At 43.0% G+C, this 141,844-nt stretch overlaps 1 long non-coding RNA gene across 1 annotated transcript; it reads right to left on the bottom strand.

Moving 5' to 3' along the window:
• Nucleotides 1-21,183: 21,183 nt before the first annotated feature.
• On the bottom strand, nt 21,184-115,167 carry LOC117053683. Its single transcript, XR_004427431.1, has 2 exons — nt 115,024-115,167; nt 21,184-21,354 (listed from the first exon to the last, which is right to left on the bottom strand). It is a non-coding gene; the product is annotated as an uncharacterized LOC117053683 (long non-coding RNA).
• Between the last annotated feature and the right edge of the window lie 26,677 nt (nt 115,168-141,844).

The raw sequence follows: 141,844 nt of genomic DNA, 5'->3' as shown, positions 1-141,844 counted from the left end.
TTGTCAACCCCCCCCTTGATTCCTCACCCCCCCCCCGCAAAAATGGTTTTACGTTATTTCATATTTTCTTACAAAGGAATAACAACAAGTAATAATAAAAAAACCTTTTATTTATATCCCACCCTCCCCGGCCAAAGTCGGCCTCAGGGTGGCTAACATCAGATACATAACATTGGTATAAAATCAAACAATAATTAAATTACCTCCTAAAAACATCTCAAAATCAAATTAAAGTCTAATTAGATGGCTTTCCACAGGGTTAGGGTTGGGAACAGTAAGTGTTCTCTGAACTGAAATTTCAGCCTTCATAACATAGGAAAACAGCCAAGTGAACAGCTATTTTGGTGGAGGATATTAACCGATATGCATGAAATTTCATATATAGCTATATAATCCCTAGTATAGTAAGATAAGACCTTTGGAGCAGGCATTTTCAAAAAATAAAAATAAAAAAATTGTTCCTTGATAATATGTCACCCCCTCCATTATGGAACACGGGGCGGACCAACCCCCTTTGCTACGCCACTGCAGATGGTGACAGCAGTCACGAAATTAGAAGACGCCTGCTTCTTGGGAGAAAAGCAATGACAAACCTAGACAGCATCTTAAAAAGCAAAGACATCACCTTGCCGACAAAGGTCTGTATAGTTAAAGCTATGGTTTTCCCAGTAGTAATGTACGGAAGTGAGAGCTGGACAATAAAGAAGGCTGATCGCCGAAGAATTGATGCTTTTGAATTATGGTGCTGGAGGAGACTCTTAAGAGTCCCATGGACTACAAGAAGATCAAACCTATAGATTCTCAAAGAAATCAGTCCTGAGTGCTCACTAGAAGGACAGATCCTGAAGTTGAGGCTCCAGTACTTTGGCCACCTCATGAGAAGAGAAGACTCCCTAGAAAAGACCCTGATGTTGGGAAAGATGGAGGGCACAAGGAGAAGGGGACGACAGAGGATGAGATGGTTGGACAGTGTTCTCGAAGCTACTAACATGAGTTTGGCCAAACTGCGAGAGGCAGTGAAGGATAGGTGTGCCTGGCGTGCTCTGGTCCATGGGGTCACGACGAGTCGGACACGACTGAACGACTGAACAACAACAACATACTACTAGAGGCTGACATCCCTGCTCATGTTATCCCCCAACCACTCACCCCCTTGCCAACATCCTCTCTTTACATTTTACTCAAATGCCCACATTCTTTCACCCTCCCAATCTCTCACAGCTTCTTTAGCTCCCTACTCCAACCCCTTCCACTGCCACTCCGCATTCCTGTATAACTCTCTCCAAAAACTCCACACACACCCTGACACAGTTCATCCCAATCCCAAAACCCCACTGCTACCATTTTGAACAGAGCAGAGGGGAGTGAAGAGGAGAGAGTGCCTCTCTCTTCTGCTTCACTTGCTATTCTTAGGTTGGGAGTTTGTCTGGCCATCATACTGCAGTTGACTTTTTTCTTACAAAAATATTTTTTTACATTTAGATATGCAACGCAAGCATAACTATTTGGAAAAGATGTGAAGTCATGGAACTTCTTTATAATTTTTGACAGGTGACAACAGATCTTTGCACTTTATTTATACGCACTTTATTTCCCAGGGTATCCAAATGTGTATTCAATCTCATACTCGGACTTTAAATGGCAGGCAGAAATTGATCTTTCCTTTCCTTTTGCTAGCTCACAGACATCTCCCAATACTCAGGCGACTGGAACAATCTAAATGCCTCCCAAGAACAATCTGGCTTACCCTCTGAAAACCGGCCCAACATTTCTACCTACAAGAGTCAAATACACAGCGCTGAATCAACCTTTCACAACAAGCCAGTGTAATTAAAAACCACCATTTGTGGCACATGACAAGTATGTACACACCACCACATTTGTTTTATGGAAACAGCATTTTCACGGCACTGATATATTAAAGGCCATGCTACTTGAGTTTAGCAAACACTTAACACAAGCCAGCTCATATGGGAACAGAACAGGAGCTAATACAAATAAGCATGAGTATGAGCTACTCTAAGGAGAAATATATAATCCAACTCAAAACAGGTTCCAGCAGCACAGACCTTATCATTTCCCTGTGTCCCTTTGAAACTACGTTTTAGAAAGAGAAAACAGAATACCTGCTATATATTCACTTCAGTGTACTGACTACAACTGTCCTCTGTGAGGTAGTGTACAGTCGATCCAAGATGGCGGATGCGATCGGACGACACCCCTCCCGACCGGAGCCAAAAGGTAAGTCTTTACAGCTATGGCGTGGCGCCGCGTTTTAAAGCTGCAGCGGGCGAACAGCACCGCTGCTGTTCGCTCGCTGCAGCTTTAAAATGTGGCGCGGCGCGGTCTGGGGCCGGCTTACAGTGGTACCTCGCCAGATGAATTCGTCTTGCGAAAAACAGCCATAGTCGAATTCGTCTTGCGAGTCAACTAAAAACTCGCAAAACCCTTTCATTTTGCGAGTTTTTCGTTGTGCGAGGCATTCGTCTTGCGGGGTCTTGTCTACACTCCTCCACATGCAGCTGCTGGGTGACCTTGGGCTAGTCACACTTCTCTGAAGTCTCTCAGCCCCACTCACCTCACAGAGTGTTTGTTGTGGGGGAGGAAGGGAAAGGAGAATGTTAGCCGCTTTGAGACTCCTTCGGGTAGTGAAAAGCGGGATATCAAATCCAAACTCTTCTACCACTGTAGTTGAATGCTGCTCACAATCCCTGCCCAAAGTAAACTAAGATGAAGGTAAACTGAGGATGCAATTTGATACAATTTGATGGCGTAGTTGTTTTATAGAGGTTATTGTTCTTGTTTGTTACTATGTTATGTATTTTTGTGTTTTTATATTATAAACCAACTTGTCATCCTTGGGTGAAGGGCTGTCTAGAAATTTTAAAAAGCAGCAGCAGCTACTAAAACACAATAAAAGTGCGTATCAAAAAATATATTATTCTATACGCTATGTTCTCTTACTGCATAATGAAGTTATCATTTGGCAAAGCCTAAGGTTTCAAGAGCTAAGCCAAGTTCCCAAGGTACATGGATTTATTTATTTTAAAAATCATTATACAAGTGAAATAAATATATAAAATTGAAGTGCTGAGATACACAGCAACAACTGGTGACCATACCAGAACCCCTGGTGATTTTCATAGTTGAGGTTTTAATCAATTTACAGAATTGTGCTGATGACTAAAATGGCACTACAGTTGACTTGGGTTCCATAGTTAGGCTCCAGGAATTGTGCAAAAAGCTGAAATCACGTATAGCCAGAACTCCCACATGTTTTCCACCTGACTTACTGAGCTCTGGGAGGCTCCTGTGAGATCTTGTGGGAACCTTCTGGAGCTCTTAAGCATTCTGCCTTGTGTGCATTTAATTCATGCAATTGCATCCTGGTCAGCCACCAAGCGCATAAAGCTGCGATCCTGCAAGTGAAATGTGCAAAGTTCTTACTCAGATACTGCCTGAAGATTCATTCGTTGCTTTATGTGGAAAGTTTTTTGTTTTTTTTTTAGAGGAAAACCATGCAGTATTTATGGCCATATGTGCAATGCTCTTATCTCATTACATGTGTTTTTAAGAGTCCTTGACAGCATCAGGAGTTGCCTTGAGGCAAGTGAGTTCAACAATTACTAGTTTTAGTTACTAAGCTGCAGCATTCAGATGAAATATAATAGGAAGACATCTTAAGAAAAGTTAATTTTGGTCCTAAGCGAATAGAGATATCGGCTCTGCAAATTGTTGGTTGATGCATAATTAATTCTAAACTTATAACTACAATGCCGTCATAGAAGTCTTCTCTGTGAAGGGAGATTGGAAAGATAATGAAAACGTTTATCTTAGAAGCAGTGAATGAAAATGGGAAACAATAAAACTATAAAAAGTAGTACCGGAAAGCACTACACCATCTTGCCCAACACCAACTGCAGAACTAAATCAATTATATGATTTGATATAAATCATTAAACTGTTTGCTTCCTTAAACTAATGGGAGTGAGCGGTGTCTTTAATGAATGCGGCTTCCATTTGAATTATGACAGCTTAATATATTGTTATATTCACAAAGCCAATACAGTTTAATTTAGCTCTCAGAAATGTGGATTCTGGTTTCTATTTTCAATACGTTAAGTAAATATTCAATTACCAGGAGATCTGCTCCTCACCTTGATTTAGATAGTTCATACAGTATGAGATAAGAGATTTTACTGGCCAAGTAAATCAGCCTAATTTTTTTTTATTGTGCATGGCAATTTGTTTACATTTATATAGGACTTTCAAGTGCTTACCTTGCATTATCTTCTTGAATTCTTTACCATAACACAACAAGGTGGTTCAGTATTAAGGCTATCTATTGAGTTCATAATCAAGGTGAGATCAAACTGGTGACTTTATTGGTTGGTAGTGCAAACTCTTTGCTACTGTGCTATGCTAGTTCTTACACCAAGGCTGCAGTCCAAAATGACTGCTTGGGAGTAAGGCCCTTTGAACTTAATGGAACTTACTCCTAAGCAAACAGTGATACGATTCTGCTGTTGTATTTTTTTGTGCTGCAAGGTTCCGTAGGGATCGAACCACTGGTATAAGAAATAAAAACGTTACTTGTTTCGACCACAGAAGGACAAGATTCCCTTCGCTGAAGACAATATGGCAGAGGGCCACACAGAGAACTTTCTCTAGCCATAGCCAATGATAAGAAAAATCTTGTTATTTACTGTCTGAACTAGTTTAACTACTATTGGGTGCACATGTTTCATATACTCCCCTCGCCTGAAATGGAATTGGTGCCTAAAACTGGCATTACAATGCTGCCTGCTGGATCAAAGAATCTTCCACTTTATTTTTTTAAATTAACCACTTTTTAAAAACATTTTGTCATCCCTAAACTTCATTTAATCTTACCTATGGTTAGGGAAAAGAAGCCAGCTTTGTAAACAAATTGGATTGCTTCCACTAACACAGTTAAGACTAGCAGCAGTTTATCTAGATGACACAGCGAACTACAGTTAGTTTAAAATAGAATCACGACCGCACTGGAGGAAGAGTGGGTTAGCACTTGAGCCTAAAGCTCACTGCAGTTCATCCTCATAACACTAACTCAGGGTGGCTACCCTGAGGCTCTCTGAAGTTGTTAGACCCCAACTCCCATCAGACCAACCCTGCTCAGTCTATTGTCAAGGATTATAGCAGTCAAGTATCTTAAGATTTAGTGTCAGGAAATAATGTAGTCCTGGACACAGCAGAGTTAACAGCAGGTTTTTCTGGAAGCCTGGAAGCCTAGAGCATTAACTGGACAGCACAACGCAGGAACTCAGCAACTCACTTGGATAACTATATACAGTATTTATTGAAGCAACTAGTATCCATAAGTTACTATGTACAGACTTTACAAATAAAAGAAACAAAACATAAAATCTCTCCTCTCTGTCTCTCTCTCTCTCAACCTTCAGTACACCACTAACAACCAACCACACTAACAACCAGCTCTCACACAGAGCTCATTCTTTAGGAACTCATTGACCAATCACAGGCCGTTGCTAAGGGTCTGGAGAGCACATCTTGGCTTTCTGCCAACTGGTAATTGCTACAGAGGTGATAAGCTGACTTTCTGCACGTAGGCACTTTGAAATTTCTAACAAAGTAATGTCTGGAAGGCCACAGGTTAGCCCTCTTTCCAATAAACCATGGTATAGTGTTACATCCTAGTGTAACCAGTGGTGATGCAGTAAGGCAAGGTGATAAAAAGTTTCAGTAGATGAGTTACAGCAGGGGTCCTCCAGATGTTGTTGGACTCCAACTCCCATCGGTCCCAGCTAACATGGCCAATGGTCAGGGATGATGGGAGTTGTAGTCCAATAGCATGTGGAGGGCACCACACTGACTATCCCAGAGCTACAGTTTTAGAGAAAAGGGGGGAGAAGAATCAAGCTTTTATGCAATGCCCACCACCCCCCCCAAAATATAACTTTACTCTTCTCTCCTTCACAATCGTGTTTCGAAATCTCCACATTTTGCATCAGAGAACCAGTCTTGTAACTGGCACCAAACTGAATCATCAGCGAGTGAATCAGAGGCAGCTGAGCAAGAATCGCTGTTTATTTCTAGAGTTGCTGATTTTTGAGAACTAAAAGAAGAGAACACTCATGAGAAACGGATTGCAAATATTGTGAAATATGACCACTTGGTTTGCTAAAAGAAAAACTGAAGTCCAAGTTCCCTGACCATCATAAGCTTGAGGGCGATCAGAGATCCTTTGAGAGTTCACTTTATTTTTGATGCCCCCGTGATGAGATAGTCGTCATTATTTTTTTGTGGTAAGCTGCTCTAAGAATCTTAGCTGGCTGGAAGAAGCAAGTTGCAATTGATTTATAAATGAATTACCATACAAAAAAATGTTTTAAAGCTACTATTACCTGGCTGAAGCTTGGAATAGAGGTGCACTATTAAATGAAACCTTAATTATAGGTATTCAGTGAAGGAAATAGATGGAACTGAGTTAAGAACTCTAACACCCGGTGCTTTGATTGTCCAAATAATTTTGCAAAAGATTTTCTCAGTAACCCTTACAATAACCTAGTATCTGGTGAAGTCATGTCAAGGCCGGTGGAGTTTTTTCAATGTAAGCAAGGACAAGTTGTGTCAGGTAAGGCCAGACAAGCCGATGAAGTCAAGTCAAAGGCTCTCTTCCGCAGAGGGCAGACAAAAATGGAACCTTAGACAGATCCAAGTGAACTTTGCTACCAGAAGCTCTCTATGGTAGCTACAGGATCTCAAGAAGTTGCAGTTCATCACACACACAGCCCAACAAGATAATGACAAAAATCTACCGACAGCAAACAAATCAATATGGCTAACCTGATCCAAAACACCCACCCACCCCACTCACAGGAAACCAAAGATCACCACAGCCAACCACAAATGAACAATCACACCCTACGCCAATCCCGACCTCTCACCACCAAAGAAACACAAGCGGAACAACAGAGAACCAACACAAACGACGCTGACACCAAATCCTACATATATTAAGGAAAATAGAAACATCTTCTCCCCATCCCACCCACCTCTTTCCCCCTTCTCTCCCTAATGTCTCAATATTCAAAATTGATCTGTAAAAATGTTACATGGAAAAATACAAGAGACATTGCACACACTTTTGTAAACCAAGAAAATATTTAATAATAATAAAAAGAAGTTGCTAAATCCAACTGAGACCTCATACAGGCCAACAAGACCCATAGTTTGTGCTAGACTCTACCTCCTACTCCCCAGTGGAACTGGTAGTGTTGTAAAAAGGCCTTTGCCTGATATAACAGTCTTTGGCAACTAAAGGGCTCGGTAGGCAGAGGTTATGTAGGGGACATACTCTGAGCTCAAAAATGGCTGCCATGGGCACTGTACTGGTGAGTGGTGTCATACACACACACACACACACACACACACACACAGCCCTGCCAGTACAGCTGTACTCTCCAATTTACTGCAGTAATTCCCATGCTGTGTGCAATGGTGAACTCCTCTGATAGCAGATAATTCTGCCCTGGGAATGATTGAATGATCCAATCGTACTAGACAAAGCAACGCAGCAGAATTTACCTGTCCCTGGCACAAGCTGATCTGAAGGAAGGGGAAAGCAGTGAATCATACAGAGGCACAGCCACCACCTCATTTGCGGGTGAACACTTTGGGCTCACAGGAGCCTTTAATTAGGGAGTTTAAATGTTTGCGGCACATTAGCGGTTTTCTCAGTTTCCGCATTGACTGCTATACACATTACATTGTCAAACAATGAATATACATAAAAAGTGTGCAAAGCTTTTCTATTCTTATCTTGGAACACATGCCATTGTCTGATTCATGGGCCACATGAGTACCAGTCTCGCTTCCTCCTCCTCCTCCTCCTTTTTTTTTTCTTTTTGGAAGAAGGGAAAGGAAATTGAACCCTGCAATCTTGTCATCATACTGCCAGTGACTTAATGGCCGTTACTGTGAAGAGATTCTTTATGTGATATATTAAAAAAAAAGTCAGGGTATCATTGGGTGCTTTCAAGGATAATGATGTACTTGCACCCTGCAATTAAATCAGTACAAATGTGCAGTTATAATACTAGATTCAGCTGCAACTTTTCAGTCACATGAATGTGGCTGAAATCCCATGCTTAAAAAAGAAAGAAAATCCATTATTTCAGGAGGGCAATTATTTGTTTAATTTATGTCTCCTCAGTTCTCTCTCACTCTTAACCAAAATGCAAAATCTTTTTGAGGAGAGAGAAGCATATTAAAGTGCTACTTGCACTACCCAGAGCAGGGCAGGACTCCTATCTATCTATCTATCTATCTATCTATCTAATTCCTAACAAGGAAACCCTCCTTGACTTTGATCAGAGAGATCAATATTCTAAACAGATATGCTCACGGAAGCAGAAAACACCTCCACAAAACACTTCTGGGACTAATCTACAAACATTGCCGGCAAAAACAAAACAGAACAAAAAACCTGTAAAACTTTTGTTTGTGCCCATTAAATAATATAGTGAAAAGCATTAAGTTGAATCACTTGTGTTAAGGATACATTCCTTTGATTGGGGAAAAAAATGAAACACTAGAGATAAACATTCAACATCCTGAGAATTTAAAGCTCAACAGGCATAAACAAAGAAAATGTTGAAGAAGAAAAAGCAGGCATGCCAAATTAAGTTGATTCTAACAAGTCTGCGTAAATGCTTCAATCCTATCTCTTTCTTTTTAAGAAAGTAAAATAAAACCACCTTCCAGTATAATTCTGGTAGATTCCATTACTTGGCAAACACATTAGGAGAACTTACCAAAACTAGCTTATGTCCTCTCATCTCCTAAGTCACAGTTTCCCCCTCCAGCTTGATATACTGTACCCATTCTTTTTATTTTACTACTGGCCTACATAACTTCTCATTTTCTTCTGGAGAAGCACTGAGAATAAGGAAGCAAATCCGCACTATTTCAACGTCTCTCTAGGCAACACAGAAACCCAGCAGTGCAAAAATAGCATTTTAAAGGTAACGCCCCTGCAAAGGAAGGTGGGGTCGAAGCCCTTCTTGACCACCGTTTGCCAATTTGTATTGATCAGTTTCATTCTAAACAAATGTGGTACATATTTTCAGGGTACAGTTCCACCCATCAGGTATACCGGTAAATACAGTATATTCTGGCGTATAAGACTACTTTTTAATCCAGGAAAATCTTCTCAAAAGTCGGGGGTCGTCTTATACGCCGGGTGGAAAATCTGTGGTCAAGTATATCTCAAACTCTATATTTTAACTGGAAAAGTTGGGGGTCGTCTTATACGCCCAGTCATCTTATATGCCAGAATATACGGTATCTACTCGGTCCCCACACACAGTTTCAAAAATGGGAGGCAAAAAATTAAAACACAACACAATAAAATATATTCAATGACGGAGGTATCATAAAACAAGTCAAAGTGTATGTTCACAATGCATGTTCAAGTCTAAATTGTATCCCCACACATAATCAAGAAGTCTAGATATGCACAAAGTTGGGTTTCCAGCTGTTTTGGGACTACAATTCCCATAATCCCAGACAACTGGTCTTGCTAGCTAGGGATGATGGGAGTCGTAGCACAAAAACAGCTGGAGACCCAAGTTTCGGAAACACTGGTGTAGAGAAGGCAGGCCAGCTTCAGTGACCTGCATGTCATGAAACTGGAGGAATGGCAAGTAGAGAGCAAGTAGAGGCAAGTGGGGGATACAGTACTGTTGGAGTCTGGGGAGGGCTCCTGGGGTGGCTGAGCAGTTTTCGGAGTCAAGTCCAGCTCTCTATCTCAGAACAAGGTGATGTCGAGAAAGACATAGACAAAGCAGCCACTTGCAGACTAGACATTCTGACAGGAATAGAGACTCTTGCAAGTAAGAGACATGCCCTGCCTTGGCTTTAATACTAGCTTGGTAGGAACATGTTGTTACAACTTATCAGTTCCCTACTACAGTCTTCAACTTCTTGTTGTTGGTCCCTGGACACATGAGCCTTGGGCCCTTATTCCTAGACCACATTTATCCCTGTCAATGGTTTTGTTTTCTTTGTTGTAGATTCTATTGTTGCAACTCAGCCTGGGTCCTTATGACAAGGGCGGGTAAGAAAACGAAGGAACAAAATAAAGAAAGCTGCCTTATACAAACTCAAACCACTGGTCCATCTAGCTCGGGATTGTCTACAGTACACAGACCAGCAGTAGCTCTTCTTGATCTCAAGACATATTGTGATTTACTAGTCTCTTATTGGCTTAACCTCTTGCTTACCTCCCCAGTTCTCCATGTACAGACAAAGCATATAATCCACAGGAGCTACTGAAAGAATTACAGCTACCACAGTTCACAGCATCTCAGCAGCTGAGGAATGGGGTTAGAGGATGTAAGGAGGGAAGAAAAGCATCCATTTTCACCTCTCCATTCCTCACTGCTGCTTCCACACTGACAAATGGGGGAAAGAGGAAGAGCAAGGGAGGGCAGGCGAGATCAGAAGTCCAAACTTTTTCAAACCCTTGAATTGGCCCAGAAAGTGTTTTCTGGGTTCTACAGGCTTTTTTTTTAATGGAAATCCAGGAAAGTTCTACCGTATTTTTCGCTCCATAAGACGCACTTTTTCCCTCCTAAAAAGGAAGGGAAAATGTTGCTGCGTCTTATGGAGCGAAGGCTTCGCTCCCTGCGGCCTCCCCCCACCCTGATTTCGGGCACTGGGTGCTGCATCGGCGCGGCAAGCTGGGCGGTGGGGAAAGCAGCCGGGATCCCAGCTGCTTCCTCCACCACCCAGTGCCCGAAATCAGGATTTGTGGATCGACGCGGGGCGCTGGGTGGTGGAGAAAGCAGCCGGGATCCCAGCTGCTTCCTCCACCACCCAGCACCCCGCGCCGATCCAAAAAGCAGGCTTTCTGCATCGGCGCGGGGAGGTGGGCGGTGGGGAAAGCAGCCGGGATCCCAGCTGCTTCCTCCACCACCCAGCACCCCGCGCCGATCCAAAAAGCAGGCTTTCTGCATCGGCGCGGGGAGGTGGGCGGTGGGGAAAGCAGCCGGGATCCCAGCTGCTTCCTCCACCACCCAGTGCCCGAAATCAGGATTTGTGGATCGACGCGGGGCGCTGGGTGGTGGAGAAAGCAGCCGGGATCCCAGCTGCTTCCTCCACCACCCAGCACCCCGCGCCGATCCAAAAAGCAGGCTTTCTGCATCGGCGCGGGGAGGTGGGCGGTGGGGAAAGCAGCCGGGATCCCAGCTGCTTCCTCCACCACCCAGCACCCCGCGCCGATCCAAAAAGCAGGCTTTCTGCATCGGCGCGGGGAGGTGGGCGGTGGGGAAAGCAGCCGGGATCCCAGCTGCTTCCTCCACCACCCAGTGCCCGAAATCAGGATTTGTGGATCGACGCGGGGCGCTGGGTGGTGGAGAAAGCAGCCGGGATCCCAGCTGCTTCCTCCACCACCCAGCACCCCGCGCCGATCCAAAAAGCAGGCTTTCTGCATCGGCGCGGGGAGGTGGGCGGTGGGGAAAGCAGCCGGGATCCCAGCTGCTTCCTCCACCACCCAGCACCCCGCGCTGATCCAAAAAGCAGGCTTTCTGCATCGGCGCGGGGAGGTGGGCGGTGGGGAAAGCAGCCGGGATCCCAGCTGCTTCCTCCACCACCCAGCGCCCGAAACCAGGCTTTTTGGATCGGTGCGGGGCGCTGGGTGGTGGAGAAAGCAGCCGGGATCCCAGCTGCTTCCTCCACCACCCAGCACCCCGCGCTGATCCAAAAAGCAGGCTTTCTGCATCGGCGTGGGGAGGTGGGCGGTGGGGAAAGCAGCCGGGATCCCAGCTGCTTCCTCCACCACCCAGCACCCCGCGCTGATCCAAAAAGCAGGCTTTCTGCATCGGCGCGGGGAGCTGGGCGGTGGGGAAAGCAGCCGGGATCCCAGCTGCTTCCTCCACCACCCAGGATGCAGAAAGCAGGCTTTTTGGAGCAGTGCTGGGTGCTGGGTGGTGGAGGAAGCAGCTGCTTTCTCCACCACCCCACACGCTGTGCTCATCCCACTTGCTTTGAAGGGAGCTGGGGACGAGGGGTGAACGCTCACCCCTTCTCCCCTGCTCCCTTCAAAGCAAGCGGGGATGAGCCCTCTGAATGGGTGCGTGGCGCCCCTTCAGAGCGGCTCATCCCCGCTTTTTTTAAAGGCAGCGGGGGAGAAGGGCTGAGCGTTCACCCCTTCTCCCCAGCTGTCTTTAAATCTTTAAACCTCCCCAACACCAGCGAAAGTGGGGTGGGAGGACAGGAAGCCCTACAGCATCGCTACTGGGCTTCCCCTTTCTCTGCCCCACTTTCGCTGGTGTCGGCAGGGTGGGAGAGGCAGGGGAGGCCCGTAGCATGTTCCTCTCCCAGTCCCTCCACCGCTGCTGCCTCCTTCGCTCCCCCTCCCAGCCTTTTAGAGGAGGAAAACCAGGAAAAAATATTTTCCCCTGGTTTTTCCCCTTTAAAAATTGGTGCGCCCTATGGTCCGAAGCATCCTATGGAGCGAAAAATACGGTAATTCAAGCCTCAGAAAGCTCTACAGCAGTGTTTCCTAAATTGGGTGATACTGCCCTCAGGGAGGCGGTAGTAGCCTGGGGTACAATGGGAGGGAGGCACTGAATAAAAATAAGATGGTGGTGGAAGCATAAAGAAGAAAAGAAAATATTGAAAAACTGTTCGTACATGTTTCATCCATTGTGACTCACAACTGTCCATGGAGGCACGGGTCAATTCTGTGTCTAGGGCAGCTATCTACCAGCTCCATATGGTTACACAGGCTGAGACCCTACCTTCCCACAGACTGTCTCGCCAGAGCGGTCCATGCTCTGGTTCTCTCCCGCCTGGACTACTGCAATGCGCTCTACATGGGGCTACCTTTGAAGGTGACCTGGAAACTACAAATAATCCAGAAGCGGCAGCTAGACTGGCAACTGGGAGTGGCAGCCGAGACCACATAACACTGGTCCTGAAAAACCTACATTGACTCCCAACACGTTTCCGAGCACAATTCAAAGTGTTGGTGCTGACCTTCAAAGCTCTAAACAGTCTCGGCCCAGTACACCTGAAGGAGCGTCTCCACCCTCATCGTTCAGCCTGGACACTGAGGTCCAGCTCAGAGGGCCTTCTGGCGGTTCCCTCATTGAGAGAAGTGAGGTTACAGGGAACCAGAGGGCCTTCTTGATAGTGGCGCCTGCCCTGTGGAACACCCTCCCACCCGATGTCAAGGAAATAAACAACTATCTGACTTTTAGAAGACATCTGAAGGCAACCCTGTTGAGGGAAGTTTTTAATGTTCGATGTTTTATTGTGTTTTTAATATTTTGTTGGGAGCCACCCAGAGTGGTTGGGGAAACCCAGCCTGATGGGTGGGTTATAAATAATAAAGTTTGTTGTTGTTGTTGTTGTTGTTGTTGTTGTTGTTGTTGTATGCTTAAAGCCAGGTTGGGCACCACTGCGGGACGGCGACAATGCCTCCCCTGGATCCAGTGGTCATGCTGGTGGTGAGGGGTTTTCCCTGGGCTTGAATGAACCCTTTTCAGCTTCACCCAGGCCCAGGAAGTGGATCACAGTTTGCCTGCCTATTTACAACAACATCTTTCTTTACTATGTCATAGGACATAGGTAGAAATACAGATAGATAAAGGAACACAAATTTGTCACAGCATCTTTCTGTTTGTTCGCTTAAAGAAGGTAGATTTCCAGGGGGGGCTCTGACTATCTATCTATCTATCTATCTATCATCTATCTATCATCTATTTGTTTATTTCTGAAAGGGGGGGCAGTAAGACAAATAAGTTTGGAAGCCTCAGCTCTACAGGAGACTCTGGCACTGTATCAACAGTTTCACACATCTCTGTTTCATATGCATGGATCCTGAAATCCCCAGCAGAAAAGACACTTGAAATATTTTGTTAGTTCCAAGCCAGGTTTAGCAATGTTAATATCTGATTCTAGCTCTTGGAATATTGATACTAACATCCAAGAATATGAAATGTTATCAGCCCTACTTTAGGCTAATAGGAAGGTGATCTTTCCGTTTCATTAATTACTTTCTTTATTCCCCTTTCAAGACAGTTCAGTTTTAATCTGTGCAGATAGCGGCAGAATAATTTGGCACCGAGAAAGCTAATGGAGGTTCCAAGATTGCAGGTATTAATTTTTCCAAGAGTTCATTAATTTGCAAAGAACCAAGTTTAAATTATTTGATACACAGAAGTGCAAAGTAAGTTCATGGGATTTGATATAAAAACGTCTCTTACAATATTTCTCACAATATATATCCCTCCCCCCCCCCCAAAAAAAAAAAAATAGCTGCGGGGATATTCCGTCCTATACTGACCAACATAGCTATATTGTTTGGCATTCTTTTAGCTGCTGGACAAAAAACACCTACACACTTCCAAGCTAAAGCAGTGAGACCCCAGACCAAGTTGGTAACTTTGATTCAGAAAAAGACTTTTATTGGGCGAAGTGCACCCCAGGCCTTATGGTATTACTGACTTTCAGAACAATGTAGCATCAAAATATAACATGTTGTCCTCCCAACGGTTTTTCACATTCTAGGTAATAGATATTATAGTTTGAAGTCTTGTTTATCCTGTTATATTTTACTCCAAGAAGACCCATTTATCCTAAACAGAACCCAGTAACAGGTAGGTAGCCATGTTGGTCTGCCATAGTCAAAACAAAATAAAAAATAAAAAAATCCTTCCAGTAGCACCTTAGAGACCAACTAAGTTTCTTCTTGGTATGAGCTTTCGTGTGCATGCAAACTTAGTTGGTCTCTAAGGTGCTACTGGAAAGGCAGACATATATGTACAAAATATATTTTTTAAAAACATGTGAATCCATTAAGATCCCAAGATGAAATAATAGAAATATTAAATGATCAATACATTTTTTTGGAATTTTAAAATCATATTAATTTTTAAATCACTTCTTGAAATTTTAAACTTTTGTAGCATAGCTTTAAATTTTAAAGTAAGCTGGTCATGTGACATATCGTATTAAAAGTCTGCGAAGTTCTGAAGAGCTTGGTATTTTTAGTTTTGAAATATATCAATTCTGGGCTGAAGCTTCTTGTGTAGTCCGGCAAGGCCAAAATTGTCTTTCCCCCCTATTTTTTTCTTGAAATTTCAACCCTTCCTAATTCAAAAACAGGATGGAATAATAAATAAAATTATTTTAGATTTAAACTTAAGTTTGGATCACTCAACTAGTGTATAAAATATTAAGAAAACTGGATGACATGAGGTTAAAAAAAATGGATCACTTGATATGGAATCACCCTCCTGCTAACTAAGATGAAGCTAAAACAACAGACTGATGGTATTTTTTCTGCCAATTCTGCAGTGCCCAGCCCACCGCACTATAAGCATGTTTTATTTGCCTATTGAGTTTCCACTCTGCCGCTGCTACTGGCAATCTAGCCTGCATCCCTTGGGACCCATTCTTTCTCCATAATTAGAAAAAGAAAGTACTCCATTAGTTGGTCCTGGCATAATAACTTACTATAAATATATGAAGACTTATGTACCAGTATCTGCGAAAAAGAAATGTAAAACCTTTAAAATGAAATGTTGCTAGGGGGCGAAAAGAGGATTACAACATGCAAGCTGCTAAAGCACTTCCAAAAAGTTAAGAGATTTATGTTGACTAATAATTTCTAATTGAAAAAGCTGCTTGGAAATATAACAATACTCTTTGATGATGCTCGTCTTTTTCTCAAAGTGCCTTTGTCGAAGCACCTCCCTCCCTCCCCTCCTCCCAGCTAATCCCATCAACAGTTCCCAGGTGAAGTATTTTATCAATACCCGTTGGGATCCGAATGCATCTTTAATGTGTTCTTTTCTCAACAGCGGTAAAAGGCTGCACTCCCCCCCATCAAATGGCAAGCAATTTTTCAGAAGCAAACGGGTGTTTTATTGAGTGCAGATTAAAATACTATTCTAAGCGTTAAAATAATTCATTTAAATATAGGAGTGTTCAAAATATTTGAAAAAATAACCTTGAGAATTTGGCTCCTGTTTTCAAGGAGAGCTTTTAAAAACGAAGCTGGAAGTTTTAATCAAAGTCAGACTCGTCCTTTAACAAGGAATTCAGATTAATGAATTGAATAACACAATCCTGTAGATTTCAAGGAGTTTTTAAGGTTAATTGCATTTGACAATATTATGATTATATTTCTTCTAGTAGGTATCAATATTGTGGAAACCTGCATTCCATTTGCAGGACGTGAAATTATTTGCACACGGGGTCCATCAATGGAATCAGATGCCAAGACTCCTGAGGCACAAAAATACCCTCCCGAAGACTTCAAAGGGCGATAACTAAGAGAATCAAAGTATTTCATATTAATATGAAAGGGGCCAAAAAGAAAACTATGTCATATGCAGGCTGTTTGTTTTTCCCCAAAACAAGTTTTACACTGGTCGTGCCATATTGAGTAAGAGAAATTGGGGTTGCAGATATAACAGAAATTGGTGTCGACTTGTGGTTTGTTTGGAGGAAAACAAACTCGGGAGTCTGGGTTCAATGTAGTTTGCTTCCCTGCTCACACAGCAGAGTCAAGAAATGGAGGGGGGAGAATTGCTCTTGAATGTTCAACCATAGTTTACTGTTAACTATGGTTGCATGTTGCATGCAAACCAGGCCACCATTTACCAACATCTCCTGAAAAGACTGGTTCAGAATGAGTCTTGCAAGCAGCAAATTTCTACTGCATCCTGCAATGTGTTTTTACCAAATAGTTTGTCAGTTACCTCATCATTACCCCAAGCTAATGCTGAACTTACTAACCTACAATGTGCAATCAGTTGACATGTTTTGGCTTGTCTTGGAGTGGCTGTGCTGCCAAGTTCAGCTTGGGAACTTCATCAGAAGCCTTTCTCCAGGTCTTCACCACCATCACTAATCGGAATGTGTTAAAGGTAAAGGGACCCCTGACCATTAGGTCCAGTCGTGGACAACTCTGGGGTTGCAGCTCTCATCTCGCTTTATTGGCCAAGGGAGCCGGCGTACAGCTTCTGGGTCATGTGGCCAGCATGACTAAGCCACTTCTGGCGAACAAGAGCAGTGCACGGAAACACCGTTTTCCTTCCCACCAGAGCGGTACCTGTTTATCTACTTGTACTTTTACTTTGACGTGCTTTCGAACTGCTAGGTTGGCAGGAGCTGGGACCCAGCAACAGGAGCTCACCCCGTCGCGGGGATTTGAACCGCTGACCTTCTGATTGGCAAGCCCTAGGCTCGGTGGTTTAACCCACAGCACCACCCGCATCCCATAATTGAAATGTGTTAGGTGGCTGCAAAAGGAGATGGCATTTTTAGTGGTGGCACCCCAATTTTATCTGCAGTGATGCTTGCCCAGAGCCCACTCTAATTTCTTTTCAGCACCAAGCAAAGGCATTTTCATCTTCCAGGTTTTTCAATTTTTGCTTTACAGTGGTACCTCGAGTTAAGAATTTAATTCATTCTGGAGGTCCGTTCTTAACCTGAAACTGTTCTTAACCTGAAGACCACTTTAGCTAATGGGACCTCCCGCTGCTGCTGTGCCGCCAGAGCATGATTTCTGTTATCATCCTGAAGCAAAGTTCTTAACCTGAAGCGTTATTTCTGGGTTAGCGGATTCTGTAACCTAAAGCGTCTGTAACCTGAGGTACCACTGTACTGGGTATGATCTGAAGTGAAACCAGAGTATTTACTGGATATAATTTTACATTGTGTGCACAGGCGTAGATCCCCACTCCTCTGAGAGTCAGTCCGAGAACAATGATTGCACACAACAACATATTTTGGGATTTAAAATGGCCACAACTTTATTAACATTTTCAGATGTAGGAAACCTTCGCTTAGGCACTTGGCGTGTATCCCTCTCAGCCCCCCAAGGCTGGGCACTGAGGCACAGCAGGGTTAACTGGATCAAAGTGAGGGCACTGCAAAACATGTGTCTACACAGCTATCCGCCCCCTTCTGCACCACTAAGGGGAGTTCACCGACCGCCTTCCAGTGTTTGGCCAGTGACTCCCATTGCACTTCCCCTTTTAACGGCGAACCCTGGAAACGCTGCTGTGGGAGGGGGGGTGAGTGACCACTTCACCCCCCCTTATTCAATTGATAGACTAAAGGATTCCGCCCAAGGCCTAAAACCACCACCCGAGACCATGAAAATCACAGTCTCGTTGCCACGACTACCTACAACTGAAAGAACCCGCTAGAAGCTTGCTTTTAACTTCTAGGAGTAGACCGGAGTGAAACCTGCCGACTCTCGGTCTGCTCCTTTGGCCACACCCACCCCAACACCACAGGATAGGTCAATTTGAAATGGGGTTTTGGCGAGGCGCTCCAGAGATCCGCAGCGTCGGAGAAGCCAGGCAGCAAATTCAGCCCACCAATGGACTGGGTGAGCGGGCATTGCTTATACAGATTTGCTATTTTGTGTTGCATTTAGTAATTTATTTTAAGCTGCCCTAGTAATAATGTTTTCGAAGGGCATAGCATAAAGTGAAATAACAAATATTTGTTTGAAGCTGGAACAATATCCTCATCACAATGGACGACGAGCAAATAGAAACTTATTTTTAAACCAAATTACATTTCTATCCCATCTTTCCTCCAACATGCTCAAAGGATGATGAAGGGTTTCCTCTGCCTCAAGGGAAGATGAATGGTTTTTATCTCCATAACCAACCTGTGCGGTAGTTTTCACCAGAGACATAGTGACTTGACAACCAAGGTCAGCTTCCTGGCTGGCCAGGGATTTGAATCCGAGACTCCTATGGCCTAGCCAAACCCTCTTTAACAACTTCACACACTGGGTCTTCCACAGTATTCTTTTGAGGTTCTCATGCTCCCGAAGACCCAGAGTAAAACTTAAAATTCTCTATAATTAGCACACAATTGAGGTTATAGAAATAAAGTCAATGTTTTAAGTATTGAAAACATAGCCAGGCAATCTGTCTCAGTATTCTGGTCACATAGTCCTCTAAGTAAGGACTGTTAAACCACGCTCTCTGCATTTAACCACATTGTATGAATCTAGCTTCCATAATTAAATTTTGTCTTCGGTTTTGCTTGTCAGGTGCCTGCAAATTGCAGGCAGATGTTTTCATCAAATTATTCCTAAGGGGAAGCTTAAACCTGTGCTGCACTGTCTATACTAACACAAAAAAGTCCTTCATATGCAGCTGGTTATGTGCTTCATGACAGAATACACTTTCTCATTAACAATCACGAATGCCAAATTCACTTAACTTTTTTTTTGTCAAGCATCATTTTATTCTTATGGCTGCGGCTGTTTCTGGTTGCAAGACTCTCCTTGTTCTCCGTGGCTACAGTCCGTCATTCCTCGAAAGAGTTGGCTTATGGACTATTAATGGATTAATTCGGGATGAAAGAAACAACAGCAGCAACCCAGCAACCGGTGTCATGAAACAGGAAAACAGGGAATTCGGGTAGGAAGAACAAGGTGCCAATCCCCCATGAGCCTGCCAAGACCCCTGCCACCGCTTGTACATCTCCACGCTACCAACTGTTGTGTGGCAGCTCCACTGCAGTCTCACTCTTTCAGGGTAAAAGGCCCTGACACCTAGGAAGCTGGGTATGGCCCATAGGACTGCATGTTGCTTACTGTGTTAATGGGACACAGCAGCAAGGAAAAAATTCTACCCTCGGAGACATACAGGTGTGTCAGTGCATGCAAATAGTTATCATATGTTCCACATGGCCTTTGCACAAGCATGACACATGCCCCAAATATTTGTCTAGGGAAAACCTTGCACCCTGATATGAAAGCGGATCCACTGGGAGGAAGGGCACAGTATAAATTAAGTAAGTAAATAAACAAACAAATGGCATAGGGAAAATTGAGTAAATTAATTAATGGCATGAGAATGATCTCTAGGGAGAATGATCTAGAGAGTCACACGTCAATCCGTTGCCACCTTATTATACACACTCCCCACCCATGTGCATGATTGTCAGGAAACCCCCTCCCCACGACAGGTAGCATCCCGGGAGCGCTTGCAGTACAGGGAGCCACCCCCTTTGTTCACCAGTTCGTCATCCTCCTCCTCAGCAGGAAGCGACCATTCCTCCAGTGGGGAGGGGGAGTTAGAGGCAGGAAGTCGGCGCAGGGGCTGTGAAGAGATCGCAGAGCCTGAGCACCAAGGGGGAAGCGGGGAACAGGGACAGTTTCCCACGCCCCGAGTTCGCGGACAGGAAAGACGTGGAAGGGGGAGGCGGGGGTTCAGGATCCCGCGCCTTTTTTGCTGGACAAAGAACCGGAAGGGTTCATTCCTGGACTCTGCAGAGGGATGAGATGGACGTTTGAACTTTTGCTCCACTGTAAATATCTGCACAATAAAGAACTTAGTTTTAGAAGTTCTGAGTTTGGCTGATTTCCCATGAGCAACCACTGAACGTCCTTACAATGATCATCAAATCGACAACAATGGTCAATTCAGCTACTACTGATAAAATATTTACAGTATACCAAGACATCAGGGGGTTCCCTGACATTCCAAGAAGGAAGCCATCAAAGAAACATACCGTCACATATACACTACAAGTGTCTAAATTGTGTACACAAGGAAGAGCTTTAAGGTCGGAAAACAGTTGTACTCCTTCACCCAATGAAATTCACTACAGCAAGATGTGGTAATACCCACTGTTTTAGATAGCTTTAACAGTGGATTAGAGAAATTATTAATAGAGGATAGGATCACCAATGATTCCAACGTCTCCCCATAATATAAAATAAAGTAAGGTGAGCAATTAGTAGAAAGCTCAGCTATGAGACCTACCTTAGAACAGTTCAAATCACTAATGCTAATAGGAACATAACAGACCTATTTGTTCCCAGCAGTTCCTTTCTTTCCTTACCCAATGATTTCCCCAGTCTTCCTAAGCAGTTTGAAATCTCTGACTAGGCAGACTTTCGAACTACAGTTGTAAGTGCTAACTCTGAAACATAGCTCAAGAGAGTTCGGGGGGGGGGGGGTAATCATTAATGGAAACACATAAGAGATGCCAGAACTGGTTTGCCATTCCAAGGGCTATTTAAAAATTACACATTGGAAATATTTTTTTTTAAAAAAGAAACATAACATTATTTACCCACATACTGCGTAAATACTCCTCAAAAAGCAAACAAGTTAAAACAAGTTCTTACCTGCAGTGAGTCATATGACAATCTCTGAACTTTAGCACTGGGAAGAGACTCCACCTCAGGTTTTCTTCAAATACCGTAAAATGCTCTAAAAATAAGGAAGGTAGACTGGTGTAACCATTTTTTCCTTCAGGTGTCACAGGAGTCAAAAACTGTAGCTCTGGACAGATCTGCCAAATCTGCCAAAAAAAAGGAAAGAAAGAAAATTATATAAAAATCAAGAACCAAACAAACTCTTGAGAGTCCCATGGACTGCAAAAAAAAAAAAAATCAAACTTATCCATCCTTAAAAAAATCAGCCCTGAGTGCTCACTGCAAGGACAGATCCTGAAGTTGAGGCTCCAGTACTTTGGCCACCTCATGAGACAACAACATACATATATATACCCTAATTGTTTGTGATCTGAAGGACCTCTTCCCGTATTGCCAGCTAGCCCAAGCCTTAAGATCCCAAGGATAAGCCCTGCTCATAGTTCCATTGAGACCTATAGTTTGTGGTACAATAACATGAAGAAGAACTTTCTCTGAATGGAAACCTGGATGAGGAATTCCCCTCTCACAAAGATTCAGTTGCCCCTGTCATAAATCACTCCTAGGTGTCGGCTCAACACATGCCTGTTTGTTTGTTTTTTTAGATTTACAGTGGTGCCCCGCTAGACGAATGCCTCGCTAGACGAAAAACTCGCTAGACAAACGGCATTCGCTAGAGGAAGGCTGCCCCGCAAGACAAAAATGTCAATGGGGCTGCCTCGCAAGACGGGGGAAAAAAATTTGTCGCGAAAACCTCCGCTCTGCATTGCCGCTTCGCTAGACGAAAAATTCGCTCTACGAAGACACTCGTAGAACGAATTATTTCCGTCTAGCGGGGCACCACTGTAACTGATTGTTAGACTGGAACGCCAGTTATTTTTGTTTTAATGTTAATGTTTTATGGTTTTCCATTGATTTATGTATATTATATTTTGTCAAGTACCCCCCCCCCCGCCACTCTGGGAACCTTCAGGTTGAAGGGCAGAATAAACTTCTAATAAATGATAAGTATTTACCTAGTTAGCCACAGAATCAAAGCAGCCAAGTTTACCTTAAACGTGGTAGAGCCAGGTTAAGTGGGCATCTGCCCCTGTTGCTAAGGAATGCAAATAAATAAATAAATGCTACTTTCTTACCATCTTTAAAGCTAATTGGGACAGAAGGAATGAGCCCTTCTCATTCTCATGGGCTCTCTTTGCTGGTTTAAAATATATAGTCACCACTGGTAGTCCACACTTGTGACACCAACCTTGTTTGTTTTCCAACTATGGCATTTTTTAATATCTGAGCGAATACCTTATCGTTCCCTGGGAATCAAATATAAAGTCTGGCCGTCCTACTGTGAATACCACCACCGTTAGCAGCAGGTTATAGGTTACCAGAGAAGAAACACACATACAGCAGTACCTCTCCTCTCAGATGCCAACCCTAAGGTCACAGCTGCGGTGGCAAAGTTCTGTGCTGTCGCTATTAAGCTTCGGTCTGCACAATTAGGTGGCTCCTGATCCTTCTTTTGATTTAAGTATTATAATAATCTGAATTGTTGATTTTTTTAATTAATTTCTAAATTTATTCTTTTAAAGCAATAATTATTAATTTTAATGTACTTTAATTTTAATACGGACAACCCCTTTTAGATCAAATCTCAGATCAATTTTAAATTGCATTTATTATTGATTCTGTATGTGTCTTTGTGTGTGTGTGTGTGTGTGTGTGTGTGTGTGTGTGCTGGTCGTCGACCGTAATAAAGTACTTACTTACAGCGGTACCTCTGGTTACGAACGCTTCAGGTTACGAGCTCTGCTAACCCGGAGGTAGCTGCTCCTGGTTGCAAACTTTGCCCCAGGATGCGAACGAAAATCGTGCGCCTGAGGCGCACGCGCGCAGCAGGAAGCTCCATTAGCAAAAGCGCACCTCAGGATAAGAGCAGTTTCAGCTTAAGAACGGACCTCTGGAATGAATTAAATTCGTAACCAGAGGTACCACTGTACTTGAGCATTGGCTAGGATGTTCATGGGAGTCAATGTGGGAGACCAGGGTTCAAATCCCCACTCAGCCAGCACCTTGAGTGGCCTTGGGCCCAGTCACAGTCTCTCTGTGTAATCTACACCCTTGTGCAAATTAATTCGTAATCAGAGGTACCAGTGTATTTGTGTCACTGGGCTTTTTATACAGACAGTGAAGACCTTCCTGTGCCGCAAGGCTTTGAACTGAATTGCAGCTGTTGATTTTATGACGTCCTGTATTACTCTGTATAGTCTTATATGTGGCTATTTAATTGTTTCATTACTTCAGTGTTATTGTAATCTCCTTGGCTTATATCCAAAGAACTTTGAGACGAAAATGCATTATAATGGTATCTACAACAATTGGTTCTATTGAAGTTACACTTTAATGTGAAGGCATGCATACACACAGTATATAAAAAACAACAACAAGATACAGATAAGTTCACTTATTCCTACAACGTCGCTCATTTAGCAAGAATATAGGTAAAAATACTAAGAATGGAACACCTTGCCATCACTACTAACAAAAATAATAATTTCTGTCAGCTTTCCGCGGGGGAACAAGATGTATTTATCAAGATTAATCAAACCTAAAAGCTTGACAAGACATTATGTTGTAAAAATGCAAGTAATGACAACTATCTCATGCCTCAAATTCAGCTATTCTACTGAAAACCAGTTTCTGGCAAGGACCTATTTTATTCTATAATTCTCAGCACTAATAATACATAGAGTAATACAGAAGCACAATGAGAAACTTTTTCCATCTTGCCCAGCCCTTACAATCCTTCCCCTTTATTGAAAAGTCATCACCACCATGCCTAGCACCTATGACATTTTCCAATCAACCGTCCAGAAAAACACTGATAGAGGTACCGTATATACCCGAGTATAAGCCGACCCAAATATAAACCGAGGCACCTAATTTTCCTACAAAAACCTGGGAAAGCTTATTGACTCAAGTATAAGCCGATTCACCTTTGCCGCTGTGGAGGAGGAGGAGGAACAAGCAGCCCGAAAGCAGCCCTTTGGGCTGCTCCTTCGCCAAGTTTGCATTTATGCGAGCAGTTCAGGAATGGAACAAGCTGCCTGGGGAGAGTAAAGAACCGCTGTTCTTGTACACTTCTTAAGGAATGGTTGACTGGGGAGAGCGGGTGGCGGCACGAGTGCAGAGAAAGGGCTTCTTTCTCGCCGCCCCCACCACCCGCCTCACTAGAGTATAAGCCGAGGGCAGCTTTTTCAGCAGAAAAAATGTGCTGAAAAACTAGGCTTATACTCAAGTATATATGGTAAATGAAATTGTGTATTCTCCTTTGTGCTCTATGCTCTGTCTCCAACATCAATTAAAACGAGACATGAAACAATCTGGTAGTTCAGATACCAGTGGCATTTGCTTCTGGCCTCAGATTCCACAGTCTTTTTTTTGTGTGTGTGTGCAAACAAAACTGCACAGTATTTGCAACAGTAGCTGGACAAGAGTGAGAAACAGTGAAATGCATAGACCAGACACACAGATAAGAGAGAGAAAAACTGCCACCATCCTAGACTTGCATTCACTCTGAGTAAAGTCGGCTTTCAAATTTGTTCCAGAAGACTTGTTAACCAGTGAACACCACTGCAACATAATCAGGAAGCATCTTATTTTCATTCATATCCTTAGAAAAGAAACACACACACACACCCTTAAAGTCAACACTAACTGTCTTTCAAGCCATCAAGTTGTATATTATGTACGAATTACTGTGATCTCATTTCCTCCTCCTTCAGTTGACTTTACCCATTTCCTCTGACTAGCTCTTACTGTTTCAACACGGAGTACGTATATTTCATTGCCTCTGCGTACTTGAAATCCCTAGACACACACACTCCACCGTTGTCATAATTGCTAGGTGATTTAGAAGGACTTTCTACCATCGCTGGCAATCTAGTCTGCCCCTAGAGAGATTTTTTATCTTTAATACTATCTATGTACCTTGCATACACAAAGAAAGGGGCTAGCGAGTGCACAGGACTCTGCATTTGCACAGCAGTGTATTCTGTTCCCCAAAGTTTAACTGTTTAATTTAATTTCCACATTATAGTTGAGCTCTCATGCGACATAAAAGTTGCTTTCAGGACTTTAGCAGAATGTAGTGGAAGCTTATCGTTCATCCAGCAAAATTTATTTGGAACCCCACGAGCCCAGAAAATTGTGAGAATACTGCGAAGAGATTTGGGGTGGCATGGAATCATGGGGGGACAGAAGCATGCAGGTGCAGAAATAGTGGGAGAGTAGCGACATTGTCTAATGATGTTTGCTGTTGTGTCACACCATGCCAACTGGTGTGAACGAAGTTTAGCACAACACACCAATATATCAAGTCAAAAAGACACTGTTGCATAACGTAAGAGGCACTGTAGTGTGAAAGAAAATTAGAAAGCGGGACAGTAGCACTAGTAGGATAATCAGGAAAACTATCACAATATATTTCCCATGTCTGAATGCACCCTGGGTGTGCAAACCTGCCTTTTCTATCAACCAGGAAGCATTTCCTGCTTGCAACAGGGATTACTCATTCTGCATACATACCACATACTTCAAGACAGAGAATGGAGAAGCTCCTCTCCACCCTGAAGCTCTCTCTGTGCATCAGAAAACCTGCAGAGCTTTCAGTTGTGCCATGTGCCTGTTCTCTCCTTGGTAAAAGTTGTTGTTGTTGTTGTTGTTGTTGTTGTTGTTGTTGTTGTTGTTGTTGTTATAGATGGCAGTGGGACAGGGGGAGTATAAGCAAGCAAGCAAAGCATTTTTCCCAAGTTCAAGTACTTAGAAAATCTGTTTCAAATAACCCCAGAATTTCAAAAAATAAAAAATAAATCCTCCATTTTTAAAAATAAAATATTTATGAAACAAAACATCTGGAAGTTGTTAACAACTGGTTATTACATATTCTTGCTATCTGCCTTTAAAAATGTTGTTGAACCTTCACTGGGTTTCAAGTAGTTGCATTAAGCTGGATAGCCTCACCTTATAAAAATTTCCTAGGAAATCCTTTTTTCTTCAAAATCTTCAATTACAATCTAAATCCCCCAGCACAAAGCATCAGCTACACAACGCTGGGACCTGAAATGGCCCACTGCAAAAACATTTATTCCAAGCACAGCCACCAAATGAGCTTCAATTTACCCTAATAATCGTCAATGGAACCTGAGAAAATAATTATATATTTTGTCAGAAGAAGAACGATTTCTTAACATTTGCATAGGCAAGAGAATAGTCGCAGTCAGCCTCGAGGCTCAGCAGGCTCTTTTAGTAGGTGGTAAATGAGAGAGAGAGAGAGAGAGAGAGAGAGAGAGAGAGAGACCGAACCTCTTACAGAAGGGACACTTAATCTTTGGAAAGAAAGGGAATTGGGATGGTGTATGCTAGGCACCCTGATGGCACAAGATTTATACAGCCAAACTGATGCCTGTCTTAGTGCAAGCAATTTGTTCAGCAGTTTCAGCTGCTCACTGGTGCCTGGGAAAATTAGATGCCTAACAATGAAATATTAAAACTAGATGGCAGCAAGAGTAAAACACACACACACAACCTCTTGGTGAGTTTTAGGTTGGAGCCATATTTTTTTTTGGCACATATTCTGAAAGAGAAACCAATGAGACCAGAGGCTCACAATACCATTATGGAACAGTAAGTGAATAATTCCCTTACTCCATAATTGCACAAAGTATTAAGACAGGTGAGTGTTTATTCAGGTGCGAGCGTTGCTGTTATTTGTTTTCCTTGGGGAACCGAGCCATTCATTTTGTGAAACTGCAAAAACATCGGAATCAAGAACTCAAGAAGTGTTCCATTTAACCTTTCTCCGTCTGATAAGGCTCAGTGGACATGTTGTGCTTTGGGAACTTTTACTAACGCTGTAGGTATTTCAAATAGTACAACAGAACAACTGGTTCACACACAAAAATCTGGGTCTAGGACACACATAATGCCACAGCATGACTATTACAAAGAACAATGGTTCCATCTGCCAGCTGATTATCTTAATAGGACTTAATAAGGAGGGAAAGTGTTTTATTGAGCCATTTAGAAGTTGGGAAAGGGTGCTAAGAGTCCGTTTTAGCTGCAGCAATACCCCTCCCCTGGGGAAAAAAACCACTATGGGATGTGGGTTTTTAAAAACTGAGATTAATAAAGATGACTTTTTGGAATTTTAAGCATAATTTCATTAGGAGTGGCAACGGCATAGCAAAGCAAGAGTGCACATAAGCTCATGTTTTGCTTTGCTTTGATCAGCATCTTAACCCGTTAAGCCTCCAATTCAGATCTGTGGCACTGAGCAAGGAAAGCTTTACTACTCCCCCTCCCTCATTTCCCAAAGGAAACCACCCCCTTGACATGCATGCAGGTAAGTCAAAACATACAGGTTTGTAGGTAACAACATATGCTTCCCTCTGAACAACAAATAGCACTTTCAGACTTCTAGCTGCCATTGAGAAGCAGCAGAGGGCGAACAACAACTCCCATCCTTCCCAGTGGCATAGTCCAGATCTACTTGTAAATTGTGAAAATCTTTGAGAGGTCAGAAATCTCCTAAGTTTGACCTTCAAATAGCAACACTGTAATACACCTCTGCTGGAACGAAAGAAGAGTGCTTTGAGACCTGTTGTTGAAGAGGGTTTACATTATTCAGACAGGCCAATCAATTCCGACTAGATATACTTGTGGCTCATAATACCATCTTATAACTACTTCTTTGCACCTACTACAGCCAGTGTTTGGGGACATGGGTGGTGCTGTGGGTTAAACCACTGAGTCTAGGGCTTGCTGATCAGAAGGTCGGTGGTTCAAATCCCCACAATGGGGTGAGCTCCCGTTGTTCGGTCCCAGCTCCTGCCCACCTAGCAGTTCGAAAGCACGTCAAAGTGCAAGTAGATAAATAGGTACCGCTCCAGGGGGAAGGTAAACAGCGTTTCTGTGCGCTGCTCTGGTTTGCCAGAAGCGGCTTAGTCATGATGACCACATGACCCGGAAGCTGTCTGCGGACAAACGCCGACTCCCTCAGCCTATAGAGCGAGATGAGCGTGCAACCCCAGAGTCGTCTGCAACTGGACCTAACTGTCAGGGGTACCTTTACCTTTACAGCTAGTGTTAGAAACTCAAGAAATATAAGCTAGGCACCAAATGGCTCATTAAATCAAGATTATAGGCCAAAACAGAATGCCTTGTTGCCATTTGGGAACCAGATGGGTCAAAAGTCCTATTTTTCAATACAATGTTTTGGTTCCTGAAATTCATTATGATAGTGCAGATAAAATATAATAGATAGACTCCTATAGGATTCTAAAGGAAAACAGCCCTGAGTGCTCACTGGAAGGACAGATCCTGAAGCTGAGGCTCCAATACTTTGGCCACCTCATGAGAAGAGAAGACTCCCTGGAAAAGACCCTGATGTTGGGAAAGATTGAAGGCACAAGGAGAAGGGCATGACAGGACAAGGTGGTTGGACAGTGTTCTCGAAGCTACCAATGTGAGTCTGACCAAACTGCGGAATGCCTGGCGTGCTCTGGTCCACGGGGTCACGAAGAGTCAGACACGACTAAATGACTAAACGACGAGCCAGGACAATATTAATATGTCCAGTGATCCACAATTGGGGCTGATTTTGGCAGCCAAGCCTCAAATTGCAATTGCCATGCCTCTGCCAATTTGGTTTCCATGTGACCAAGGAATTATGGGTGCTTTCCTCAGACTACAGCCAAGGGTCTGTCTCCTGTTCCTGATTCAGGGCAGGAAGAGTGGAGGTGGGGATTGCATGTTTGGCCATGTGTGTCCAAGGTGCTCCAAGTAACTTGGTCATGCAATTGCCAAACAATGTCTTCCTCCTAGCCTAGAAGCCAGTGACTTGGGATCACTGGGCAACCACACTGATGATCCCATCCTGCCATATCTGCACATACACATAGTTACAATGGAGGCAGCCGAAGCATACTTGTCATGGTGCGAGAAGCTTGTATAATAAGATGAGATACATCTCATTACGCTTAAGGCATTACTAAGGAAATTATGTTCTTGCGCTACAGTAAAAACACATGTATATAATTATGCAAAATGGTATATAATTATTTTTAGCACCCCGGCAAAAGCATTAGTGATATAAACTTATGTAAAAATATTTAAAAGATAATGGCTGTTAGCTGATAACATGCACACGCAGGGTTGAATTAATAAGTGAAATTATATTAAAACACGGAAGCATTAGATTCCTACAGAAATGAATAGAGAAGCATGACTCAAAGAATTTGTTAACTTGCCAGATTACCAAATAGCAAACAGATTTTACTAGCTTTGCCACAGAATCTGGGTGACAATTATCAAATGCCAAAACAACCTTTTACAGTGCACACATAAATTTATATTTATTTATAAGAGTGCAAGCTCAGGTTAATTTAAAATTCAACGGACACATTCCATAAACAAAACTGTATTTTACAACATGTATTCAAGTATACTAACAAGGTGGGCATTTATTTATTTTTGTTGTTGCTAATGCTATCTATCTACAAAAGCATTACCGCACTGTAGGTTGCTCCTTAAAACTGATTGTGAAGGCCTTGTAAATCATCTTGAGCAATGAAGCTTAAGAGAAGCAATTTGTCACTTTTACTATGATCAAATGGTGGAGGAGCCCCCTCCCCCCTCCCCCAAGAAAAACCCTTTGCTTTTTCTCATCCAGAATTTTTATATTTAAATGTCATTACTGCTAGAGGGGTCAACTGGCTTACCACGACACATAAAAAGGAGAGGTGCCAGAATGGTTTCTGACAGCCATTTATAAGTGACAGCTTGCACAGCAAACTGCTTCCTTAGAAAGTAGAGATGAGCCACCATGCCTGATGTCAGTGAAGCTAGGCATTTTTAAAAGAAAAGAAAAGAAAACATGGGGGAACTATTAGAACACAGAATGTACTGGATAATCAGTGTGCTTGTGGGGAATCATCGGGGCAAAGGGAGAGTATATGTTGTATCTTGCAGTGGTCAAAAACTGCTCCTATAGACACTGAAAACCTGACTGATATAGGGCATAATGCAAGAACAATCTCTCTCATTCTCCTACCTTAGGAAGTAAGGTATGAGTGTGGTTCTGACCAGTCCTGAAGCAATATCTCAACTTCACATATTGATTATCAAAAGAATTCATTTCCTAAGACAACCCATCAATTTCCTGCTACTGCGTGATCAGCTGCTAAGATCTGCTAAGAGTTTCTATCTGCCACTATCCCATCACTCAGCTTGGAGAACCACCCAAACAGTTCTCTTTTTGGAAACTACTATTTATCTAATCCAGTACGTCTATTATAACCTCTTTGGAGCAGCCCAGAAAAGTCCTGATATCAGCCAGGCATCAATAATTTCTAAAGAGAGTCCTGGTAGTCAGTTTCCAGGGAGGACAGGGTGCGAGGAAAGCAACGACTTGTAAACAATCCAAGCACAACATTTTAAAACTGGATTTTTGCTGCTATGTTTTAGTTTGCAATGGAAACATTTATTTCTTACATCAGCCTTTGTTTGAGAGTTGTGAAGATGTGATCTGCTACCACTTGACTCAATATTTACACAGTTGGTATTAAAGCAACACATTTTACTTTGATGTTCTGCCCTCTTTACTCTCATCTTCAATGGACACACACCAGATCATAATAAGGAAGTCTATCAGTACTTTCCATCATCAAGGGCAGAAGCAAAAATGAAGTCATTTTTTGAAGTTCAGATTTCCCATTTGGCTCGATAGCCTTTTTATATGAAACAAAACGTACTACTGCCGACGGCTTTTGCTGTGAAAAGCTTCAACACACACACATAAAGCCGCAATAACCCATAACGACAACAAAAGCCACGTCTGCTTGAAAAGAACTCTTGAAAACATAACCCAAAACCCACCTGAGATCATGAAGACATTTCACAGGAGCAGCTGATACAGATTTATTTCACAAACTTCCCTAACCCAAACCACCCACTTCACTGCTGCATTTAAAGTCATCAATATTACAGAACAGGCTTCCAGAAATACATTTGCCTGTCACTGAGCATGCTATGACATCCACAAAGGATGTCTGGAGTTGGAAATGCCAATGGTCCCTAGGTTCAGGCTAGAAATAGACAACATGCAGACCATTTCCCGCAGAAGGCTTGTCATTCCAAAGGACTCTTCCCCTGCATAAAATGTCAGGAAACATCTATGGCATTCACTAAAGGATGTTCAATGTTTCTGTCAAGAGGCCTGTTGAGTATAAAGTAATTATACTCCCCCCCGTAGAGTTCATTTTGCAGTTTACCTCCCTTTGATACATGCCTTTCATCGAAACGTGGCCCACATAAACATTTTCTAAATATTAAATGACATCATCGTAACTATTATTATTATTATTATTATTATTCACTTCCCATGAGGCATCTAAAGGTAAAGGGACCCCTGACCATTAGGTCCAGTCATGTCCGACTCTGGGGTTGTGGCGCGCATCTCGCGTTACTGGCCGAGGGAGCCGGCATACAGCTTCTGGGTCATGTGGCCAGCATGACAAAGCCGCTTCTGGTGAACCAGAGCACCGCATGGAAACGCCGTTTACCTTCCCGCCGGAGCGGTACCTATTTATATACTTGCACTTTGACGTGCCTTCGAACTGCTAGGTGGGCAGGAGCTGAGACCAAGCAACGGGAGCTCACCCCATCGCAGGGATTCAAACCGCCAACCTTCTGATCAGCAAGCCCTAGGCTCAGTGGTTTAACCCACAGCGCCACCTGGGTCCCCATGAGGTATCTAAAGTGTAATAAAAACATACCGGTATATAAAACAGTTAAACAGAACCAGTTAAAACAACTGCATATGTATCAATTCAATACAGATGCCAGTTGGGTTAAATAACTCAATTTAGAAGGTTTGTTGAAATAATAAAACCAGATCACTAGGTAAGATTGGCAAGGCAATGGTTGGTCTATCTAAATATATTTTATAGGGGCAATTAGTCAGAGGAGAGAGAACAATAAGCAGCTTCTAGAATCACAGTGCATAGTTTGAGCACATGAGATCCCCTGAAGGTAAGTCAGGGTTTTTAGGCACTGTCTGGAGGGGAGACCTCATTTATACAACTTTGGGTTTCATGATGTAAGAAAGGTGAAATGATGTGGGTGAAATGGGTTGCCAACCTTTTCCTTCTTACATCAACCAACACACTGTCAGCTACTTTTCAGAGACAAGATGCTGGAAATACTCCTGAATGGCAAAACATAGATTTCATCAACACACCCTACAATGCCTGAAAATGAATGAAATTTTTATTTAGAGGCTGCATTCCAGAGACTCTTCATACCTCAAAACCACCCACACATTTTGTGGCTGCCCACCTCTTGACTGTATCACTAAAATGCCCTATTCTTGAAAGAAACATTGCAAGATCACTGCTACACTAGGCCAGGATACAGCTCAGTTGTTCCATCCAGCACTTTCACCTGCCATGATGAATGCTATTAAGTTTTTGCTTTAAATTATACAGCGACAGTTCAAGCATTATAGCAGTTGCTGGAAGCCACAGGAGGAGAGAGTGCTCTTGTGCTCATGTTCTGTTCCCGTCCATATGTTCTTATTACAAGGTATGCTTTTGGAACATAGCAATGGCCCTGCTGCATTGTATCAACTAACCCAGCATCCTGTTCTCATGCTAGCCAACCAGGTGCCTCTCTGGGGAGCCTGCAAGCAAGACAAGACTGCTCACCAGCAACTGGGACTGAAAGGCATGCTGCCCCACAAACTGCAGGCAGTACAAAACCACAGCTAGTAGCCACTGGCAGCCTTATCTCAATGAATTTGTCTATCCCTCTTTTACAGCCCTTCAAGTTGGTGGCCATAACTACCTGTTTAACGGTGCACTGTGTGAAAAAGTACTTGCCTGCTTCACAGGGTAGCAGTATAGGAATTATCTCTTTTGCTCATCTCGCCAACATGCTCACCAGGGGTGAGTTGGCAAGTGCATTTGTGCACCCTTGCGCATCTATTTACATAGTCACAAAGGATGGTCAAGTTCGATTCACAAATTGCTTATGTTGATGTGTGTGCTATCAAAATTCCAAAGTGTCGAGATGGGTTGATCTATGCTTGACGCATGAAGGAGCTCGAGAGAGAAACTGTGCACACATTTGCCCCACAAGTGCACCCATTACCTTAATGGCGCAATCGTCATAATTTGAATGTTCAAGATTCTTCTCTAACGTGCTGTGTCAATATATAATCAAATAAGACAAATAATCCAACTAGCCTTGTTAAAAAGCAGAGGGGAGTTCTCTCTGATAAAAGTAGAGTGTAATCTGTTTAAACAGCTTGGGTCCAAAGTTCAGCATTAACTAAATCAATAGTTACAAGTTGGCTCCTGGACAATTTAATTAGGAAACAATCCAAAGGCAGGAGGAAGAAAGTAGTTTTGTGTTAAGGATTTAAAGCATTCTTTAAAATGGGATGGGCATATACACCAAGGCAATATTATGGCACCAACAAGGTCATCATTTGACAAGTAGGTCTGTAATATGCGCACACTGTACATATTTACTGTACTAATAACAATTCCTAAAAACTTGAACACATATTTGTAAATATCCAAGCACATGGCAGTTTATTTTTTAAAAGGCTGCTGCTCACTTTGACAACTGTGCATATTTATTTTTTATAGTTCTTTCTTGGCTTCTCTTTCTTTGGTAAAGGCTAGTAACAGTTTCGAAACCGGCAATGACTCAATTCAGACAATCTCAGTTTAATAAAACGAGCCATCAACCAACCTTTCACCATACAAGCAGCCCCCTCACTCCTTCATGCAAGTCATCAATCCAGGACACCTCTAACGAACCATAGTTTCATATTTCATTCAAACTGGGAAACAATTGTTCCCAACTTTGGAAGATGTCAGGGGTATTAGGCTGCGGTTTCAAGTTGGTTTAATAACGTGGCTTGTGTCAAACCAGCTATCCAGTTTGGATGAAACGGGAAACTGTTGGTTTATTGGAGGTTTTTTGGCTTCATTGCTCACACTATAAAGGTAGGAGCAAGGGAGATGCTTGCGTTGGAAAAATGTGCATTCGTTATCTCTGCTTATTAAGGAATATGAAGGTGAGAGGAGGTAAGAAAATACAGGTACCAACTATTGCATAATCTTCTATAAAGGTTGCAGAATGACCAGGCAGAATAGAAACAGTTAGAGGCCGATAGGCAGGCCTCTCACTGTGCAATCCTGATGCAGCCAGGCAGAATGGCTACTGATGTCTACATAAGAATCGATCAAGTACAGTGGTACCTCGGGTTGCGCACTCAATTCGTTCCAGGGTGCCATTTGCACCCCGAACAGTGCGCAACCCGGGCGGCATTTTTGCGCATGTGCAAAAGCGCGATATTGTGTTTCTGCGCACGTGTGAACTGCGCAGAACGCTTCTGCACATGCGTGGACTACGCAGGCATGCGCAGAAGCGTCCGCGCTCCGTGTTGCACTTTTGGGTTAGCGGAGTACGCAACCTGAACGTACACAACATGGAGCGTGTGCAACCCGGGATATGACTGTAGGGAAAACCTATAATTTTAGGACTCCAAACTCAGTCTTGCGATGGAAATAAGTTTTCTTCAGGCTACTAAGATGCACAAAATGCATCAGAGTCTTACTAAATCAATACCAAGTAATAGCAAGCATGGGTTTGAGGTGAGTACAGTGGTAATTCATTCTGGAGGTCCATTCTTAAACTAAAACTGTTCTTAACTAGAGGTGTGTTTTCGCTAATGGGGCCTCCTGCTGCCGCTGCGACGCCGACACATTATTTCCGTTCTCATCCTGGGGCAAAGTTCTCAACTCGAGGTAACTCTTCCAGCTTAGCGGAGTTTGTAACCTGAAGCGTTTCTAACCTGAGGCGTTTGTAACTCGAGGTACCACTGTATATGGTTTTTGCATAATAAACCATTTTTCAGGAACCACACAACTCAAAATTATGCAATATGCGAGTGCAGAATTCCGGACTCCCAAGTCTTCATGGATAATAAGGACCTGTGGATCAGCCCACTAGAATGACACTGAGTGGAAAAGGTCATTGAAAGCAATGAGTTTCCTATAGCAGTGGGCACCTTACCAGAGAAATAGGATATAGGTTCTGACAAGTTGCATTGCAATTTGCAGAACCAATGTGTTGATTCTCACTAAAACATCGGATGCTGAGAGCTCATTCAGGGTGAAACCGCTACAATGAAAATGACTTGCCGGAATTACCAAGACCTCCATAGACAAATCCAGGTATGCATTTCCCCTCCTAACAATTCATTTCTATAAATAAAAAGCAAAAACGCTATAGTATATCCAGTCTACAATGGACTTCAAGAGAGTCATTTTCAGACGCGATCTTCCCCAAGTTATAGGACAGTGTGATTATTCCCGTCTCCCAGCAAAAAAAACAAAACAGAAAAACACCAGTAATTTTAACAAAACAAAACAAAAAAAGTCCCTGGTCTGTAATACTTCTCAATTTTTTTCCTGATCAGTTACAGATCTAAAATTTTGCTTTCCTTGACCACTGAATGAGCTTCCTCTCAAATATCCACATATAGATGATCCCTAATTAATTAGCTTCACATTAAAGCCAACCTGACAAAACAAAATACAGTCCTACCTTGGTTCTTGAATGCCTTGTGACTCAAACGTTTTGGCTCCCAAACGCCGCAAACCCAGAATTGTGTGTTCCAGTTTGTGAACATTCTTTGGAACCCAAACATCCGGCGGGGCTGCCAATTGAGTGCAGGAAGCTCCTGCAGCCAATCGGAAGCTGCGCCTTGGTTTTTGAACGTTTTTGGAAGTCGGACGGACTTCCAGAACGGATTCCTTTTGAGAACCAAGGTACGACTATACTTTGTTTTGTCAGGTTGGCTTAAATGTCTTTTATCTAACACAATATTTCACTTGAGGTCAACTAAATGCACCTTTTGGTGACTATTATACAATGTGTATTTTGGGCATTCTAAATTACAGCACAATGAAAACAAAGGCTAGAGAGATAGGACAAATTCACATCCATGTTCAGCACCTGCTTCCCAGTGGGAGTCATGAACCAGTTCTCTTGAAAACAATTGTATTTTGGATCCTATGAAAACTCTTGATGGTTATGCCTTTCAGGCAAATCATCACTTGATGCTGCCATGATATTCAATTTTCAGCAGTAATTTCTGCATATAACGTATGACAGATAAGGTCTGGAATGTCACTAGGCAAGATCTCAAAGGACCCAAAAGTCCACAAAATCCTATAGTTTTAAGACATACGCTATTACAGAAATCAGCATTCCATTAAAGTAAGAGGGTTGTGTGTCTCCACTCCCAAAAGGCTCCTTGCCCCAGCAGAGGCTGCTGTGACTGGAGGAAGACAGGCCATTGTCATCAATTCTGTTGTCAGCTCTTTCTGTTGTCAGTCCTCTGTGCCCCTCCTCCAAATCTGCATTGGGTGGGCGGGGTGGGCTTTAGAACATCATGGGAATGGAGTGGGAAGCTGTAGGGGAAAGGAGGAATTTGCAAAAGTTGCATCCTCATCCCCCTTCCATTCATGGAAGTCTCCACTGCAGCAAATATCCTTCCATGAGTGGAGGGACACAACTAGATACAACTACAAATCGGACCATTCCAGCAAGAGAGATCCATGTATGAGATTCACATTTCACTACTTATCCAGTCCCCACCTTCCTTCAGGTGCCACTCAGTTGTTCAGTCGTGTCCGACTCTTCGTGACCCCATGGACCAGAGCACGCCAGGCACGCCTATCTTTCACTGCCTCCCGCAGTTTGGCCAAACTCATGCTAGTCGCCTCAAGAACACTGTCCAACCATCTCATCCTCTGTCATCCCCTTCTCCTTGTGCCCTTCATCTTTCCCAACATCAGGGTCTTTTCTAGGGAGTCTTCTCTTCTCATGAGGTGGCCAAAATACTGGAGCCTCAACTTCAGGATCTGTCCTTCCAGGGAGCACTTAGGGCTGATTTCTTAGTTAACTCAGTTAACCATTCTTAATTGCTCAGCTCCTTGAAAAGAGGTGCTTTGATGTTCCGGGTGCTTCCTCTTCTCAATGTGCATTACTACCACAATAGTCAGTTGGCATTTACAAAGGAGACTGGCATTACCTCTTTTCCAGATCCAGGTCAGTCTATGTGCATACACAAACACACACACACACCATGCTAAGTGAAGTCACCAACGTCTGCATTGTAAGCAATTAAATGTGTGTTTACAGCTTGTCTAGGTAGTAAGTAATTAAATTTCCCTTGCTGAAGCTGAAATCTATGTCATCCTGGATTGTCAAACAGGAGACTCTGCCATAGCCAGGTTTGCTACCAAGCAAAACGGCAAGATTACTTGAGCTATCCCTGTAACAACAGTGGAATACTAATAGGATTAAAGTGTATGCTTTAACAGAATTACTTAAATGACAGAAGCAAAGACACTCAGGGCCTTTCCGCTTGACCAAGCAAAGCAGTCCACAACCACGTTTGATTTCTTTGCGTTATGCATGCACATGCTCTGATATCCTATCCCTGGAATGGAGGGTGCTAGAAGGTGGAGGAAGAAAGAAGACATTGAGGCTAGTTTTGCTGTGTAAGAAAACAGCTGTAGCACTCCTACTGGGTTAAGGGCTGTAGCTCGGAGCTCTTGCATGCAGAAGGTCCCCGGATCAATCTCTGGCATCTCCAGATAAGACTGGGAATGTCTCCAGTCTGAAACCCTGGGCAGTTGATGCCAAGTAAGTGCAAACCATAAGAGCTAGATGGACCAAGGGCCCAGTTCAGTGTTAGGCAGCTTGCTATGTTCCTATTCTGAATATTCATTGGAATTGCTCAATCTATTAAAATATTAGTGATGGGCTTTCCCACCGAGGAAGACTGGATAAGCAAAAGTGATGGACTATGTTGAATTGGCAAAACTAACAGCTAAACCATGGGTAGGCAAACCAAGGCCCAGGGGCCAGATCAGGCCCAATCGCCTTCTATATCCGCCCCGCGGACGGTCCAGGAATCAGTGTGTTTTTACATGAGTTGAATGTGTCACTTTATTTAAAATGTATCTCTGGGTTATTTGTGGGGACTGCCTGGTGTTTTTACATGAGTATAATGTGTCCTTTTAATTAAAAAGCATCTCTGGGTTATTTGTGGGGCATAGGAATTCGTTCATTCCCCCCCCAAAAAAAATATAGTCCGGCCCCCCACAAGGTCTGAGGGACAGGGGACAGGCCCCCTGCTGAAAAGGTTTGCTGACCCCTGAGCTAAAATAAGAGAAACTAACAATGATTGTTTTGCAGAAGAATGGAAGCCTTTTTTGGACTATTTAAAGAAACATTATATAATATGATGAATTTGCGAGTAGGATTTGAACTATGTGCAACAGAAGGAATTAGATGACTATTGTGTTATTGTCATGATATAAGAGGGAGGAGATAGGGTGTGGCAAGGGAGAGAAATTAAAACCACCATGGGAAATGGGATGGGAAGTCAACCAAACAAAAGTAAAAAAAATCTATTATGCACCATTGGAATGTACAGTATATGTGATTTAAAAACTAAAATAAAATAAAATATAATTGCGGGAAAATTAGTAATGGGCTGTGTGTTACGCAACTTTACAGAGTACTATGGGCATGCAAATCATAGAATCATAGAGTTGGAAGAGACCACAAGGGCCATCCAGTCCAACCCCCTGCCAAGCAGGAAACACCATCAAAGCATTCCTGACAGATGGCTGTCAAGCCTCTGCTTAAAGACCTCCAAAGAAGGAGACTCCACCACACTCCTTGGTAGCAAATTCCACTGCCGAACAGCTCTCACTGTCAGGAAGTTCTTCCTAATGTTTAGGTGGAATCTTCTTTCTTGTAGTTTGAATCCATTGCCCCGTTTCCGCTTCTCTGGAGCAGCAGAAAACAACCTTTCACCCTCCTCTATATGACATCCTTTTATATATTTGAACATGGCTATCATATCACCCCTTAGCCTTCTCTTCTCCAGGCTAAACATACCCAGCTCCCTAAGCCATTCCTCATAAGGCATCGTTTCCAGGCCTTTGACCATTTTGGTTGCCCTCCTCTGGACACGTTCCAGCTTGTCAGTATCCTTCTTGAACTGTGGTGCCCAGAACTGGACACAGTATTCCAGGTGAGGTCTGACCAGAGCAGAATATAGTGGTACTATTACCTCCCTTGATCTAGACGCTATACTCCTATTGATGCAGCCCAGAATTGCATTGGCTTTTTTAGCTGCTGCATGATGTAATCTAAGAAGAAATAAAAATATATCTGCTGGATCAGACCTAGATCTAGTCCAGCATCCTATCCCCAAGGGAAGCCTACCACTTGCCTCTTGGGATCTCACAGGCAAGACAGGAAAGCAACAACCTTCTGTTCTTTTTAGCCCACCATGTTTGGTATTCAGGAATGTGCTGTTCTCCAAACACAGGGCTCCATTTAGCTGTCATAACTTGATGAAAAATGATAGATAGTTTAAAAAAAGGATTAAGTGTAGATCTAAGGGAGTGGCCATCACCATAACCTGTGCTACGGAATTCCTTATTAAGTTAATTATGCATTTGGAAAAAGCAACTTAACATTTAATTTAGAGCCATTATATTAAAGCCATATATTTGAGCCTGCAGTTGGTGGCTGGCAATATATTAGTGATATCATAGCCTGTGAACATTTCCAGAGAAGTGTAGGATGCATTATATTTCATTTCCTCTGGCAAAAGCCCCTTATCGTGTGGGTGGTTCTGGGTCTGGAAGCATTTATTCCAAGCGAAACTGCTTTTCCACTCCTGACAGTTCAGTGTCTTATGTTTAAAAATAACACTGTACAACTTCTGCATCCTGCTTTTTATCCAAAGGCAGTTTATGGGCTCATTTGAGATTAGACTCTCTCTTTTCTTTTCTTTTCTTTTCTTTTCTTTTCTTTTCTTTTTTTGGCAGTAGTCCTTAGACTGGCAGTATACCACTGCAGAATTAATTGATTTCAGTGACATGCAAGACTCAACCTTACAGTAGTTAATAGCAGCAGTTGCTCCCATTATAGTATATCGGAGAGTATTCTGCCACCAGCGGGAAGGAAATATGGCGAAATTCATGGCTAATACCACTGACGTTATGCCTCCCTCTGGTATAAACAGGTCCCAGTTTGGCTGAACAAGCTAGTGAATTACTACGAAGCACGTTGGCTAAAATAAAAAGGAGAAAAGCTATTTCAGTGAAAATAATCTTAACTGCAAAACAAAGTAGCAACCAAGAAGTATCTCACGGGTATCTGATCAATACACAAGTTTACTGAACTACAGGCAATTTCCATGGCAATTTATGCATCAATAAAGAAGATGTAGCAAGTGAGAGGGAACGTTTTGAGAAACATTGAGATGAAGTGTTTTCAGTGTGGTTTTCTTTCTAAAAGCCCCTCTGCAGGCATAATGTTTAACAACGGTTATGAGAAAACAATTGTATCTGACTACCTATTGTGATTTACAGTGAGGTTTTTTCATTATGGTTAAAAACATTATGTCTGAATGTGGCAAATGTTGCTATGTCTTTATAATCAGCCTTACAGAGGGATAGTACAAGTTTTGCTGGCATGTCTATGTATAAACATCCCAGGGAAGGGTAGCTGGTGTTGAGCAACAGACCTTAACTCAGCTTCCTTAATAATCATGGTTATGCTTTACATATATTATAGAAAATTATAATCAAATTTGGGGCCAAAAGAGTTAGTTTGGAATGTGTAGTCTCTCTCTCTCTCTCTCTCTCTCTCTCTCTCTCTCTCTCTCTCACACACACACACACACACACACAATTTCAATGAACTAAATTACTTGAGTAGACTATTCCACATTACAAGAATAAAAAAATACAATAGCTCTAAAATTATATCCAATTCCAAAGAGTTGAATATTCAATTCCTTTACAGTTTTAAATGGGGATGGCTATATGAAATAAAATAGACTCTGTGCGGAGTGAATGGGAAAACATATATTAGGTTACGGAGATACCACAAGCGAGCTAAAGGAGAACAGCATCAAAAGAATAGAAATGGTGTTTTAAAAGATGCCGTTTCTGTAATTAGCTCTGAGAAAATATGAATGGAAAGGGAAAGTTTGCAAAATGTGTCTATATATGTAACAACAGCTATACTCTCTTAGATATTTAAAATGGATTAACACTGCAAGACATTTTACTATATTCCTCTTTCTTCCACCATCTCCTTTCATGATAAGTTTAGCCTTGGCAAGTTCATCCTAGCGGCTTGCTAGAACATTTCCAACAGCCAGATCTCCTGGCTGGGAGACATTAGGATACTGTAGAAATGCCATTCTACTGGTAGGGTTTCAACCCACTGGCACCTGGTACACCCATAGAAAGTTCACTGGCACCAGTCTACCACTGGCAGTAGGCCCCCAAAACAAGACATTATGGGGAAGAGGACTGGGTCCAAAGGTCTCCTGTTCTCCTCAGAGGTCCAGGGATCAAGCCCATTAACCATATCAACTTGGAGCTGCTGTGCTTCATTCTCTCCCTCTTCCTGCACTTAGGATTGCTCTGTGCAACAGGTAAAATGTCACCACACACCAGATCCTAAAAGCAATACTGACTGCATATGTGAACTTCCTCCAGTTATTTAACTGTTAATTCATACCTACTTAAAATGCAATTTAGAAGTTACTAAATCTTCACTCAGGTATAATATAAGAACACAGTTCAGGTTACCTTTCAGGAAATAGGATTTTTACAAATGTCCGATCCAGGCACAGCAATTGTGCTGTGTTTTTTTCTTTCTTTCCTAAATTGGAAATGAATTGGAAACTTGGCCAAATTTTTTATTATTATTATTATTATTATTATTATTATTATTATTATTATTATTATGTCATGAAAGCTATTTGTTTACAGAGCTAGAAAACTGTCGTTTAGCACAATACAGGTGGTTCTAATTGGAGAACTGAATTAATTTTCAGCATCCCCAATGAGCTGCTATTTTATGAAATTGGCACACTTATTCATTCTGACTGCTAATTACTGCAGAGAAGTAAGATCATAAATGTTGCGTTCGACCTTTCAACAAGGGTCATTAAAAAATTATAAGCTTTTCTAGGATTTTCAATATTCATGAGCTGCTCCAAGCCATGATATACCATCCATGAACTACTAATATTGGCCACAGCCTAATTAGTCAATCCACATGCAAGTAAGCACACTAAGCAGGTAGCCTAGCCAAAGATTTATTGTGCAATTTCTCTCCAGGAGCTGCCATTCCTGAAGAGTTAAGCCACTGGGCTATGTTTTTAGAGGCTAGCCTCTCCTGAAGCAGCAGCAGCAGCTGCAGATTAATTTTTTCCTGATGTACATCTGGTTTCCTGATTCACAATCACATTATTTCTTTGGATTCTAGCCTTTAAAATGGTTCTGGAGTATACCACCTAAGAATAAAATCACATCCAAAATGAAATTATGTCAATTCTTTCAAAAACACCTTCTGCATAATAACCTACATCTGGTACCCATGAACACAAATAGTTTGCTACCTCCAAATGCAAAGGGACTTTAAATTATTTTCACCATAAATATTTGCTTCATTGAAGATAGCCCCTTATAAAATATATACACATTATGCTTAGATATAGAATACCATAAAGTGACCCATGTTATCTAAATTGACATTTCTGCAATATAGTTTTAACAGCCTATAGCGTTTTCGCTTTTTTTAAAATTTAGGACAATATACTGTGATGGAAACTCTACCATGAACTGTACAGAATATTTACTTTCAGGGGGGGGGTGAAACACAAGGAAAAGGTTAATTTTTACAATGGGGGAAAGCTCCTGTTTGGACTAGTATTGTAACAAATCTAATCAACATATAATAGAAGTCCATTTTTAAGAAGCTCTAGAGTAAATCCAGGTCTTCTTAATCTTCCAGTGCACCGACAGTAAAGATTCTGATTTCAACTCACTTAAAATCTTAAAGGTCAGCTTATTCCAGTTTGAACACATGCTTCAAAGGACTATGCACTCTCTTTTCCAGCTGAGAATAAAGATTCTTTCCCTTCACTAATACAAGTCAATCATCTAATACAAGCCTCTCAAGTTCATCTTTCAAGTTGCAAGAAATCCAAAAGCTCTTTTTAAGAACACATATTTCTTTCTAGTTGGGTATTTTTTTTAAAGTATTCTTCGAACCCTACTCATATTTATTGACTACAGTTTTAACACGCTAACTTCAGGTGATAACTGACTAAAAATATTGTTGCAAACTTTATGCCACCTGAGGGACCACTAAAACGACTGCACACTCTATGGCTCTAAATATATCAAGCCTCCACGGAGGGCATCTTTTGACGATCTAGGAGCACATTATGCAAGATAGCTAGGCTTTAAAATAAAGAGATGAAATCACTCCGAAAATAAAGATCTGCACCAATTAACTACATTCATTCCTAGCAATGGGGGAACAAGCAAAATTAGGAACAGCTAGATTTTACATCTTCTTAGCTACTGCACAAACATAGAAGATGTTGTTATGGCTCAAGGAAGCTTTATTCTAGATAGCAATATTATGTGGCTGGTTTGAAAACAAAACATAATAAGCATGGTGAAATCATACCCCTCCAGAACTTTTCACGAATAGGATGTAGTGTTAGCTAACATGAGCCATTTGGATTTAATAAACTCATGGAACAAGGAGGGTTAGCACAACATAGTCTAAGACAGGCATAGGCAAACTCGGCCCCCCAGTTGTTTTGGGACTACAACTCCCATCATCCTTAGCTAACAGGACCAGTGGTCAGGGATGATGGGAGTTGTAGTCCCAAAACATCTGGAGGGCCGAGTTTGCCTATGCCTGGTCTAAGACTTAGGAAGCACAGACAGGCCTCTTTCCCTCCCAGAATCTCTTGTGGAGATCCATCCAGCATTTCTTCAGGCACTTGAAAGATCACTTGGCTCATACTTCGCTCCCCAGACTTTGACATCATCTTTGGGGCACCTTCTCCAGGCTCCCCGGTCTAATGAAGTGAGGCAGGCAGCAACTTATGGACTGGCCTCCCAAGAGGTTCTCACTGGTACCAACGGCATGGCCTTTTATGTGCCAAATAAAGGCCACTTAAGGCGCAATCCTAGCACAGCTTAATGGAGCAGTGGAGCCACTGCCAAAATCCACCGCCAAAATCTGCATTAACCAGGAAAGAAAGGGTTGTGGTGGTGGCAAGCAAATGGCTGCAACTGCCTGGAGTCGGCAGAACTTATTCTATTCTTCAACAGGCTCACTGATATCCTGTGGAGTTGCTTTAGGAGCAAATGGAACCTGTTGGTGGGGACATAGGTTGACAGGGCTGTGCAAAGGGGCATTGTTGCCCAATTCAACCCCAGCCCACTGCAAAAGGGGCTAGCATTGCACCTTTAATTAAGATCTACAGTGGTACCTTGGGGTACAAACACCTTGGGTTACAAACCCCTCAGGTTACAGACTCCGCTAACCTGGAAGTAGTACCTCGGGTTAAGAACTTTGCCCCAGGATGAGAACAGAAATCGCGTGTTGGTGGCGCGGCGGCAGCGGGAGGTCCCATTAGCTAAAGTGGTACCTCAGGTTAAGAACGGTTTCAGGTTAAGAACGGACCTCCAGAACGAATTAAGTTCATAACCATAGGTGCTTCAGGTTTTGCACCAAATTCCCCATTCTCAGGTTTTATGCTTCTGCAATTTATTTTGTTGCTCATGTAAACTGCTCAGAGAACTTGATACAATGAGCAGTGTGCAAATGTAATCAATTAAATAAACGAACAGCAATGTTTACACCTGTTTATCGATAGCCAACACAATGTTGCATTATGAGATGGAGTGATGTTTTCCCCATATTACATGGCAGTAGCCCAGCCCTTTTCGAAACCCTTAAAGCCATTTTCTATACACGTGCCACTGGGAGAAAGGCAAGTGCCCTTATTTCAATCCAGCATTCCCCTGTGAACCATAAATATTATATAGGCATGAGCTGAAATGTCTCATTGATTAAGGAACTACCAAGTAAACCTGTCACATACTAGAAGTGAAAATTGCTCTTAGAAGTCACTGGCTAAAATAATGTGTAGGAGCATGGAAGATTATAACAGCTTGGCCATTATCAACTTAGCATCCTTGGTATCCATCAAGTTAATGAGAGATGCTACGGTTGCAAATAGGAGAAAGTTCTACATTGAACCTTATCTTGTTGCACTAAGAATATCCTGGAGGCAGAGGAAGTTCCCATTACACTGCTCCAAAGACAACCGCAGTAATCAAAGTCTTACTGCACAACGCTGGAACAAAACTTAAAAGGTAAATATCAGAAGAGATAACATGTGCAGAAACGATGAGGGAAAAGGAGGGGTTGACACCTCTTGGTAGGCAGCTAGGCTCTATCACTAAACTCAAGTGTGTGGAACGGCTATCCATATTTCACCACATGATAGAACTGTTTGCAAAGGCAGAAGAATTTTATATTCAGTCCTTTGATCCCAGTAAAAAAAAGTCCTGAACTGCCAATAAAGCTCAGGAACCTGTTTAAAGCTTGTAGATTTGAGGCTCAATTCAGAGCAGGGAACTGCATGTGCAGAAAGTCTTGCTGCATACTTGAGAACCTTCAGCATCCTAGCAAGATATATTTTTCGCTCCATAAGAAACACTTTTTTCCTCCTAAAAAGTAAGGGGAAATGTCTGTGCATCTTATGGAGCGAATGCATGGTCCCTGGAGCCGAATTGCCTAGGGGCCAAAAGCAGATTGTGCTCTCTTTTTTTTGCAAAGAGAGAAGGGGGTGTTGAAAGGAAGCCGCTGAACAGCTGTTCAGCAAGTGATTGGGAGAGAGATAAGGCTCCCTTTCCAGCATCTGTCTGGAAACTGTAGAAATGGCTGTAGGACTACAAGCTGCAGAAATGTGAGTTGGACCCCATAAAAACGGGGCTTTTCCTCTTTGCAAAAAAAGCTGCACCACTTTCAGCTGATCCTCAAAAAAGCTGCACCACTTTCAGCTGATCCTCAAAAAACAGGGCTTTCCCCCTTTCCTTCTCTAAAAATTAGGTGCGCCTTATGTTCAGGTGCATCTTATGGAGCAAAAATACGGTACTTTAACAATGACGAGAACATTTGAATGGCTTCTGAGCCCAGTTCTTAACTGACTCATAACAATTTTCCTACATATAATAGAACATATGGCCTTGATAGTGTAATGCTTCGATGACACCATGTTTCCTTTACTACTGGTACTAGTCAAGATGAAGGGAAAGACACCATAAAAGCAAGAAGGTGTTTGAATAAAATTATAGTGAAATCAAACACATCAAAAGATTATCATCTTATTTATGGTATGACCAACTTCACTGAACATCTTGTTGAAGTGGACTTGAATCCATCTGAACATCTGATTGAACATTTCCCATGTTCTGGTCATTAGCTCTTCTGCTGCATATCATTCCAACTGGGCACTAATTATCTCCCTTTTTGCAAGACTACTCAGAAGACAGTCGTATAGAGTCAGTTAGTGTCCTTCCAGGTAAGAATGTATAGAACTGCATCCTGAAAAACTGAAACCATTGCCTAACCTGCTGCCTTGTGTGTTATGCAGCAAGTGTCATAAATATGCAGCATTTTAAAACATTCAAGCAACCAAGCCATGTAGTACAGAACAATTTTTACCCCTGAATCTTTACAGAAATAATAAAGGCCTCAGAGAGAGGAATCTGAAGATGCCTGCCTTCGGGGAAACTTTAATTTTAGAATCAATTTTTCATCAACTGCTAAACCAGCTGTAAACTAATCATTTTTAATTAGTAGTCGAGTGTGACAGATACTGATAATTAAAAGTATGAGTGAGAAGGAAACCAAGTAGCAAGAAATTTACTGCACCAACTTCTGTGGCAAAGCTGTACAACAACTTATTAAAACCACCATCAGCTTATCACACACACTGAGAGACAAATCCATGTACATATTTGTATATGCTCAGGAGAAGTACTGTATTGGTCTATTATATGCTGGCCCCAGACATAGGTTGCACCCCTAAAATGAGATATATTCAAACTGAAACAATATACTGTAAATCTCTGGCACCGCACAGTGCTTTTTTTACAATCTAAAAAACACATACAACCTCTGGACCAGGGTTTCCCAAACTTGGGTGTCCAGCTGTTTTGGGACTACCATTCCCATCATCCCTGACCACTGGTCCTGCTAGCTAGGGAATCTTAACAAACCAGAGTTCCCAGGATTCAGGGGTGGAGAGCCATGGCTGTTTAAATGGTATAACCGTGCTTAAAATTTTTGGTTCGGGCACTATGCTTACATACAATGTGGAGAATGTTGAAAGTGGCATAAAATGATTAAGTTTCCTTTTATCAACCTCCAGGCAAAAAAAATGTCTGGGAAGGAACATGTGTCCAATTCTGGAATTAGAAAACACACACACAACCCCACCCCCACCCCCCACACAGAGTTGTGTGTTTATTGAAGCTGTTAATTGAAATTCTTCCTAGTTTGTTCCGAGAAACTTTTCATCCTATTTTCTATGGGTGAGCAGAAATGCTAGCTAATTAGTGCAACAGAAACAAACACTTTAGATAGATTTGTTTATCATACCAAAACACTGTCAGAACAATTGGGAGTAAAAAATGACTGGAATGGCCAAGGGGTTTGGTTCCCTTCTTCCAGAAAAAGGTGTTGCTCGTAAGATTACAATTAGGGCATAACTAGATACAGTGGTACCTTGGTTTACAACCATAATCCGTTCCAAAGGTCCGGTTGTAAACCAAAACAGGTTGTAACCCGAGGTGCGCTTTCGCCAATGGGGCCTCCCAAAAAAGTTGTCCGTAATCCCCCCAAAAATGGGTTGTAATCCCCAAAAAAGTTTGCAAACCGGGACATGCACTTCCGGGTTTGACATGTTTGTGATTCAAAACATATGCAAACCAGACTGTTTGCAAACCAAGTTACCACTGTACTTGGGTTTGACACAGGACAGCCTCCCAAAACTCCAGCTCCATTTTAATATGTAGGCACCCTTATCTGTTCTGTGACATCACACTGTGCATTTCCCTCGTCACTACCAGTGACCAATGATGTGAACCGAGGGTCAGGGAAATGCCCAATCTAATTTCACAACGTGGGTGGGAGGAAGAAAGGTGTTAATGCCATCAAGAGCAACGTCTAGCTGCACCATCAAAATATAAGATGCACCAGCTACATGCCCTATCAGGCTGAGGTCTGCAAAAGACTTCGGCCTTTTACAGAATCAAGATCCAATACAGGAGGAGGAGCTGAGCAAGTCTGGCAACTATTTCGGCAGGGGGTGATGGCCAAGCTAGCAGGCAGCCCCATACTTGTGCTGAGTAAATATTGTCTCTGGGGAACAAAAATAAAAAAGGTAAAAGGTAAAGGACTCCTGGAGGGTTAAGTTCAGTCAAAGGCGACTATGGGGTTGCGGCGCTCATCTCGCTTTCAAGATGAGGGAACAAGCGTTTGTCCACAGACAGCTTTCTGGGTCATGTGGCAAGCATAACTAAACCGCTTCTGGCGCAATGGGACACCGTGACAAAAACCAGAGTACACGGAAATGCCGTTTACCTTCCCGCCACAGCGGTACATATTTATCTACTCACATTGGTGTGCTTTCGAACTACTAGGTTGGCAGGAGCTGGGACAGAGCAACAGGAGCTCACTCTTGCAGGGATTCGAACTGCCGACCTTCCAATTGGCAATCCCAAGAGGCTCTATAGTTTAGACCACAGCGCCACCCGCATCCCTGGAACTAAAATAAGCCAGCCTTTGTCTCTCTTACAGATCATCGCTGTGCCACAAATGACTAGCATGGGAACCTATAGGTCAAATGGGTGTTGTTGTTGTTCAGTCATGTCCGACTCTTCGTGACCCCATGGACCAGAGCATGCCAGGCACGCCTATCTTTCACTGCCTCCCGCAGTTTGGCCAAACTCTTGCTAGTCGTTTTGACCTGACAAAGACAACAGGTCAAATGGGTAAGTTGGCTTTAATGGACCTGTTGCATGCACTAATTTAACCTTACAACACGCACACACCAATGTGTCAATTTTTCCATACTCAAATCATCTTGGCTCCAGCACCGAGAAAACAGCACACTACATATTCTGAAAGGTGTTTTGTTTGTTTTACTAAACAGAAACACTGCGTAAAGATAGATAATATTCTTGATTTACCTTCTCTAACGAGTAATTGCACAGGTGCATACTGTTTTAAATGCCCATTAATGAAAGATACAGATGTAACCCATTAAATCTTAACAGCTTTTGGGGAGACATTAAAGTTTATAATCAAAACCTGCTTTGAATTTTCATTAAGAGTCACTGATCAAACAGGCTAACAGCTGCAAATTGGACCTAAAAATAAAATTCAGAACAGGGGCATTAAAGACACAATTTAATGTGTTGATGAGGCAGAGGCTGATCAAATCTAATGAGCTAAAACGTACCAAAAGTAAATTCATAAGAAGTACCAAATTACTGACTTTCATGCTAATAAATCGGGGGATTTGAAAGAGAGGCCCTAGAATTCTGAAACCTAGATGTAACATTGTTCTTCACAGATCTTTTGACATTAGTTTTACTTAAAGGTTCAGACTCTAGTCAAACTACAATTAGTTGCGACCAAGTTGTTTTGTTTTACGTAGTTCTTAGCCATTGCTCTCCTGCCAACCTAGCAGTTCAAAAGAACATCAAAGTGCAAGTAGATAAATAGGTACCGCTCCGGTGGGAAGGTAAACGGCATTTCCGTGCGCTGCTCAAGTTCACCAGAAGCGGCTTAGTCATGCTGGCCACATGACCCAGAAGCTGTAGGCTGGCTCCCTTTGCCAGTAAAGCGAAATGAGCGCCACAATCTGAGTTGTCTGCGACTGGACCTAATGGTCAAGGGTCCCTTTACCTTTTAGCCATTTTGTTGTTGTTGTTCAGTCGTTCAGTCATGTCCTACTAATGCCCAAACAGAGCCAAAACGTTGGGGCTACTATAGGTATGACAATTTCCAAACTATGGAACATTTCTTATAGGCAACCTCATGCCAAGAGACTTGCATCTATAGGCAATTTCCTTTAATCTAAGTGCATGCTAGGGTTAACTCTTATAACACAACTCCTAGTTCCTTGCCAGAGAAGTGCTCAGGTGTTCTTATAAAGTGTTGACTCAAATAAATTAACCTGCCGCAAGGAATATGGACCTCATTAATCTAGGAATGCCTGCCCTTGTTTGCAGAAGGAACAGTGGAGTCCATTACCTCAATTCAAGAATTAACTTTGATTGCATTTGAGATTAACTTCCCACCCCCCTCATGACCCAGGTCTGCTGGAATGGGATACCCAACAACTTTGGCAAAACAGCAAGACATCTAACATACTTCTGAACATGCAATATGGTAGGCAGGTATAGGCTGTCATCTCCTGTATACACTAGGAGGAGAAATGTGTGTGTGGGGGGGGGAATTGTCATTATGCGACAATTAGAACCACAGCAGGGAAAGATGAGCTCCTGGTTACACATAAGTGTCCCAAAAACAGTATCATGCCTTTAAACCATAAACGTCAGAACAAAATGCTCATCTCCTCTGCATTCAATCATATAATTTCACCCTAGAATGCAATTAGTAAAACCATACCCCCTACCAACCTTCTCCATTTAAAAACAGTAATTAACACAGGCATCACTAGCAATGTGGGGATAGGAAACTGAAAACAAACTGCATCTCCTGGAAAAGGTGGAGCCCTTAAATGCTTTAAAATACAGCTGCCACCCACTACCTGAAGAGGTTCAGCAGCAGAGTTCAAGCAGTTTAAATTGGCCAAGTCTCCAAGTTTCACACCTTCTAATCATCGACAGCACCGGGATATTTTTCAGAAGACTGCAATCTACATAATTTCCTTCTCAGCAGCGAACACACTCACTTACATTATAAACACGCACTTTTATATTAAGCAGATTTCTTATAAATGCAAAATAAAAGGCAAGAACTTAGTAGAAATCGCAATAAATAAATAAATCATTGTTTCCTTAATCTTAGACTAATTGGAACCAGACCTTCCATGCGGCAGGCTGGTTTCAAATGGCACATTGACGAGAGAGATAACTTTTTAAAATGTTTGCTATACTTTTATTCCAGAAGAGAACCCTTACCACAAAGTCCACAAAGGACTTCGCATGACCTGAACAGAGACTTGTGGTTTGCTTCCATCAAATAAGCCACGAGCAGTAAGTCAAGACCAAACTGTGACACTCAAGGTAGTTTGTAGAGAAACAAACCACGAGCCTTGGTTGTTGTTGTTCAGTCGTTCAGTCGTGTCCGACTCTTCGTGACCCCATGGAACAGAGCACACCAGGCACGCCTATCCTTCACTGCCTCTTGCAGTTTGGCCAAACTCATGTTAGTAGCTTCGAGAACACTGTCCAACCATCTCATCCTCTGTCGTCCCCTTCTCCTTGTGCCCTCCATCTTTCCCAACATCAGGGTCTTTTCTAGGGAGTCTTCTCTTCTCATGAGGTGGCCAAAGTACTGGAGCCTCAACTTCAGGATCTGTCCTTCCAGTGAGCACTCGGGGCTGATTTCTTTAAGAATGGATAGGTTTGATCTTCTTGCAGTCCATGGGACTCTCAAGAGTCTCCTAAAGCCAGTCTCTGGTTTGTTTCATAAGCAGCACAAGAGCTGAGGAAGAGTAACAGTCAGGGACCTGAGGCATTTTAGTGCAGTAACATCTGGAAAGCACCATGGTGGCTATCCCAGCACAAACAGGTACAGATTTCATAGTAAAGGGACAGAGTTTCTCACCATGCAGGCACTGGAAGATTAGCACAGAACCTTTCAGCTTGCAGGTAAAGTGGGAAAGATTCCAAGAACCTGCCAGCCAGTGACATACTGCAAAGCAACCCACCCGTTTAGCCCAGTTCAGACCTTTCACATCAATCTGTGCAGGCATCCGTGTGCATACTTTTGAAATTTAGTTAAGGCGAGTGCACGTCTTGTTCGGTGTAACTGATCAGATAAGGCAATGCGGAGCGGGGGAGTGGGAAGCCACAATGTCATTATTATAAGCTTATTTCAGGAAAAAAAATCCCATTAAAATACAATTTGCTTCCTGAGCCTCATTTTTAAACTAGAGTAGAAAGGGTAAACACCTCACCATTTTCCACTTTGCAGCAAAACCGCTGGATTAAAGCAATTAATTGTAGAGGAAAGTTGCAATTGATGTGGAAAATAATCTGCATTTATAGAACTGTTCTGCTTTTAAATGCCTATTTTACACTTTTCTGCAGGAGGTATGACAGTTCAGCTTATTAGCAGTTTCTTTTGCAGCCTCAAGTATTTTTCTTTTTAAAGTAAGCCCTAAACATCATCTTAAAATATCAAGGAAACCCTGCGGCTTTCATCCATATGCTTTACTCTTCACAGACTATACATTTATCTATGCAGTCACGTGTGGATGTGCATGTGAATGGAAACGCACACGAATGTAATTAAATTAAATGTAATTGCATCTAGGGATAGAGATTTATCGTCAGATATTTCTGTTATCATCCACTTTTTAGCATCCTTACTCTGTTTTTAATCACTTCTCCCTCGTCGGAGAAAGCTACAAACCACAAGCTTCCTGGACGAAGTCCAGCAAATGTTCAACTTGTTGCCTCTGGCAGACTTTTCTGCCATTTTAGGGTCCTTGAATAGCCATGCTTGGCGAGTACAATGCTGGCTTTGCTGTGCAATGAACTGCAAGATGAACGCAAGAAGCATAACAGTACTTGGACCATCCTCAAATATGTGCCGTGGAACATTATTTATTAGAGCTAGATTTTTCTATATATAAAAAAAACTAGTTCATGGGGCATTTTTTTTCTTTCTGTAAAATAACTATCTTTGGTATTCTCTCAGCAGGAACCACCCTACATTCAAACATATCCACAGAAAGGTTGAATATATTACAGCCATGACCCAGAAAAGTATATTGAACAAACAGGCCAAACCCTACGCCAAAGGATAAATGGACATAAATCTGGTATCAGGAATCACAAGACAGAGAAACCAGTAGGAGAACACTTCAGTCTCCCAGGACATTCTATACAAGATCTCAAAGTAGCTGTGTTAAAAAATAGACTGGAAAGAGAAGTGGCTGAATTGCAACTAATCACCAAACTTAAAACCATGGAAAGACCTGGTCTGAATAAAGACATTGGATTCTTATCTCATTATACATGACAAAGCTGTCTCAGCCATCTTCCTGTAAGACCAATTGCAGTCGTTAACAGTCGTCAACAGGTTTTCCACACCTATCAGCCAATCACCCATTCCCACCACCCTTCTGATTAATACCCCTTCCCACCCTCAAACAAACAACACACAGTTTAAATTGTTTTCTTAGCCAATGTTCTGGAGAAGAGGAATGTTTTTGCCTGGTACCTAAAGATATGCAATGAAGGTGCCAAGCAGGCCTCTCCAGGAGCAGCATTCCAAAGCAAGGGAGCCACCACAGAAAAGATCCGTTGCTGCCCTCTGGATATCTTGCCCCCGAAGAAGGCCCTCAGATGATTATCTACTTGACTAACCATGAAGTACAGCAGGGATTAATTTAATATGGATTCAGAACAGAATCAGCTCAGCTGAACAGGACAAAAAAAAGAAGAAGTGTGCATGCACACGAAAGCTCATACCAAGAACAAACTTAATTGGTCTCTAAGGTGCTACTGGAAGGATTTTTTAATATTTTTTATTTTGTTTTGACTATGGCAGACCAACACGGCTACCTACCTATAACAGCACACACAAAAAATCAGCTACACCAAACCTGTGTTAAGAAAAGGCAGAAACAGCTACACCCTCTTGCTGCCTCTCTGTTACAGGTCAACTTGTATTAAAATGAGATCAGAGTCAGGAGAGGGGGAATGTGGGTAATAGTGGTAAACTATGTCCATGTGTACACTTCAAAACTTTTGAGATATATATATATATCTGTTTTACAATTTCAAATAAACATTTTACATACTTAAAATATCAATGACTTCCCTTCTTCTCTTTCCATGGTTCATTTTGCATATCTTATATCCCGGCATATTTTACAGAAACTATTCCAATCGGTTTTCCATTATTACATCCGTCAAAGATTATTTACAGTGTTGAATTCATCTTAATGCTGCCAGCGTTTTCAGCTGTACACACTTATTTTCCATATACTCAACAAACATTTTCCAATCTTCTTTAAACGTATGTTCTTCCTGCTCTCTTATTCTGCATATATGTAAACTTTTGCATTCTTAATCAACGTATGACACCGCATGAAAAAAATTAGCATATCCCATTAGGATCACCTGGAAATATATGTATTATTCTGTCAACAAAATTGTTCCAACTTTCCTTCTACAAGTGAAACTTGGGTTAAACTGATTTTTGACACATCCATACCAGTCTTCACCTACTTCCTGAATTCTGCTCAGCAGAAGCCTTCATCTCCTCAGGTTTTATACTTTCTCAGTAGGTAACTATTAACACATTTCACAGGTGACTGCATATTGCAAAACTATGTGGTTTGACATGACGGAAATGCCCTGTTAAGACCAGTATTTTTTTCCAGATGCTGGAGCAGAACAATGGTTCTTCAACGGATAATCAAGACTAATCCTTCTATGCCTTCAGAGCCTCCTCGAATCTCCCCCAAAGCTTTAAAATACCAAACAGGCAAATGCACTCCTAACTTCAACACCACTGACAAGAGAGCCATTTAGCAAAATCAAAAGGTCAAGGACTGAGTCTGTGATCAAATGCTTACAAAATCAAGAGGTAGTAAACAGATTTTGAAACAAAGCAATAGATTCTGTCACACAGACATGCAGCAATATACAGTGGTACCTTGGGTTACAAACACCTCAGTTTACAAACACTTTGGGTTACAGACTCCACTAACCCGGAAGTAGTACCTCGGGTTAAGAACTTTACCTCAGGATGAGAACAGAAATTGCGTGGCGGTGGCGGCGGGAGGCCCCATTAGCTAAAGTGGTACCTCAGATTAAGAACAGTTTCAGGTTAAGAACGAATTACATTTGTAACCAGAGATACCACTGTATGCAGTTTTGGCCCAGAAATATTTTAACGCCATTAAAATGGTAGTTAGTCTACATCAGGGTTTCCCAGACTTGGGTCTCCAGCTGTTTTGGGACTACAATTCCCACAATCTGTGGCCACTGGGTCCTGCTAGCTAGGGATGATGGGAGTTGTAGTCCAAAAACAGTTGGGGGTCTACATTCTAAAGCCAATATTGGGAAAACTGTGGCCCTCTAGGCATCACTGAACCACAGCTCCCACCATCACTGACCATTGGGCGTGCTAGCTGGAGGTCATGAGAGGTGCAGTCCAGTATTTGGAAAGGAACAGGTTCCCCATCGCTGTTCTGACCAGTCAGACCATACAGGGGGAGAGATTTGGCTTTCTCGTGTGCACATGGCCTAATATCCATCATAGCCAAGTCCCCAAACCCCTAAATGCATTCAGACGAGCCACAAGACAAGTTAAAATTTCAAAGTAGAGGGCCTAGGGAAGCAGAACAATGCTACAAGCTTGTGCTCAGGCGTTGCAAGTTCGGCCCTCCGCAGGGAATAAGGACGGGAGCTGGCTTTGCATCAGATTTAGACAAATTAGCCAGGGACACAGAAGAGATAACACCAGGTCAGAAAGCATTTCCCGAAGAGTTGTGAAATCCAAAACATAGCTGGGAAAAACAAGGAAGATCCTCTAGGGCAAAAGCATCTGAACAAACATAAATCCTGAAAGATTTTCATGCCAGAAGAAACAGCAGCATCTTTAAAATCTAAACTAAACTCCCCTGTACTAACATGAGTTCAATTATATGTATATCTATCAAGAGGAAACAGCCTGAGGTGTTGGAAGAGTGATATTATACTAGCTATTGTTCTGTCTTGATTTTCCTCTCCTTTCCCCCCTCAAAATCTGCATCTCAGCCACATTGTCATTATCTTATCTCTTCACTGCATTTTTTTAAAAATAAAAAATAGAATCCTATGTTATATCTTGGGGGAGCCATGCTCAAATCTCACAGTTCCCAGTCAGATTGTGGGCACCTGGTGATGTCCAGTCTTCTAATTTGTTGGTGCAACCTGGCCTCTCTTGTTTATGGTTCCCTACTAAAATCACCATGCTCCTGTCCAGCTCACCACATCCCAAGGGTGCATTGTACAGTAGTATTCTTTGAACCTCACAATGGGAAAGAACATCAGTGGTTTCCTGGCATGGTATCAGTGCCAAACAGCTAATATGAGCTACCACTTGTTCAAAGGGAACTAAGAGGTCCAAGGAAGAAAACTTGTACAGTCACAGAGGCCAGAAAAAAGTGCCAAGTTGGTTCAGGATGGCCAGTTTAGCAACATCCCATAGTATAAACCATCCATGTCAAAACTTGGGACATTAGTTTATTCCTAATTCATATACTTAAGATGAAGTTTACATAGTAAAAGGGAAAAAAGGAAGAGTTCAAAATAGCAGTGCCTTTAGTTTGATGCAAAGATTTCTCACCAGGGAACAGCACATTACACTCTGCTGGTGGGAGAAGCTTTGCCCCAAGGTTATTACAGTTGACACCCATTTCCAAATTTATTGTTAAGAGACAGGCTGCATTCAGATATCACAATAAATATCAAATATTTACAATGACTATGGTGAGCCTTTCATTTCCCACCTACAACAGCTGCAAGAAGGAGCTCAGAAACTTCTATTCTGGAGCATGCCCACATCAAATCATCATTAACTATAGTCAGTGCTTCCCCAACCCCCTAGGAAAATAGGTGCCAGTGCTAACCATGAAGTTGTTACAATAAATGTCACACTTTTTAACCAAAAACAGTAACTGCTACACTTTTAAGAAACAAAATACAGTGTGACGCTCGGGTTGTGAACGCTATCTGTGCAGGAGGCACGTTCGAAACACGCGCCGCTGCGTCTGCGCATGCATGTGATGCAATTAGTCACTTCTGCACATGCGCAAAGCGCTATTTAGCACTTCTGCGCATGCGTGAGCGCAGAAACCCGAAAGTAACCCATTCTGACTTCCGGCTGGCGACGCCATAGCGGGTGGTCGGGGCTGCTTCGGCTGCGAGGCGCCCGATCCATCCCGGGGGTTAGGAGCCCCGCAACCGCAAAGCGGGGCTCCGGTTGGGGTGCGGGAAGAGCGTCCCGCACCCTGGGCTCCCCGGCTGCGCCCACGGAGGCTCCGAACCCTTCCCTTGCCCCCCCTGTAAAGGGGGAGTGGGGGTGAAGGGACAACGGAGCCGGGCTTACGGGGATATGCCCCAACCGGGATGCAAATGCGGCGACAAAGCCCGCGGTGAGCGTCTTAGTTCTACCTTTGAAGAATGGAGCCAAAGGAACCCGGTGGTCGTGAGTAACTAATTTGACCAGAAATCGAGCTTTTGGAACGATCCGGGGGGAAGGAGAAAGGCAGCCTGCCTTCTTCCCTTCGAGTTAAAGAAGCTAACCAATCTGAGCAACTGCTGCTACAGGACTGCTACAATGTGCTTAAAATTGATACATGAGATTGGCAAACTTTTTTCTTGGGAAGTAAATTAGTGGAAAATATCTCCATTTAAAGTTGCGGTATCTGCGCTCCAGTTTAGGAAAATGGCGATGAACAGAGAGGCAGGAGTAGAAATTTGATACCCACTTCCTCCCCCTCTACCAGTATGCTGGGCTTCGTCCTTGAACTGGTACTGAACTCTGGACTAACGGACGAACAGAGGCTCACTGCTTTGAAGGTGGAACTGCTGTACAGGAAAGTCAAAGTCTTGTGTGGGGGTCTGAAAGAGAACCAATTGCCCACAGAGGAGGCTTTTAAAACTTTTAACACTTTGGAAGAAAGTCTTGCCAAAGAGCTGAGAGGATGTCTGGGAAGATGGAGAGAAATGAGTGAGCTACTTCGGAGAAGAAACTCGCCTTTTGGGGGTGGCAGTCCCAAGGCGACGGTAAGATTTGTTATATCCAGTCCCCGAGGTGTGAGCTCGGGGGCCAGGGACAGAGAATTATGGTTTTTACAAGAAGAAAAGGAATGCTACAAAGAACCGGAGAAGCTGAGAGACGACGAGATGGACATCCTGGAGCTCGTGGCAAGGAGAGTTTTGGACTGTGCCTGGATCTGTGGACGCTTGGAGAGGGAAGCCACAGGGAAATTCAGTGTTGAGGCCACCAGGAGAAGAATAATGGACAGAGGGGGTGTGGGGTGAAACACTAAGTAAAATTTGAGGTAGCCTGTCATGGAATTTTGAAATCGGAGGGTGAATACTGTCAACAATCTTTCTGTTTTATTTTTTGTTTGAATATGAAAGGAGATATTTTGAGTTACTATGTTATTAGCAGCAGTTTAAAGGATAGAAGAGATAGATATGATATAAATGATTGGTGAAGATTTCAATGGAAGAAGAATTATGATGAGATATTATTACGAGAATGCATTGTTAGTTAAATGTTGAATATATAATTGTGTGTAACTATATAATTGAATTTGAATTTCAGGAGAAATGGTTATAAAATAGATTAAGGATATGAACTCGAAGGAGAAAGGGCAGGGGAAGTCAATGGTCAAGATATGGAAATAGAAATTTTCTTTTTAAAGAAAAGATGCAACAAGAAAACTTGACACTGTTTGTATTTGTTTTATCAATGTATTTGTTTTGTATTTGTTTAATTGTAGGTGTGGGTGTGGGTATATGTTGTTATAAGAAAAAGGTCAATAAATTCCGAAAGTAACCCATTCTGTTACTTCTGGGTTTGGCGTGGTGCGCAACCTGAAGCGGCCGTAACCCGAGGTATGACTGTACAAAAAAGAGGTGCCAGTACTGCATACGCTTGAGTACCCCCTGAAAAAAGCACTGGCTATAGTATTAAATGCCGTTCAAAGCACATTATGGGCACTGTAGTTTACCCCTCACAGAGTTACCATTCCCAGCAACCCATAACAAACTACAGTGTCCAGAATGCTTTGAGGAAGAGAATGTGCTTCAGGTGTCTTCAAAGGTACAGAGTGTGTACAAGATTAACCACAGGTAAGTGTTCAGCTGTAATGCTAAACTTTGGTTAACTAAAATAGGAAGCAAAACCTTTCAAAGCTCCTTCTTATAGTTGTCCCCAGGAGGGAACAAACAAACCAGACCATTGGCGGAGGAAGCCTCTCCGCCGCCCGGGGCAGCAGAGTGGAGGCACCCCCCTGGGGGCGGGGTGCCACGCCGCATGCGTCGTGACATCACGGGGCATGTCGGCTGCACTGCGCATGCCCGGCGGCTTGTGGGGCTGTGCCAGCCATCCATAAAGAACGGATGGGGTGCCGGGTGGCGGGGGAGTGGTGGGAGGGGCTGGGGAGTGTCACCCCCTCCCCTGGAACCCGGGGCGGCCCGCCCCTATGCCCCGCCCTTCCTACGCCACTGAACCAGACACTCAATTCCGATATCTGAATGCAGCCAGAGCGTAGGAGTTTGAATATGGTTAATAGTAAATGAATTAAAGAGTTATGAGGGGCCCGAAGTTTGGATATTCTAGTCAGGAAAAAAGCGTATTGGCGAGCCCTGTTCAATAAGCCTCACGTGTTGTTGCTTCAGACCTTTTAAAAGCAAAGAGGAGAAATCAGCTGCAGACCAGCGATCCAGAACGGCATCCTGCCGTTTCAGACTCTCATAAATCAGAGTTGTAAAATACTGCCAGATTAGTATGTCTAAGGAGTATAGATCAACACAAGTCTTGAGTATTATTAATAAGCCACAAACCCTCGGATATAATTAACAGCAACAAAAAATTGCCTTCATTGTTCCGTTGAGTCATAGCGAAAACGAAAACAAATCACAAGGTGGTACGTGCTGTATATACAAGACTAACCCTGCTCCTCTTTCCAACTGTGGGGAGGAGAATTACTGTGTAAACAACACTTTTTTTTGGGGGGGGGGAGGAAAACAATCATAACCATCAAAGAAAATCATTAGCATTTGAAAGCCATACAACTAAAGGGTAGGAAAAGAGAAGAGAAACATTCTAAGACATGGGAGTTAGGATCCTCTATCACTTGGGCAATGCCCAAGAGACATTTTCAACACCATACCCAGGTCTGAGCCCTTTTCCTCATGCAACTTATCCAAACCTACAGCACATTATTCAACGGGGGCGGGGAGAGAGTAAGAAGCCATCTGATTATTCAATAAAGTAGAATACAGACTTTACAAGAAGTCCAAAGTATTTTTACTTAGTTTTGAAGGACTGGAGACAATGTGAGGGGCCCACTATCCTCTTAAAACTATCCAATGGAATGCAATTCACTGGCCATAACCATTTATAATTTCTTTAGGAAACAGTAGTTTTGTACTTTATGGAACGATACCTGTCGCCTGTTAAGTGAAATAAATAGTGAAATAAATCTTTGCAAGAACTTGTAAGTTGTTTTTTTTATTTGGGGGGGTTTTGAAAAATTGAAAATGCCAATGGTTTTGAATTATCTGCTCCATAATGTTCCACACATCTTTTTTTTTTTAAGCATTTGAAATAGTGGTTTGTAATTCCATGTAAAGATATCCAACCACCTTATTGATTCCAGAAGGTATACAGAACTGGATAGGTCCCTGTTTCGGAATAAAAGTTAGCAGATTAATTTTGTATGAGAATGTTGACGGCATAATCCACAGATCCATCTGTAAACATACGCAGACGTCTGGATCTGTCTTTTGTATTGATGTAGATGAGCCATTTAGATGTGTTATTTACATCCTGTCTGGAGCAATCTACACCTTCTGCATACCTTGTGTTTTTATTATCAAAGGCCTTGCATTTTTATGGCAAAAGCAGTTTGCATTTGGGAAGCTTGAAATAGCAAGTTTATCACAAATCCTTAGATCAAAGCACATACATTCACAAGTCCATCAGAAGCAGAAAGCTGTGGTGGGAGCTCCACACATGTTCAGGTCCAAAATCCAGCTAGAGCTGTGACACACTTGCACCAGTTATTAGGTACACCATTCTGACAAAGGCCACATTAATCAGTAAGGTATGTAACAAAGATGAATGCGTCAAAGTTGGAGAAGTCTTCATTTGCCCAATGACGAAATCATAGAGTTGAAAGAGACCACAAGGGCCATCCAGTCCAACCCCCTGCCAAGCAGGAAACACCATCAAAGCATTCCTGACAGATGGCTGTCAAGCCTCTGCTTAAAGACCTCCAAAGAAAGAGACTCCACCACACTCCTTGACAGCAAATTCCACTGTCAAACAGCTCTTACTGTCAGGAAGTTCTTCCTAATGTTTAGGTGGAATCTTCTTTCTTGTAGTTTGAATCCATTGCCCCGTGTCTGCTTCTCTGGAGCAGCAGAAAACAACCTTTCTCACTCCTCTATCCTTATGAAATCTCCATGCAATTTGTTAAAATAACTTTGGGAAAATAAATATATAGTTTTTGTTTATGGATCCCACATATACCCTTCAATTCTATAAAAAAAATAAAAATTGAAATGACCAGACTTAACTGGGCACTGTCCTGCATGCCATTCAAAGAGGCAAACTGATTTATTTGATTACATATTTCACATCAACTGCAATCGACTTGTAACTTCAAAAGTGGGATTTCGATTCTTTTAGATCAGAGCAATTAAAAAAAAGTCTCCCTGTGAGTTGAGGTTAAAGAAAACAGGGTGAGAGCTCTCAACTAAGATTCTAAGAAATATCCTGGGATTCGTCCTTAATCTAGAAACAGAGAGGTGGAGAAGACACACAAATCAGTTCATATCGTAATTATTTCATGGGGAATGTCCATAGTCAGGGCACAGAAGAAAGCTGTAAAGATGTTTTGAGGGTCAAGGAAAACTTAAGAGCTATGAATTTGGGATCCACAAATCCAAAATCAGGAAAAAAGATTAAAGAATGTTTACTCAATTTAGCAGTGCTAAATTGAGAACATTGAGAATTGGTGTGGCTGGATACAAAGTCTCACTGAGATCAGGGTTTCTAGTGCCTGGCGTATCATCCCCATATTTGCATGATATCCCCCAAGGGCAAAAATATTCCATTCCTTTTGCTGCCCTAAGTGAATAGATGCAGGCTCACAAACATACACCCAGCCTCTTGAGCTCCCTTATACTATAATCAAACCAGAATACTCTCCATAGTACCATTTCCTTTTCTGGTGCTCGCATTATTTTTCTCTGGCGTTCATAATATTTTTATTGTTGCTTTTAGCTATATAATTTTATATTGGTGCAGTCTTTATTCTGCTGGTGTTTTGTATTTTTATGATGTTTCGTAAAGCTATCTTGAATGCCACTGGCAGAAAGGGAGAATATACTTATTTTAAAATAAAAAAGAAGAAGAAAGAATACGTTTAAATTAGAAGTCCAAGCCATAGGAATACTGGCCTGTTCATGTAAAGAAAAAATATGACTTGATGCTGCCTGTATGTGATGGAGTGGGAGAATTAATTATTGACCTTTTAAGAAATGGCAGGGTGAAATGATATAAGGGCACATTAATAAAATCTGGATGGTAAATGCTCTCCTTCTCGCCTAGCTGAAAGCTCAATCTCTCTTTTTACAGCTTTAAAATGCAAGGAACCCGGCTGTTTTCATCTGGTTTGCCATGAACAAGCAAGCTGTGCCCACACCCCAAAGCAGTCCCTCTCCTCACAATTCACTGCTTCAGATAACTATTATTTTGGGAGTCAAGTTTTTGGGGCATGCAACTCAGAAGGGTTTTCTGTGGTTTTTCTTTTTATGGCCTCTCTTCCCCTCTGACATTTGGCTCTTCCTGTTTACTTACTTCTTTGCTGTCATAGGCAACAGTCAGCTCCCAATCCACATACACACACACTCCACATCTGTTACTACCAGGCAGCTACAGTCTCTCTCACCCCCACCGCCCACTCCCTGCAAAGCTATCCTTACTGTCTCCTTCCACCTGATCCCCACCACCCAGATCCCTAATTAAGAAACAATTTGCATATGTCCATTAAGGAACTGTTCCTTGGAACTTTTGTTAAATTGAGCCCTCTTATTTAAAAGAACAAAACCTTATTGTGTGCTGCCTGTGGCTGCCATCCTTTTGACAGATGAGCACATGGAAGTTTTGCACAAATACTATGTATTTATAGTCTGCACCTCTGTGCTTAAGGATCTGTGGATTAGGGCACTACTGAAACAGTGGTAGCCAATGAAGTGCCCTCCATATGCTGCTGCAATAAAACTCCCATCATGCCTGCCTGAGCACTGGACATGCTGGCAGAGACCAATTCCTGCATCGAAAGAGAACAGGACATCTCAGATTCAACAGAAATGCAGCTGTGCAGGCCCATCACATTATGAAGTTAACAGGGTTCTGTGTTTATTTCAAAAGGGGGGGGGGGAGAGGAACTTTCCTCTCCCAATATGTAAATGCAGAGAGAGAGGGGATCCTCATACAGGCTCCTCCGAGTAATGGGAAGCCACAGGAACTTAGCCTTTGCTTGCAAGGAAACACTCTCTAAATCCTATGGCAGATCCCAAAACCTTAGCATGATCAGCAGTTACCTTTTCCCACCCCCCACCCCAAATCAAAAATGGATTTGAATCTTTTTGTGTGCGTTTCTATGGATGCATCACTACAAATATTTGCCGTTTTAGCTATGTACTGTAGCACTACATCAAATTCCAATCCAGGTCTTCAGCAGAATTGGAGCTAACCTAGCAGGTACAGTGGTACCCCGTGTTAGGTACGCGATCCATTCCGGGTCGCACCACGTAACCCGGGCGTATGTAACGCGAACAGCCCAAAATAGAGAGAAAAACCAGAAGTTTGCGGGGTTTTGCACTTCTGCGCATGCGCGAAGTGCGCAGAATGATTCTGCGCACCCACGCATCGCGCGCGCGCGCGCTCTATGGAGGACTTCCAGGTCGTGGAGGTGCGTAACTCGAACGTACGCAACATGAGGTATGACTGTACATATATTATATACACTCATGCCTTTGGCCTGATATAAAATACCCCAAGAGACACACCAAATTCCACAAGTGCAATTGCTACTGAGTCCTTGGAAGATGAGATACCCAAGAGGTAGAGGACATGCAGGACCTTCAAGGTCCCCTAGAACCAGTGCTGATGATTCCCCTTGAAAGGTGAAGGCAAAGCTAAGACCAGGTGAAGAATCTTCGGAGATATAAGAAGAAGAAATGGAGCCACTTTCCTTGGGAATGCCAGTGCCAAAAGGTTTGGGTCCAAAGAGTGAGGTAGAGGTAGCATGTGTCTACAGATCCATGAAGTCACCATATGGCTGTGTGGTCTAGGAGGCCAGAGCATACGACGTTTCCCCTCGAGCCTTCCTGTTGCCGCAAACAACACAGGTCTCTAGCTCCTTGCTCTTCATTCTAGTTCCTCCTCCTTGCTGTGTTATACCTTGCCTGAACTTCCTGTGATACTGACCTTGGAGTATAGTGTGACCTTGGACTCTGGGTCACATTTTGTACCTAGGATTGATTCTGTATTCTTGACTTTCCATTTGTGGACTCCACTTCACCTGCATCCCTGCCTCTGCTGGTGAATGTTCTGAGGTCACTCTCTGGAGTGTGACAGTAACAGGGCCACATTGCCATGCCTTTGCTTCATTTGGTAATATCTGTTTTTCTTTTCTTTTTTTCCAAAAATTTATTAGTTTTTTAACAATACATAAACAAACATTACAAACAATAAAAAACATTACAACAAAATGCAAAAACAATTAACAAAAACACTTATTTAACTCTATCTATCCTTCTTTTATGACACTGTGAATTGAATTCCTCACGTCCTCTCTGTCTGCGTTCCTTAAAAATCAACTTTAGTAATTTCTTTACCTTTTTATATTCTCATATTAATACACCAATCATCTTCTCTTATCTAATAACCTTAACATTACTTCATCTATTTCTACACCTTAACTAAATTCTATATCTGCTGCCTATCTAGTCTTCCTGCTTATTTTAAATACTAATCTTAACATAATTCTTTAAATATACTTTAAATTTCTTCCAATCTTTCTCCACCGCACCATCCCTCTGGTCTCGGAGTTTCCCGGTCAGTTCAGCAAGCTCCATATAGTCCATCATTTTCAACTGCCATTCTTCTATCGTTGGTATTTCTTCTGTCTTCCAGTTTTTTTGCTAATAAGATTCTTGCTGCTGTTGTGGCATACATAAAGACTGTTCTATCTTCTCTTGGGATTTTGTGATTTAAGATACCCAATAAAAAGGCTTCTGGTTTTTTTTACTAAATGTGTTTTTCAATTCATTATATATCTTCTCCCATAAGTCTTTTACTTTTGGGCACGTGGTAATATCTGTTTTTCATTTGGTATTTATTATTTGTTTTAGTTGCACAAATTGGTTTTACATCTTGCACAGTTGTTGTTGTTGTTGTTGTTGTTGTTGTTGTTGTTGTTGTTGTTGTTACTGCTTTTAAATAACCAGCAAAAGGCTGTCATTCTAAAAGAGATGCACAAATGGTGTCAGGGATAAATGTGGGTCAAAGAAAGAGGTTGACAACTATCTGAAGAAATGTGCATTCACACGAAAGCTCATACCAAGAACAAACTTAGATGGTCTCTAAGGTGCTACTGGAAGGAGGTTTCTTTAATTTTATTTTTTGTTTTGACTATGGCAGACCAACACGGCTACCTACCTGTAACTTCCCCAAAGTTATTATTTAAATACAGTGGTACCTCGGGTTAAGAACTTAATTCGTTCTGGAGGTCCGTTCTTAACCTGAAACTGTTCTTAACCTGAGGTACCACTTTAGCTAATGGGGCCTCCCGCTGCCGCCGCTGCAACCACCATGCAATTTCTGTTCTCATCCTGAAGCAAAGTTCTTAACCCAAGGTACTATTTCTGGGTTAGTGGAGTCTGTAACCTGAGGTGTTTGTAACCCGAGGTACCACTGTAGTCAATTATGATTACATTAGATTACCGGTAACCATTCACAACATGCAAAAATCCTCTGTATACTTGTCACCATGCTTTTCCTCTAAGCTAAGAGTGATTAAAATGTTGCATCTGTATTTAAATACTTGGGAGGCACCAAGATACAATGAGGTAGAAAGATGCCACATTTAGAGACAGTAATATATTCCAAGTAACACAGGCAAAGACCTGTCTTTGGCTCCTAACACTTGATCGTTGCCAGATTAGGACACAGAATTTTAATTAAATCCTACTAGGAAGCTGCAGTGGGCAGCAGAGAATGACTCAGAATGGTAATTGCTAGTTGGTGCCTTCATGAAGGTACAATTTTAGAAGCCGTGCAGGTGTTACTCTTTTACGAATGACTCCAAAAAATTATAATCAGACAGTCCTCTAGGTAATTTCGCAGGGAAAGCTATAAAACTTTGAAATGCATTTCTAAGGTGTCCCAAAAGAGGCATGAAAACGAGGCTACACTTTAATGTTACCAAGCTAATTGGTTGTCGGCGCTCAAATGCAATTCCCTTCTAGTGGAAGGTTTGGTTTCACTGATGTGTCACATAGTGGGTGATTGCTAAGGACCTGGCAAAGCTGTGCTTTTCTGTAACAGAGGGAGACAGACAGATTTCATGCCCGTTTCCAGATAAGGCAGAAAACTGAAATACACATAACTTTTTCGCACTCTGTTGTACTCATAATTGTTTCCCCACTCCCCACGTCACCACCATTTCAATACTGCCATTATTTATTTTTCAGAATGCTTACATGCTTGTGGGTGACACAGCAATTCTGTATCAAGGTTATAAGTGACTGAATGCAGGGCCCTGGGTAAAGGTAAAGGGACCCCTGACCATCAGGTCCAGTCGTGTCCGACTCTGGGGTTGCGGCGCTCATCTCGCTCTATAGGCCGAGGGAGCCGGCGTTTGTCCGCAGACAGCTTCCGGGTCATGTGGCCAGCATGACTAAGCCGCTTCTGGCGAACCAGGGCAGTGCACGGAAACGCCGCTTACCTTCCCGCTGGAGCGGTCCCTATTTATCTACTTGCACTTTGATGTGCTTTCGAACTGCTAGGTGGGCAGGAGCTGGGACCGAGCAACGGGAGCTCACCCCGTGGCAGGGATTCGAACCGCCGACCTTCTGATCAGCAAGCCCTAGGCTCTGTGGTTTAACCCACAGCGCCACCTGGGTCCCCTGCAGGGCCCTGGGAATCCCTAGCAATTCCTCATTCCATAGCATGGGACACCACTGCAGGGAAGCATTATTTAAGTAACCATCCTAAGCCACCACTTTTTCTGCTTTATTCCAACGCAAGCAAGCCGTAACTTAACATAGCTTAGGACAGCCCACAATCTGGCTACAGACACCAGCAAACAGGTTTCGGGTCTGGACATTTGTTCAAGACAGCAGCAGCCCCAGAGCTTTGCTTCCAGAACACGTATACAAAACCTATTTGCCTGCTTCATCTCCATCCCTACTACACCTAAACAAAATTGATACACAGAAAATGTTTCATATCCAACAGTTTATACTATCAGTCAAATAACTGAGGAATATATACTGTATAACTTTCAGACATATTAAAAACGTACTCCCAACATTTAATCATTCAGAGCAGCAGTTCGGGGGGGGGGGCGGACTGGAATTTTCCTCTTAAAGAGTGTTTCAGCAGTTCCTTCAATTACTCATGAAATAGCTAGATGATAGAACGTTGCAGATTTTGCTTGGGGGAAACGGTCTTGGGAGGAAAGAAAAAGCCATTTACTCAATCTTGGCGGTGGTGGTCAGCAGTTTCTCCACCGCAAGCCCCCGCTCCTGTCCCACTTGACCCTAATCATGTCTCTAAAATCAACTGTCCCATTTTACAGATGAGAAATTAAAGCTGAGGCACAGTAACTCACTCACCCTATTATCTTAAAACATCTGGGACACGGGGGGGGGGGTGCTGTGGTCTAAACCACAGAGCCTAGGGCTTGCCAATCGGAAGGTCAGCGGTTCGAATCCTCACGACGGGGTGAGTTCCCGTTGCTCGATCTGTGCTCCTGCCAACTTAGCAGTTCAAAAGCATGCCAAAAAGTGCAAGTAGATAAATAGGTACCGCCCTGGCGGGAAGGTAAACGGCGTTTCCGTGCGCTGCTCTGGTTCGCCAGAAGCGGCTTAGTCATGCTGGCCACATGACCTAGAAGCTGTACACCGGCTCCCTCGGCCAATAAAGTGAGATGAGTGCCACAACCCCAGAGTCGTCCACGACTGGACCTAATGGTCAGGGGTCCCTTTACCTTTACCTTTATTCTCTTAAACAGGGACAGAACCTCCCTCCCCCTCCCTCAGTTGTACATACCATATTTGTATCCCATCACTGGGAGAATCCCACCATATGGAAAACTGGTTTATAGGATGGGGGGAAACATACTGAGAATCCTGCCTGCTGAAAGATTTAGATCCAGCACTCCTCTTCCAAGTTAAGAGCAACATACTTAAAAAGAATTTTTTCACCTGTTTCTCCACACAATAACATTGGGAAGAATAAAACAGCTGATGATCAGCTTCGTGATGAAATAGGGACTCTAACATTGTAGAGTTGGAAGAGATCCCTAGCCCAACCTCCTACAATGCAGGAATCTCATTCAACTAAAGCATCTATGACAGATGACCATCCAACCTCTGCTTAAAAACCTCCAAAGAAGGAGAGTCCACAACCTCCCGAGGGAGTCTGTTCCACTGTTGAACAGCTCTTACTGTCAGAAAGTTCTTCCTGATGTTTAGGTGGAATCTCCTTTCTTATAACTTGAATCCATTGGTTTGAGCAAGGTAATACAAGCTTACTCCATCCACCATGTGACAGCGCTTGAGATACTTGAAGATGGCTATCCTATCTCCTCTCAGTCTCCTCTTTTCCAGGCCAAAAGTACCCAGCTCCCTCAACCGTTCCTCATAAGGCTTGGTTTCCAGATCCTGTAACTGTAGTCACTGCGCAGACTGGAAATCGGCTATTAATACTACAGGCTTTCTAATTCCTACAGTGAGCTTTGCCTTCATGTAAGAGCATAGAAAATTACCTGTTTTCGTCTGTCACAGATGGGTTGCTGCACACAACCAATGATACAGCAATACTGCACACCTGAAAAGAGGCATCCCCTCAATGTGAGTCAGTACATGGAAAAGGACATTCTGAAGCAGCAGCTTTGAACTCTAAAAATTCCTAGACCTAAATTAGCATCTGCAGTATTTTAGCTCCTCGATTAAACACTGGGTAAGCTATACGGAAGTCATCGTTATTATTTTTTTAGCTACAAGAATGATGCATCTTTGAGTTATGAGAGCCCGAGTGACAGATGGGTTCATTTCAAATACCAAATATAGTTTCCCTCCAAAATAAAGAAAAACAAGAAAGGATTGGGCTGGTGGTTAATTCGAGGCAAGTATCAACATAACCCTGGGCAAGGATTCCACCAACTGAACATGTCTCTCTCGGGCGTGCCAAGTAATTCCTCATACCAGGAACGCAGTAACTAATGCCCGCAACACCTACTGTCACGTTCATCAGGTGCTGATGTAATGCCTTTTAATGAAACGCCCAGATTAAAAGCTCAAAGCATTTTAAGTCTTAAGTAATAAGAAAATAATTGTTTATCTCTAAGGAGATAAAACCAGAGTATAGCAGAGTGAACCAGAGTACAGCCAGGCATAGATCAGCCCTCCCTTTGTCTTCCCTGCCTTGAAAATGTTTGCTTCCTACACCTTCTAATGCAGCTCACATCAAGCACTATTAAATGCAGGCCGGGTTACGATGGATGAACTAAGTCCCCTTTCACCTAACCATTCAAACCAGTCAGAACCATCCCTTTGTAACACAGCTGCTTAGAAAGTTGTTGTGATTCCTGCCCATAGCTGAAATGGATTCAGCTACCTCGGGAAAAGTAGCTATTCCATGAAATGCCAAGCTTAAAGGTATGCCACCACTGTGATATATCACCAGCTAAACATTGCAATATACTGATACAGTGGTACACTGGTTCTTGAATTTAATGTGTTCTGGGAGTCCGTCCATTTGACTCCCGAAATGGTTCATAAACCAAGGCGTGGCTTCCAATTGGCTTCCTGCACTCAATGGGAAGCCGTGTCACACATTCAGCTTCCGAAAAATGTTCACAAACTGGAACACTCGCTTCCATGTTTGCGGCGTTCGGGAGCCGATTTGTTCGGGAGCCAAGCTGTTCGATTACCAAGGTAGCACTGTATAATCACAATGACTGAAATGAGGATGGAGCTATGGAGAGGCATTCACGGTTTTCCCTACTTTGTGATTTTTGCATAGCACGCACAAATGGCCACACATCACGATTCACGATATATTGCTAGTTCAGAAATTATGAAACCCAATATCACGATATGGACTGCAAACCGATTTTGGATGGTATGTTGATATACTGCCCAGCTCTAGCCACCAGTTCACTATACAAATTATGTATGCCTAGGCTCCAATACTTTGGCCACCTCATGAGAAGAGAAGACTCCCTGGAAAAGACCCTGATGTTGGGTAAGATGGAGGGCACAAGGAGAAGGGGACGACAGAGCACGAGATGGTTGGACAGTGTTCTCAAAGCTACCAATATGAGTCTGACCGAACTGCAGGAGGCAGTGAAAGATAGGCGTGCCTGGCATGCTCTGGTCCATGGGGTCACGAAGAGTCGGACACGACTGAACGACTAAACAAAAACAGCAAGTCTTCACACTGCTACCAAATGTTCCTAGTATGCAGTTCAACAGGAAAGTTATTTCCTTTTTATTTATTGTTGCCCCCCACGTTTCCTCCAAGGAACTCAACGTGATACACATGATTCTCCTCTTCTCCTTTTTTACCCTCACGTCAACCCTGCGAGTTGAGTTAGGCTGACGGACTGTAACTGGCCCCAAGTTACCCAGTGAGCTTGATGACTGAGTAGGGCCTTGAACCCTGGTCTCCCAGGCCTTAGCTTAGCTATGTAAGCACAACACCATATTGGGCTCTCATGGGTGGAACTATTCTATAATATCCCCCCTTTTTGGAGGAGTGATGAAATTTACAAAGGGCATTTAGCCTGATTCAGCGGGGCTCTTTGGAAAGAATATATGGGGCTCATATATTTCGCTTGTACGTTACAGGCTTGCTTTTGGATGCTGTTGCTTGGAGCATTGAAATAATTCTTAACTCTTTTGTGTTTTTCAGAGACAGTAATGCTTATGGCTAATTATTCACACCGACGCTTCTGACATCAGAAAGAGTGCAAAAATATGGGAGGAAGGCACACAAGGGAATGGGGCAGCCAGTGTTTAAATGCCAAAGCCATCCTTCAATTAAAAGTTAAATGTAATATTAATACAGAATTAGCTACTAATGGAGTTGGATCAGCCTTACTCGCTGGAATAATCTTCGGCCCACTTTCCCCTGGAAACCATGGCATCAGCAAGCGCTTAGGCACCTGGCAACAAAGTAGCCACATTTCTCTCCCCCCCCCCCCAATAATGTAAAACAAAGCCAGCTTTATAGCGGTCTTATCCTGGCAAGTGGCAAAGCTGGCCAACTGAATCCCATTCCACTGAGGCACTGGAAGGAGAATTTCTAAATCTCTTCTTGTTCAGCTTGAATACAGATAACTATCACAGCTCGTTTTCTGGATCTTCTGCACCTTTGCTAAGCATAACTTCAGCAATATGGTAATTAATTCCTATAAATCTTACCAGAATCTGTATGTTCGGGGAAGCGAGAGTGGTGTAGTGATTAAGAGTGTTGGGCTTGGACCTGGGAGACTAGAGCTCAAATCCCCACTCAGCCATGAAGTTTGCCAGGTTATACTGGGCCAGCCACCAGCTCTCATCCTAACCTACTTCACAGGTTGTTGTATGGATACAGTAGTATTGTGGGGGTGGGGTAGGGGGTTGGGGAGAGAATAATGTACCTCCATGGATGAAAGGTGGGATATGAATGCAACAATAAATACATAAATAAATAAATAAATGTCTAGATACTCTAGGAAGCTAATAGGATTTTATTTTTAACAAGCCAAGCTGTTTAACCTTGCAATTTGCAGCAGTAATTTAAAGGTCATCAACATAAAATGTTTACTGATCCAATTATAGTACAGTATTTCAAACAATCTTCAAGAAGTCAAACAACTGTGATCACATCCAGGGGACGACGACGACGACAGGATTGTTCCCTGAGTGAAACTAATAAATAGGATTTCCATCTATGTATTTGGTGAGTTACTCTGTGACTGGAGACTGCGATGGTAGATCTTTCTTTCCGTCAGTTACATTACAATCATTTTACTAGAAGTGGGGTTTACCAGTAGCTCAGAAGTATTGGAAGAACTGAAATTCTCTCTCTCCTGCCACACGCATACACTTTCATGAAACCTACTTGCTATGCAACATCTCTGCTATTCAGCTTTCTCTAACAGAGAAACAGCCGAACTCCATACGAAGAAAAAAATTCATACCCATAATTTTCTTTTTCTGATTAATGGAGACATGATGAGACAAAACAGACGTGCTTTGATTATGCCATCAATGAAAGAGCTACCTGTCTGTCACACTAAGCAATCTTCTGTATAAATACAGGAAGATTAGTCTGAAATGTACAGCATTTGACAGGCTGGCAGGAATCACTTATGCCATGCTCATTCTCTTGCAGAGCAGATTATATATGGTCTCTTCTTCCCTTCCCTCTTAACACGTTCCTCGACTCAAGTAGCACTTGCACTTGAATTAAAATTGGAGATGAAAAGGTTCTCTCCTTCTCCCTCCCACACCCATTATGACCCAAATAGAAGTTTTATGCAATTTGTGATTAAATGCTTAGAAACCCGTCTGGCTGCCACACTCATGACAGGGACTAGATATGAGGTCATTCAGAATTCCAGAGCAATGCCTACTTACCACCAAGCGTCTTGAGAAATGCCCCCCAAAATATTTAATGATATATTTACATTAACTAACAAGCACAGTATCAACCTTGGGTTTTACATGATCGCCAAAGATTTGATGCTTTTGAATTATGGTGCTGGAGGAGACTCTTGAGAGTCCCATGGACTTCAAGAAGATCAAACATATCCATTCTCAAAGAAATCAGCCCTGAGTGCTCACTAGAAGGACAGATCCTGAAGTTGAGGCTCCAGTACTTTGGCCACCTCATGAGAAGAGAAGACTCCCTAGAAAAGACCCTGATGCTGGGAAAGATGGAGGGCACAAGGAGAAGGGGACGACAGAGGCTGAGATGGTTGGACAGTGTTCTCAAAGCTACTAACATGAGTTTGGCCAAACTGCGAGAGGCAGTGAAGGATAGGCGTGCCTGGCGTGCTCTGGTCCATGGGGTCACGAAGAGTCGGACACGACTGAACAACAACAACAACAATGGGTGGCATGCACACAGGTGGGAGAGTTTTGCCGTAGTTTCTTCCACACAGCTATTTCCATCCCTGCTCCAAACTCCTCCCCTTTGCTTTACACAGCTGGAACAGTGACCCAAACAAGCTTTTTTGGTTTTAACTGAAAAACGTGAAAAGCAGGAGATATTTAATGCAACCAATTTAAAGGTCTATAAAATAGCCATTGACTTCATGGGCTACCTTAGCTCTGAAGCCAAGGCCATCTCTCATGGCTCAGCCAAAACAGGCATGTAGTTCTTCCTGTCCATCCCAGGATATGGGGAGCTTGGAGCGGATGGGAAGCAATACATTAATGTCACTACATAGAGAGTAGACTCTCTCTGGCTCATCCTGGCCAGCCAAGCAGTTCCTCAACAGCATTCCCCAGGAAGGCAGTGGTGTCAGTTTTATGTATAATCATCTTTCTAAAGGCTGCAATAAAAGCTTTTAACGATCAACTATAAACCTTGAACCAATAGGAGGAAAGCAACATTAATGGAGCAGAGCAGTGGCACTAAATATAGGAGCATATTGTTTGGAGAATAACTACTTTCATTATAAGTCTGTCACACTGGAAGCTAGCATTGTGGAGTTTTTCTGCTGGTCTTTTCTACTCCTGTTCTTTGCTCCTAAGTAAAAAAGTGTTCGTGCTTTAAGTCATATCTAGACTAAACCCTTATCTATAGTCTGTTTAAAAAGCAATTACAAGGGTCTCACAGATTCAGCTCAGAGCTTAAATAAAAATGCACTCTGCAAATATCTACCAAAAAAAAAAGTTTGTATGTGTCTGTGTGTATGAAATGCACCCCTAGTCCATAAAGGACTTAGAAGAACATAAAACCAACGTTCAAATACTAAGCATACTCAACATGATGCAAACCTACATAGTCTCCATTCCTATTGTTGAAAGGAGGAATATCACAATTTGGACAGGCCAATTCCAATACAACTCTTCTAAACTGCTCCTAGTTCAGAGATGACTAAGTAGGTTCCAGCTTGGTTAGCCACATCCTTGGGTTTCTCACATTCCCTATAAATAGCAAGATGAAACCTTTTTTTCACAGTGGGGTAAATGCAAAGCTGTCTAACGAAGCAGAATCAGCTGAAGAGCTTCCTTTCCTTGTGAAACAAGCACATTTCGCAACGGGTTAGGTGGGGGCGGAATCACTCGTTTGTCTTGCAATGCAATGACCAGTCCAGCGGCCTTTCGCCACTCAGCTTACAATTCCAGGTGTAGCCCAGCACTATGAGCCATTGATCATCATCAAGGGTAGATTCCTAAGAGAACTGACAGCACTTACAGGAGCAGGAGCACAACATGGGCTTTGGATTACAAGCTGATCAAGGGACAAGGAAGAACAGAGGCAATATTGATCTTTACAAAGAATACAAAATTAATAGCTGAAAAGAAAGCACTCTGTTAAAAATAAAAAAACCCTGCCAATAGCATGGCACACATTTTCTAACAAAAACTTATTTCCCTCTTTTCATATCTCTCCCTTCTTCCTCCACCCCATTTCAAGCTCTTGTCACCTGATTTTTCTTGCACTAACAAGTAGCTGGGAACCTAGGAGCATAGCAATCGCAGGGGAGACATTTCTTGCAAAGAAATGAATATGCTGGACAGCTGACGAAAGATTTTAAGATATGGAGAAGCTTTGACAGAGAAGTGAAACTCTTCCTACTAGGCAGCTGACAACTACATCACAAATAAATTACCAGCTAAGGAGAAGGTTTTGTTTACATTCTGTGTGCTAGCAACAATCGCCTTGCTCCAAGGCAGTGTTTTTCAACCACTGTTCCGCGGCACACTAGTGTGCCGCGAGATGTTGCCTGGTGTGCCGTGGGAAAAATTGAAAAGTAATTATAAAATACTTTCTTTGTGTTTATTTGATTCCTATTCAAGAGAATTACTTTATATATAGTCAATATAGGCACAGAGTTAATTTTTTTAACATTTTCTAATGGTGGTGTGCCTCGTGATTTTTTTCATGAAACAAGTGTGCCTTTGCCCAAAAAAGGTTGAAAAACACTGCTCCAAGGAGCCAGTTATTCAAGGTGGCTGCAAGGTTTGTTTCTAGCATTTGAGACGCACTGAAAGTTGCTTTCGTGTTACTTTTGGAAAGCAGTGCTACACAGTATTGGTGCGATCGTGCTTGAAGATAGGTGAACACACGCATGCACATCTTGCTTCCACTGAGGAACGAGAAGCCGCTCTAAGCAGGAACAGCGGTTTGGTGATGCGGCATGCAGAAGAAGCAGTTTAATTAAACACAGCATGACCATACTGTGGTCTATTGTAACCTTGGGATACGGCAAAGTGTGAATTACATACTGAAAGCAAGACTCTTGTTGGAGACGGGTGGAGGGCCTATAGGGAATAAGCAGCTGACATAAGAAACAGGCCCCAGGGATTCTAACAGAATGCTGGCAACAGCAAGGGATTTTTGGAGAGCCAGTAAAGTGATGATTTCGAATATCTCATTTTTCCACTAGCCTCTGCAACTAGATAAAACCCCAATACAGAGGAATATTTCTTCCGAGCCAAGAGGCATGCTTTCTAAGGAAGAAATTCCCACTCCTGGCTTGAGATCTCTGCTCAAATTTAGTAGCATTCTTCTGACGGAGATGAAAGATACACCTGCAACCTTCAGCAAAACAGAACAAAGAGGACAAATTTAATACACAAAATAAGAGGCAGCATCCCTTGAGGCAGATCCAGAAGCACAGTGGATTTTGGCACCACTATGGCACTTTCACCCCCCCCCCTTTCTTACCATGTGGTCTTGTCTGAAATCTATTTTGGGGTCCCCCCCCCCAAATCCTGTGGAGCAGATTTGGGGAGGGTACGTAGGGAGAGGAAAGGGAAGTGACATTCCATTGCACAAGTGGAAATTCTCGCAGCTAGCAGGTCTACTTCATTGGGTACTATCAACTCTCTATTTCAGCATTGCCAAACCTTTTGCACATGCAGTGTACCTTTTCACACATTTGTTTCACGCTTGCGTACCACAGGATATTGAAGCGTTGCCTCGTGTGTTCCCACAGAACAAGAGTTAGCAGCTTCCATACGGAGAGAATGAGATCAACCCACTGGTACAACAGTCACTTTGCTCCCAGAACTCCCATTTCTAGCACAGCACAACTGCTGAATCCAATGGTTTGGGCCGGTGAAAGCACAGCACTGTGTTAACCCACTGTATCACATTTTTTACTGTTAAGACTACTTACACCTGGCACCACTGCTCGTGCAACAAAAACAGCTTGTGCAACACCACCAACACTCCAGCTTCTTGCACTAACGTCACACAGGATCTCACCTGGAGTGGTTTTAACCAGAAACATGAGAATGGTAGTGAAACTATAGGGGTTGTTTGACTAAAGGGAGAAAAATAAGAAATAAAGGATGCTATAGAATGCGTGTATCTCACCAGAGTATTTTTTTTTTTAAGAAGAACAGATTGTTAATATTCTCTAATCAGAAAGATGTAGCCCATAAGTGGATGGATGAATGAATGAATTAAATAATTAAATGAGTGGATAAAGCTGATAGGAAAAGCTTCTCATAACACTAAAACTCAGGGATATTCAATGAAGCTGAGCATTTGGTTCAGGACAGAGAAAATAAAGTACTTCTTCACAAATACTTGTGGAATTTGCTTCCACTTAAGATGCACTGAAGGCACTGAATTTGGATAGCTTTTTTTAAAAGGACCAGAAAAAAATCATGTAGGATAAGGCAAATCAGCAGCTACTACTAACCCACATGGCAGGGTTTCAGTACATCTGAAGAAGTGTGCATGCACACGAAAGCTCATACCAAGAACAAACTCAGTTGGTCTCCAAGGTGCTACTGGAAGGATTTTTTTGTTTTTTATTTTGTTTTGACTATGGCAGACCAACACGGCTACCTACCTGTAACTGGCCTTATGGCTAAGCTCAACCTCTACTATCAGAGGCAACAAGCTTCTGAATACCAGTTGCTGAAAACCACAGAAGGGGAGAATATAGGTCCTGCTTGGCCACTGTGAGAACAGGATGCTGAACTAGACGGGCCACTGGCCTGATCCAGCAGATTCTTCTCATGTTCTAATACAAGTCGTGCAGTCATTCCAAACTCTCAGTTTTAAAATACAACACAGTAGGTCCATTTATTCATTCAGGCCCGTTAAAAAATTAAATGTGCTAATTAAAACTCTTCATAGGCTCTGGGGAGTAAAAGGCAAGGCTGTTAATATGGCACTTCAAAAGCATGCAGGGTTTCTAATTTAATTGCATTCTGGTGCCCCTTCGCCAATAAGCACATCCTTCTCTGAAAAAAAAAATGCATCTTCTCCAACACAGAAGATCCTACAGTTCAGATTTTTAGGCAGAGGCAAGGGAGGGAGAATCAAACTCTGCTATAAATGAGAGGTGAGTGGTGGGGGGGGGGGAGAGAAAGGTGTGGGTGATGCTTTTGTCTGATAAAACTGAGTAACTCACCCCCCCTCAAAAAAAATACCCTCTACGCTGGGAGCAGCTGTTTTTAGACTATTGGGAAGTAAATACTTGATACTATACTGGATGTATTGATGCCCCGCTGAGTTTAGAGGTTGCCAAAGAAAACTGCGGCACCTCTGCCTTTGTTATGACCCCTTCAACCAACAATGCTTTTTCAACTTTTGTGCACGACATCTTTGCCCAGCGGAATTCAGCTGCTCAGTAGGCAGCCAAGAAAGCCTGCCTACCCCTCCAACTATAACAGCTTACCAGGGGTGTTAATGAGTGCACTGATTGTTCCTGCCTCCAGCTTCCTCTCCTAGCTACTGCAGGAAAAATAAGTTCCCCATTCTCCTTTGCTGAAGTTTGCATTACTACGGAATACTTTGAGCAACTTGTCTGCTATGAGCGATAGACACTTTTTTTAAAAAAAATGATTGGTTAACAGTTTTTCACAGTGTCGCCATGTTAAAAACCAAGCTGCTACAAATTTAAAGGTTATAATAAAAACAGAAGACAAATCAGGGTACTGGTGCCAGAGGGCGTTTAATTAATTAATTTATTTTTTAAAAATGTCATCCTATTTATCGGCCAGACTTCTTGGTTGATGCTACCAGACAGAGATTCCAGTTAATTTCATTCCGCTCCATGCAGCCTATCACTTCTACTCAACACCACTCCACTGAAAGTGTAGAAATAAGATCACACAAATATCCTGGAGTCCCCATCTCCCGTGAATTTCATATGCAGAACAAGGAAGAAAAAAATAAATAAATCAGAAGATGCCTGAGCACAGCTGCCTGGAAATCGATTGTATCCTCTGAAGTGCCAGTGGAACAGCTGGAATCTGAGGCAGACTGGCTAAACTGAAGAAGTGCTGTACATTTCTGGATTATTACTCAGCTGCTGTTAGGCCAAATTAAATATTTTATTCCTACAGAGAAGACTGAAGCACTAACCACAGCCAATGCAGAAGTGTACAGGACAAGGATTCTCTACTGTGAGGCAAGATTCTCCCTGGAGAAGAGCAAGTAGTTGTCAAGGCAGCGCAAGATTCTCTTCATTGTGTGTATGTGCGTGCATTTTAATTTGGAAATGAGGCACACTTTGGCCACGTCCTCCTCCTCCCCTACTGACTCACAAGCCAGTGCAAAGGGTGATTCTGTCTGAGTAGTTTCCCCTCTAATCATCCCATGCTATTGATTTGAAAACTCCTGTGGACATTACTGTTTATAAACGTCTCAGGTACACTTAACCATGATTGCATACCTCAATTGTCAGAAAGCCCCAGGTGCCAGTTGACTGAAAGCAAGCTTCAGGACTCTGAAACAGACCCACTTGTAACTATACCAAAGGGACAAATGGGCCTCTTTCTAAGGTGGTGGCCTCACGACGCACGTCTGAAGCTGAACAGAAGTGGGGCACACCTTCCTTTCTACGAACCAGATGTTTCTGTGGGACAAGAGAATGTGCCATGACAGCATATGTCTCCTATTTTCCACACATTTCACACACACAGCTGAAGACAACGAACACGCCAAGGGATACATCTGCATTTGTCAAGCACATTTACTTGGAAGCTGTTTGAAAATCCAAGGGATGGGCCTCAAAGTACATGTTCTTAAGTGTGTGGTGTTCATTACACCTATTGGAGATTTTGGCGAAACATACAACCTTTGCGTTTATAAAATGCAATGCTCCTCTAACAAAAATAACGAAGAAAATTATTTTGCTCCAGTAAGTGGCGGCACCTGGAGGGTTACTTATATTCTTTTCTATGTGAGCAGCACTTGTGTATAAGCAGGTACAGTGTTAAACATCACAGCAGTCACTCAGTTTGTCCCTAGTATCACCTTCAAGTACGTGACTAGACAGCAAGCCATCCCCTATAAGCAAGATTTCATCAGATGTGCAGCACTGAATACACTAATGTGAGGGTCACTTAAAACTGACACACTTCTTCTTCTAAACAAATAAGCTAAGGAAATGTGTAACAAAACGCATGTTTGTGTACACCTCTACTAAGCACCATAGGCAAACCTGTTTGGATAAACAGTTATTTGTTTGTTCCAATTTACTGCAGCTTTTCTAAAGCTTATTCTGCAAAGGTCCCCGGAGCTAATAATTTCCAGGTTGCCAGGAACAGTACTGTATCCCCAATGTCTAGGTGAAAAGGAATGTTTTCAAATTCCTTCTGAATGGTGACAAGGGAGACAAATCCATGTTTAACTAATTAAGCAGCATTTTCATTTGTATCAAGAGGTAAATTCCAAGATGTAGACTTGTAAAAATGGTCCTCACTGTTCTAGTCCAGGAGTAGGCAACCTAAGGCCCGGGGGCTGGATGTGGCCCAATCGCCTTCTAAATCCGCCCCATGGACGGTGTGGGAATCAGCATGTTTTTACATGAGTAGAATGTGTCCTTTTATTTAAAATGCATCTCAGGGTTGTTTGTGGGGCCTGCCTGGTGTTTTTACATGAGTAGAATGTGTGCTTTTATTTAAAATGCATCTCTTGAGTTATTTGTGGGGCATAGGAATTCAGTTATTTATTTTTCCAAAATATAGTCCGGCACACCACATGGTCTGAGGGACGGTGGACTGGCCCATGGCTGAAAAGGGTTGCTGACCCCTGTTCTAGTCACTGTGATCATATCAACATCTTTCTCTCTCTCTCTCTCATTTTCCAGTTACCAACCAAGGCACAAACAAAGAGTATGAGGGAAATGTGTGTTGCTGCAACAGCATTTCCAAGTGGGGTACCGGTACTTTGTAATGGGAGTTTTGGCTCATCAAACCCCTGTTCTGCTTTCTTCAGTGACCTTCTGGCAAGGCTAGTCCAGTGGTAACAACAGCCATTTAATGCATAATTGTTACACTATAAGAAGAACAGGAAAAATGCCCTGTGACACTGGAAAGTCCCTGGAAACAATACGTGTAACTGAAATGCACTTTGAGAAAGACACAGCTCATAAAAAAATGGCAATAAAAATAAACTAATCTTTAAAGGTTTGTAGGCCATGCAAATTGCAATGCTGAAATACTGTTTGTTATCAGCAGTGTACTTGCATATTTCCCATCATCTAAATGTTTTTGTAATTACTTGTACAGCAAATTCTTAAAAGCAGGCATGTCTGTAAACCCAAAACAGCCATTGAAAAAGGTTATTTCTTGAAATCTTGGCAATAGCTATGCATTTTCCTAAGCTCCAGGACAGCTGCAATGCCAAAGGCTTATCACATTTGAAGATTTCTTTTATTGCTAGATAATTTACTAAAGCATCTATAAACTAAATAGGAGTCTGGCATCCAATCTGTACAGGCTTATATTATGTATAACGGGTGTGGGTTGTCCTGAGCTTTTATTATTGCTCACATATATGATGGTACCTCTGGACAACTCTCAGCAAAACCTGTCCTTTCAGAGACACTGCATCTGATTTGCACATATGTGTGCAAAGGATGAGAAACATTCCATCTAAGTGAAGAGCATCCACTAGCACACCTTAGGAGTCATGTCTGGCATTCTAGGTATCATTTTAAGGTGACACTAACAAACTATGATGGACACAGTGCAGCAATGGTAGACATTTTCCAAGTGAACCGAGTAGTTTACAATGCCTAAAATCTTCTATAGGAAAACATCTAGCATTCTATCTAACTAGCACAGAAATGTAACATGTTGCTAGAAACATAACAAATTTACACGAGAAATTTCAACGCCAATTGCACAGCACGCTTGATCACTCAAATACACTCACCAAGCTGATATACCAAACCAATGGTTGGTGTTCAACTGACTTTAGAAAGGTATCTTGTCACTTTAAAGGTAAAAGTAAAGGACCCCTGACAGTTAAGTCCAGTCGCGAATGACTCTGGGGTTGCGGCGCTCATCTTGCTTTACAGGCCGAGGGAGCCAGTGTTTGTCCGCTCCGCAGTTTTTCCAGGTCATGTGGCCAGCATGACTAAGCCGCTTCTGGCGCAACGGAACACCGAAGCCAGAGCAGCGCCTGGAAATGCTGTTTATCTTCCCGCCGGAGCAGTACCTATTTATCTACTTGCACCTTTTTGGCGTGCTTTCAAACTGCTAGGTTGGCAGGAGCTGGGACTGAGCAACGGGAGCTCACCCCATTGCGGGGATTTGAACCGCTGACCTTCTGATTGGCAAGCCCAAGAGGCTCAGTGGTTTAGACCACAGCACCATCCATGCCTTACCTCTGAAGGGTGAATGCTGCTTCCACTCAGTCCTAACTTGCACTGCACCAGCAATGTCCGAATAAGGAGACCACATGAATGGGCAGATGACACGGTCATGACTTCACTTGGGGTAGTAAACAATCATTTTCAAACACTACAGGTAGGCTAGGAAAACAAACCATGCAGAAAGGGCACCCACACAGCACAGATAACAGATGGGTTTAGCCCTTGCCTTAATTATCTAAGGGATGGTTCAGACTTTTCAATCTTTTATTTACTTACCTGTAAAATAGGAGACAATACTTTGAAGTCTTCAAGGCAGTGCTATTTGGATCAATTAGAAAATGGAGTGGTAATATTACTTTGAAGTTTCAGTAGCTAGCAAAGCACTGTAAAAAATGAAGCCATGTATATAAAATCAGAAGTGCCGGATTAAGTGCAAACTCCCTTTGATGTTAAAAAGTTAGTTTTACTTAAATATTTTGAAGTAATTAATCTTTGTGCCATACAGCCTTTATGTCTGCTTCACCAACAGCTCCTAACATCTTGTCATTCAGACAGATGGGTTCTTCCAACAGGCATCTTTCATAAATTCGCCCACAATTCATAACTCAAAAATAGAATTAGTGACACTGTGATACATTTTGATGAATGAGATGCCTTTGTACCCCGCATGCTGCATTTCTCACAGGACAGAATAGCACATGCCTAACTTGGTGTAACAAATGGCTCGGGTACAATTTTTTTTTTTTTTTTGCACCACCCACACGCTGCTAAATCCATTTGATGAAAGGATTTCGAAATTACTATAACCCTAATATATCAGCAACCATATCTGGAGCAGGAAAGAGAAGTGCATTTATTCAGAAACTACCATTTGCCGTCTCAAGCATTACATCTATGTAACATAAAAGGAACTGAATACAAAAGAGTCTTGCTGCATTTTGTGCTTCTGCTGTAAAATGCAAGCCTGCCTCATCAGTCTGTGGCAGTGCAAGGTATCATAAGAAAATAATAATAATAATAATAATAATAATAATTTTATGCTCCACCCACTCTGGGCGGCTTACAGTATATATAAAACAATATATATATAAAAAACATAGTTAAACAACGCTAAGTTTTCCCGTGTTCAACAAGGTTTACTCCCAGATAAATTCTTACCAGATTATACTCTTTTCAAACTGGACAATTTTACATAATATTCTCAGCTCAGTTGGCAGAAATGTGAATCTGTTAAAGGAAGGATTCCATGCCATTTTAAGGACCAAAGGGGCAAGCACATACACACCCCACAACAGTGTTAGAAGTCAGATATATGCAGTCATAGGAAGAAGAAAGCACACCCCTCTTGAATTCTGTAGTTTTACATATGAAGATTGAATTCTGTAGTTTTACATATGAAGATTTTACATACACCTTAAAATTAGGTAAACACAACCTCTGATGAACAACAGCACATGACATTTTACACCATCTCATGATTTATTTAGCAGCAATAAAGCCAAAATGGCGAAATAATGTGTTAAAAAAATGAAGTACAGCTTTACTGCTTCCATAGGAATTAAGAGGCTAAGTAGCAGACAGGTGCTGCTAATCAAATGCCCTAGCTTAATTGATCATCAGTAAGTGTGCCCGCGTCTATAAAAGCTGATGTTTTAGCAATTTGCTGGTCTGGAGCATTCAGGTGTGTTTTAGCACAATGCCAAGGAGGAAAGGCGACACAATGCTCTTAAGAGAAGCAATTGCTGCTGCCCATGAAACTGGGAAGGTCTATAAGGCCATCTCCAACCAATGTAAAGTCCATCATTCTACAGTGAGAAAGATTATTCAAAAGTGGAAAACATTCAAGGCAGTTGCCAATCTTCCCAGGAGTGGACGGATGTGTCAGCAAATTCACCCCAAGGTCAGACCATGCAACGCTCAGAGAAATTGAAAAAAAAACAAAACCCAAGAGTTACATCTCAGGCTCTACAGGCCTCAGTTAGCATGTTAAATGTTAAAAGTTCATGACAGTACAATTAGAAAAAGACTGGACAAGTTTGGTTTGTTTGGAAGTGTTTCCAGGAGAAAGCCTCTTCTCTCTAAAAAGAACATGGCAGCATGGCTTTGGTTTACAAAGTTGCATCTGAACAAACCACAAGACTTCTGAAACAACGTCCTTTGGACAGATGAGACCAAAGTGGAGATGTTTGGCCATAATGCACAATGCCATGTTTGGTGAAAACAAAACACAGCATGTCAGCACAAACACCTCATACCAACTGTCAAGCATGATGGTGGAAGGGTGATGTTTTGGGCTTGTTTTGCAGCCACGGGTCCTGGGAATGTTGCAGTCACTGAGTCAACCATGAACTCCTCTGTATACCAAAGTATTCTAGAGTCAAATGTGAGGCCATCTGCCCGGCAGCTGAAGCTTGGCCAAAACTGTGTCATGCAACAGGACAAGCATCCCAAACACACCAGCAAATCTACAATGGAACGGCTGAAAAAGAAAAGAATCAAGGTGTTGCAGACCTCAATGCAATTGAAATGCTCTGCAGGACCTTAAGAGAGCTGTGCCTAAACAAATGCCAGCAAACTTCAAGGAACTGAAGCAATGTAATGAAGAGTGGGCCAAAATTCCTCAATGATGTGAGAGGCTGATAAAAGTCCTAAATAAAACGATTACTTCCAAGTTATTGCTGCTAAAGGTGGTTCAACAAGCTATTAAATCATAAGGTGTACTTAGTTTTTCCACACACGGCTTTTCCATTTTGCCTTTATTTCTGTTAAATAAATCATGACACGATTTAATATGTCATGTGCTGTTGTTCATCTGAGGTTGTGTTTACCTAATTTTAAGACCTGCTAAGGAACTGATTATTGTTCTCATGTCTTCCTATGTAAAACCAGAGAATACAAAGAGAGGGCACTTTCTTTTTCCCACGACTATATGTTAGACACCAAATGACTCCTTAAACCAAAGTTACAGTCATCAGAACAAAATGTCTAGTTGCCATTTGGGGGTAATACATCTCTAAAGTCTTATTTTTCAAATGATGGGCAGACTGTGATTGATTCTCAGTTAAACATCTGGCTAGTTCAGGTGACAAACTTTGAAAGCTGATCCAAGGACAGTCCACATATATCCTGGCCCATTCCTACCTCTTTTTATTAATGGTGAGTGCTCCTGCTTAGCCTGCACAGAAAAAAGAATTTGGGTTCCTGAAATTCATTCTGATTGTGCAGATAAAATATAATTGATAGAATTCTACAGGATGCGGTATTAAGTGTGCGAAAACAGTCCAGATTCAATGATCCCCAGGCATGCACCTCCAGATGGTGGAGATGTCAGGCACCATCTTGGCGCCCAGGCATCTTCACTTTGTCGCAAGTGGTTGATAGCCAAGTGCAAAATGCACCTGGCTATTTTCAAACACTGCCCCACAACCACACAACACAATTCGTTAAGAAGGAAACCCATGACCCAGCTTTAGAACAGGATCTACTATGAATGTGGCTCTCCCTTGGGTAGAGGAGATTTCAGCCTCTATTTGCATCACACTGTCTACTGAAAAACAGTAGTTCCACCCAATGAATAAAGTTAAGCCAGCAGAGAGGTATCCCCTGGTATTTTTCCATAAGTATCTCTAAGATGCGCCATAAAATTCGCTCAGAAACAGCTGGCAGCCAACAATTTCTGGCATTCCTATGAATAAAACAGCTTAGCAGTAATCCCCTATGGAATGTATCCCTTAAAAAAAGAGAGAAAGAGTCAGGAAGTAATACACTCAATCTTAGATGCTTAGTTTCTAATGTATCTGTTTCCTAGAAGCTGCATTAAAACATCACATGTTGTCCAAACTGAACAGATGCCCAAGCCAAATTATGACTCTGAAACATCCCATACTATAAAATCTACTTGCGTTATGTAACAGGTCAATTTCTTTAAAAAAATTTAAAATTATGGATATCAAATGCATTATGAAGAAGGTTATTACAAAATTAAGAGTAGAAGTGTGTAAGCATGCATTTGTTTTACGACAAATGAAAAGTGAACTGAATGGGGTCCACCACTGAGGTTAATTTCCATTCATCCCAAAATGAACGCAGGGAGGAATAAGTGTACTTCCATTCGTGCCCATCCATTTCATTCTGAGGTGGGGAGGCATTTCCTTCCCCAGCAGCCACCATTTTGTTCCCTCCAGTGCATTCAAGGAGGCAGCTTGGAGATGCCCTTTCCCCCACTGTGGTGCAATAAATGGGGCGTCTGGGAAAGACAAATTGGCAACTATGAGTTCATCACACAGTGAGACCTCTAAAAGAACACCACCCCAAGACAAATGTGACTATCCAAAACGAATGAGATTTTAACAAACGAAGAGCAGAACAAATGAGGCTTTTAGCAACAAAAACAAGTTATCACTTTTTTTAAAAAAAGCATTTCCTTGTACATGGGCATAGCTGGGGGGGCAGGGGGCAGCTACCCCCAATCAATAAAAATACATAGCAAACTGAGGTTCTCCCCCCCACACACACACACACAAAAATCCCGGTTATGTCCATGTCCTTGTACATGCCTAACTGGCAGGGTCTTTCATAGACTTCAAGCCCCGCTGGGTGCTAAATGTAATATTTATATATTCAAAAAGAAAAACTCTGTACCACTGCAATGCTCTGCACAATTACAGCCGTACCATTGTTTTTGAAAGCCTTGTGAGTCAAACATTTTGGCTCCCGAATGCCGCAGACCCAGAAGTGAGTGTTCCGGTCTGCAAACTTTTTTGGGAAGCTGAACGTCCGACACGGCTTCTGCAGCTTCCGATCGAGTGCAGGAAGCTCTTGCAGCCAACTGGAAGCTGCACCTTGGGTTTTCAAACGTTTTTGGAAGTCGAACGGACTTCCTGAACGGATATTCCATTCGAGAACCAAGGTACGACTGTACTTGGCAGAAAACCCCCACTGAACACAACGGAAACAAGATCAGGCCACACATGACAAGGCACATAATGCCACTCCTGGAAACAACATTCCTAAGGCGATTTTTTTTCCAGCATTATGTTAGGTTTAACTTTCAGAATGATTCATAGGGCAGGTGGTCATTGCATCACATGCAAGTTTATGCTTCGAATGGCTGCTGCTGAAGGCTTGAAACCACTCCAGGGGATGACAAGCCATCTAAAGCGGTGAGCCACTCTAACAACTGCATCTGGGGTGATTCTGTTTCTGGAAACATCCCCGTGGCAATTATAATGCCTTTTCCAGCCCCAGACTGGAAATCCAGATCATTATACAGAAAGCTGCTGGGATATTCCCAGAATTTCCCAAAACTCTGGAAAACGTCCCAATGGCGGAAGTTGCACTTCTCGATCCATTTCACAACAGAAGGAAAAGTTGCTGAGACTTTTTGCCACATATTAAGAAGGAACCGTTAAGACGGAGTTACTGTTTATCATACATATAGCTGTTTACAAGCTTTTGGAAGGTTGGTTAACATATTTTTGAGGAATGTTTCATTAGAAAGCAAATGTTACCAGCTCTATGGCTCTCACAAGATATACAAATCTTGCATTGCGCTGGGTGGTACCTATCTACTGCACCCAGGATTAAACAAATATAAAAAGCTTGCATCTACATAATCACCGCAACAATCCCTACAGATTATACTGAAGTAGAAAACAACTGAAAAACCTGTGCAGCTGCTTTTTACTGTTTATTTAAATGGGCATCAGGAAGGAATGGGTGCCACCTTTTGCATTTTCAAATAGTCGTCTTCATGCTTTAATGAAAACGTCAACAAACATCTTTAAAATGTTATATGGACAGGTTATCCTCTTTTTCCGGCTAGCATTAATTGCTCATCTTTCTTTTTATTTACAATGCTACTGTGCTGTTTGTCAAAATATTTCCCGCCTGCAAGAAATGTTTAAAAATTCAGAGTTCCAGCTTTATATATAAAAAATGAGCATTGTACCACTACATTCTCTGTTAGGCACTTCCCTGCTGGTTTCTAGTCTCTCTCTTTTTGGCACCCGAGCAGCAATAAAAGTGAATCTGTAAGAGGCGAGGCATTATAGTGATTTGATTTATTTAATAGTTCTGTTTTCTCAAGAATATGCTACAAAATCTGTCTTGTGTCTTGGGCATCTTGGGTTTGTTTGCTTTTTGCAGATGAAGTAGATGGTGGAAGATTTGAAAGAGAGTCAGTATGCTTTAATGCACTTTGAGAAGGGGACCTTTGCACAGTATGTTTCTAGTCTTGCAGAGATTGGAAGATAGAATAAAACTTGTTAAGCAAATGTAAAGCGGTTGCTGCTTCATCTAACCTCTAAAGCAGAGCAGGAAACAGCCCAACTGAGAAGCAACATTCCTCCTTTGAAATTCTAGCTCTTCAATCAGCTCCCATGTGGGAGCTTCAGGTAGCTGGGTCAGTGTTTATGGTCTCTTATTTATATTCAGAAAGCAATGTCAGAATGAAAGACGAAGAAACAATACTTATCAATATTATACATAGCTGCTCCCAGAGTCACAAAGGCATTTAGAGCTTCCATTATTTTTAAAGATAAAAAAATGAGAAGGTTATTACCTCACTGCTAAATGGCATGGAGGTGGGGAATACTAGAGATAGAATAACCCTCCACGGAGGAGAGAGAACACTAGCAGACCACCTTCATTCTTTTTATTATTATTATTATTATTTAGCTTTAAGCAATGAGTCAAAGGCAACACCTGTTGAATTGACAGCATAGTTTCTATTCTCTGTCCCCCAAAATAAAATGCAAAAAAATTAAAAATGTTTTCCCACTATAGCAACATGCTGCCCAATGGGCATCCCATAATAAAACACAAATGCTGCTGCTGGAACTCACAATTGCATGGTGAAATACAACTTGCTTGCCATCAGAACTTAGCAATTATTGAAAAAAATAGCCTCAAACAAGTAGCAAGCAACAGATGTGACCAACAATAGTCCCCTGCCTGTCTCTTCAGGCTGAAGAACTACAGTCACCATACTTTCCTTGACTTATGTCTCTAGCCTTCTTCTTTAACAATGTACAAGTCAGACCAGAGGTTCTCTCTACGTAGGAATGACCAATCTACAGAAACATTCTTACTGTTTGTCAGGACAAACCACTACTCAACCACCACCCATCTTTTTGAAGACTTCCTTCAAAAAGAAGGCAGAGCAGGATGTGCATCTCTGCATAGATGGAGGCCCTGTTTCAATAACCCCTAAAACACTACCCAAGACTGGTTCTCAAAAAGACACCCTCAGAGGGGGCTTTGGAGCCCTTCTTTATCACCCCACTGTTTCAGAAGCAACAGCATACCCAGCCAAAACTCATGTCCAGTGAAGCACTTCATGGTCCAAGGTCTCACACATCCAATCTACTCCGATCCATGGGTGCTACAGATCCTAGACCTTAGCCATTCTCGGAAGAGGCAATTCCACCAGGTTCTTCCCATCATGAACCACCATTACCTAACTGTTGAGTGCTGGAAGAAGAAGAAGAAGAAGAAGAAGAAGAAGAAGAAGAAGAAGAAGAAGAAGAAGAGGAGGAGGAGGAGGAGGAGGAGGAGGAGGAGGAGGAGGAGGAGGAGGAGGAGTTTGGATTTGATATCCCGCTTTATCACTACCCGAAGGAGTCTCAAAGCGGCTAACATTCTCCTTTCCCTTCCTCCCCCACAACAAACACTCTGTGAGGTGAGTGGGGCTGAGAGACTTCAAAGAAGTGTGACTAGCCCAAGGTCACCCAGCAGCTGCATGTGGAGGAGCGGAGACGCGAACCCAGTTCACCAGATTACGAGTATACCACTCTTAACCACTACACCACACTGGCAGCTCTCAGTCTAAAGGAACGCCAGCTCCAACTGTGGGAAAGCTCACCTGCCCGGGTAGAAAGGCTAAAACAGGACATACTTCTATCCAGCTTTTAATTAGGCAACTAGCTTTTGGGTAGAATATGCCATGCTCCCTGAACCAAGGAGAAGCACAGGGTGCCCTGTATTTTGTTAGTGACTCTTCCAAGCACACATTGATCTAGGTTAACTTGGAAAGAACTGTAGCTGCATTTTCCCTCTTCCCATGTGTCATGAAGTTTCACAGCAGGCCACTTAAGTCGTGGCCGGTTTAAACCTGACTGCAAGAGACCTATTCAAAGGGTAAGCTCATTTCAGAAAACATAGTTCAAAAGCTTCTGAAACATAAAACCAGAAGAGATGAAGATTCTCAACGAAGAGGTGAACTCTCAGGTGGTTCTGAGGTCTTGGAGTGGGGAGAGGCACTCTTCCAAATGTCAGTATAGAAGACTTTCATGAAGTCTTCCCAAAAGATTATCTTCATCAGCGTTCTAATTGTGATACAGTTGTTATGCCAAAGAGTGGAAACAGCATATTAATGATAGCATCGTGGTTTCTCTCATCACCTTCCAAGGTGCTTTTAAAAATAAATAAAAATAAAAAAGACAAAAAGATCACAGTATCACCAGTCTGGAGTGTGCCAAAGGGTGATCAGCACACAGTTCAGAAGTCTGCAAATCCTCCCCCAGGAACTGGCACACTGAAAATAAGTTGATGAAAGAAGGTTTCAGAGAGTGGCAAAGCGAAAACGTGGCCTTAAAAGCAGCTGGTTGCACTGTTTCTACAAAATGAGAAAACATAAAGAAATCTAATAAAGCGTCTATTGAAAATGATGACCGGTCTCTAGCTGTAGCCTAGGGCTAGGTGGTGTTGAGTTTTCAACATCGCGGTGTAGCGCCAGCCAAACGTTGCGGTTTGGCGATATACCACCGATGTTGAAAAAAAGGTGCACTGGCCCCAGCTGGTGGGATGCCGGGTGAAACTGCCACAGCTCTCTTCGTGGAGACAGAGGAATTCAAAAGCGGTGATGGTTTCATCAGCGATATACTGCTGAGTGAAGCTGTCATCACAGGCTGCCCCCACATACCAGTCCTGGGTGATATATCGATATATTGCCCAGGCCATGGGTAGGCAAACAAAGGCCTGGGGTCAGGATCCGCCCCAATCGCCTTCTAAATCTGGCCCGCGGACGGTCCGGGAATCAGCGTGTTTTTACATGAGTAGAATGTGTGCTTTTATTTAAAATGCATCTCTGGGTTATTTGTGGGGCATAGGAATTCGTTCATATTTTTTTTTTTCAAAATACAGTCCGGCCCCCCACAAGGTCTATGGGACAGGGGACTGGCCCCCTGCTGAAAAGGTTTGCTGACCCCTGGCCCAGGCCTACTGTAGCCCTGGTTTAGGGCAAATATATTCAAGTCAATCTCTTCAAAGCAAGTTTAGAGAATACAGAGGCAAAAGGGGCATGTCACCAAAAACAAAGCTTAGCTTCCCAAAAGCAGAATGCCTGCACCATTATATTTCCTAAACTACAACTTGCTCTCCATTAACCCGGTCTTTGATGGAAGAAAAATTGGGGGGGGGGGGTTCGAATAAAAAAGTGTCCTTTTTATTTAACAGCTGCATAATTCTCAACAATCAAGTCTGCTAATCCATATACGTAAATGGCGGTTAAAGAAAACACTTCTTAAATATATATATAAAGAGAGAGAGGTTGAAAAAAGTTCAAAAGTTTAGACTGCCTTAAAATAAAGTGAGAAGGCATACAAAAATAAAATGCAAAAGGTACTCTATTTATTTTACACATTCTGTGGGAAGAAACTGGCAAGGAGGCTGTTTATTTAAAAATTATCACCCCATTTGCAGGATTTAAAAGCCAAGGGTGATGAAGTGAGCTCACAGGAAAGGGAAAGGAATAAGTGTGTGGCAAGAACTACATTACCAGCTCTCCTTGCTAGTTAAGCAATTCCCCAAGTAGAAGGCCAGGACCTACCAGCGTGTCAATGTGAATCTTGTGTGCAGGTGTTGGGGGGTTGGGGAGAGACACTTTTTCTTGGATGCGAGTTTCAAGAGAAGAACACATCATTTTTTTTAAGAGCTGGGTAAACTCAAATCAGAAATTTAGATGCAGTAAAACGATCGTGGAAGTAATTTGGACCTTTTACAGAATGCGTGGCATAAAAACGACTTGCACTGCCCATTAAAATGTAGGGTGTTAGATGTTTTAGGCACAAACCCAGCTTTTCTATTGACATGCATGCCTAAAATCTGTAGAATTAACTAGAGATTAACCGGTTGTAATACAAGTGAACCCATACCTGAAAGTGACCCTATGGGAATTGGCTTCCAGCATGGTTACTTATAATAAGATCTTGAGAGAAGGGACTGCTTTAGATGACTTAGGGAGGATTAACAGACATGATCTCATTCTTAGGACAGGCTAATCCAGGGGTAGGCAACCTAAGGCCCATGGGCCACAAGTGGCCCATGGGGGTCGTTTAACCAGCCCACGAGTTGCATCCGAACCAAGCCGTCCACTCAGTGAATCCCTGTGTTAAACTGGCACAGCGTGGCACAGGGACTTGCTTCAGCAGCACTGGAAATCATGTCTGCGCAGGCACAGATGCCGATGTCAGAAATCGTGTCTGCGCAGACACAGATGCCGGGAATCGTGGGTGCATGTGCATGAGAATACGCACAATCCAGCCCACGGAGGGATCTCTGCTGGAGTAAACCAGCCCAGGCGACTCCTGGGCTAATCCATCTGTAAATATACCATAGCATCATGGGCCCTGTACACCACCTGGAATGCCTACTCCCACAAATTCTTCCCTGCTCACTGAGGCTACCTCTGAAAGTCTTCTCCTACATATATTCTCCGGAGTGGAAGAGATTGCAGAGCACTGCCTTCTCTGTTGTGCAGCCCAGATTGTGAAGAGAGATTGGGTCATTCATGATAGGATGTCTTCAACCTGGCAGAATTTTGCTGCTGTTTCATTTTGCAAGCGCTGGCTGACCGTTTTGCTTCTCCGGAGTCATGTTGGGTTTTCTTTTTACGGTCTCGTGCTGGTTTTTAATTGCCGTTTGAATCTAGTTGGTCTAGTTGTGTGGTCTTCTTCTGACTGGAAGGGGACTAATCTGGTTCCATGAGGGCTTATATGCTCACCATGGGCCCGGCAATGGACCTGGTGTCAGATGTAGCTTAAAATGTCATTTATCAAGTATAAATAGTTTGTGCCCTATGCTGGAAGATAAAAGCCCCAAGCGCTGCCATCCATGCCTTGGCAACTTTTAGACTAGTTTATCATGCATTTCAAGTGGAGCTGTTTTTGAAAAAGGTTCAGAATCTTCACTGCTCAGCAATGTCATGTAGCCTGGCCAGTTTTTGAAACAACTTAAGTTGGCTTTCATTTTGGTCCCAAATCAAGAGGCTGTTTTTACTTTATTTTTTTAAAGCCCTATATACCTCAGAAAGCCTTCATGATCCCCACCCACCTGAGGGAATTTAAGGATTATCCAGTAAATCCCTGCTCTTTTTCTGGATGCCTGAATGTCATAAACAAAAAGTGAAACCTTTTCTACAGTAGATTCATGACTAAGGAATGCCCTCCCAAAGAGATCCCATTTCCCTGTACGCTTGACCCCTTTCCAAAACAGGCAAAACATTTCTCGTTTCCTCTGAGCTTTTGGAAGCTAGACTTGCTGCTGCATGTTCTTCTCTCACATAGATTTCCACCTTGATGTGTTTTTAATGGGAGTTTTATTCATTGTAACAGGCATTTTTACTTTTCACACTACACAGCCTCAACACAAACGGAAACTTCAAGCATGATGTGCAATTAAATCACCTGTGTGAGTGTGTGTTTGTGAACCAACCATTGGTTCACTCTTGTGGAAATGAACCACACCAAGCTCCAACTTCATGCTGTCCTCCTAACTCTAACGAAGAGGAATTTAGAAGCTCCTCCTGCCATGTCCCTTAATTAACCATAGTAGTGTGGTGGTCACCAACCCAATGCCCATAAGGGATGTGGCACCACCCAGGGAGGACTCACAGACTCATGAGCTTTCATCTTTTAAAGAAGTATCTAGCCTTCCTAGAAAGCAAATGCTAACTCCTTCAAGGTGGGCTGGATCTGAGCTGTCTGTTTGTACCTGCTTATCTCCTAGGTGACTCAGGAGGAGACAGCACCATACAAGATCCAGCCTGAGTATCTGATGTCTCCTGAGTACGCAGAGGCCCAACAGTAGGAACTGATGAAGGGACAGCTCTGGAGGAATCCTTGAGGCTGGAGGTGGGGCTGGCATCCAGTGGCTTGAAGCTGGGGTGGTGGGTAAAAGTGGCCATGGCCAATGTGGAAGCTTCTGAGCCCCTCTCCTGGATCACATTCCTTGCTTGACACAGTCAAAACAAAATAAAAAATAAAAAAATTCTTCCAGTAGCACCTTAGAGACCAGCTAGGTTTGTTCTAAGCTTTCGTGTGGTGTAGTGGTTAAGAGCGGTAGACTCGTAATCTGGGGAACCGGGTTCGCTTCCCCGCTCCTCCACATGCAGCTGCTGGGTGACCTTGGGCTAGTCACACTTCTTTGAAGTCTCTTAGCCCCACTCACCTCACAGAGTGTTTGTTGTGGGGGAGGAAGGGAAAGGAGAATGTTAGCCACTTTGAGACTCCTTCGGGTAGTGATAAAGCGGGATATCAAATACAAACTCTTCTTCTTCTTCTTTTCTCCGACAGCAACTATGCCTCATGGCACCTGGACAGATCCTGCCACAATGACCTGGGTCCCTCCCTGGGCTCATCAGCTGGCAGCTCCTCAAACCCTTCTCATTCCTCATCCTGATCTGACCAGCCCCCCAGGATGTCTCCTTAGGGCTCAAAACAATTTGCATAAAGATAGCATATAAATATCTTTTAAAAAAGAAAAAAAACCAACAACAACCAACAACTGGACTTATGTTTCAAGATTCCAGACTGTTTTCTGCTGAGAGAATTTTCATTTAAGTAGATTTATTTATATTACAGGTGACAAAGTTTGGCTTGTGGCTTCTTGACATTTGAAAAAGGTTCACACAAAAAAATTAGCCATTGTGTATATTTCTGAAATGTGCTTATTTATTTACAGGCCTGAGGACTGGAATGAAAAGATAATGACTAATTGACACAACTGGGAAAAGAAAATTCAAGAGTCCTTACAGGGGGTATACCTGTACATGATAATCTTTGAAAAAAGCAGCAGTATAAGCAACAAAGATTGCAAAATTATAATTAGCAAGCTCAAGTGTTATGCAGCAGTTGAGATACTATGTTTTGATAACAGGATTAGCCTGTGAAAGTGAAATAATCCCTAAAGTAATTTACATTAAAATATTGATGTGTTGTTGTTTTTATTTAAAAAAATTGCATAGAAACGAAAACTGGAGAAATGCTGAGATTCTGAAAAAAAACAATTTAGGTAATCTTCCATATTCAGTTCACACTCAACGCACTAAACATTATACAGCTTCCAATGGAATGGTAATCCTTAGTATGGCCAGAACTATCCAGCATTGTGTTAAGACAGAAAATGTAACTGCTTTCTTCCACAAACAGTGACTACCAGAGCGTCCTTTGTATGTTGTATAATTGCAAGCCATTCCACAGAGAAGTGGCACACCTTCATGATCTATGTAGCTAGATTTCTTCAATCTCCATCTTTCTTAACTCAAAAGTAACAGATCCCTATATGTAAAGAAATGGAGAGAAAAGGAGGAGTGCCAGTCCCTCCAATCTGAACTGAATAAAGATCCAGGTGATGCATGCCTCAACCTGCACTACGTTTCAATTCCAGCAGTGCGCACGCAGAGTCACACAACCACTGTTGGCACATGCTGAGCTCAGCATGCATCAACCTTCAGAAATGCAACTGCCCAATTATATCCAATTGCAACGGCATGCTGCGAGTCAATCTGTACAGGGCTGAGTCAGAGGACAGTGGCAGTCCCGCTAGCCCCTTAGCATCTGCTGCTGCAGGAGGCGATCACAGTGAGCGGGGGCTTTTTCAGATGGCAGGTGGGACACAAACACTTGGGTGATGAGGATGGGTAACGGGTACCAGCTGTACAACAAGCTGACCTGGTGGAATTATAGCTAAAATGAAGGACTGAAACGTGACGTATATGCAGAGGTCAGCTGCAAATTAACGTTTGTCACATTTTTAGGCAACCTTCTTGAAATAACTGAGTCCTCTAACCAAGAGAAATTTTCAAACATCCAGCTCCTCAAAAATGAAAAAGCTAAGCTTAGAAGTCATCAGATTTCAAGGAAGTGCTTTATAATGTAACCGATATACACACATGGATGGTTTATTTGCTTTCAAAGCCCTTCAAACATACAGTAGTACCTCAGGTTACAGACGCTTCAGGTTACAGACTCCGCTAACACAGAAATTGTACCTCGGGTTAAAAACTCTGCTTCAGGATGAGAACAGAAATTGCATAGTGGTTGCAGCGGCGGCAGCGGGAGGCCCCATTAGCTAAAGTGGTACTTCAGGTTAAGAACAGACCTCCAGAACGAATTAAGTTATTAACCCGAGGTACCACTGTACTGTCAACTTAATCTGTGCTTTAGTATATACAGTAACAGGGTAGGGGTAGGGGTAGCACCTCTGGTGAGGGGCACATTGTCCTATATGTGGAGGAAAAACTTAAAACACGTTGTAGAGTTCCCAAAAATAGACCAGAGGCAATAGTACTTCATCCAGCAGAGCTATACTTGTGCTGAAGGCCAAATCCACATATACATTCACAAATCCACATACATTCAGGATTGGCACAGTCCATAAAAAATCCAGTTGCAGCACTTACAAAAATTTATAAACTTATAACAAGACTAAACCTTAACACTAAGCATACTATGTACAGAACACCACACCAGAACAAAAGAGAGACAGAAAGAGAAAATAAACCCAGGCACCTTCTGGTCTTATATATTTATAGTCAGCATGACCTTAATTGGAAGAGAGAAGAGAACTAGTTCAAACCAGCTTCCCAAAAGGTATAACCCAAACAATCATGAAGTTTCTGCTTGCTTGCCTCACACAGAAAAGCTTCTAGTAGCCTCTAGAATCCTCTTGTGTTAATCAAATCAGATCAATACTTTCTACATTAAGAAATGCAAACTGACACACATCGTACTCCTTCTGGTGAAGTTTGTCCACCTTTAGCCCTCACCCTGCACTCACCAGTGGCTACTAGAAACTGTCAGCATTTAACAGCAGCCAACCGGGAAATGGCTTCGACTGGGCAGCTAAACTAGGTGAGGGTGGCCAATGGGTCCCAAACCTGCAGTGAATTAGGGACTTCCCCTGCGTGTGAAGACAGATTCTGGCGAACAAGACCAATGGTGGGTCCAATGGTCAAGAAGGCTGTTTCTGCACATGCTTTAGAGGGAAATGAGGGACACATAGGGCTCTTCAACTGGGAAGGTAGCCCATCTAGGAGAAGGAAAACTCTGATCCTAAACCTCCACTGCCTTGCGAGATATCTTCGGGAAAAGAAGGTAAAGATAGAGGTACCCCTGACCGTTAGGTCCAGTCATGGATGACTCTGGGGTTGCACGCTCATCTCGCTCTATAGTCCGAGGGAGCCAGCGTTTGTCTGCAGACAGCTTCTGGGTTATGTAGCCAGTATGACTAAGCCGCTTCTGGCGAACCAGAGCAGCGCACAGAAACGCCGTTTACCTTCCCGCCAGAAAGGTACCTATTTATCTACTTGCACTTTGGCGTGCTTTCGAACTGCTAGGTGGGCACGAGCAGGGACCGAGCAACAGGAGCTCACCCCGTCGCGGGGATTCGAACTACCAACCTTCCGATCGGCAAGCCCTAGGCCCTGTGGTTTAGACCACAGCGCCACCCGCGTCCCATTCAGGAAAAGAAAACCTTACACAAATCCAGAGCGGATTCCCTAAGGCTGTTGGATGGCGCCTTGTGTGCCTCCTTCCGGCAACTCCTGCAGCCAAGCTGGTGCCAAATGTATTGCTCTGCTTTTCTTTGAACCACATCAATGATGCTGAAAGGGGGGACTTGTTGTCAGGGCAACCTAGGACCTCCATACACACTGCCCAGGCTTGCACCCAGAGGTTATTTGGGTGCTGCTAATGCACTCCATTGTCTCTCAAGACAGGCAGATGCCAACAATATACAACAATGAAGATAATGGTGTTGGGCTGGATTGGGAAGATTTTTGTTTGAATTCCATTACACCTTGAAACCCAATAGATGGTCTTGGGCACCTAATCCTTTGTACAGTGAGATGTTATACAGAAGTGATTAAATACCGCTACAAAGCTTTGCTTAGAAGGAAAACAACCCAATTAAGAGCTAAATGCAGTAACCTTCGACATCAACTGTACGTAAAATACGTTTTTACAAGCCATTTTAAATCAGTTCAGGTATCACTAACCCTATGTACCAGCTTTTCTCAAAATAAAAGTATAAAACCCGCATACCAAAGGTTTTAACAAAGCGAGAACCCACTGAAGTCAGTTTGCATCCCAGAATCCTTTTGTGTGTAAATCTATTTCAACAAAACGAAAAGTCAAACAATGAATGGTCATATGCTAACTTATCTGCAAAGAGGAAATAGTTATAGAAGCAGAGGTTTACTGGCAATATAATGGATTCAGGATCAAGAACATTCTGTTGTGTTTATTAATTGCACTTCTATAAAAATATTCAATGTTGCATAAGGTAATAATACAGTATTTTTTATAAACAACTGCATACATTGTTATGTCTTCCCTTGCCTTGACATTACTTACAAAGCTTATTAATTGTCAAATCAATGAACTCTACACCCGTGGAAGGAGCAAAGCTAGATGAAAGTTGCAGACTTTGGGGGGGGGGGACATCTACCTCTCCCTTCAATTAATATTGAGCAAGCCTGCTCCTGTAGAACCTTACTAACTTTTTTTTTTGCAATTTGCGTGTTCAGACCTTTTAACCTCACCCCAAATAAATTCAGACAACACTCAAATTTTGGTTTGGTTTTTGGCAGAATTTAGGCCACAACTTTATTGATTACAAGTGATTGGTTGCATAGGCTCTGGTTCAACTAGCTCCCTGCTCCGCAGGTAGCGCTGACCCTGGGTTCCAGCATAGGTCAGCCAAGGGTGAACACCTGGATAGCGGAAAGCCGGGGACCTGCTCTATCCGCCACCCAAATGTCCCCCTGGACTAGGTACGGGCACAACCCCCTCTCAGGGGTTGAGCAAACCATTGAGTCCCTGGATTCCTTTAACGGAATACCCTTCACATAGGGATGGCGAGAGCGTTCTCCCATCCCTATCACCTGAACCAGAGCCTATCCGCAACCTTACAAGTTGTGATGATTTGCTACGCGGCAGGTGAAACCCAAATGGCAATAGCCAATCAGCCAAGTGGGCGTTCCGATGCACACGCCGAAAAGAGGAAGCTCAGGATCACGTGCATGGGAACTTATAGGTCCCTCAATCCGTTTAGCTTGCGTCCCATTGGCCAGATTGAACCCTGCATTGAGGAACCTACCGATTGGGTGTTGTGGCTGTCAATCTTACCCACCCACAACACAGGGATTTGGTTGCCAGGTCTAACCGCAATACGTGCCCTCTTTTAAGGGAGGACCCGATTTAGCTACAAAGGTAGTTTCTGCTTGAATAAAAGCCTTTAAGATCAAATAATTAAATGTGTGTGTGTAGTTTCAGGGAAGGGTGCTCAAAAGAAATTTAAATTGTTTATCTGAATTTGTAATTTATTCCGGTTTTTTTAAAAAAAAACAACAACAACTGGTGTGCATTCATTAAAACTGGAGCTTCCATCAGCTGTTAAGTAACTCACTAGGGGAAAATAAGTTTGACTGCTAATGTGGCCCACAGTGCATATTAAAAACTTTTTAAAGTGCTTTCCCACTCTCACTGGAGAAGGAAACAGAACAAGTAGGGCTTATTCCCTTAATATTCAACAGGCAAAGCATAAAGTTTCTACCATCTCAAGTTCATTCAACCACTACAGTATATCAATCATATCTGACAGGATTTAACAATTTGCGGGATTCCATTATAGATGGCAAGCGAACAATCCTCTGGTGATGTATTTAACAAAGAAATTGTATGTGTTGGCCTCCTATTGAAAACAAACAGATCTGATCTCTCAAGTCATGGTAATTAGAAGGCAGTATTTTAACACAGCTTCATTAAATAAAAGGTGTCGGTTAGTATTTGAGGGATTCTTTGAAACATAACTTCACACTTCTGTTGGCAGAGAAAAAGCACCCAAGGACTTAGTATTCAAATTCTGATCTCAATCTTTATAAGAGAACAATTCTATAAAACTTTGTGGGCTGAGTCACACATAATATTTATTTTCTAAATAACACTAGAAAAGGGTTGTTTGTACAAACGCTTTTGCCCAGCAGCTACTGGGGTAATATTACCTACGCACAGAGAGAGAGAGAGAGTGCACAGTTGTAGCCAGGAAAAATAAACTGAGGAGTAGCTGCACACTCCTGGACTCTACCACTGGTTTAGCTAAAATAAATGGCTTAGATAAAAATCTCACTGCCCAATTTTTCACATTGGTTGAGTAAACACTTAGGTCATAATAGACAAACACCTGTTGTGTAGGGGGGATTAAGGCTAATACACATGTCTGCTGTGGGCTGTGTAATTAATTTGTTGCCACACTAAAGGTGTTATTTATTTAAATCGTTCTGAACCCTGCCCTTTAGCCTAAAGGGTTCCCAAGAAGATCAATAAAAACACGACAGTTCTGTCCAACAGGCTCACAAGAAATGCAGCACAAAAGGGATGAGAAGGGGAAATGGAAAGCAGCAGTCCGTAAAGTGACATGGTAGCTTCTATGGTGACCAACTTTAATGAACCCAGAGAGGAGAAGCCAAATGGAACTGGTCTCCACAGCAGAGATCTGCTTCCCATCTCTCCTTTAAGGGCTGTTGCTAAGTGACAGCTGAGGGAAAGGAGGAGCCACTGTCCCCTGAAGTGCACCAGTGTTCGAAATTAGCCAGGCGCCAGGCACGTTTTGTGACTGGCATGGGGTCCAACTGCACCCCCCGTGGAGATCTCTGGATGCCAGGTTGGCAACATGGGACATCTCCCATCTGGCTGGCCCCTTCAGCTTTCTTAAGCAGGTAAACAGAAGAGCTTATTTATTACATTTATATCCCACCTTTTTCTCCAAGGAGTACACGGTCCACACACCCCCTCCTCAGTTAATCCCTAAACGACCCTGTGAGGTAGGTTAAGGGGCTGTGATTGGTCCAAGGTCAGCCCATGAGTTTCCTTGACTGAGTGGAGAATATGAACCCTCAACTCCCAGGTCCTAGTCCAACACTCTAAGCACTACTTCATACTGGCTCCCTGGAGCACTTCTGCTATGGGACAGTTCTACAACAGGGCTCCCCAAACTAAGGCCCGGGGGCCGGATGCGACCCAATCGCCTTCTCAATGCGGCCCGCGGACAGTCTGGGAATCAGTGTGTTTTTACATGAGTAGAATGTGTCCTTTTATTTAAAATGCATCTCTGGGTTATTTGTGGGGCATAGGAATTCGTTCATTTATTTTTTTTCAAAATATAGTCTGGCCCTCCCCACAAAGTCTGAGGGACAGTAGACTGGCCCCCTGCTGAAAAAGTTTGCTGGCCCCTGCTCTACAAATTAAGTAGGTAAATAAATCTGGGAAAATATCACTTAGAGAAGGACCTGAAACATTTTCCTTGAAGCTTGAATTCGTTTTATTCCAGTTTGATTTGATGTTCGAGATGTTTGAGATTTTTTTTCTTGAAAAGATAAAATAGAAATGAAAATTTATTATAATTATAATTATTACTATTACTATTTCACTGATTAAAAAGAAAGGCCCATAGACATTCATTTGTGGCAACCATAACCTAGGTTTAAGTTGCCATTTGGCAATTAGCTTATATATTTGAGTTTCTAACACTGCCCAGGACTATGTTGGACCACCAAATGTGAGATGTGAAGGCCCAGGGAAAAAACCTGGAAAAATTCGGGGGGACGACAACGTTTTTCCCCATTTTTTTCCTGAAGCCTTTTTTGTTTTTTTCCAAAAAATTGGAAAAATAAAAAATACATTATGGAATGTTTTATTTTAACATGATGAATAAAATATTTTACAAACTGAACTCTCCAATGCAAAAACAAGATACATTTCTTCCTTTAGGAGGTGCTGTTGTCACCAGACAAGAAAAAGGTTTCAGTTTTGTTTTTGCATGCATGTGGTATGCATTGATTCTGTTCCTCTTCACTAGGCCTCAAAGCACTGGAAGAAAATATAGAGCAACAAAAAGGGCCTGAAAGTATATACTTAATTAAATCTCAGAAAATGATTCCGATTAAATTTCATGCCCATTCATTGAAACTCAGTCCCACTTCCTTCTTCAGTTCTTTTTATGAGAATGTTTTTTTTAAAAAAAAAAAAAATACTGTGGAGAGGAAATATGAATAATTGTTACTTCTGGATTTTTAAAAATTATTGTGTGGCGTTTTGTTGTTGTTGTTCCACATAAACTAGTAAACAGTTCAGGAGATTCTTGCTCCGTTTGTTACAAATACAAATAAATATTATTTTAAAAGTAAATTCTGTTTATAATACCGGGTAATTGTTTGGATACACTATATTTTTAATTATGCTAGTTGTGATAGTTTTATGCCCATTAAAATTGTCCATAGTTATATTTTATGTTTCTAAAGTAACAGAATGACTTTCAATCTGGAAAAGAAAAAAAGAAGTGCTAATGTAGCATTTCCCCCCGGAAATTTCCGTTTTTTTCAGACCTTCAAAATTTCCGGAAATTTTACATCTCTATACCAAATGCATTATGAGCAGTGATATCAAAATTCTTCTCTCCACCCCAGTACTGCCCTTCCCCGCCCTCTTCTTTCTGTCACTGCTCCTACTAAAGTCAGCGGGCTTTGGGAGGGGCTTAGCAAGAGAGAAGAGTCGCCCCAAGCTGTGGTTCACTCTCCCCTCCCATTAAAACAATCAAGAGGAACTTCATAAAGCTGTAAGTCCCTCAACGTATTTGCAGTCCAAAGAACAGTTTGCTGATCATCAGATTAAAAAAAGGAGGAAATTATTTAAGAAATGAGAATGCTCTTCTTTGGCTGCTCACATAGAAAGTCCAACAGTGCATGACAGCATCAGCTCTCACATAAATCCATAAAACATGTGTTATTCAAAGCATGTTTTTAATAAAATGCCAGTAACATAATGCAATTACGATCGCAGTACAAGATATTGGCTTCTGTGAAAAAGCCAGGGACATTTGCAATGAGAACCTGTTTGTTATGAGACAAGCTAAAGGAGTTAGCTTCGCAGCATGGAGTCAGGAAAGCTGCAAGCCAGTATATAACCACCAGAGCAATTCTCAGAAGTCTTGACTGGACTGCCCTAGCCATCTGCACCACTAAAAAGACCCAGGAGTTCCTCAAGCCAAGAATCATCACGATGTGGATAATAATCCAACTGGATTGGCAACAAATACCCACTCTGGAAAAGTTTTTTCAATTACAGGAGAGGTGAGTGTCAAGAAGTCCAATTTGCATTAGTCAGCCAGACTCCAGATAAAATGTAGTGTATTTACTGGCAGTGTGATAAACAACTGCTTGTTGCAATTGCTTGGACCTCGTTGATGAAGGTGGGGAGAGGATGCTTGAAGTTGTACTGTAATTATATACAGCAACTGTTGTAACTGATGTATACCACATTACACACACACACACACAGCTTTACAAATAACAGGTATGACCGATACTGAGGGACAAGGACATGGGGAGTTCTGTTATGCAAAACAGAAACCTAGTGAAAGGATTTGAGAAGCAGAGTCAAATGCTCCAAGAGAGGCGAATACTTTGGCAGCAGAGTGCACCAGATGAATGTTAGTGGCAAAGCAGTGTTATAAACTGAGATAAAAAAGCTGGGATCTGAATGGTACCTTAAACCGAGGTTATGGGTGCAACAATGGAATGCCTAGGCCAGGCATAGACAAACTCGGCCCTCCAGATGTTTTGGGACTACAATTCCCATCATCTCTGACCACTGGTCCTGTTAGCTAGGGATCATGGGAGTTGTAGTCCCAAAACATCTGGAGGGCCGGGTTTGCCTATGCCTGGCCTAGGCGCACCTTTTTTTAATAACAAGAATACAAAGCTGAAAATGAATGAACTGCAGCTAAAATATTAACGGTATGTTCATTTTTCACATGCTCTAGTAGTCCAGGCATCCCAACCTGCAGCCCTCCAGATGTTTTGGCCTACAACTCCCATGATCCCTAGCTAACAGGACCAGTGGTCAGGGATGATGGGAATTGTAGCCCAAAACATCTGGAGGGCCGAGGGTTGGGGTTACCTGCTCTAGTCCTTCCCCTGCCCGCCCCCCTAATATTCTTAAGAGGGTCTCTTCTCTTCAGAGAGTAGCTGGAAGTGGGGAGGCAGAAAAAGGTCCTCCTTTCCTTCCACTCTGCAGTTTTAATCCAAAATCTGAGGTGCAGTACTGCCCCCAGAGCTCAGAAACAGCTCGTGCTAATGAAATTTCCTGTCGCGAAATGCGCCTAGAACAATGGGAGCTTTGAACACTGGGGCAAAGGAGAAAAAAGCGGAACTATCTAGCCAAGGAGTCTAGCAATGGTGAACTAAATGGCTTTCCAGACCAAATGACCAATTCCTTTGTTGAGGGTAGGTAAACTCCCTCAGATCTGACTACTGCATTATGCTACGCAAGGGGCTACCTTTGAAAATGGCCCAGAAACTTTATTTCAAAATATAGCTGCAAGGCTTTGTTATGCATACACTAGCCCAGTGCCTTCCCATAACTTTATGAATATTTTACTGGCATACCAGCTCACAGTCTGTTTCTGGAACTAATTCAACGTGCTCTCCTTTGAGATGTAAGACTCTGAGATCTTCTGAGGAAAGGAACTTTTTTGGGTGGTGGTGACCCAACTTTGGAATGCCCTCCTCAGAAGCCTTTGCCTGGTGCCTTATTTGATTTCTTTTGGGGGGGTCAGGAAAACACCTTTTTTAAATCTCAACTTTTAATTTAGCCAAGGGATTAGAGTTAGCTTACAAGGCTCTGGGTTCACATGGATAGACAAAGATGAAGATTTCATACTCCACACCTTTGGTGTTGGATCAGCATTCCCAAGGCAGGTTACAAACAAAATAAAAAGTATAGTATGACCAAAAATATATAACCATTGTTTTAATGGCCTCACCATAGGGACACTCATAGCAGATAATAAATGCTATTACATCTTTAGATATTGTTGAATCTCTCAGATGCCTTTAGTATAGACGGCAATATACATCTGGCTGGTGTCTCAATGAGTTCACGTTAGGTAAAGGGACCCCTGAACATTAGGTCCAGTCGTGTCCGGCTCTGGGGTTGCGGCACTCATCTCGCGTTACTGGCCGAGGGAGCCGGCGTACAGCTTCCGGGTCATGTGGCCAGCATGACAAAGCCACTTCTGGTGAACCAGAGCAGTGCACGGAAACACCATTTACCTTCCCGCCAGAGCGGTACCTATTTATCTACTTGCACTTTGATGTGCTTTTGAACTGTTAGGTGGGCAGGAGCTGGGACTGAGCAACAGGAGCTCACCCTGTTGCGGGGATTCGAACCGCTGACCTTCTGGTCAGCAAGCCCTAGGCTCTGTGGTTTAACCCACAGCGCCACCTATCAATTTTTTTTTGTCCTGTAGAACTCAGTTGAATTGAACCCAGGAACTTCTGTGTGCAACGCAAGTGCTATCCCGCTGCTTCCTAACATAGAAGTCACATCCCAGCTGTGGTGGTACTTCTGCACCAAAATGTGTCAAATATGGGTAGTAAGCCTCATATTCTTTCTTGCTCCAACAGGCTTTGGGGAACTGACTGTTTTTCAGGAAAGGGCTGCTGCAACGTTTTTACTCCAAAGTAAGTGCATATAGAACTATAACTTGAAAAGTGTTAAAGGAACTCCTTCAATAACAAAAACATGGTCATAAGGAAAAGCTAGTAGCTAGCTAAGTATTATCTGTTGTTCAAGAGATAGATTTTTAATTCAGGTCAGCATAGCATTTCCTCCAGAGAGTATAGAGCAAAGCACTTAAAATCCAATTTTAAATTCTTAAAACACACATTATTGATTTTGATATAATCTGCATTGATTTATTCATTTTTGTAAAATCCAAGTTGGAACCATGTTAGACTTTGCATAATAATCTTTGATAATACTTATCTGCTTTAATTAAGTGTTCCAGTATGTGCAGTTATCCAAGGGCTAAAACATACCCCAAATGATTACCCCAAAGCAGATACAGTGGTACCTCTGGTTACGAATGGGATCCGTTCCAGAGCCCCGTTCGTAACCCGTGACGTCTGTATCATGAAGCGGCGCAGCTGCGCATGTGCGTGGCGCGATTTGGCGCAGCTGCACATGTGCATGACATCATTTGCCGTGTCTGCGCATGTGCGAACCCCCAAACCCGGAAGTAACACGTTCCATTACTTCCGGGTCGCCGCAGTGCGTAACCCGAATGTACGCATCACGCAGCGTATGTAACACGAGGTATGACTGTACAACAAAACACTGCAGGAATCCGCTAGCATATGGGAGGGCAATACTGTAGCCTGAACTAAGTAACACTCCAGTTTTCTTTCCATTCAGATACAAAAATAAGAGGTAGCATAGAAGAAGAAGAAGAAGAAGAAGAAGAAGAAGAAGAAGAAGAAGAAGAGGAGGAGGAGGAGGAGGAGGAGGAGGAGGAGGAGGAGGAGGAGGAGTTTGGATTTGATATCCCGCTTTATCACTACCCTAAGGAGTCTCAAAGCGGCTAACATTCTCCGTTCCCTTCCTCCCCCACAACAAACACTCTGTGAGGTGAGTGGGGCTGAGAGACTTCAGAGAAGTGTGACTAGCCCAAGGTCACCCAGCAGCTACATGTGGAGCAGCGGAGACGCGAACCCGGTTCCCCAGATTACGATTCTGCCCCTCTTAACCACTACACCACACTGGCTCTTATAGGCTGCATCACACCATTTCAGCTATTTTCATAACGGGGCAAGTGCAACAGACATGCTACTTTGATTCTTTGCCTTTTCCTGTAGAGTGTCTCTTGCCTTCTTGATTTGAGTTATCCAGTGGTTCCTCCCCCCCCCCGCAACCTTTCTGTAGTACTTTTCTTATGGCACACTATGGTCTGCAAAGAGAGGTGGATAACGGTTCTTCACAATTTCTACATGTTCAAGAAGAAGAAGAAGAAGAAGAAGAAGAAGAAGAAGAAGAAGAATTTGGATTTGATATCCCGCTTTTTACTACCTGAAGGAGTCTCAAAGCGGCTAACATTCTCCTTTCCCTCCTCCCCCACAACAAACACTCTGTGAGGTGAGTGGGGCTGAGAGACTCAGAGAAGTGTGACTAGCCCAAGGTCACCCAGCAGCTGCATGTGGAGGAGCGTAGACACGAACCCGGTTCCCCAGATTACGAGTCTGCCGCTCTTAACCACTACACCAAACTGGCTGCCACTCATACAAATTCCACTCATACAAATACCACTCATACAAATACAAGATTCTGCCACTCATACAAAACCTAGCCTCCATTGATTTCCTTTCATTGAACTAATTTCCTGTCGGTTGTAAAACAGTATAAAATGATTTCACCAGTTTCTTCATTCTGTTAAAAGGTTGGTATTAGTCAACAACCCAATGAACACAAGGGATCTCCGTTTACTCCAGGATCCTCTCTCCACATCACCTTCATAGCATGGGAACACATGCTGCTGGTCCTAGAAACAGAAGCAAGTGTGACAAGAGACAACAATGTGGAACACTCTTTCTTGTAGCCTGTGGCTTCCGATGTTATCTTCACAGAACTGGAAGGAGCTGCACTACAGTGCTCCTCTTGCCATAAAGAAAGTGCCCCCTCTGGCACTCACAGGACTAATTTAAAATAAATGGCTGCAGCCAACATTAGTCCTACACAGAGCAGACCCACTGGAAATAATGGGACACAATTCGCTGAGGACCATTAATTTCAATGGGTCTACTTTGAGTATAACTTAAGTTGCAAACACCCCAGAGGTGTCTATGTGTGTGTGTGTGCAGACTTCAAAATTCACCAGGCGCATTTTGTACCCTGCTGTCAACCACTTGGCAACCAAGGGAAGATGCCCAGGCGCCCAGATGGTGCCTGACATCTCCACCATCTGGAGGTGCATCCTGGGGATCCTTGAATCTTGACTCTTTTCACACAACAGCAACACATCCTGTAGAATTCTATCCATTCTATCCATTATATTTTATCTGCACAATCAGGATGAATTTCAGGAGACCCAAAAGTCATATTGGAAAAAAAAAGAACTTTCTGAGATGTCTGGCCCAAAAATGGCAACTAGGCATTCTGTTTTTGGCAACAGTTAACCCTGGTTTAAGGGGCCATTTGGTGCCTATGTGTGTGTGATTGTGTGTGTGTAGTTTAATTTTGCAAGGATTTCCCCATGCATGAAAATCTACAACCTGGACACTGAAGTCATGAGCTATGATCAAGTCTTAAATATGGTAACTGTGTAATTCTGCAGTGAATTTGCATAACATCTGGGGAGCTGTATTCTGTTTGGAGAATGGAAGAATAACTAGGAGAATGGCAAGCATAAAATCACTGCTATTAATATTTGTTCAGTGTAGCAGCAACCACTTTCTGGCAGCGCTCCAAGTGTTGCAGAACTTCATGGCGTAAATCCTGTTTTTTAAAAAAATTAGCTGAAGATTTCAGAAACCAGGAAGGTAAGTGTTATCATTGTGTACTGCTCCTTTGAGTTGCCAGGTATGATGGGTTCACTGAATTAAGACTTATTTCACGTTATGGCATCAACCTGCCCTCCATTTCCACCTCCCCAAACTAGGAGGTGCTAATGTTAGTTCCTATACACCCACACAAGGCAAGGATCCAAACAGGTTTCAACAAGTTGCTGCGAGTTATTTCATCCAAATTCCTGAAGCATTATAGGAACTAACATTTCAAAGTCTGTTTGGAAACTTTCTGAAATGGTTCCAAGTTCAAGATACTTTAGACCTCACTTGCACAAATCCCCTTCTACAGTAATGGAAAGCAAGGAGGGTGACTCAGGCACTGGTACATGTTGAGATAGTCAGTGACAACAGCTGCAGTTTCCAAACAGCTGCCCACTCCCACGTCATCTGCATGGGTGGAAAGACCACTTGAGCCAAACTGTATTCACCATCTCTTCTACCAGAGCTTGAACTAAGAATCACCATGTGAGACAGAAGGCTCAATACTATCCTCTTTGGCTTCTTGGTAGCAAAGAGTTTAGCAGGCCTGCACAGTCCTTGAGGGTGTGCAATGGAGTGTAGCTGTGGGTCTAGAGAACCAAAAATAGGCAAAACAGCCAATGGTGAAAGTTCAAGGGCAGACCTTCAGCAGCTCACTATCATTGAGATCCTTGAAGGTGTGGGGAAAACTCATATTTGAGGCTCATTATAATTGGTTGATCTGTTTTTAAACTGAAGGCATTTCCCAATTGCCTCTCCTTGTTTTCTAAAATTCAAATCCTACACTGGAAGCAAGGAGGGCACATTCAATAGCTATTTTAAAAAACCATAAAGATTATTCTGCACATTGTGTACAGAAAAATTCGACCAAGTACAACAGAATGAGAAGACATTCATTTAATCTTCCTGCAACCATTGTAGGACCACAAAGCTGCATACTGTGCCAGAAAACTATACACAAACCATAAGGCCCAATCAAAAACACTATTTCTATGAATGTCAACATGGTCAGCCCTCAGATTTTCAGACAAGTCTGCCTGGTATCTTACTTTTTAATGTTTGTCAAGGGTACACTTATAGCAGTGCTTTTTCTTTGCTGCACTGGTGATGTACTGAAATCACATCAGCTCCGAAAAACTGAGTTATTGTGGTTCTCTCATACAACAAAGAGAAAATAAAACCAATGGATTGCATGAGGTTTTAATTCCTTGCTAGCTTAATACTGAGCAAAACATGCAACTTAAATAGCATTCGCTTCTTCATGAACTCTAGATTTTTGTTCCTGCCAACCTTCTAATAGAGAGTTGGGCAGATCGTACATTTTGATCTATTAGCAGATCATTGGGTGATTTTGCAGTAGACTGGCAAGGTTTTTTTGGCTCTCAGTTAGCAAGAGAAATAGCCAAAGCCCACCACCCTTCTCTGCAACCCCTAAATGAGGCTGCTGGAATCTCTGTTCCATAGTAACGCAAATGTGGTTGCAAACTCATATATACAGGTTACCCCCATGTACGGCTCATGGAACACTGTAGAAATTTGGTGCCATCCTCTGACGCAACATTTCACATCAGGCTCTGCATTTCACACAAACACTATTTTGCAGCCAACTCCAGTCAGTGGATCATGAGCTTCTGTTTTTCCTCCTGTTACTATCTACTCCATTTCTCAATCACCCTTCATCAGTTAAGATCCCAGGCCTGCCCTTGTGGTCTCTTCCAACTCTATGATTCTAATCACCTTAAGACCGTAATTAAAAACAATCAAAACAGCAAAAGGACTCCATCAGCTACAGTTAGCCTTAACGAAATCTGTGTATTCTGGAGGGCTTGGATAACTGAGTTAGTTAGGGCGGGGTGCTGATAACATCAAGGTTGCAGGTTCGATCCCCATATGGGACAGCTGCATATTCCTGCATTGCAGGGGTTGGACTAGATGATCCTCAGGGTCCCTTCCAACTCTGCAATTCTATGATTCTATTCTATACACCTAAGTGAAAGCGTGTGCCTTCAAGCAGTGCCAGCAGTCCAATAGCAATATAGTAAAATAAAAGTAGATCCTGCAAATATGCCCACAACTGTCTTATGCACACCTGACCAGCACTCAAAGCTTGTGGCAACTGCTATTTATCTAGTACTTCCTGGCTGAAGCCACTGCAAAGCAACGGGCAAATTTTTCAGTTCAATTAAAAGAAACACAACAGCTGCCTGTAGGTTGAAAGGGGAAAGCTTGCATTGTATTTAGTTACACTACCTTGGCGTTACAAAATGCAAGAGCAGAATAACCCTAAGGGCAGCAGAGCACAGGGCAGATTTGATACATAGGATAAAATCCATTGGATTTGGCAACTGTCATTCATGCCTCTTGATTACACATTCTACACAGGGTTGGTATTGAAGAACACCTGGGCTTCAACTTGTGCAGGATGCTACTGCCAGGTGTAAAAGGTAAAAAGGTAAAGCACCCATGGACAGTTAAGTCCTGTCAAAGGCGACTATGGGGTTGTGGCGCTGATCTCACTTTTAGGCCAAGGGAGCTGGTGTTTGTCTACAGACAGCCTTCCGGGTCATGTGGCCAGCATGACTAAACCACTTCTGGCACAACGGAACACCATGACGGAAACCAGAGCGCACGGAAACGCTGTTTACCTTCCCGCCGCAGTGGTACCTATTTATCTACTTGCACTGGCATGCTTTCAAACTGCTAGGTTGGCAGGAGCTGGGACAGAGCAACAGGAGCTCACCCTGTCACGGGGATTCAAACAGCCAACCTTCTGGTCAGCAAGCCCTAGAGGCTCAGCGTTTAGACCACAGAGCCACCCATGTGACAGGTGTGTTAAGTAGCACCTAACCAAATGGTCCATATTTCTTCAGTTCGGTATGCTGTGTGCTGATGGCCCATTCAATTCTGACTGCCCATTTACCGTAATTTCAATTCAGCTACCTTTAAAACCCTACATCATTTGGGGGTAAATACCCGAAGGACTTCCTCCCTCCCCCCCCCCAAAAAATATTCTACCTTAGGCATTGCTCCAGAAGCCCCCGCCAAATGATGTTTTATGGAATGCCATTTTTAGGAAAACCTACTATGTGACCCCACAGGCGCCACCTGGCTCATGAGGGAGACCTCTGGGACTACTTGATCTGGTTTTGTTTGTTTGTTTGTTTGTTTGTCTGCTAGCTGTTATTTCTTTTCCAGGCATGTTTGCTTTGTCATTTAGTTCTAAGAGTAACATTTGATGTGAAATAAAATCCCTGCCATTCCGTCTTTGGTTATGGTTAACTGAAGCTTCAGAAGAATTTCTGCTGAAAAATAAGTGTCTCCACTATTTGTTTCTCTGGAATCAACAGAAGTTAGAATCAACTCAGTAGTTAGAAAATGATGGCATATTCAGATCTCTCAATCTCACTCTGCAACAGAAGAATGTTTTTCATCCACCCAAGTACACCAAGCCCTCCTGCAGAGCGATAGATATCTGGGATAACAGAGCAATATAATTTAATTGGTGGGGAAGTTGCTGTTAGTCTGACCCCTGCTAGGCCCAAGGAGCTGCCAACTTCAGCAAACATTGGAATGGACCGAAATTGATGTCAATAACCAAAAAGTTTAACTCTGTGTAAGTTTCTTGCAACTTTTTGATGAATCACAGTGACTGACAACATGTTGACATCTTGGGTGTTAAGGACCTGATAAGTACCGTATATTTTCTTTTACCTTGTTAAGAAGTAAGATAGCAACACATGTCAAAGCAGATGTGGAACCACAGCGTTATTTAATTGTTTTGAAGAATATACTGGAATAAGCAACGGCATGCCTAAAAAGTATGGGTTCCCAGTTACATTTTGCCTTAGTTAGGATTATGATCACCTACATTATTACTTCCTCTAATTTCTAATTCCTCTAATTTATTGCTTTGTCAATGAAATTACAATGCAACTTTTAAACTGTATTGTTTTCTAAGTACTGTATCTCAGTATGGTGTTTTCCTTTATGTTGCCATTTCCCCCCCTCTTCAACATTTGTAACATTGTTTTCTTTATGGAGGTAATATTTTCAGATTTAAATGTTGTGTATCAATAAACCAAGTGCTTCATTTCAGTTACTATTCTGAATCCATTATCTTTATCACTGGATACAATTTAAACTCTCTAACCCATGGGTTGCTAAAGTGAAAATTCAAACCCAGATTAGATCACAAGAAGCTAAGGTCATCAACTATAAATACATTCTATATCTTTTCCCCCATGTAGTCCTTGGTTGTTGTTTTTTTTGGGTTGTTTTTTTTTGCACAGAGTAGTGGTGCAGATGATCCCATAACCGGTTAATGTTTATTATTCTAAATCCTGGGTTTTTGGTCCTCTTCCCTCCCCAAAGAAGCCTGTATCTCCCCAAAGGGATACACATTGTCCCATTATTGTCCAGGTAAGAAGTCAAAACAGCCAATGCTCACCACACTCTCTCCATTATCAGAGCCCTATCCCACCCTTCTCTTTACGCTGGATTTGCTGGGCCATTGTATCAACATTCACCATTTTTACCCACTCACTAAATTTCTCCTTTCTCCTACATCACAGCATGTGACAATACTAAAGATGCCAAGCAACTAGGTTATTTGGGGAGACTGACACCACTGTGCACATTCTACATTAGGAAATATAGCAGAAAAAAACAACACTATTCTGGGGCAAGGAGGAAGCATCTACGAATAAGAAACACACAAAGATTTAAAAAATGGAACAAAACAAGAGTTGACAGTTGTAATCCTCCGTATTATTCAGGGAGGAGGAGGAAGCACCTATAAATAGGAAACTCGTAAAGATTAAAAAAATGAAGCAAAACAAGAGGTTACAGTTGTAATCCTTGGGAGGGAATCAGAGGGGGAGAATGAGCTCAGCAGGACATACTTTTCAGTAAACATGTCTACGGCCGGGATGCACACATGCAACAAGGTGCTGGTATACATACATCCTACATACCTAGACACTGCAAAATTCTGGCTTGTGTTACTGCAACAATGTTCTCTCAATGTCCTCCGAGACTGAGAGAACGGTTCTCTTTTACCAAAATGCAAGCAGACATCAAGCTCTCTCCAACTGTACATTCTAGGTTGTAGCAAGAGACACACAAAATGTTCTGCATAGGGCCAGATACAACAGGTGAGCACTGGTTAGCATAGGTTAGGAGTCTTTCCTTTGGTGGAATGTGACTAAAAACAGCCTCATCCACTAGCCAGCTGAACTTCAAAGATGGAGAGACATTAAAGAGAGAGAGAGAGAGTCTTTCTATCCTGCTAGATTTTAAAATGACAAATGAATCTGAGTCCACTATCTCAGAGATGTGTGTGGTCCTTTTGGGTGTGTGTCCTTTTATTCCAGTTTATAAATTGAGAAATAGATGGGCCAGGTACCTTATTGCACACAGAAACTGAAAAGGCCACAGTGTCACGCCTGTGAACGGACAGTCTCACTGGGATCATAGTCCTCAAAGACAATGCTGTGCAGCTCCAAAGCAAATAAACCTGAGTGAGTCACAAAACATGCAAAGAGCTTTCTGTTTGCCCAGAGCAAAAGTGTGTGCCTGCAGTCGGCAAAGAGCTGCTTTATGAAAGTTTCGAGCCATTTCTGCCCGTGACAAGAGGAAACTTGGACCTGCCTTCCCCCAAATCAAGATCTGAAACCGAGACAAGGGATCTCAAGAGCCAAGGGTCAAAAATTGTCACTGAAACCACCAATGCCTAGCCACACGCAGCCGAACAAGAATGAATGGGATTTGAGTGAATGGGGTTTTAATTATCTGAATGGTGGAGCGGCGATTACGAAACTCCCGAGGATAATAACGCACTCTAAAATCCAGCTCGGTGTTCCAGAAGCCTGGTGCTAAAAGGGAAGGCGGAGAAATCGCTCGCACATTCACTCAGACTCTGAATAAGATGGTATTTTTTCCCCCAACACCTTTGACAGGGATCTAAAAAGCTTCCTCTCCCTGGTCATGTTAAAAAATAAAAATAAAAAGGTTTACAAACGCAATCGGATAGAAAAGCAGCCATCACAGCTCACCCACCAGCAGCTAGTCCTTGGGAAAGTTTCACATTTCGCAAAAGCCTCGCAGCGCTATCAAAGTCCACAGCCACATCGTCGAGCGGAAAGAGCCAAGGCTCTTTCTCTTAATGGGAACCATCTGCTGCTCGAACAGGCAGGACGAGCAATTATTTTTTTAAAAAGAAAAGAAAGAAAGAAGACGCAGCAGCAGCAGCAGTTAATTCGAATTAAACCCACCAGGGCAATGAGGTCCACTTTCCCCTTCCTCCCGGGCCTCATCGCAGCTCGCCGGCTGCTTCCAGGCGGGATCGCGGCGGCGGCGGCGGCGGCTCTAGCAACTTCCTCGACGCGCCGAAAGAGCCACCGAAGTGGCGGCCGCCCAGTGAATGGAAGGGAGAAGCAGCGACAGGGGAAGGGGGGAAGAAAAGGAAAGGCGAAGAAAAGAAAAAAGCTCCCCGAGAGAGAGGTTTCTTGGGCTGCCTGCCTGGCTTACTGGCTCAGCAAATCAGCATTCCCCCGGGAGGGGTTTCGAGGCTTTCAACAGGTGGAGCCGCCCCTTCGCCGACAGGGAGATCTCTGGTGAGGCGGCGGAGGGTTGGGGGGCGAAACTTACCCAAGTTGGAAGGCGGCAGACGGAGGAGAAGACACGGAGAAAGACGCTGCTGGTCGGTGGTGGTGGCGGTGGCGGCGCCTTTGTGCGCGCGCGGCTCTGGGGCTGCTGCCTCCGCCGCTCCCTCTCTCCCAAAGTGGCCGCGCCTCAGCCCAGCAGCCCCCCGAGGCAGCGCGCACGACCCGCAGCAGCCAGCGGCTGGGCCGGCGGACTGCTGTCCATATTCTGAGGGGAAAGGAAGGAGGGCGGAGGCGCCGCCTCAGCAGCAGCAGCAGCCTCCACGAATCAGCGCGAGAGCCTCGGCGGCGGCGGCGGCAAGCAGCTTCCCGAGCCGAGGAAAGGCGGAGAAGGAGCGGGTGGGGGGGGGGAAGGCACTACTCCTCCGCCGCCGCCAAAGAGAGCCGGAGCGTATCACATGACGCGCCTCAGCGCCCGCCTCTCTCGCGCTCCTGGCCGGGCAAAAGCGGCGCGGACGAGACACACCTGTGGGCGCTGCACATATCCGTCGCGAGCACAAAGCCAGACAGGAAACTGGGAGGCGAGCAGGAGGAGGAGGAGGAGGAGGGAAAGAAGAATAAATGCAGGGCAGGGAACCAGTCCGGGGAGGAGAGAGAGGCTCTCGGCCCGCCCTCGAGCCCGCCGCTGCCGCCGCCGCCCGCTTTCCCCCCTCAGTGCGAGCGAAGGAGAGGGAATCCTCCCGCGCGCTCCTGGCGAGGGGGTCTCTCTCTCCGACGCGCCTCTCCGCGTTGTTTGCTTATCCGGCAGCCGCTCAGGCTTTCCGGGGAGAGGAGGGGGGATTGGCTTGCTGACGTGACGGGGCGGCAAGGTGGGGGGGGGACTCGGGGCGAGCTTCGGGCGGCGGGCGCCACGGGTCGGCTCCGGCTCCACGTTACGGGACCTTGGACACGCAGCGCAGCAGCGGGGATTGCATCTCCCATCATGCCTTAGACCTGAGTTCTCTCTCTCTCTCTCTCTCTCTCCCCACATGTAAGCGAGGGAAAGTGTCTCTGAGCATGTGCAGAGAAGTTTTTTCTTTGGGGAATCGCTGTAGGCAGTGAAATCATACCCTCCTCCGACATTTCTTAGTTGAAAATTAGGGACGCAATAGGGACGTGAGTGTTACGAATAATAACTTTGCTATTTAGACCTTGCCCCTTGGGAGGCTTATAACATTTCTAAAAGCATAATGAAACATTTTTAAAACTTCCCTATACAGGGCTGTCTTCAGATGTCTTCTAAACGTTGTATAGTTACTAATCTTGGCTCAGGGGTCGCATCTATCCATGCCCTCCAACATTTCTCTAAGGAAAAGTGGGACATTCCAGGATCAAATCAGAAACCGGGATGACTTCTGTAAATCCGGGACTGTCCCTGGAAAATAGGGGCACTTGGAGGGTCTGCGAAATGTATCTCATTTTGAATTTGCTCTAAGGGCTTCTGAGTGGGACATATGAGGATGAAGAAACCAGTGAAGGTGCCTGGGAGATTCTTGTCCCACAGAATAGGGTTTGAATCCTGGTTTGTGAAATACAATGTTGTTGTTCAGTCGTTCAGTCGTGTCCGACTCTTCGTGACCCCATGGACCAGAGTACGCCAGGCACGCCTATCCTTCACTGCCTCTCGCAGTTTGGCCAAACTCATGTTAGTAGCTTCAAGAACACTGTCCAACCATCTCATCCTCTGTCGTCCCCTTCTCCTTGTGCCCTCCATCTTTCCCAACATCAGGGTCTTTTCTAGGGATTCTTCTCTTCTCATGAGGTGGCCAAAGTACTGGAGCCTCAACTTCAGGATCTGTCCTTCTAGTGAGTATACAATACACTGAAACAAATACAATACACTGTACAAATACAGCACCCCTCACCGGCTTAGCATTTACCTTGTCTGTTAAGCAATCCTGCACCCTTTCATAAGGCTCCAAACAAGCCTTTTATTTCTGAATTTTTTTTAGTGGCCCCCATTAATATGATCCTTTCATGACACTGTCCGCTGAAATGTAAGCTATATGATGCAAGCCTGACGCCTTTCGCTTTGGAAGTAAGACTTACTTCTGAGCAAACGTGTTAAGGGACAGGTTACAGATCCCTGAACACAAACTAAGATGTGATGTGTTTGCAATGGAAAAAGAAGAGGACCATTAGTTTTAGTGTGGAACAGAGTAAGCCCTAGGAAAGCTGTGCAGGTACCTTTCCCCTCAGATAACACTGAAATCTGGAAGCAAGTCTTGGAATAAATAAACCTCAATTTGTATCGGAAGACATACGCATTTTACTCAATCAAACATACACACATCCCCGTACTTGAAAGCCATGCACTTAGAAGCCTGCCCAACTAATAATGGAAGTTACTCCCTTCCACTTCTTAGTTCACTCATTTGGTGGTGCACGAGACTCTTAATCTCAGGGTTCAAGCCTCACATTGGGCAAGAGTCCTGCATTGTAGGGGGTTGGACTAAATGACCCCAAGGGGTCCCTTCCAACTTTATAACTTTATCATTCCAAGTCTTGTGGTCTAATGAGCACTTAAAGGTAAAGGTAAAGGAACCCCTGACCATCAGGTCCAGTCGTGTCCGACTCTGGGGTTGCGGCGCTCATCTCGCTCTATAGGCCAAGGGAGCCGGCGTTTGTCCGCAGACAGCTTCCGGGTCATGTGGCCAGCATGACAAAGCCGCTTCTGGCGAACCAGAGCAGCACACGGAAACGCCGTTTACCTTCCCACCAGAGCGGTACTTATTTATCTATTTGCACTTTGAGGTGCTTTCGAACTTCTAGGTGGGCAGGAGCTGGGAACGAGCAATGGGAGCTCACCCCGTGGCAGGGATTCGAACCGCCGACCTTCTGATCAGCAAGCCCTAGACTCTGTGGTTTAACCCACAGCGCCACCTGGGTCCCTACAATGAGCACTTACTTGGAAACAAGTCCTGGTGAATTAAGAGGCAGTTATTTCCAAGTATTGAACTATCAAATGGTTGCAGCTTTGCTTTCTTTTAACGTCTGTTTAATGTAGGTACACATTTCATGGGCAGAGTACCTATTTTCTCAACTATGGGTGGAGGTTGATAGGCTGTAATCATAATACTTAGATAGCAAATGTGGCACATTTCAAGTGTTCAGGCTACTTCCCATACATCAGCTCCATAATTCATACTACAGCCCTCTCAAGACTAGGTCATACATTAAACTAATTCTGCCAATTGGGGGAAGGGGCGTGAGGGCTGGGAAGCTGGCAAACAGGCAAATACCAGCTTGTTTAAGGCCTCCTGGTGACTTTGTGGTTGGCGAGGAGATTGCAGCTCACAAAATAGCTCCTGCATTACATCAGGATTAATGCGGTTTGACTTGCCAATTGCCTCTTGCCCCTACAAGTCAATGCTGCCTGCAACATATACCAAGAGAAGCGGTGAATCAAGTACCCTAATGAAGAGCAGAGACTGATGTGACTGGTATGAAGGATGCCAACATGAAAGGCAGTCAAAGCACAGCTATCTGGGGATTCCCAGGGTGAGGGAACTGGTAGGGCCCTGGGAGCCATAAATCCCTGTTATATGTAGCTCCATCTGGTACGCAGGCTGAGACCCTACCTGCCCACAGACTGTCTCGCCAGAGTGGTGCATGCTCTGGTTATCTCCCGCTTGGACTACTGCAATGCACTCTACGTGCGGTTACCTTTGAAGGTGACCCAGAAACTACAACTAATCAATAACGCGGCTGCTAGACTGGTGAGTGACCTCTGAGACCATATAACACCAGTTCTGAAAGAGCTACACTGGATCCCAGTACATTTCCCAGCAGAATTCAGTGTTGGTGCTGAGCTTTAAAGCCTTAAACGTCCTCGGCGCAGTATACCTGAAGGAGCATCTCCACCCTCATCGTGCAGCTCCAAGGGCCTTCTGGCAGTTCCCTCACTGCAAGAAGTGAGGTTACAGGGAACCAGGCAGAGGGCCTTCTCAGTAGTGGCACCCGTCCTGTGGAAGGCCCTCCCATCAGATGTAAAGGAAATAAACAACTATCTGACTTTTCTTAGAAGACACCTGAAGGCAACCCTGTTTAGGGAAGTTTTTAATGTTTGGTGTTTTATTGTGTTTTTAATATTCTGTTGGGAGCCGCCAGATGGGTGTAGTATGTATGTATAAATAAATATTTGGCTGGTGACATAAAACATGGTTTCCCTTACTGTAATCCCATAGAAGGAAATGGCTAAAAGGAATAGCCAAATCTGTTAGCAAGGGGAGATTGGAATAATAGGAGGAAGTAAACAGATTCAGGGTGGTGGGGAGAGCAAAATGGCAACTGGAGAGGCAAAATGGTCATAGGAAACCATGGACTGAAATACAGAAGAGCCTTAAGCCATGTCCCTCTGGACTGTTACTGCCCACTCTGACTGGCAGTGGCTCTCTAGGGTCTTTCCATGAAGACAACAGTTCCCAACACTGGAGTTTATGACTTCCTAAAAGGGAACACCAGCAACCTCGTGCTCGGGGTTTAACGCGAGGCGTCCACCCGGTTGTGTAGACGGGGCTTGGCCAAGAAGCCTTCGCGCAGCGCGCGGGTTACAACAGACGATATTAAAAATAATAATGAGAGGCGTCGTCGGAGGCGCGCCTTCCTTTCTCTCCCTCTCCCTCTCCCCACCCCCAACTCCCGCCGCGTCCAGGCCAGGAGGCACCGAAACCCGTCACTGTTCCCACGCCCCGCCTGGCCAGAAGCTCTGCTGGGGATCGATGGAGTGCCGGGAGTCTAGAAGCCCCGTTCCCAGCAGCAGCCTCTTCGCCGGGCTTTTTGCCTATGGGAAGAACGTCTGATTCTCCTTCCTGTCCCTTATGGGCGGGGAGAAGAAGACGGAGGAGGAGGAGGAGGAGAAGGAGGAGAAGGAGAAGGAGAAGGAGAAGGAGAAGAAGAAGAAGAAGAAGAAAGAAGAAGAAGAAGAAGAAGAAGAAGAAGAAGAAGAAGAAGAAGAAGAAGGGAAAGTGGTTCCAGAGAGAGGAGCAGGAAAACGCCACTCCCCCGCGTTCCTCGCTTCCTCTCTGACGCGCCCCCGCGCAATCGTCCCGCTTTGGGTGCCGCAGCTGTTCTCCGGGTGGGCGCGGGCGCGCAGCTCTCTCCTTCGTCCCCAAACATCTGCCAGCGGGAGGCGGAAGGAAGACCTCCCCGCTCCGCCCGCCGGGCCGCCCACTCCACCGGCTTCACCCCGTAGGGGGCTGTGAGGAATCAAAACCAGGATCGCCTCCTTCCTGCTGTGTAGTCGCAGCCTTTTGGCGTTCCTACCACGCGCACATTTAAGAGGGCTGGAAAGGCGAAACCGCTGGGGGCGACTCTTCCCCACCAAGGAGGAGCGTCTACTTGCTGGGCTGAGATCGGGTGGCATCGTCAATCCCCGGGTATCGCGCTGCTCTGGGAGAAAAGGGGATTATCTTGGGGACAAAACCCTTAAGATGTGTCCCAGGAGGGAGAAAGGGACAGGTTGCGAGCTACCTCCCTATCATCTTTGTTCCTGTAAGTTGTTGGTCTAGGGTAGTCAACCTTTTTATACCTGCCGCCCACTAATGCATCTTTCTTGATGGTAAAAATTCCTTGCCGCCCAACAGTGCTAGATGGAAAGAGGATTCAGCTTGTGCTGTAGATTCGCCCCCTACCACCCACTTGGAATCCTGAAACGCCCACTAGTGGGTGGTAGGGACCAGGTTGACAACTCCTGGTCTAGACTTAAGGTATGCTCAGCTCCTGATTTAAGCTGTGACTCTCCCTAGTGTTCATTGGACTCCAACTCCCATCAGCCCCAGCCAGTATGATGCAGTTCAGCAAAAAAATATAAATTCTCTCCCTTTCTCTGGAGAGCCATAGGTTCCAAGTCAGGCATGGGCAAACTCATCCCTCTAGATGTTTTGGAACTACAACTCCCATCATCCCTGACCACTGGTCCTGTTAGCTAGGGATGATGGGAGTTGTAGTCCCCAAAACATCCAGAGGGCCGAGTTTGCCTATGCCTGTTCCAGGTCCCTGGTTTAAGTGCTGTGGATTGTTTTCCTTTCTCATACATTGGACTTAGTGGGCCCTTTTTGTCCAAGCTAAACCACTTGTAGCATGGAAATCTCCCATTAACATTGTGATCTGTGATTATCTCGCAGTTGCTTTCTGATTAAGATGCTTGTATCCTGCCTTCTTGCGCCAGAGCACCTCAAGGCAGCTTCACAATCAGATTGGGTGGGTGAATCAATCAAAACATCACATAGTAAAACACTAATTGAGCACACAAATAAAAACGTACCGGCAGCAGATACATTGTTGGCTCTATGTGTGCACATGTGAGTGTGTGTGTGTGTGTACGCGCGCATGCACACACACACACTGTTCCTGGATGCAGCAAGGGAAGAAATGGTTAGCGCTCCTCATGCACTGAGACCTTATCTTGCCCCAAATCATCCTTGCTGCACTTAGGCTTGAAAAAAGCATTCTGTTCCAATAGGAGGGTTTATTTTATTTTATTTTTTGCCTCTAATTCTTATGATAGAGAGTATTTTTTTATTGTTGTAGCAGCGGGTGAGGGTATCATTAACCCTTTCCTCACCACACATTGGAAACCCTTCCCCAAAAACCAGCCCCCTGCAAGGCTTGAAAACAGCCTTCTGTTTGGTGCCAGTGGAGTGCAGTTTTCCAGCCTAACTGCCATGCCAGGGAGTGCTCTGTGCAGAGAGGTTGTTAAGCTTTCAACTCCTCACCTGCAAGTTTCAGGGGGGGGGGAATCATTCCAAGCTAAATGCATACATAAACACTCTTTCTCTCGTGCTCTTCTACCCAGGAACGTAGCATTGAAAAAAAGCATCCCCACCCCCCAAGTCCAATTGGTTGGGATTGCCAGACTCCCTGCTCACTTTGGCCACACTTATTTTTTGTTTTGGCTACATCCAGAAACACCATTACTGGCCCCAACAACATCAAACATACCATCTCAGGACTATTTAATTGCTCATCTTCCAACATTATGTATGCAATCAAATGCCAACAGTGCCCTTCAGCTCTCTATATTGGACAAACAGGCCAAACCCTACGCCAAAGGATAAATGGACATAAATCTGATATCAGGAATCACAAGACAGAGAAACCAGTAGGAGAACACTTCAATCTCCCAGGACATTCTATAAAAGATCTCAAAGTAGCTGTCTTAATACAAAGAAATTTCAGAAATAGACTGGAAAGAGAAGTGGCTGAATTGCAACTAATCACCAAACTCAAAACCATGGAGAAACCTGGTCTGAACAAAGACATTGGATTCTTATCTCATTGTACATGACAAAGCTATCTTTAGCCATCTCACCCCTTGCCTTTCCCTGCAAGACTAATTGCAGCCGTTAAGAGTCGTCAACAGGTTTTCCACACCTATCAGCTGATCACCCATTCCCACCACCCTCTGAGTAATACCCCTCCCCATTCCCTCACTATATTTAAGGATCTGGTGACTTCTGTTTCAGTGTATCTGAAGAAGTGTGCATGCACACGAAAGCTCATACCAAGAACAAACTTAGTTGGTCTCTAAGGTGCTACTGGAAATAAATTTTTATTTTGTTTTGACTATGGCAGACCAACACGGCTACCCACCTGTAACTACATCCAGAAAGTTTCTGCTCTCAAGCTGGAAATGTTTCCCACATCTGTCCTATTCCATCCCACTCTCTCACACACACCCCCCACCACAGAGTTAGCATTCTGTGCCCACTGAGCATGCTCAGTTTTCATTAGTCTGCTTTGATTCTTTTCTTCCTTTGCCCTCTTACAGTTTTTTTCTAAAGGTTTTTTTTAGTACTTCTGCAAATCCTGAGGTTCCCCGAATCCTCCCAGTACCTCACTCTTGTGTGAGGATATTCCTGTTTTGGCTGCTCCGAGAATGAGTTCTGCTGTCAGCGCTGAATACATTATATGAAAAAAAGTAGTAGGGAAATCCAGCCTGCCATTAAAAGCAAGCCTGATTGGGCATACATGTTTAAAGTGTGCACCAAGGCTGGAGCTGTTAACCTTTTGTGTGAAGAACTCTTGACTTAGAGTCCTTGCTGCCCTCAAGAGTAACTTGGCAATGAATTGAATGTTAATTACAATGAAAGCCATTCATTTTCTTTCATAAACAGAAAGTCCCAGTTTCTAGTTCATCCTATTTTTTTTAAGGGAAGTAGCTACAAGTAATAATAAAAAATGAGAAAGAATAACCATGTTTGTGTGAGTGAGACATGGGTGGTAGCCGTGGGACTAAAATTCATCATAAACCTCTCTGGAGCATTGAGTCACCATCACTGAAACCTCCTGAATTTGCTGCTCTAGTTGTAAAACTGGGATGTTGTTACCTTGCAGCAGTGCTGTGAGAACTAATTAGTTACTCCCCCCCTCCCTCCCAGCACTTTGGAAATTAACGAAGTTCTAAGTATGGATGTTATTTTCAGCAGACATACCCTTTAATGAGAGAGGATTTCAGAAAACGAAACTGAATTTTACCTCTTGCTGAATAATCAAAGTTTCTCTTCGCCACCACCCCCAAAGGACAATCCCTAAAACATGTTGCTTTGAAGAGAGCAAGCAGCTGCTAAAATCATCATTATAAATTACATTTGTGTCCCACTCTTTCTCCAAGGACAGTAGCAGGTAGAATACATGGGGGATTCTCTCGTTTTAGTGAGATAGGGTAGGCTGAGATACTAGGTTTCATGTCCTGCACACTGACCACTACATGATATTGTCTCTGCAGGTCAGCATCCCACAAGAATATTAATTGTTCTGGACAACATAAATACACACAAGCAAAGTCAGATGGACAGGGACAGCATTGTTTCTGTCATTCACGTGTATAGTTAATACATAAACAACAAATGATTACCGGTAGATCTAAATCAAAGCCCCCGGGTCATGTTTGATTTTTCTCCCTGCATCATTGTTCAACTTAGAACAAATCCTTTCTCTTATCTCTTCTATATCACTGTACAATATGGCCATCTCTCACGAGACATCTTAATACTATTAGACATTAAGCTTTCAGTTTAGTTGTGCTTATGTATTTTAATATTTGATGGAAGCATGAAAGGAGATTGGAAGAAATTCAAAGAATATTTGAAACAACGTGAAAAGCTAGATATTTGAAATTGAAATCAGTGGACTTTAGAGGCAATAGCATTAAAATGTTAGTTTAAAATAGGACATAATAAGTTTAATTGTGATTTCTGTATTTTTTGTATTTTTGTTAAGAATAAGGTGATAGACATAAGATGTTAGATAAGGATTAAGATTAGTTGTAAAAGTAGAGTTAAAATAGTTACAAAGTTACTACAGTATATTTGAAATGAACGCAGAAGAGAGGACTTGAGGAAGTCCCCCCCAAGTAAGATTGTAAACAAGATTAAAATAACTAAATAGGGGTGTTATTGTTTTATAAGTGTTTTATGTTTTGTATAACTTTGCTTTTTTGTTGTTTGTATTTTGTAGTTTGTATGTATTCCTTCTCTTTTTTGTCTGTATTCTTTTTAAATACCAATAAATTCTTTATTAAAAAAATATATTTGATGGAAGCCGCCCAGAGTGGCTGGGGAGACCCAGCCAGATGGGCGGGGTACAAATAACAAATTATTACCAGTATTTATTATTATTATTATCGCCAGAATGTTGTTATTGCTTTCTGTGGGTGGTCATTTAAAGTAATCCAAAGGATAAGCTCTCTCTGCATCTTGTAAACCCAAGGACTCCAGTTCCCATCATCCCATCATCAGTGTGGCCAATGGTCAGGGATGATGGAAGTTGTAGTCCATTCAAATGAGCAAGGCCACAGATTTCCCATCTTGAATGTAAACCAAATTCCACAAATCTATTATTTCTTGCTTCCCTTTTTTATACTAATTTTGATTCAAATAAATTTACATTGGTAGGGTTGCGGGCAAATGACTAACCACCCAACCAGTGGTGCAGTTGTTAGGCTGGCATTGCAGTTAGAGATGGAAAAGCTGTGGTCCTCTTCAGCATTGCTGGTGCCCCAATTCCTGTCACCCCCAAACATGCTGCATGAGTCTGGATTCACACAGGATGGGGTGTGAGAAAAAACAACCCTGTTTTATACTTGATCTAACAAGATATTTAGGCTTACATACACATACACACCATACATTTAAAGGACATTGCATTCCCCCAAACAATTCAGGGCACAGTAGCTTATGAAAATTATCACTTCACTTACTTCAAGATGCAGAAAGCCAGCCCTGCCTCTTGCTCATTCTGATTTGTGAGGCTCTGGACATCGGTCCAAAAGTCCTGCGCTGATGACACCATTGATTGGTCAGATTTCTCTCTCTCAGGTATTCGTAAGGTGTTGCCCATCAGAACTGCAACTGAGCAGAGGAGGTAAGAAAACAGTTAACTACAATTAGCATGTTTTATAGGGAAAGGGAGGAAAAGAGAGGGTTTTTTTTTCTTTTAGCTAACCCTGGCTGGAAACCGGGGTTGTAGGCTTAGTCATGGTGCCACGCAAGTCGCTTTCTCGAAATTCGATGCAGATTCAGTCTGCTCACAGGAATGTGCCATGCTTTTAATTTTGTAAATAATAATAATAATAATAATAATAATAATAATATATTTACCAGTATTTATTTCTACTCTGCCCATCTGGCTGGGTTTCCCCAGCCACTCTGGGTGGCTTCCAACAAAAGATTAAAAATACATTAAAACACCAGTCATTAAAAACTGCTGCCTTCACATGCCTTCTAAATGTCATATATTTGTTTATTTCTTTGACATCTGGTGAGAGGGTGCCACTACTGAGAAGGCCCTCTGCCTGGTTCCCTGTAACTTCGCTTCTTTCAAACCTGGAAACAAGCACACCCTGAAATTCCAGGCAGATGCTGTATTCAGGAGCATATCAAGATCACTTGATTGTGAGCGACTAGAGAACTGGACTATATCTGTAGCAAACAGTCCGATATGTCACATCTCTGCGTACCACTCTTACTTCAATCTTCTCTGGATTCATCTTCATTGCACCTGCTCACATCTAGCCCTAATCATAGTAGAAGAAGAAGAAGAAGAAGAGTTTGGATTTGATATCCCGCTTTATCACTACCCTAAGGAGTCTCAAAGCGGCTAACATTCTCCTTTACCTTCCTCCCCCACAACAAACACTCTGTGAGGTGAGTGGGGCTGAGAGACTTCAAAGAAGTGTGACTAGCCCAAGGTCACCCAGTAGCTGCAGGTGGAGGAGCGGAGATGCGAACCCGGTTCCCCAGATTATGAGTCTACCACTCTTAACCACTACACCACACTGGCACATAGCTAGGCTGTGGGAAAGGTAAACAGCAGAGAGAGATATAGCAAGCAGCTTCATGCGTACTATAAAGGCAGACTCTTCAAGCACCCCTATTTTCCAGGGACAGTCCCTGGTGTACAGAAGCTGTCCCAGTTTCTGATTTGATCCTGGAATCCTTAGGACATCCCTATTTTCATTGGAGAAATGTTGAGGTGGGTATGGCATTATGCAACCCCCGAACCATCTGAAGGCAGCCCTGTATAGGGAAGTTTTTTTTTAATGTCCAATGTTTAATTATGTTTTTATATATGTTAGAAGTTGTGCAGAGTGGCTGGGACAACCCTGTCAGATGGGCGAGGTATAAATAGTAAAATTATTATTGTGGAATAGTACGTCCCTATTTCCATCAGAGAAATGTTGGAGGGAATGTAAACGTGACAGATAATATGACGGACCTGAGTTTCTCCACAAGGGACTTCTTCAGTAACGGGTAATTACAGAGTTAATATTGCCCGCAGCTATTTTGGGCTGGCACTAAGGCCCTACCCTTTAGCTTGTTCTTGTGGTTACTTTCATTTTCCTATTTAGCTGTGTGTTAGCCTCTTCCATCAATAAACAGCGTCTTGTTCTGGACCCACAAATAAGAGCTTAACAGTGGCGATGAGGAAAAAATGTCAGCCAACGGGGAAATTGAGAAATTTAATCCAGGAAGAGAAGAATGGCAGCGATACATGGAAAGATTGGGCCATTATTTCCATGCTAACACAACCACTGAGGGTGACAAACAAAAGGCAGTATTTTCTCACTCCCTTTTAAGAAGTTCATTGCAACCACAAAAGCCAGGGGATAAAAGTTTGGCAGAGTTGCAAAAGCGCTTGTCTGACCACTATATTCCAAGGCCAAACATAATTGTGGAATGCTTCAAATTCCACAATAGGAGGAGGAAGGGAGTATGTAGCTGATCTCAAAAAAAAAAAAAAAAAAGCTTACTCAAATTGTTCTCTTGGAAATATTCTGGAGGAGAAGCTGAGAGATAGACTTGTGTGCGCAGTTATTAAAAACTGAAAAGCCATTACCAGCTGATGGGTAGCTGATCTGGGACAAAACTGTAAAGGTGGCAGCAGCACCAGCCATGGAAGCAGCAGTGAGGAATTTACAGGATTCGCAACTTGACAATAACACGAATCTATAAACTAGCCCACAACAGAAGTTCCAGTTACAGGTGGGTAGCCGTGTTGGTCTGCCATAGTCGAAACAAAATAGAAAATTCTTTCCAGTAGCACCTTAGAGACCAATTGAGTTTGTTCTTGGTATGAGCTTTCGTGTGCATGCATCTGAGCTTGGTATGAGCTTGTGTGCATGTATCTGAAGAAGTGTGCATGCACATGAAAGCTCATACCAAGAACAAACTCAGTTGGTCTCTAAGGTGCTACTGGAAAGAATTTTCTATTTTGTTTCCACAACAGAAGCTTAGAGGTTTGGAGAGGTGTTGTCCTAGTGGAGGAATGCATTTGTCCTCCGTAGACTGCACGAATGCTACAGATGGATAAAAACTGGGCATTTAGCAAGAAACTGCAGAGGGGACTATCCGGTTGCACAATCAAGTCATTTCAAGGAACAGGCAAGGGGGGGGGGGGAGGCTTAACATTTACAGAAGGAAAGGGGAGAGGAGGCTGATGAGGAAGTGCACACTGTTTACTGTGTAATAGGGGAAAACCTGAGAATTATAAAGTAGCTGCAGTTCAATAATCATGCAGTAGGCATGATTAGAGATACAAGGACTTCTGTTACAGTAGCAAAGGAAAAGACTTACCAGCAATGTAAAAGAAGGTCTGAGTCCATTCGCAAATGTGAGAGTGAAATCAAGGAATTATACCCAGTCCTAGGACTAGTAAGTACAATCACCTGAGAAGAATGAGTCCAGGAAAAGTAATGAGAATTCTGAACTTGGTCATTTGGGGTCATTCACAATAACCGCCGGTCCGTAAGTCTGGGACTTATGGGTTATAATAGATATATACCCCAGAAGTTAGGGGAGAAGCCTGGCCCTGAGGAGAAGTGTGAGAGAGCAGAGTGTTTGTCATTATTTGAAGGCTCACATCTGGGTTGTGAATTAAGGGCAAGGGGTGATGGTGTATTTGTAATATTTAAATATTGTTTCCAGTTATTATGGGTTGGAGCTAAGACTCCACCTTTCAGCTTGTGGTGACTTTCGTTTTACCATATAGGTGTGTGTTAAGCAGTTCACCAAAGCAGCCTCTTGCTCTGGGCCCACAATGTGAGTAACTTTGCTTTATATTAAATAAATAAGAACTTTCCAGGAAAGTTCTGAATAGGAGCAACTCCTCTCTGAACACGGGAGGACTTTCTACCAAGTAAAATATACATAGACTAATACTAATCCACTTTCCATTTTCTAAGCTGAGAGCATAAGTTTATTTGAAAATCTATGAGAATTTAAAAACAAACATCGGAGAGTGAAGTCTGTTAACTATAAGTTTATTTTAAACAAGTAGGGAGATATTGAATTTTAAGTTAAAAGCAGCATGATAAAGGACAGAAGAAATAAGTTTAGTCTTTATAAGAATATTTGGTTAAGATTTTTGTTATAATAGAAAGATCAAGATAATTGTGTTATCTTTAATTAAAGTTAAAGTTTTTTTTTATAGAGAAAAGATGTTAAGAAAGTAGTATATTGATTTAAAACCGAAGGTGAAAAGGCGGGGGAAGTCAAAAGTCAAGATTCAGAACTAGAATTTTTTTTTTTTGTAAGGTATACAAACAAGAAGAAGAATCCTGGCATTATGTGTATTGTATTTGTTTTTGTATTTGTAGGTGTGGGTTTGGGTTTGTGTTATATTATGAAAACGCTAATAAACTCTGTTTAAAAAAAAAAGAGAGAATTTAAAAACAAACAAACAAACAAACAAACAAAAACACAAAATCAAGTGAGGAAAGGGGAGGAGAACGAATTATTACAGTGGTGTTTTTGCATAGTTTTGTTAACTGAGATCCATTTTCCATTCTGAATCAAGTGGCTGTGCTAGATGCCTGTTAGAAATCTCATGAACTGAAGATGTTGCAGAAGTTTTTTTTTAAAATAATAATAACAGGAACTGAATTGTCATTTACTGGGAGAAATGGGGCATTCATAATTTGGGCGAAGATGGGGAGTTTTTATTTTTCATTTATTTATTCTACTTGCGGAGGTGTTAATGCTCTGCAGGGGCAAAGGATACCTAAGCAATAGAAAGTTCCTCTTGAATTACCTCATTCTGCTTCTCACTTTTGGCAGAAACAGATGGATTTTGATTTCCCCCCAATTACTCTGACCTGAGAATAACCACACTTTAATGCGGAGCTAATGAGGTGGAAAAGGTACAGCAACAACAAAAAACCTTAAACACTGCAAATGCAGACAGTGAAATATAGCTATATGACAGGTGGAACAATAACAAATGACATATGATTTATTGATTAGATTCCGTCGTATGATGGAACCACTGCAAGTCATTTACAATGCTTGTATCAGAACTTGGATCCCAGCCTAGAGATGCAAAGGTGAAAGACAAGCTCACTCTCAAAGTGATACAGCAGCAGAGGTCCTATTCGCTTTGGAGTGATTTTGGCATCAGTGCAGCGACATGGTGGCACTTTGCAAGTCAATGCATTTTTTTAACTGCTGTATATAAACAACTATCGATTTAATTCATTGGCAAAGTAAGCCATGCCTCCTCGGCTTCACTGATATGATAGAGCATTTCTTCAAGTGCCTGTTCATCCTCTGGTCCAACAAATCGGATATGCAATGGAATGAGGACCGGCGTATTCACAGACAAAATGGGCTGGATAAGTTGCATTGCTCTTCGGAGGGAATAGGTCTGGCTGGACCCAGAAAGTAAAAAAGGTAAAGGGCCCCTGGACAGTTAAGTCCAGTCAAAGGTGACTATGGGTTTGTGGTGCTCATCTTGCTTTCAGGCCGAGGGAGCCGGTGTTTGTCCACAGACAGCTTTCCGGGCCATGTTGCCAGCATGACTAAACTGCTTCTGGTGCAACGGAACACCATGATGGAAACCAGAGCGCACAGAAACGCCGTTTACCTTCCTGCCACAGCGGTGCCTATTTATCTACTTGTACTGGCGTGCTTTCGAACTGCTAGGTTGTTGGCATGAGCTCGAACAGAGCAGCGGGAGCTTCCTCCGTCATGGGGATTCGAACCGTTGACCTTCTGATGGGCAAGCCCAAGAGGCTCAATGGTTTAGACCACAGCGCCACCCGTGTCCAGAAAATGTCACCTGCTTTGCTCAGGCAAATCCTGAGATGTTTCCTAGCGTTTTAATGTGTGTGTTGATGGATGCAAGGAACAAACTAGGACCATCCAGACATTTTCTGTAACAGAAATATATTTCAGATTGTACAGTGTGTCGAGTGGTACATACTACTCTTCCCCCCCCTTTGCATAGTGATCTACATGTTCCCTTTTTAATTGACGCTGTTATATGAAGGTGTAATGAATGTGGAAGCATGACAACAGTGTTTTGTACATGCATGATGGGAGTAGGGAGGGAGAACTGGTGGTTGCTGCCTCCAGGACTCACATGAAAAACCAACCACATGGTGGGAAGTCAGCACAGATGGAGATTTCAGATGAGTTTCTGTGCTGCAGAAAGATGCATGAACAAAAACAGAGGCCTCCTTGACTCCACGAAACGCATCGCCAAGCACCTCCAGCAATCATGGACAAGATTTTAGTACATTGCATCTTATCTATTAGTCCCTTGTTGGGTTTTGCTTCTTTTCCTCCAGGCGAGAAGAGGCTGCCAAACATATTTTATCCAATAATACAGAAAAGCTGAGAAAGGATTCAAACCACTTCATTTTCATTAATGAAATACAGATTGCCTTACGCTAGCAGCACACAAGGTTCCTTTTGTATGTCCACCATTCCCCGTTTATACAATTCCTGCTTTTCTTTCTTGTTTGTATAAATTTATCTTTCTGGAAAATCTGATGTGTAATTGCAGATTGAAAATAAACAAAGAAGGAAAGAGGAAGATCTGGATTCCCTTTGTACGTCGCACAACGGAGCACTGTAGATACTTCCAACCGATTTCGCAAGGCTACATTCATAACATTCTTTTGTCTTCTTTGTACACCTGGTTTAAATTTATGAGCACTATTTTAATAGGCTGGACGGCAGGCAAGCAACAGAGAATTTTTCATCGCTTAGAAAATGAAATCGTCGGTAGGTTCTGATACACGGAAAGTATAGCTTTTCAAATCTCAATAATTTGTACTTCTACAGGATTGCGGGTTCTTTTTGTGCTGAGAGCAGACTGGCCGCAGTCCAGTCGGCAGTACAATAGTCGGCAGAACTATGCAGCCCTTTTGCATTCCAGCTAAAGCAGAGTGTGACAGCTCTGTTGTAACCACCTGCTGCCATCTGCCCCTGTTCTTGCCAGCTAATGGGGAATCAAGGCAGCAGACAAGCCAGCAAAAAGGCAGACATACTGTAGCATGGGAAATAGCTAAAGCATGAAAACGGAGGAAAGCAGAGGTCACGAAGGAGGTCAGAGCTCGCTGCTCCAAGCCGATTCCAGCAGGAACCAGCCACGTCTGGCCCAACAGCCACAACAAAGCATTACAGCAGAATAATTTCTCCAAGGTCAGATCGAGTAAGTGGCTAGCTTTGTGGCGACGGGGACAGTTTTCCGCCATGCTTGCTTCCTAATATCATCAGGTGGCTGCAGTCTGCCTAGAAGGCTCTTCCTTCGAAGGTATGCCAGTGGATGTTGTGTGCACACACAAATGCACACTCCATGAATCCGACACAGGTTTACTAGGCTCTTTTACAAGTGTTGCATTCGTTTCCACCCTGTGAAATTTTTCCTGCAGGCAGTCAAGCACATGGGTACACAACCGAACAGGAGAAGGCTGTAATGAAGCAAGCTAAAAAAATAAAAACATTCCTTCCAGTAGCACCTGGAATATATCTGAAGAAGTGTGCATGCACATGAAAGCTCATACCAAGAACAAACTTACGGGTAGTTGGTCTCTAAGGTGCTACTGGAAGGAATGTTTTTTATTTTTTTTTATTTTTTTTTGACTACGGCAGACCAACACGGCTACCTACCTGTAAATGAAGCAAGCTGTACATGTGTGTAGTCAGGAACTCTTGCGGCGACTGAGCTGCAACTTCCCCCATTGTGAACAGGCCCCAAGTAAATGGTGGCTCCTTCTCCAATGGGAGCCGTTGATATATTTGTCAGCTAGCATACTTAGTGGCGGAAAAACACTTTCAGACTCCACAAAAGAAAAATGGGAGCTTTTTTCTCTCCACTCACTGAATATCATACTGCGACCAGTTAACACCCTTAATGTGGAGCAGGATTAAGGAAGAAACATTTCTTCAGAAATCAGGCTACATTATATGCTGGACATTGTATCACTCTGCCACAGATGCTGAGGGTAGGGCTCTCTTTCTCCAGGCCAGACAATTGGCTCAAAAAGTTATTTGAAGGTAGGATGAAATGGGTCTTCTCACATCGTTATTTCCCAGCTTCTGAAGCAGCCAATGGAAATGGTTATGCACTGACAAGCTCATCTTTTGTGTGCAAAAAGCAGAGGGAAATGAAAGCCTGCTGCATAGGAAGTCCTGTTAGTATGGCCCCTTTCAACAGAGATCATTGAAATTCCTTCATCCTGGACTTGGGGCAGGCAGACAAAGAAACAACAGCTGGAGGCAACTGAATGTGACAGACTCCATCTGCATTCAGCACATAGCCTGCGTGTCAGGAAAGCCTGCTGGCTTTAGCTTATTTTATAGCACTTGTGCTTGCATCGAAGTGTAAATTCAACACAGGTATATTGTGGCGGCGGGGGGGGGGGCAGGGGGCCACATTAAACATCTTCATTTTAACTATACTCATCAACGTGCTTTGTAAACACATAACTAAACAGATGCAGAAGTCTAGAGCAAACATCAGACACGCAGTACCTCGACGTTTTAAAAGCAGCCCGGACTACTGTTGAATAGGCTAGAATTGCATCTTTAAAAGCAAAGCCTTCAAACTGAAAAGAGAGGAGTTTCAGCTCTGGAACAGAGCAGATCTGTCTGCAGTTTGGCGTGTGCGTGTGATTTGTGTGTGCATGTGCCTCGGTGTCCTGCTCACATGACCATTGGGTCGTTTCCAGATTCGCTGCGCACATTTTTTTTTTGGCATCCTTTCGTGGCAAGCATATTTGCTGTCAAGTGCTGGAGTCAGCTGTTGGAATGCCATCGCAATTACCTGAAAAGAACAATTAAGCTGAATCCTATCTGTCTGTCTGTCTGTCTGTCTGTCTGTCTCCGGATGTACTTCACCATAGGATGTGAGGCGATACCATGCACCTGAATGTTTGTGTGGATAGACATAGCTCAGGTGAGATAGGCTGGGGGAGTCATGTATGGAGAATCCATCAGATAGTGGCAGTCACAAAAAGGGGGGATGAAATATTGTTGCAGCTTATCTCTCTGGTGTCTCTGCTGTTGAAGAGCACCCCAAATTAATGAAGTCTCATCTGTTTGCCAAGTATTGGGAGAAGACCAAAACAGCCTCCCCTTTGGCCTCACAGCGAGGAATACTTCAGAGATATGGCCACCAAGGATGGAGACATTAAACAGAAAACTGGAGGGATTAAGGATAATGTTCTGGAGAAGCCTGGGAAATAATAAGCAAGATGTAAGTAGTTCAGGAAGGAGCCTGCGGAGAAACTAAAGAGAACTGTGGGGAGCCCAAGGTCAGGAATGTGGGAAATGCTGCTCAGAGACAGATGTTGCTCCACAGACTGCGTTTAAAATATTGTTCTGGGTTTGTGGAATTTCCAGATCACGAAGGAGGTGGAGGAGTTTTCTGGGTGGGGGGTTGTGCTCGATTATGAAGGGAGCGGTAACTCATTTATGCTAATAGTGTTGGAGTTTGGATAGCGAGCCTTCAGGAAAAGACAAGCCTTTTCATGTTGTGTGCCCCTGTAACCCATCATTAGCTCTTGGGATGGGATCATTGCTCAGTGTTTTTGTTTTGTTTTGTTTTGTTTTTAAATAGAAGTGTGGGGTTCAAGGATTATGTCCCTAGACCTGGAACTCCTTTCTTCGATCCCAAATGTATATGTGTGGTGGTAGTGGTTACTTACTGGGGAAGAACAGGCATTCTGCATATGCCCAGAGGCACGATCTATTCCTAAGTCACATGGCACTGAATTCACAAGATTCACAGAGAAGCCATTTGAGCTTTTCCTCTGGTTGGGAGCATTAACATACACGAACCTTCACTCCAAGTGGCAAGCTCTCCATATACTACTAGGAGAGGGTAGAGGGAACTTCCTCAGCCTTAGGGTCACCTTTCCTTCCGGTCAAACTTCTAAGAGCCACATGCCAATGGTTGAGCAGGGCCAGCTCAGAGAAATTTGTGCAAATTTTGCCTTGGTACTGCAGGCTCCCATAGCTCTTTCTGCCCTCCACCCAAGACAAGGAAGAGGCATAATCAGAGTTCAATGACACATTCCAGCCAGGCAAAAACATTCAATTGGCAAAGTGGGGGGCCAGTGAAGAGTGTGGCCTGAGGAGAGTTCTGAGGGTTGGGCTGGCAGGCCACGTTAGGCCCCTAGGGGCCAGGCCTGAGCTGCCCCATCCCTCTATAGGTGGGCAACCTGTGGCCTGCTGCTTCCTGAAGCAGCCATATCCATCCCGTCAGAGTTCCTTCCTCCTAGTTCATTTCTTTCTGTTCCTGAATTTTTAAACTGCCACCCCACTTTCTATGTCATTTCAGAGAAATTGGAAAGGGCAGCGTTTTAATTTGGGAAAAACAAAGTGATGGGTTTAAACAACCTATTTGCTGGCTTTATGGCTTGGGCCATAAGGACACGGGTGGTGCTGTGGTCTAAATCACTGAGCCTCTTGGGCTTGTTGATTGGAAGGTCGGTGGTTCAAATCCCCATGATGGGATGAGCTCCTGTTGCTCTCTCCCAACTCCTGCCAACCTATTAGTTTGAAAGCACACCAGTGCATGTAGATAAATAGGTACCACTGCGGCAGGAAACTAAAGGGCATTTCCGTGAGTTCTGGTTTTCGTCATGATGTTCTGTTGCATCCGAAGTGGTTTAGTGCTGCTGGCCACATGGCCCGGAAAGCTTTCTGTGGACAAACACCGGCTCCCTCGGCCTGAAAGCAAGATGAGCACTGCAACTCCATAGTCGCCTTTGACTGGACTTAACCATCCAGGGGTCCTTTTACGGTTTTTATGGCTTGGGCCAATGAAGTCCCCCACCCAACTGTCTGATAACAAATTCATAGGTTTGTGAAGTGTGTGTGTATGTGTGTGTGTGTGTGTGAGAGAGAGAGAGAGAGACTAAAGTCAGAAAGGAATGACCTCTACTTGTTTTTGTATTGATCTGTTGTATGGGGGGAAAATACCCTCTGTATACTTACTACTACTACTACTACTAATAATAATAATAATAACTTATTTGTACCCTGCCCGTCAGGCTGGGTCTCCCAGAGAAGAACTCCTAAAACCCTCTGACTAAGGATTGCTAAATTGGACCCAGTTTGCATTTAAAGGTGATGTTACCTAATTCACACTTTTCAAAACATGATGTGAACCCAAACAGATGGGTAGAGGATTGGACTCTTAATCTCTGGGCCATGGGTTCGAGCCCCACATCAGGCAAAATATTCCTGCATTCCACGGGGATTGGACTAAATGACCCTCAGGGTCTTTATGAAATCTACAATTCTATGAATTTATGATTAGCTATCATTCAAGATTTGTGCTGCTCCAATTTTTGCAATGTATTTCTTCAGGCAAGTAATGTGCATAAAGATGCATATGCTACTGTAGAGTGTGCACATATTAGCGAAAGTAACTTACAAGAAAGTGTACATGAGAAGAAATTTGCACTAAAACGCTGATGAATTTTCATGATGATTTAAAACAATAACAACCACAAACTGATGTAGAAATGTGGAGAACTGAACTTAAGACCGAGAAAATGGGAGAAACCACCTTGGTTCTCAAACTAATCCGTTCCGGAAGTCCGTTCCAAAACCAAAGCGTTCCAAAACCAAGGTGCCCTTTCCCATAGGAAGTAATGCAAAATGGATTAATCCGTTCCAGACTTTAAAAAACAACCCCTAAAACAGCAATTTAACATGAATTTTACTATCTAACGAGACCGTTGATCCATAAAATGAAAGCAATAATCAATGCACTGTACTATAAAATAAGTAAGACAGTATTGTAGATGATAAAAATAAAAAAATTCTTTTCTTATCTGCATTGATGATAGTCATTGTTTGGATGGAGGGCTTTTATCCATTTCCACAGTCACACAATCAATCAGTAGCTGAACTGGGTTCCACACAGTCACAAGAACAAATTAACCGAAAAAGCCTCAAAAACAGAAACGCAAAATAAATGGCAAAAACTTAAAGCTCCAAAATCAATCCATTCCAGAAGTCCATTTGACTTCGGAAATGTTCAAAAACCAAGGCGCAGCTTCTGATTGGTGCAGGTGCCCCAGAAACAATAGCTGAGAGTCGCATTGGACGTTTGGCTTCCGAAAAACATTCAAAAACCAGAACACTTACTTATGGGTTTTCGGCGTTTGGGAACCAAGGCGTTTGAGAACCAAGGTAGCACTGTACTTGCTCTTCCTTATTTCTGTTTACGCCTGTATAAGATTGGAAATTCTAAGACATGATGAAAAATTGGAGCAGGTCAGTCTTGATTCCACTTTTCTGGCTCCAACTTTCATTGCCTCTTGGCTCCCTTAGGACAAGAGCCATCCGCCCATTATAGAATTATACTTTGCATCATGTAGTTCAGCTACGTGGAATAATTTGCTGATTTCACTGGGCTTGGGATCGAAACCAAAGCTCCTTCTTTTTGGATGCCAAACAGGGAACAGGAACAAGAAGGGGGGGGGGGGAAGCTAGCCTTTGATTGATTGCAATTTCCCTTTGGGCTGCCACACATGGCACTTAAGTTAACTTTAGTTTATCTCCTGACTGGAAACCTGTTGTGATCGAGCTTCCTTCATATAGCTGCAGAAAGGTTATTTGACAAAATCAATGCCAGCAATTGAATTTAGCTCATAGGTGAGCTTGGCATTAACAAAAGCTCCGAGAAAGCTCTCCTTGCATGTACCTACATTGTCACTCATTAATCAGTAATCCTTCATAAGCCGGCCATGTCATCCACTGTGCACAGTTGCACTGCATGTAAGTTTAAATAAAATACCAAAGCAGTCAACTGTGAAGGGATATTGGCAGCCTGTTTAGTTAATGTTGTTCACTTTTTTGAAGCGAAGCATTGTGTTCTCAAAGCTGCAAGGAGACAAACCTTATATTGCACCACGCCAGCAAAATGGTTTTGTTTTCTAATTCCGTTTGTTGCTGTCTTCTGATATGCCAAAACGACCCAGGGAAACTCCTGTTTGTAATTTTCCATCAATTTCAATGCAAATGTCTCCACGTAGCTTTGAGGGTTCAGGCCTGATCTACACCTGAAGCAGAATGTGGCAGAACGGAGGAATTAGGGTGATGAGGTTGTAAAACACACTATGTCTTTTCAGACAACAGGTAGGGAAGGCAGTGCTGTAGCTATGGGAAGCGGAAGCGGGGGGGTTCTAGCTGGTTTGCCCCAGGTGAAGCATCCAGAGGGGCGCCACTGGGGCCCCCAGCCTGTGTGTGTGTACACAAATGTGTGTGTGTGTGTGTGTGTGTGTGTGTGTGTGTCTCAAACTGGGTCTATATGACTGCAGTGAAATGAAGCCTAGCTTCGTCCCTGGGGAAGGCTCTCTTGCATATTTTTTTTTAATCTCCCTGAAAATAGAAAGTTAGCAAAGCAGAGAGTTATCCTCTCCCTGGTGTGTGTGTGTGTGCTTGATTTATAGGGAGCCTTTTGAGTCCTGTCAGGGGAAAATAAAATATAAATATAATATAAAACAATAAAACAACAATAAGTACTATTATTATTATTATTATTATTATTATTATTATTATTATTAATGTTTTCTTCTTTACAGCTCTGACTTTCCTTGGCAGGAAGGGTGGAATAGACATGTAACAGATGGATAGATAAATAAAATGTAGGGCAGCATTTGAAAATAGCTCCCCACTCAGCACAACATCATGATGGAGGATTGGGAAAAATTGTGGAGAACAGGTATAAAATTTTCAGCATGTAATATTCTTAGAGAGAATGTTATGAAGATGATGTATAGGTGGTATTTAACACCAGTTAAATTAGCAAAAATGTATCATGGACAGAGTAATAAATGATACAAAAATGTATCATGGACAGCTGGAAATGTAAGCAAGTAGAAGGAACATTTTTCCATATGTGGTGGACGTGCCCAAAGGTAAAAGACTTATGGGAGAGGATTTATAATGAATTGAAAAAGGTGTTGAAAAACACTTTCAGTAAGAAACCAGAAGCCTTTTTACTTGGTATTGTAAATCAGGAAATCCCAAAATGTGATAGGGTTTTCTTTATGTATGCCACGACAACAGCTAGAATTTTGATAGCTAAAAACTGGAAGACAGAGGAGTTACCAATGATAGAAGATTGGCAGATGAAAATGATGGACTATATGGAACTTGCTGAGGTGACTGGGAAACTTCGTGACCAGAGAGACGAAGCGGTGGAAGAAGATTGGAAGAAATTTAAATTGTATTTAAAAAACTATTGTAAGATTAAAGATTAGAAGTAAGCTGAAAGATAAAATAGGTTGTAGATCCAGAAGATAGATTTCAGGTTTATAACTGTTTGAATAAGTGATAAGGATAGTAGAAAAAGAAGAGATGTTAAGGTTAGGAAAGAAAAAATGATTTTAATAATGTAAAGAAATTACTAAAGGTGATTTTCAAGGAATGCAGGAAGAGAGGACGTGAGGAAGTCAACCTACAATGATAAGAAATGAAGATAGGTTTATTAAGATTTAAGTGTTTTATTTGTAGTATTTTTGTTTGTTTGTTTGTGTAGGTTTATATGTTTGTTCCTGTTATATTCTGTTAAAACAAAAAAAATTAAAAAATTAAAAAATTAAAAATTAAAATAGCTCCCCACTCTTGCAGTGTGATGTGGTACAATCCACTCTACCACCTTGTGGGGTGGGAATAATAATACTAATAATACTAATAATATTAATAATACTAATGATACTAATACTACTACTACTACTACTAATAATAATTTATACCCCACCCATCTGGCTGGGTTTCTTGCATGTATGTTCCTGCCTATATAGACCAGGCATCAGCTGTGCATTGTAATAAATACATCCCAGGTGTTCAGTTTGGTTTCCAGGGACTTAGAGACGAAGGAAGGGAAAACTTTGTTGTCACAAAGCAACTATCCAAAAACTACATTAATATTGCAGTCCTAACACTTGCTGTGCTATGCTGTTGGGGGTTGGGATTTATTGCAGCGATGGCCAAACTTTGCCCTCCAGCTATTTTGGGACTACAACTCCCATCAACCCTAGCTAACGGGACCAGTGGTCAGGGATGATGGGAATTGTAGTCCAAAAACAGCTGGGTGGGGGCGAGTTTGACCATCACTGATTTAGTGGATGTGTCCCTCCTCCAGCCTATCTCATCGCGGAGGCTCCTGTTGCATGTGCTGGAAAGCATGGCAGAGGGCACACAAGCACTTAAAGTTTGCCAGCACCAAAACAGGGGCACTTAAAGGGCAGCGTAGAGCAGGGGCAGCAATGGATATGCTCGATCCAAAGTCAGTTCAGTTCTTGTAGAGGGAACCTTGGAGGGGGTTCAGAAAATGGTGTAGGGAAACAGGTAGGAAAAACTGGCCTTCTGTTTTCCCTAGCTAGTAAAGGTAAAAACGTAATGGTAAAGGACACCTGGGCAGTTAAGTCCAGTCAAAGGCGCCTATGGGGTTGCACCGCTCATCTCGCTTTCAGGCTGAGGGAGCCGGTGTTTGTCCACAGACAGCTTTCTGGGTCATGTGGCCAGCATGACTAAACCGCTTCTGGCACAACAGAACACCGTGACGGAAACCAGAGCACAATGAAATGCTGTTTATCTTCCCACTACAGTGGTATCTATTTATCTACTTGTACTGCCGTGCTTTCTAACTGCTAGGTTTACAGGAGCTGGGAAAGAGCAATGGGAGCTCATCCTGTCGTGGGGATTCGAACTGCCAACCTTCCGATCGGCAAGCCCAAGAGCCCCAGTGGTTTAGACCACAGCACCACCCACGTCCCTCTTTTACCTAGTTCAGGGGTAGGCAACCTAAGGCCCTTGGGCTGGAAGCTGCCCAATCGCATTCTAAATCTGGCCCGCGGACCATCTGGAAATCAGCGTGTTTTTACATGAGTAGAACGTGTAAAATGCATCTCTGGGTTATTTGTGGGGCTTAGGAATTCGTTCATTTTTTCCCTTCAAAATATAATACGGCCCACCACATGGTTTGAGGGACGGTGGACTGGTCCACAGCTGAAAAAGGTTGCTGACCCCTGACCTAGTTAGTAAGAGCCAGCAGGGCTATAGCTGGTGATGGTGAACCCACCACTCTGCCCACCCCAGTGTGCTCTGCGATTTCCTCAAATACCACTCAAAGGCCAGACCTCCACCATATAGTTACAGCATATCCAATGTGCAGTACTTCTCCCAAAGAATCGTGAGAACTGTTGTTTCCCCTCAGGCTGCCAATGCCCAAAACACTTAACAAACTACAGCTCCCAGGATTCTTTGGGGGAAGTCAAGCGTTTTGAATGCTTGTTAAAGGTAAAGGGACCCCTGACCGTTAGGTCCAGTCATGTCCGACTCTGGGGTTGCGGCGCTCATCTCGCGTTACTGGCCAAGGGAGCCGGCGTACAGCTTCTGGGTCATGTGGCCAGCATGACGCTTCTGGCAAACCAGAGCAGTGCACAGAAACGCTGTTTACCTTCCCGCCGGAGCGGTACCTATTTA

The sequence above is a fragment of the Lacerta agilis genome, chromosome 10 (assembly GCF_009819535.1).
Source record: "Lacerta agilis isolate rLacAgi1 chromosome 10, rLacAgi1.pri, whole genome shotgun sequence".
NCBI classification, from domain to species: domain Eukaryota; kingdom Metazoa; phylum Chordata; class Lepidosauria; order Squamata; family Lacertidae; genus Lacerta; species Lacerta agilis.
The sequence above is the reverse complement of the archived record's forward strand: the minus strand, read 5'-3'. Positions and strand labels throughout refer to the sequence as shown.